The sequence below is a fragment of the Capra hircus genome, chromosome 4, assembly GCF_001704415.2.
Source record: "Capra hircus breed San Clemente chromosome 4, ASM170441v1, whole genome shotgun sequence".
Lineage (NCBI taxonomy): Eukaryota > Metazoa > Chordata > Mammalia > Artiodactyla > Bovidae > Capra > Capra hircus.
The window spans coordinates 88,860,265-89,004,443 of NC_030811.1; the positions used below are offsets into that span (position 1 = coordinate 88,860,265).

At 37.3% G+C, this 144,179-nt stretch overlaps 1 protein-coding gene and 1 pseudogene across 3 annotated transcripts; one reads left to right on the plus strand and one right to left on the minus strand.

The window, feature by feature from the left end:
- Window positions 22,257–22,920, minus strand: LOC102177587 (annotated as a pseudogene).
- FAM126A (family with sequence similarity 126 member A) lies at window positions 30,101–118,589 on the plus strand. 3 transcript variants are annotated; one of them, XM_018047328.1, is made up of 12 exons: window positions 30,108–30,342; window positions 68,485–68,563; window positions 74,804–74,905; window positions 79,113–79,292; window positions 80,142–80,222; window positions 80,756–80,871; window positions 81,251–81,346; window positions 93,189–93,305; window positions 96,323–96,410; window positions 96,896–97,055; window positions 112,824–113,119; window positions 113,909–114,477. In XM_018047328.1, exons 2-11 carry the CDS (start codon window positions 68,513–68,515, stop codon window positions 113,090–113,092), a joined length of 1,260 nt encoding a protein of 419 aa, XP_017902817.1. In that variant the 5' UTR covers window positions 30,108–30,342; window positions 68,485–68,512; the 3' UTR covers window positions 113,093–113,119; window positions 113,909–114,477. The 3 variants fall into 3 exon arrangements, with proteins under 3 accessions (XP_017902816.1, XP_017902815.1, XP_017902817.1); XM_018047327.1 differs by lacking the exon at window positions 112,824–113,119 and having other exon boundaries at window positions 30,101–30,342; window positions 79,113–79,280; window positions 113,909–118,589; XM_018047326.1 differs by lacking the exon at window positions 112,824–113,119 and having other exon boundaries at window positions 30,104–30,342; window positions 113,909–118,589.

Below are 144,179 nucleotides of genomic sequence, written 5' to 3' on the forward strand. Positions count from 1 at the left end.
GCCATAAATACAAAATTGTGGTTAGTTTGAAAGTTAAAGGAGATGTTAAAGCCTAACTAAAAAATATTTCTGCAAAAAGACTATACATAACTAGTACTATTGTAACTCATAGTGTAATGTAGCTGGTATTTTGAGACTATTATGATTTCAATATGATCTTGGGGCTTATTAAAGCTTCCATTAAAAGAAAGCAGCAATTATCATTATTTATATTTAATACAATTTGACATTCTCCTGTAAAACCCGAAGACAAATAGAATACTTCTAGCAAAGTAAAAGATTTTAATTTTAGTGTTTATGACATATGTGTTGTTTCAGGAGTATTATTCTGTTCTGAAATAAGGGTTATGTACAAGGAAAAGCTGTACAAAGTGTAGCTTTTTCTAGTGCTCATTCATTCATTAAATAAATTATGCTAATGTCCAAGATTTTCCAAGCCTAGCACTAGCCTTGCAAATACAAAGATAATGAAGTATATGCCATGTCCATAAAGAGTTATAGTCTAGAGAGAAATAATTGTTTCAAAAACAAAAATTAGAGTAGCAATCGCAGAGACGCAGACTCAATTAGATTTAATGTGTGTTTTTTGGCTAGTCTCAAGCCAGTAAGAGACAAATGAGGTATACTAATATACAATTGTGCTGAGACTTAGAATCTTTTCTTTTATACTAAGAGTCTGAGGTTCTAGATTCAGTTAATGAACCAATGAGTATGTCTACCTTACTGCTTGTCATCCCCATCCTAAAGAAGCTTTGTTGATGCATACTATTTTTCATATAAGGAGTCACTCTGGGGGACTTACCCAGCAGTCCAGTGGTTAAGACTCCACCTTCCACGGCAGGGGTTCGATCCCTGATTGGAGAACTAAGGTCCCACATGCTGCAGGGTATGGCCAAAATTTTTAAAACAGAGAAAAGGGAGTCACTTTGAAGAGGCTCTTTTGTTTTTCAATGTTTGTCAAGTAAGTGGGTGTGAATTGAAAAGCTGTCTAGTTTGTATTGGGATGGGTGATATGGGAAACTGTTTTTATGAGGCCCATGTTATCCTGATACTGAAATCCAACAAAATCATTTTAAGAAAATAAAGCTACTAACTAATATTCTGCATAAAATTCCCAACAAAGTATTGTCAAATCAAATCCAACAGTATGGATAATGCATATCCTAAAAGGATAATGCATCCTGTTTAAGGAAGTTTGTCCCAGGAAGGCAAGTTGGCTTAATATTGTAACAACATCAATATAATTTATACTATCAATAGACTAAAGAAGAAAAACTGTATGATCATTCCAATGGATGCAGAATAAGCATTAAACAAAATTCGACATTTGTTCATGATATAAACTCTAAGCAGACTAGAAATAGAAACTTACTCAACTTAATAAAAGATCTATGAAAAAGCTATAACTAACATTATACTCAACGGTGAAAGACTGGATACTTTCTTCTACTTTCAGGAACAAGGGAGGACTGTATTCTCCCACTATTGCTATTTATTACCTTATTGGAGGTTGTAGCCAGTGCAATAAGGAAAGGAAAAAAAAATGCAGAAATTGAAAAAGAAGAAATTAAGCTGTTTCTATTTGAAGGTGACATGACTGTCTACATAAAAAATCCCCAAGAATTTACAAAATAGCTTCTGTAACTAATAGGTGAATTTAACAAGGTTGTAGGATATGCTCAATATGCAAAAATCAACTGTGTACATATGTTAGCAAAAGTTGGAAAGTGAAATAAAAAGTACCATGTCACAATAGGACTAAAACCATTAAATACTTTGTCTAACTTTTGTTTGTTAGGTGTAAACCTAACAAAATATGTGTCAGTTTTATATGCTGAAAACTACGAAATATTGATAAGTAGTGTTAGTTGCTCAGTCATGTCCAACCTTTTGCAACCCTGTGGACAGTAGCCCACCAGGCTCCTCTGTCCATGGAATTCTCCAGGCAAGATTACTGGGGTGGGTAGTCATTCCCTTCTCCAGGGGATCTTCCCAACCCAGGGATCAAACCCAGGTCTCTTACATTACAGGCAGATTCTTTACTGTCTAAACCTTCAGGGAAGTCCAAAATATTGATAGTAGAATCAAAGTCTCTAAAGAAAGAAGTATCTGTGTTTATGGACTGGAAGACTCAATATTGTTAAGATTCCAATTACTCCCAATTGTAGATTCATTGTAATTCTAATAAAAATTCCAGCATTCTTTCTTTTCTTTTCTGGAAACTGGCAAGCGTATCTTAAACTTATATAGGGAAGCAAAAAGGATAGTCAAAAAAATTCTGCAGAAAAATGGCTAAAATAAATGAAAGGTAAAACAATTATGAAAAAAGATAAAAGTTGGAAGAATCACATGACTACCTGATTTCAAAACTTACAAGCCACAGTAATCAGTACAGTGTGGTACTGGCAAAAGTATAGATACAGAACAGTAAAACAGACTCCACCAAGAGTTGTCAAACTACAGCCTAAAAGCCTCAATCTGGCCTGCTCTCTGTTTCGAAAAGAAAGTTTTGATACAAAAAAATTGTCGGGCTTTTTTGTTTATATATTGTCCATGGCTGCTGCTATGCTGTAATGACAGGGTCGATTAGTTACAACGAAGATTGTAGCCTGCCATCCTAAAATCTTTCTTATCCATTCCTTCACAGGAAAAGTTGGCCAAACCCTAGAACAGAATCCAAACATAAAACAACTCATACGTGATTAATTGATTTTTGACGAACATGCTGAGAAAACTATGCAATCATGTGATGTAGAAATTCTAGGCTTTCAGTATGTTGCTGCTGCAACAACAGATGCTAGACATACATGTACAAACAATCCGAATGTTGACTTATACCTTACACTATAATAAAAATTTAACTCAAAATAGACCACAGACCTAAATGTAAAACCTAAAGTATAACATTTCTAGGAGGGAAGAGGTGAAAATCTTTATGAACGTGGGTTAGGCAAAAATTTTGTAAAGAGCATCCAAAAAAATTCAAATCAAAATAGAAAAAGTTGATAAATAAGACGATCAAAATTAAAAGCATCCACTCTTCAAAAAACAATATTAAGAAAATGAAAGAGAAGCCACAGACTGGAAATAAATACTTATAAAACACTATCTAGTAAAAGACTGATTTCATTAATGTGCTGCTGCTGCTGCTGCTGCTGCTGCTGCTGCTGCTGCTGCTGCTGCTGAGTCGCTTCAGTCATGTCTGACCCTGTGCGACCCCATAGATGGCAGTCCACCAGGCTCCCCCGTCCCTGGGATTCTCCAGGCAAGAACACCGGAGTGGGTTGTCATTTCCTTCTCCAATGCATGAAAATGAAAAGTGAAAGAAGTCGCTCATTCGTGTCCAACTCTTAGCAACCCCATGGACTGCAGCCCACCAGGCTCCTCTGTCCATGGGCTTTTCCAGGCGAGAGTACTGGAATGGGTTGCCATTGCCTTTTCCATCATTGCTGCTGCTAAGTCGCTTCAGTTGTGTCCGACCCTGTGCGACCCCAGAGATGGCAGCCCACCAGGCTCCGCCATCCCTGGGATTCTCCAGGTAAGAACACTGGAGTGGGTTGCCATTTCCTTCTCCAGTGCATGAAAATGAAAAGTGAAAGAAGTTGCTCAGTCGTGTCCAATCTTAGCGACCCCATGGACTGCAGCCTACCAGGCTTCTCTGTCCATGGGATTTTCCAGGCAAGAGTACTGGAGTGGGGTGCCATTGCCTAATGTGTAAAAAACCCTAACAACTCAATAATTACAAACAGACAAAGTTCTTTAAAAAACAGAGAAAATATGTGAACAGACATTTCATACATAAATTCATACATAATGAAATTCCATGCATTTCACAAATTAAAACCACAATGAGATATCATCACAGATCTCTTTGTGTCGGTGAGGGGATGCCGTGCCAGTGGAACTCTCATACACTGTGGGTAACATGAAACATGGTGCAGCCACTTTGAAAAAACAGCATGACAGTTTTTTATGAAGTTAAACATGATCTTTCTACATGACCTAACTCATCATCCAGGTTTTTACCCAAAAGAAATACAAATATATGTTTACAAAAGACTGTGTACATTAATGCTTATAGAAGCCTATTCATAACCACCAAAAAAAAATGCAAACAACACAGATGTTCATTACATGTGAAAGGATGAGTAAATAACAGTATGTCTGCAAAGTGTACACATGTACTGTGATGCATTCCGTACGATGGAATTCCATACCATGGACTATAATTCAGCAGCACAAGGGACAGATGTCAAATGTGTTACACTAACTGAAAGAAGTCACACTTATAAGGCCACATGCTCTCTGTCTCAACCTATGTGACACTGTGGAAAAGTTAAAGCCATAGGAATAGCTGTAGGCCAGGGAGTGACCACAAAGGGCCACATGGGAACTTTGGGGAGTGGTAGAAATGTACTCTCTCGTAAATTGTGATAGTGGTTATATGACTGGATATATTTGCCAGAATTCATAAAATCATACATCTAAAAGGTGAGTATGAGGAATTCCCTAGAGGTCCAGTGGTTAGGACTCCACACTTCCAATGCAGGGGACCCAGGTTTGATCCCTGGTAGGGGATCTAGATCCCACATGCTCCAACTAAGACCCAGTGCAGCCAAATAAATAAATAAATAAAAATAAATTTTAAAAAGTGGCCATCAAGTAAAAGAAGGATTTCCAGTGAAAGTAAAAAAGCTGACTATCTTGTGTTGAAAGGAAATTCAAAATTCAAACTAGAGAGTTAATATAGAAGAAATTCAGAAATCCGTATAAACTTTTGCATAGTCAAACTTTGGGATATGTGAGGTCTCAGGGCATATACCTTATGAATATCAAGGGGCTCTGGTATATACTATAAAGTATAAGAGTCTAATAAGAATCTATTTTTCACATGAGAGATTTACAAGCATTTAAGGAGGAGGTTGATAACTCTCCCTAGAGGCTCAGGACAAGCCTAGTAGAGATAATGATGTTACCTCTGTAGTAGCTTCTTAAAGGAAACTGAAAGTGTAGCCACTCAGTCGTGTCAGACTCTTGGAGACTCCATAGATTATATGTAGCCCACCAGGCTCTTCCATCCATGGAATTCTCCAGGTAAGAATACTGGAATGGGTTGCCATTCCTTTCTCCAGGGGATCTTCCTGACCCAGGGATTGAACCTGGGTCTTCTGCATTGCAGGCAGATTCTTTACCATCTGAATCACCAGGGAAGCCCTCTTAAAAGATGAGCCAAGGATAACATTTAAGAGAAAGAGATTCTAGACAGAAAGAATAACCTAATGAACTAAGGCTTGAGGGAGGAAGGTGTCATCTAGGAAAGATAGTTTGGTTTTTTTTTTAGCTTCATATTTCATAGAAAGATATGTGTGTTAGTCGCTCAGTCGTGTCCAACTGTTTGTGAGCCCATGGACTGTAGCCCGCCAGGCTCCTCTGTCCATGGAAGTCTCCAGGCAAGAATATTGGCGTGGATTGCCATTCCCTTCTCCAGAGCATCTTCCCAGCCCAGGGATCAAACCCTGGCCTCCTGCATCACAGGGAGATTCTTTGCCGTTTGAGCTACAGGGAAGTCTTCATAGAAAGATAGTTATTTTTGAAAGATTGAAGTACAGTTACTCATTATATTGCACTTTTAAACTTTTCTCTTGCTTAATTTGATCCCTTCGATTATTGTACATATTCCTGAGCACCTACTTCGTGCCATGTACTGGGTAATATTTAACCTTGAGTTTCTGTTCTCTAGAAGCTCATGGGCTCTCTCTCTCTCACACACAAGTTACTATTACAAGATTTTAGACAGGGGTATATGCATGCATGTGCAAGTTGCTCTGAGAATAGAGGGTCTAACTCAACATGGTGGCTGTGAGCAACTGGTAGTGAAAAGCTAAGCAACCAAAAGAATATTGAAGTATGAGCGAGGTTTGTCAAATAGACAGGGAATGAATGTCTTGCAAGGCAGAGGGAACAGCATGTGCAAAAACACAGAAGCAGAAGAAAACATGGCACTTGAAGAAGATGGCAAGTCATTTAGTAAAGCTTGAGAGCAAGGGGCAGGGAGAATTTGAATGCACAGGTGAAGAGCAGATGTGGTTACAAGTGTGGACACGGGTTGTTTCCAAGCTAAGGCATTTGAACTTGTTCTTCAGAAAATTGAGAGCTACAGAAATATTTTACCCAGAGTAATGAAATGATCAGATTTGAGTGTTAAAATGCCATTTTTGCCAGCATTTTGCAATATAATTAAATAAAGAAGAAACTGGATATAAAGAAACCAGTTTGATGATTGCTGCAAAAATTTAATTGTAGGATGCTGAAGACTTTGCCTAAGGCATCAGAGAAATAAAACTGATGACCTGGGAATCAGTTAGAAGTGTGTGGGAGAGAAGTGGTGAAGGGAAAAAAGGAAATTGTGTATGTCTACCAGAGTTCTGGTTTGAGTAGCTGAATGGTAAAGCCAGTAACTGGGTTAAGTTATTATAGAAAAAGGAGCAAGTTATAAACATGACAACAATAATCATTTTTGTTGATTATTATTAACAGTAATCATTTTTCACATAGAAGATCTATGTGACTTGAATACACACATAATTAAATAAACTAAATTTAAGTGCAACTGTAAACTAGAGAAATGTGTCAATAAAAAAATTTTGGATTCTATTCTCCTCTTCCCAGCCAAGGACATTTTTCTTTTCCCTTTTTCATTCACATGCTGAAGCAGAATGGAATCTGAGACCTTGCAAACCATGTCCAGTTTATCCTTGGATCATTTTATTAGTGATGCAATGGTTACCTTAGAAATGAGATAAATGGAAAGTTGTTTTCTTTTGTGTTTGGGATAATTGTCTTGTTGCCTAGGAAAGTTTTAACCTCCGGCTCTTGATGAAAGGGTACCACCTTTTGTTTTCTTAGTTTACTTCATTTTGCTTTGAGATTTCCATTGAAATCTCAAAACATGTTGTTTCAAGTTTCTTTGAAATGCCTGTGTCTTCAGTATCTTGTATAATTATAACAATAGTTACTGAGTGTGAGGTGCATTAGAGATAATACTTCTTTTAATTCTCAATATTCTTATGAGGTACAAGTTAATTATTTTAAAAATGAGAAAGAAGCTCCATGAGTTTAAGAACCTTTTTACTAACTGGTTAGTGAAAAGAACCAGTATTTGCACTCTGGTTCACCTGCCTCCGAAGCCTTTGAAATTTCCATATGTTACACTGATAAAATTTATATACAGAAAAACAAAACTTTTTAATCTAAAATTTTAGACATAAACAAAAGTATAAGGGATAATATAACAAACTTCTATTTACTCTTCACTCAGTTTCTCTAATGATTAATTTACAGCCAATCTGGTTTCATTTTTACACATCTACTTTTTCTCCACTCCCTCCCTCTAGCACTGAATTATTTTGTAGCAAATCCCAAGTATCGTATCATTTCATCTGTACATATTTTTGTATGTAGCTTTAAGAGAGAAATGTCATAAAACAATGGCAACAGAAACTAACCACCATACCATTATGACACCAAAAGAAGTAGGCGATAAATTCCTTAACATCGTCAAATGTACAGTGTTCATATTTCCCTGATTATCCGAAGTATCGCTGTTTAACAGTTGGTTGTTTGAATTAGAATGATTGGAGCTAAATTTTACTTGAAGTACATTGTTTAAACTAGTTAAAACTCCACCTCATTTTGGTCCATCTATCATCACACCCACAGACACAGCAGGAACTTCCTGGCAAATTTGTAAATGAACTATGGAATCATTTACAGTAAATTTACAATACTTTCAGACTTGCAGATCTCTCTTTCTCTTGTTTTTTATTGAAATATAATTGATATATAGCATTACATTAGTTTCATTATATTTTTACAATAGCATTATATTAGTTTCATTATATTTTTACAATATAATGGTTTTATATTTGTATGTACTACAAAATGGTCATCACAATAAATCTAGTTAACATTTATCACTACACATGGTTAAAGATTTTTTCTTATGGTGAGAACTTTTGATATCTAATTTCTTAGCAACTTTCAAATATATAAAACATTATTATCAACTGTAGTCACCATGCAGTATATTACATCCCCAGGACTTACACCTTGAAGTTTGTACCTTTTGATCCCCTTTACCTATTTCTGATATAGACCAAGACAGACATGATTGGAAATCAATCCCATTGGCTATCTGTGCAAAATGAATCATTACTTTGGCACCTGAGCCAGTGTAAAAAAAATTCGCAGTGTTTGACTGCCTAGGACCAGATCCAGTATCTTGGATCCCTTTTCTAACTGCCTCAGAAACAAGATGAAGAATTAAATGAGTGCAGAAGTGGAATGTATATCTTCCACCAGATTAAAATGTCACAGTAAAAAATGTAAGAGATTTAGTTCCTATTCAACATCTAATAATGCTCAAGTATCAGAATTAGCTTCATAGTGTTCAAGTTTTTGGATTAGGTGATGTTTGTCTCTAGTTTCCTCCCTCTTTGTCTTTCTTCCCCAGTTCCCTTGTGGATCTGTGTTCCCCATGTCTTCCTAGAGACTTCTAATAAAGCACTTATTTAGGCCTGGTGTGACTCCAATTTCACCTTGTCTCTAAAACTGTCCATCTTTCACCGTATCCTCCAATCAAAACCCCTTTCCTTAAGAACAAGCAAATGCAGTAGAAAGCCCATGGGCTTTGAAACTAGGCAGTCATGGAGCAGAATCCCATCTCCACCACTCTGTGAACTTGGCCAAATTGGCAAACTTCTTTAGCATTGGTTTTAAGATTAAAACCAATTAAAACCAAGTCCCATTGGAGAGACTTCCCTGGTGGTCCAGTGGTTAAGACTCCATTCTCCTAATAGAGGAGTCCTCAGTTTGATTCTTGGTCAGGGAACTAGATCCCACATGCCACAACTTAAAAAAGAAAAAGCCCATGAGCCACAACTAAGACCTGGTGCAGCCAAATAAAAAAAGAATTAAAACAAATATTAACCTTTGGGTTGTTGGCAGGCACGGAACATTAAGAAAGTAAAAGTGAAAGAGATAGTTGTGTCCGATTCTCTGCAACCGCATGGACTGTAGCCGGCCAGGCTCCTCTGTCCACGGGATTCTCCAGGCAAGAGTACTGGAGTGGGTTGCCATTTCCTTTCCTGGGGTCTCCCTCCCTTTACCGTCTGAGCCACCAGGGAAGCCCATAACTTTCAGACAGTGTCTTCAACCAAGTCCAGGTCCCAGGCCCTGGATGGGGGCTCAGTGAATACATATACTAGTGGTAGAGACACAGAAGTGGCCAGACGAACATGCCATCAGTCAGCCTTTCTGTGTCTTATTTTGTTTTTAACAAAGACCAAACTCATGCCATCTGCCCATAACCACATCGCCAAATCAAGAAAGCTGAGTGGGCAAAACTGCCCTTCCTAACTCCACAAACTCCCTTTATGGCCATGGACTGCCCTTTCATGACTGGTAGTCTTTTTTTGGGTCCCTCAGGATGTTCCCTGATTTGGAGGCAAAGGAACAGCAAGGAGTGGAGCACATGGTCCTGTGCCTGGGACTATCCATACCAGGATTTGGAGAGGAAAAACATTCTAAATATCCACAGTTATTGGTGTTTTGTAGCCAGGCTAAGGGCAAGCAGAGTTTGAGCCAGGACTGCCTGGGTGGAGCTTCTTATTGTACAATTCAGCACATTGTTCTGGGGCCCTTGCTGGCACTCCAGCGATGAGTCTTCTTCCAGTAACTACTAAGTGAGACAGCCAAGTTCTCTAGGGACTGAGAGGCAGATTTTAGAATGGCACTTTGGGGAGCCCTGGGGTCCTGATGATGACAGAGAAAGGGGTATTCCAGTTTTGTTCTATATGTTATGCTTTATTCAGTCTCATTTGTTGCATCTAAAGGAAATATCATTTGGAAAAAGAACAGAGAGCTTTGCTGCTACTGCTGCTACTATTGGAGAAGGCAATGGCAACCCACTCCAGTACTCTTGCCTGGAGAATCCCATGGGTGCAGAAGTCTGGTGGGCTACAGTCCATGGGGTCGCAAAGAGCTGGACACCACTGAGTAGCTAAATCCAAAATTTGTCATTCTTCAAGATAGCAAAACTAAACAGCCTACCATAAACAGCAACATTAGATTTTAAAGCAAACATCAAAACTTACTTTTCAAGTATTTGAAAGGGCTGTGTTTTTTAATTCTATGACTTTTGACCATTAAAAATGATGTGATGATAGAGCCACAAAAATTTTGTCAGTTAAGCAAGTCTTTAATTCCCATAGGAATGAATCATGAACTTTTAACTACACACCCTTCTGAGCTCGGAGGGTAAAATTCTTTTTTCCTTAACATAGCTGATTCAAAGGGAGCAGTTTTTCCTTGGGAACCATGGCTTTTCTTGTCATGAATCAAATAGCTTTCCCCAAACTCTGTCTGTGGGTATTGTTACCCCTCCACTTGAAGGGAGCACTGTGAAAGGAAAGAATGGACTCCTTACCTCACAGAGATAGTTCTATTTTGAGATTAACACAGGTTAAGAGGACTACTCCTCTAAATTTGGAAATAGTCTTCCAAATTCAAATGTAGACCCACACAGCCGACTTGAAAAAACTTTGGGAAGAGATTGTTAGCATAGTGTGGATATAGGGGAACTGATAGAATGTCTAGCATTGTTCTTGTCCTGGATGTGGTCTTCTCTCTGTGTTCTTACATCTTCTGGGTTTTTATATCTAGAAAAATTTCAGCCAAGAGGCACAGGCAGAATTTTTCCATTTCTGGTATAACTTAATAAGGACACTTATGAATGAAAATATTTGGGGAAATTAATAAACAAATGTTCTAAAATATTTCCTATTCATTCAGCAGATAACATTTCCCACAAGGCAATAAGCAGAGGAGGAAATGAACATTTATTGAGTATCTATTATAGTCCAGGCTCTGTGCCAAGAACTTTAAATGTATTATCTCCTTTAATCCTCACAAATGCTATGCAAAATGTTATTTTACAGATTGGAAATTAAAGTTTCAGAGAAGTTACATAACTTTCCCAAAGTCATATATCAGGAGAGTGGTGAAGCCAAGATTCCAATATAGCCTAAATGAAAAGCCCACATTCTTTTCGTTATGCTAAAATTTGTCTTTCCTAAAAAGCATAATGAACTCAACCTTAAGAAACCATATGAATTACAGAATCACAAAGAATTAGTTTGATGGAGATTAGGGAAAGTGGGCCAGTATATGTGGAATAGTGGCTTAGCGGGTGTTCTGTGAGGTCAGATAGACCCGAATCTCAGAGTTTTCATTCAGTAGCCTACTGAACTGGGGGCAAGTTACAGACTTTATAGCCTGGGGCTTCCCTGATAGCTCCGTTGGTGAAGAATCTGCTTGCAGAATTCAACCCGGATTTGATTTCTGGGTCAGGAAGGTCCCTCGGAGAAGCAAATGTCAACCTACTCCAGTATTCTTGCCTGAGAAATCCTATGGACAAAGAGGCCTGGCCAGCTACAGTCCATGGGATTGCAAGAGTCGGATATGACTATGACTAAACCACCAGCACCACAGACTTTATAGAGGTTTTTCTTTTCTTGAATTTGTTAATTAATTTATTTTCCACTCATGTAGATATCTATCTACCCACCTGCCCATCTATTCCCCCATCCACTCATTCCTGAGGCTATTTTAAGTAGTCAATGATAGCATGCTAAATAAAATCTTGGCAATGTGTGATACAGAGTAAGTGCTAAGTAATTGCTGGCTACAGTCGTTTTTGCTTTTAAAAATTTGAAGACTTTGTTTCAACATCCTTACAGAAGTAAAAGCTGGGTTTCAGAGAGTCCCAAGTTAATTTCTCAAGGACACTGGCTTAAACAGTGACACAATTAGAATTAGGCCTCAGCTTTTTTGAGTTCTGATATATTCTTACTGTCTTTCCAGGACACAGTACATTCACCAGAGGATTTCGAGAGAGTTTTGAAATAATCATCTTAAAAATGATCATGTTTTACAACCCCAATGGAAGAAAATAGTTGAAACCAGGGTTGTTTTTAAGAAATCCAGGATGTGGACACTGTTAGTAGTTCAATGGGCATAACTTCTTCCTCCTCTTTCTTAACATAGTCCCAGTTTGGTCCAGGTGTCCACTCCTTCCCCATCTCAAGGAGAGATTCTTCTTAGTCTAAAGCAGTGATCCTCAAACTTTAGAATACATGGCATGTTTGTTGGAACTCAGATTGCTGGACCCTCCCCTCAGCATTTCTGATTCAAGAGAGCTGGAGTGAGGCTAGAGAATTTGCATTTCTAGTAGGTTTTCAGGTTCCCAACAGCTGGGAACTGCTTAAACTGCTAATCTGGGGACTGTCCTTTGAGAATCATTGGTTTAGGACAATCAGAGTCATTCCCCTGTTCTGAGAATGGCCAAGATTCCCTGGTAGTTCAGCTGCAAAGCATTGGCCTGCCATGCAGCAGACCCCAGTTGGACCCCTAGTTGGGAAGATCCCCTGGAGAAGGGAATGGCTACCCACTCCAGTATTCTTGCCTGGGGAACTCCCGTGGACAGAGGAGCCTAGTGGGCTACAGTCCGTGGGGTGGCAAACAGCTGGACATGACTGAGTGACTAAGCACAGCACAGCAAATTGCCCCAGTCAGACTAAAGGCAAAGGAGCATATCCCTTGGTTGGAAGATTTACTCTTTCTTGTTGTAGTTGAATAATGAACAGTTATTGCTGGCACCCATCTTATCATGCTGCTGCTGCTGTTGCTACTAAGTCGCTTCAGTTGTGTTCTGTGCAACCCCATGGACAGCAGCCTACCAGGCTCCTCTGTCCACAGGATTCTCCAGGCAAGAATACTGGAGTGGGTTGCCATTTCCTTCTCCCAGCATCTTATCATGAGTCTCAGTAAACAGACAGTGGGGCAGATGGCAGAGCAGAGAGAGGGATAGGGCTCAAGACTGCTGAAATCATTGAGACAGTGAATTACCCAAGTCAGAGACTTGATCTTCCTCTGTACCTCCTGGCATGTGAGCTTACGCAAATCTCCTTATTTAAGCAACTTCAAATCACAGCGTCTGTTACTTTCTCCATGCTTAACCACTCGATGTCATATATATTCCTAAAACTCACTAAAATGATACTAAATACATTTGAAATCTTTAACATTTTAATTCATTCAATTTTTTCCTCTTCCAAATAACTGATAACTTTATCTTTCATTAATGAGATAATACATATGTAAAGACAAATCTATTTCTATGCTTTAAATGGCAGAAAGTGCTCAATAAAAGCACAACCCTATTCTTAATGCTTTCATGATATACTGTGGGCAGGAAAGACAATTCTCTTTCACAAGATTTGATGTGATTAGTTAATAGTTGTCAGTGAGAAACAAACTCTGGTACATCCCTAAATTAGGAAACACTTGAGATTCTCAGAGAAGATAAATTTCTTCTAGGAAGCTTAGAAGATTATTCACATAATCTTAACAATTGCAGTTTGTTAGAACCTCCATTCTGTTTATAAGCTGGAATAGGAGCAGAAGTGAAATGAATGACTTCAAATCTCCTTCATGTTTTATGTTATTACTGTAATTACAACTATTGTAAGAATATTAAAAATAAAAAAGCAAAATCTCAACAAACTAGCTCTTCCTTCTGACATTACAGACTGGAAAAAAATATATATATATTTATTTATTTATTTAGTTTATTTCTTCCTTGTAGAAACATGCCATTCATTGCTTGTGACTCTAAGCAAACAATATTTTTATCTGTGATTGTGATACATTTCCATATAAGATTTCTTTGTGTGAAGGGTCATTTTATTGTGGCTTAATCATTCAGTTCTCCTTCAGAAAATGTATGTTACCTAGTGACAGAGCCCATCTAAGTCTTTAAGTTATTTTGAAGTGGGCAATAGCAAGATTTTTTTTTTTTAATTTAATAGGAAGTTTTGAGTTTTTCTGTTTCCTTTAAACCAGAGATCATGATGAATAGTAATAATAACCTCTGTTGCTACTTATTCTGTCAGGCATCGCATCATTTATAGGGACTAGCTCATTTTATTTAATCATGAATTCATTCAACAAACATTTGTGGAACACTTAATATTTGCCAATCTGGTGCCATATACTACATAGAGACCATTTTCAGCTAGATTTTTCATCAGGTTGGGAAAAAAGCAGTGGTCTGACTTCAAATCCTAGGTAAGAGCCCTATTTCCCAGGAAGTAAGAAAGAGATGAAGATGAAGTAAATCATGTGTTTTCTTTCTTTCTTTCTTTTGGCTGTGTCCCATGGCTTGTGGGATTGAACTCACGCCGCCTTGCAGTGGAGCAGTGAAAGAGCAGAGTTCTAACCACTGGAATTCCCTCGTCCCTGAGTTTCTGTTCCCAGTATGATAGACTGTGTTTTCCGAAGTTTGTTCCTTGATATTTCCATAAGAAGATGATAATAGGAGTGATTTTTAAAAGTTCCATGACCAAGAATTTTGTGGGGAAATGCGGGGACTCAATCATTAAACAGAGTTCTTTACTAGAGGAATTCTTAGCACCTTAGTATGTTTTGGGGCTTTCCAAAGAGGTGCCACATTTTGCATCATTTCTCAAACTTATTTGATCATAATGTCCCCGAACCTGTACTCCCACAGAAGGCACAGTGTTCAGGCTCCTCGGCACACACTTTATGAAAGAATCTTGTAAGTCATTTCTGCTTTTAAAAGTTTTTTCATTCCTCTTTCTACTTCAAATAAGAGTTATTTCATTCCTCCTTCTACTTCAAATCTCTCTAGTGCTCTCAAAGTTCCAGGTTTTTTTCTCCACGAGTGCAAACTCCCCCACCTCCCTGACAATCTTACATGTCTCTAATACTTCTAGTTTTTCAGAACTCACAGACATTTCTAGTAAAATCTGAGATATCTATGAAAGACATTTAGCCTCTCAAATTTCTTCATTCCTGGATGATATCATGGCCTCAGTCCACAAGGAATGGGGAAAGAAGGAAGAAGAGGACATAGGGGGAAGGTTATAATCAGAAAGGCTAAAAAACGGTAAATTTCAGTAAATAGATGAAACCTGGCACAGCCCTTCTGAAAAACTGCCATCTCCTGACTGAAACTAAAATGTATACAGATTAGAGTTATGCGTTGCGTTTATCTTGGAAGCAAAGTGAAAGAGAAAACTTGGAAACTGCCTGCTTAATCTGGTCACGTTTCAAAGTCAAGTCCAATAATTCTTGTTGGAGAAGATGGGGAGAGGAAGGGGGTGGTCTTTGGAACCTGGACCATGTAATTTCTCATATATGGTAGCCAAATAACTTAACCATTTCCCTACCTGGATTTCTTCTGTATGAAGTGTGAGACTGCATGTTGCTCTGAGTTGCTGCGCTGGTAAAGTCCACTTGAAAAACAACAGTGTTTGTAAAAATCTATAATGGAAAAGAATCTGAAAAAGAATATATATATTTATGTATATATAGCATATATATATTTATGTATATATAGACATATAGATATACACAACATATATGAAACTAATGTAATATTATAAATCAACTACACTTCAATAAATAGGAAAAAAATTATGGAAGTAATAAAAAAAAAGGAAACCTCTTACCTCTGTATACCTTTCTCTCCTTCAGATAAATATATCCATCAGACTTCATCATTCTTCAGAAAGGAGAAAGAGCAATAGCTAGCATCAGGTGGGGATAGGGGAGACATAGGGAATTGTGTAATTCATAACTTTCTTTTTTGAAGAGAAACTTTTCATATGAGCCAGGATCCTGGTAGGAAAGTGAATTCTCCACTCAAAGTTGCTCAGTAGGAGAGGTTTTAGTAAAAGAAGTATTTACAGTGAGGAGGGCAAGGTTAAGGGAGGCAGCAAATATGATAAGGTACCCAGGGACTAGTGACAGGGGGAAGCTATCACCAGTAGTAGGTCTGAGGGGGCAAAGAGAGTAAAGGTGCCCCACAGAAGCTGAGCTTGTGGACCCAGCACATCAAAGCAGGAAGGAGTAGGGGAAAAACAAACTCTCTCTCTATCTCATTCAGCTCTCAGTTCTCCTGCAGCTTATCTCCAACTGGCCAAACCCAGACAGAACCAGAGAGCAAAATAGTGCAGGAGATGCAACGTGAGTAGTGAGAGCCTCTTTGAAAACATAGCACACAAGGCTTTGGGGAGAAAATGGGGAATAACCAGGCATCTCTTCCCACAGTCTGACTTCTGGGTAAAAACTTGGAGCAAGACCCCAGTATGTCAAATAAAGGAACATTTTACTTTTAGCTCTGAGTCCAATCCCTTCATTTTACAGATAAGAAAGCTGACACCCACAGAGCTTGTTCAAAGCCACCCAAGATCACTATGTGGTTTCAGCCCAGTCCTGCCTTCTAATTCCACAATGCAGCTTTTCCACCTGGCCACTGCATTCTTCAGACCCTCTGGGCCTACTCATTGTCTTATTTCTTCCTCAAAATTTAGTTTCTCAGTTCTCCTGTCTTCTGGAGAAGGAAAAGAGAGATGAAGATTTCATCTCTGGGCAGATATATGCCACCAACACTAGGTTATTCACCTGGATAAAGTGCAAATTGCATAGAATTGAAAATGTGATTATATTCAAGCTCAACTATAGGCCCTTGGGTAAGCTGAGTGGCTAAGAAAAACCTGGCTCACCTGGTCAACTTGTCCTTCCAAATGCACTGTCAGTATTCCAGAGAGATCTAAATGGGTGGTTAAGATGGCCAAAATGCCAGGTCTGTTTTTAGGTTCAGTGGCAGGGAATTCAGGCCACTTAAGTTTCAATACTTCAGGGTCAGCCTTAGGGAAAATTGGGAAATGGTTGACCTTTGCCTTAAGTTGCTTCATGCTCACTCCCCCTTCCCAGGTTGCTTCCTCCCCTTCACTCCTGATCAAAAACTGGTTACCAGCTAAGTCAGGAGCTGGTCTACCTGTCCCCTTAGATGTTCTCGAGTTTCAGACTATCTTGGCCTTTGGGGCCTGTTTTGTCCTTTAGGGTTTTCCTTTCACTGATTCTTCAGCAGATCTGCTAAACAAAGGTATGTCTAACTGTTCCAGGTTGTTATGTAGCCTGCTCACATGTTACTCTTCCCGAATACTTTCCCCATGTTCTCATTCCTCACCACATAGACAGCGTCCCAATTGTAAACAGAGCCTACAGTGGTAAGGGTTCCCCATGTGGCACAGTGGTAAAGTATCCGGCTGCTAATCCCTGGGTCAGGAAGTTCCCCTGGAGAAGGAAATGGCAACTCACTCCAATATTCTTGCCTGGGAAATCACAGGGACAGAGGAGCCTGGTGGGCTCCAGTCCATGGGGTCCCAAGAGTTAGACACAACTGAGCAACCGAAGATGGACATGCAGAGTGGCACATTCATACACTCAAGTCAACCTGTGACAGGTTGAGCCAGATAAACTTTTCCTTGGCCTTCAAAAAACCTCCTGTTCCCAGAGGTTCACTCACATTTTTAGAGAACCTGTCCTGTGAGTCAATCAAATAAAGATCTTTCTAGGAGATTTTTATTTCTCAATAGCATCAAACACCTGTTAAAGTTCACTTTTTCCCTTGCTCATGAGGACTGGTGTAATAGGTATCGATATTAATAATCATCTGATTTTATGGCTGATAGGTTAAATTATTTCATTGTGGGAACTGTCATCAACTATTTTCAAGCTGTAAAATTTGAAAAACCAGCTGTTTTCACTGTTTATACTCAACTCCTTTCCTCTTTCCCTGCCCCTGCTGGCATATTCTTCTTCCAGTAATGTTCTCCCTGGAATGTCAGCAAAAACACACTGGAGTTAAGCCAGCAGATTGGACCAGAAATAACCTAGTCCAGAAAAACCTCCCACCACCATCTTCTGACCACGCGATTGGAGGCAACTAACACATGTAGTCTCAGATTCAGAGTAGGGACTCAATGAATGATTGTCAATCTTGCAACTAGTCAACAAACAGGGCCTGGAGATCTGATGCATGGTGTGGGGAATATAGACAACAGTATTGTATTATAATCATCCAACTTGCTAAGTCTAGATCTAAATTATTTCAACAGCAAGAAAGAAATAATAATTATGTGACATGACAGGTGTGAACTATAGCTACAATGGTAATCATATTATAATATAAAAATATATCAAATCAATACATTATAGAACTTAAATTTACAATGTTATTTGTCAAATATGTGCTTCCCAGGTGGCACTAGTGGTAAAGAACCCACCTTCCAATGTAGGAGACATAAAATATGTGGGTTCAATCCCTGGGTCAGGAAGATCCCCTGGATGGCAACCCATTCCATAATCTTGTCTGGAAAATCCTGTAGCTAAAGGAGCCTGACAGGCCACAGTCTATGGGGTCACAAAGGGTTGGACATGACTGAAGCCACTTAGCATACACCCACATGTCAAACATATCTGAACTGAAAAAAGATTTTTGATTCTGAATCCAAGTTTGACTGAGCAGTGATTTGCAATGAAACAGACAGGCAGAGATTCTTTAAAATTGCTGAACATGAAAGGTCTGCATTAGTTATTCAGGAGATGCAAATTAAAACCACAATGAGATACCAATATCTATCTGCTAGAAGAGCTAGAATTTAAAAGGCTGGTAATACAAATATTGACAAGGATGTGGCACAATTGGAATTCTCATTTTCCACTGCTAGATATGCAAATGATACATTTACTTAGGAAAATGATTTGATAGTGTCACAGTAAAGGCGAGCATAAACTGACCCTATAACCAGAAGTTCCACTCCTGGGTATTTACCACAAAAGTACACATACTTGTGCTCTGAGAGTCACATAGTATAAGAATGCTCCCAGCAGCATTATTTGTTTTGTTTTGTTTTGTTTTTTTCCAGCAGCATTATTTGTAATAGCACCCCCACCCCGCTTTCTGTGCTGCTGTGCTTAGTCGCTTAGTTGTGTCTGACTCTTCGTGACCCCATGGACTGTACCCTGCCAGGCTCCTCTGCCCATGTGGATTCTCCAGGCAAGAATACTGGAGAGGGTTGCCATGTTCTCCTCCAGGGGATCTTCCCAACCCAGGGATTGAACACAGGTCTCCCACATTGCAGACAGATTCTTTACCATCTGAGCCACCAGGGAAGCCCAAGAATACTGGAGTGGGTAGCCTATCCCTTCTCCAGGGGAACTTTCTGACCTAGGAATCAAACTGGGCTCTCCTGCATTGCATGAGGATGTTTCTATCAGCTGAGCTACCAGGGACGCCCACCTTCTGACAACTACCCAAATGTCCATCAGCTGCAGAATTGTCAGATACATTTTGACATATTCATATAGTAGAATTCCATATAGCAATGAGAATGAATAAGCTATAATCACAACAAGAAACATGCATGGAACCCACAAACAAGATGGAGAGAAAAAAAAAGCCAGACTCCAGAGTATAGATTCTGTATGATTCCATTTATATCAAATTTAATAAGCATATGTAGCTACATTAAAGTATTAGGAGTCAAAACGGGAGTTATCCATCTCACTCCAGTCAGAATGGCTGCTATCAAAAAGTCTACAAACAATAAATGCTGGAGAGAGTATGGAGAAAAAGAAGCCCTCTTACATTGTTGGTGGGACTGCAAACTAGTACAGCCACTATGGAGAACAATGTGGAGAATCCTTAAAAAACCGGAAATAGAACTGCCATATAACCCAGCAATCCCACTTCTGGGCATACACACCAAGGAAAGCAGAATTGAAAGAGACACATGTACCCCACTGTTCATCACAGCACTGTTTATAATAGCCAGGACATGGAAGCAACCTAGATGTCCATCGGCAGAGGAGTGCATCAGGAATTTGTGGTACATATACACAATGGAATATTACTCAGCCATTAAAAAGAATGCATTTGAATCAGTTCTAATGAGGTGGATGAAACTGGAGCCTATTATACAGAGTGAAGTAAGTCAGAAAGAAAAACACCAATACAATATACTAACGTATATATATGGAATTTAGAAAGATGGTAACGATGATCCTATATGTGAGACAGCAAAAGAGACACAGACATAAAGAACAGTCTTTTGGACTCTGTGGGAGAAGGCAAGGGTGGGATGATTTGAGAGGGTAGCATTGAAATGTGTATATTATTACATATGAAGTGGATCCCCGGTCCAGGTTTGATGCATTAGACAGGGCGCTCAGGGCTGATGCACTGGGGTGGCCCTGGGGATGGGATGGGGAGGAAGGTGGGAGGCGAGGTTCAGAATGGGGAACACATGTGCACCCATAGCTGATTCACTATAGCAAAAACCACTACAATACTGTAAAGTAATTAGCCTCCAATTAAAATAAATAAATTAATTTTTTTAAAAAAGGAGGTTATCTTTGGGAAGGAAGGAGTGAGTGGTGATTGGGAGCAGGCCCATGGGAGCTTCTGAATTGTAGTCAGTTTTTTGACCTGGATCAGTGGTTGCATTGTTCACCCATGACAATCCACTGAGGCAATGTATTTTTGTTTTCTCTGTTTTTCTATATGTATGTTATACCTCAATTAAAGCAAAATTGCAATTGCAGAGCTGGCAGGACTGGTCCAAGTCAACATATCCTATCCCTCCTTGACCCCTTTAGCATGTTTTATTTTCATGAATGATCCTGATTCTTCTTATCTCCACATAACAGCTTACTGCCCATGGAGCTTCCTAGATACTGTCTCAGTCTCATATATCTACATTCCTGCCATCTGTCCTCCCCATTGTCTTTCCTAGTGCTTTGTATTGTCTTAGAGATAGGATAAAATAATCTCTATTTTTTTGGTTGTGCCCTGGGGCTTAAAAGAATCGTAGTTCCCCAACCAGGGATTTGCCCAGGCCATTCACAGTGAGCGTGCAGAGTCCTAGATGGTAAAGAATCTGCCTGCAATGTAGGAGACCTGGGTTCAGTCCCTCGGTTGGGAAGATCCTCTGGAGGAGGGCATGGCAACCCACTCCAATATTCTTGCAGAGTCCTAACCACTGGACTTGGTCAGGGAATTCTCAATATCTGCTAAGTTTTTTTTTTTTTTTTACCATTACATATTTTATTTCTGTTTAATTAAGACATTTGTACTTTAACAGAGACAATGACCAATGACAAACTAGAATGCATTCACAGGAAGACAGGTTAGCTGAAGCATTAAATTGAATATTTGTTGAACAAATGCAGATTAAATGAACTAGGAGGTGAGGTGGTTTTAACCTAAAGATACAATGAAGTGAAGTGTGACGTGCTAGTTGTTCAGTCGTGTCCGACTGTTTGCAACCCCATGGACTGCAGCCCACCAGGCTTCTCTGTCCATGGAATTTTCTAGGCAAGAATACTGAAGTGGATTACCATTCCCTTCTCCAGGGAATCTTCCTGACCCAGGGATCAAACCCGGGTTTCCTGAATTGCAGGGAGATTCTTTACTGCCTGATCCACCGGGGAAGCCTGAAGATACAATAATCAAATATTGTATTTCAAATATTGTACTTCAAATATTCAGAGGGCTGTCACACAAAAAAATGAAAAATTTATTCAGTATCTCTCCCGAGGGCAGAACTTGACCCAAGGGATAAATATAAACAATCAATAGGCTGCAGGACTGTACAAAGTGTATCACTTAACAGCTTCTTTCCCAAATAATGCATTCCACCCATACATTTTCCTTCTTCTGAAAGGAAATAATACAAATGAATATTTCCCATGAATGTTTTAAGCTCATTCTCATAGCAAGTCCTCCGCTGCCAGCAATGGATGTAGTCACACTCTCAGAAAAAGAAATCCAAAGTTAACAAATTGTTTTACTAAGGAAATGATCTTTTCTTCCTCAGCTCTCAGTATTTTATATTTGTGATTCTCAGGAGGTGAGAGGAAAAGAGCATATTCTCCAAAGAGGATAAATTAGGGTCCTCAGCAATTCAGATACTGCCCCTGGGGACAGTCTCCTCAAACTGTCAGTGCAGCTATCAACCTGTGGTACAGATGGGAGTGTGTTGTGCGCTGGGGCGGAAAAAAATAACTGACAACTGCTGTTCTACACAAAGCAGGAAGGCAGTATTTTATGAGTCAGTAGGAAATATAAACTGACTGCATAATACTGATGGGCTCCATCAAAACTGTCAACTGTTAAAAAATGAGAATTGTTTCAACAACTATTATAATTTAGTTTATATTATATATATTATATTATATAGGTATTTTATCAAATATTTAGGAATGTTAAGGTGCTTAATCCATCCGATAAAATTGAAAATAAACACTTTACATTTCTCTATTTGTCAGTATTCAGGATTTGGAAGGTGGATCTTGAACTCAGAATGATAAATGATAAGGAAAGCCACATAGTCAGGGAGTCGGGCTAACTGCTGCCCACTGGGAATGGGTGGAACAGGGACAGGCTGTGATAAGGGAATAAACCTGTTAAAGGAAATATCCAGGGCCCCTGCAAGTGGCTTTTTGGGCATGACCATCCTTGTGGTGGCATCAGCCTGCCATCCTGCTCTAGTATACCTTTCACACCTTCTTCCACTGGAAGTCCAACAAAGGTTGCAAGATAGCAGGTGATGACAATAGATGCATATGTTTAAGAGACCAGGGAGAAGGCTCCTCTCCAGGTTACATCTCTAAGCACTTCCGTGATTGGCTGGACCATCACAGACCACTGGTGAGCTAGGATAGTGGAATAGATTCTGGAGAAATCTCTCTGCCAAATTCTTTGTCCTACTGACCAAGTTCAGAATTTGCAGGTTTTATAGCATGTAGTATCCTTTTTCAAAAGTTTCCTGTATTATTCATGTCATTATGGAGCAGATATAAATTTAGAAGCTGACCATACACTGGGGGTGTAACAATTTCCCCTGAAGCCTCAAGCTCCTAGTTCTCCTACTGATCTAGCAACTTTCTGAAACTAAAGGAGCTTGCCACCATCATTGCCACTGGCATTTTCCTGGCTGGTCCTGCCGCTGTACCTCCCCACAGAGCCAGACCCCAAACTCCGCTAATTTATTTGTGACCAATGTGATTTCTTCTCTTCCTGGTGTAATTCAAATTTGAAAAAAATCCTTGAGAGTGACTTTAAGGATTAGTATCATGATACAAACCATAGAGGTAGAGGTTTGGGGGGACGATACCCTCTAAAAGACACAAGGGTGCTGGGCCTGGACATGTGTCCCACGCCTGTGCTGAGGACGTGCCTCGAGTAAACAGAGAACTCTAGAGAAGGTGTTCCTTGTTTTTGCTGACATAATGGGTATCAAGAGAGAACAGCTTGACAGAAGACTGAGTCACTTTAGTATGATGGTGGAGGAAAAGAGGGTGATGGGCTTGTCCTTACTGAAAACTGGTTATGATGTAAAATTTGCTCACTGGAACTTTTTTTTTTTTGGCAGAAATATCAGGGTGTGGTGATAGTGACTAAGTAAATGAGAGCAAAGTTGAAAAATAGAAGTATTATTCTTACATTAGACTCTCTTAACTCAAGAATTACAGACCAGAGTGAACGCGTTGGCAAAACTCTTTGGGGATGCGCCGCTTCCTGCTCTCTTTATTATCCTTCTTGCAGCTGGGCTTCAACTTCCCAGACTTATCTACTCTTCAGCTAGTACTTGTGCTTCTCAAATTGCTTTGACGGTACCACTGGGCAAGGGAACGAAGGAAGTGTGTGGCTCTGTTGATGCCTCTATTCTCTGGGTGAGAGATTAACACATGAGAAACAGTTTGGGAACAAAGTTGTTCAATCAATTGTTCAACAATTGATACACAATGAAGTGTTAGACTGAATACAACTGAAATACGCATCTGACGAATGCAGTAGGCTGAAAAGCAGAGAAATCAGGTTTCCAGTTGGTGTATGGACATGTGGATAGGTGTGAAAACCTGAAAAAGATTTATCAACCATATGGAGACAGAGGATGAAAACTCCTGTCTTTTCAGGTTCTTCTTTATTCTGTGTTCTGAAGTTCCTCTTTACTATTGCGGGTCACCAAAGATGGCACAACACCTTTCCGCTTCCTCTGGGAGCTGTGTTTGTCACAGTTGTCTATATATTTTCTGTGTTTTCTGGGACCTCATTTGGAAAAGAAAATCTGCATACAAGTTTATGCGTCTCTATTAAATAAGCACTGATGGGGTCTTTTGCTTGTGAGCAATAACAAGAGCTTCTCCGCGGCATTTATGAGTGCACTTTAAAGAATTTTGAATAATTCACTGGCTAAGAGTAAAAGAAAGAGTGTTTAACCAGGTTTGCTTGGGCAGAATTAACAATAAGTGATGTCCAGTCTGCTGCCTCTTCACCATAAAAATAATGTATTTTTTTTTTTTGGTTGCAAAACTAACACTTGTTTATTATAGAACATTTGGTAAATTAAAAACATATATGAAGAAGAAAATAAAATTCAGTCATAATTCCTCCATGCTTACATGTCCCTGACATATGTCCGAGACATGAACATTTGCACAATTGTGACTATGTCATATTGGAGTTTTGTACCCATCTTTTTCCCATGTCATAAAATATTTTTCAGAAACATGATTTATAAAACCTGCAAAACAAGACCCCCTAAACAATAATTCTTCTAGAAAACACTGGTTAATAAAATGTCTTAGAAGATACATGTGGATATTTGTTATTTCTAGTCACTTGAAGGTAGTAGTTAATAATTAGGCTTTCCACGCCTATTCATACGACTTTTTAGAAATATGAAAAAGATTGGCTCTACTGTTAAAAGATAAGAGAAAAAAAGATTTTTCCCCTTAAAATATCTGTTACAAAGGTATTGAAATTTTAGCTTATGATTTTTTTTTAAGCTGTAGAGAATATTGTTTTCTTTCTAGGATTTAGTCCTAGAAAAACCTGGAACCAACCTTGGAGGATAAAATTCTCTTTGCAAAATGCAGTTGATCCAGCTTCTTTCACTTGATCCATGATTCTGGAAGTCTGCTTATTGGTTCATACAAGCATTTATATGTGCAGATCCCGCAATTTACTTAGAATATCCTAGGTGATGCAGAGGGGAACCTTGTAGGACTCTGGAAACAGTTGGTTCTTACAGATGCTGAACACAAACACTGGAAACTGGAGTGATTCAGGGCAGCAGTGGAAAATGGGTTATTTCATTGTTCCCTCAATAGCAGAATTTCATTGGTCCCCATCTTTATTATGGTGACATGTTCTACTTGGTCTCTATTTCTACTGCTCCTTTGTTACCAATTACTTCATCCCCTACTTTTTACGTCTTTTCTCTTGCTGATGGCTTCAGTTTACTCAGAACTTACCCCTCTCAAGGCTTCTCAGGGCTTCTTTCTACACCTAGCTTCTGCACCCATCACATGATTGATTTTCTCTTCCCATTTCCAGTTCATATTCTTGAAAGAGAAAGGGCTTAGGTAGTCACCACCACCCCTGTTTGGGTGGAGTGTTCACATCATTAGGCCTGGCTTCCCTTGACCAGCATAGTTCTAAGAAGGGCGTTGTGTGGGGTAGATCATGCCTGTGGCCACTGCTGGAGGCACTCTCAGAAGGGGAATCTGGCATGGCATAGCAAGACAGAATGAGTTCTCAGCACACTCTTTTTGTTTTAAATTAAAAAAAAATATGTTTTAACATACTTGCCACTAATGTGACATGTTCTTCATATTTTTTTCAAGGTAAAATCTTTTGGCACTTTCACTTAAAATAGTCATGGTACATAGAAACAAAGAATAGATTGGTGGTTACCAAGGGCTAGAGACTGGGGGAAATGGGGAGATACTACTGATCAAAGGGTACAAATATCTAGTTATGAGATGAATAAGTTCTGGGATATAATGTACAGCATGCTGACTACAGTTAACAGTACTGTATTGTATACTTAGAAGTTGCTAAGGGGGTAGATCCTAGATGTTCTCATAACAGCAGCCAAAAAGAAAAAAAAGTTAACTATATGAAGTAATAGAAGTGTTAACTAATCTTATTGTGGTAATCATTTCACAGTCTGTGTATATAAAATTATCATGCCACATATCTTAAACTTACACAATGCTATATGTCAACTCTATCTCAAAAACCTGGAAGAAAGTTGTCATATTACCCAGATGTTTTACAGCTAACTTTAATAGAAATATATTTGAGCTAAATTTTTCTTCAAGTTTCTGAAATTTATTAGCATAAAATATATAATGTTCAACTGACTTTGTAATGTTCAATTGGCATTTAATAAAGTTATTTGCAAGAAGGTAAAAACATTTTAATAGTGTAGAATTATGCCTGTGGATACTAGAGACTCGCAAAGATGGGTAGTTAAGGTTTGGAATATGCTGACTTTCATAAAGAGGTTAAAAGCATTTCCCTTTTGAAACAGAATGTTCTTGGGCATTTTCCTAGTGCTTTGCTGCTAAAATATAAATGGTTATGTGTAACTATTAATTGCAGAGTGTTACTGTTGGAAATTGTTTTTGTTTGCACAAATTGTGACAGGAGAGGGGACCACAAACATAAACTTGAGTTTTGGTTTTACTCTGACTTAGAGGGATGGTGACTAAAATTGCCTTCTGTATCATCTCACCACTGTAAAACAGGAAGTGAAGTCAGCCAATAAATTGCTTCCTCTCTTTTTGCGGAAAGGAAACAAATATATAAATATATATGGGCAGTCTCAGTTTCTTGCCACTCAATCCATCCTATGTACGATCTTGAGTTAGCGTTAGTGAAATGTTATGATGTCATTCCCCTGTTTACAACCCTGGGAGTATGTTAGATTCACTTGGAAAGCTTTTAAAATAAACTCTATATCCAGGCCCTGTACCCCAGTTTTCTGATTTATTTGATGTGGGCATTTCTATTTTTGAAAGTCATCCCAAGCAACTCTAAGGAACAGACAGGAAGCTACAGGCAAACTGACAGAATCTGAACATTGGAGTTGGCTTTCAAGGCACTCTATTGTCTTCCTCCAACCTAGCTTGCCAGGCTCTGGCCAGTTCAAAGGCTTCCCATGTCTTCTGTAGGCTGCTTGTTTTTCCGTTCTTCTGTCTCTTTTCCAGGAATTCCAAGAGTTTCCTTCTCACACTTTCCAAATTCAAATTTCTGCCCATTTTTCAAGACGTGGCTCAGTTTTTACCTCCGCCTGTGATGCTTTGCCTTCTCCAGCCACTCTCAACTGGAAAGCTTGCTCCCTAATCTGAAGTCACACAGCAGTTATTGCCTAGCGCTGAACAATGAATCAGTCATGTACTGGTCTGTGCCATCTCTCCTATTGTTGTGATAAGTGATGAAACTTTGCTTTACTTTTCACCTCTTTGTTACCCAAAGACCTACACTATGAGCTTCTGACATTCCTTTGTATGCTTGACAAGTTGGTTCTGTGTATAGTGCAGGAAGTCAGTAAGTATTTGCCTCCATTTCCCATTTCCGAAGGTGTGGTTTGGCACTTTGTCTCTGCTGGAATCTTGCCCTGCTCCTACTGGGCCTTCTTGCCAACAGACTCTCTGGCTCTTTAAATCAGGCCAACATATCCAGTGTCCCATAGGGCTGATTGCCAGTAAAACTGATTCCGTGTATACTCCTCTGCTCACCCTTGCTCTCTCTCTATTTTTTGATCCAGCTGAGGCTTTGGCTTTCTTTCCCTCTCTGACCCTTCTCTCTCCTACTCTCTATGCTATCAGGACTTGATGGCAGAATTCAAGTTCCTGGGATCTGCCTGCTTGCCTTCTGTGAGAATGTTAGAGTACAACACACTCTCCGGATCTTATCCCTCTTCCTTCAGCCAACACTTCCCCTGACTCTGGCCCAGCCGGCCTAAATTATACTGCCAATCCTCCACTAGTACCCTGGTCTGCTGCTGCTGCTGCTAAGTCGCTTCAGTCATGTCTGACTCTGTGTGACCCCATAGATGGCAGCCCGCCAGGCTCCCCCGTCCCTGGGATTCTCCAGGCAAGAATACTGGAGTGGGTTGCCATTTCCTTCTCCAATGCAGGAAAGTGAAAAGGGAAAGTGAAGTCGCTCAGTCGTGTCCGACTCTTAGCAACCCCATGGACTGCAGCCCACCAGACGCCTCCATCCATGGGATTTTCCAGGCAAGAGTACTGGAGTGGGTGCCACTGCCTTCTCCAGTACCCTGGTCTAGTGGAGGTGAAAGTGACAAGAAATCTAGTGACAAGATTCCTGTCAAAGGAGAGACAGGCACTGTCTTTAAGATTCTCACCCTCTAAGAGAAAACTGATTGTATTGTTCACATGATTATAAGCTTCTGTTGGTTCATGATTGCCTGTAGAATAAAGTCTAAGCCTGAGCTGTTCAATATGGTAGTTATTAAAATTCAGATAAAAAATTGCGTTTTTCTTCTGGTGGTGCTAGTGGTAAAGAACCTGCCTGCCAATGCAGGAGATTAAGAGATGGGAGTTTGATCCCTGGATTGGGAAGATCTTCTGCAGAAAGGCATGGCAATCCGCTCCAGTACTCTTGCCTGGAGAATCCCTTGGATAGAGGATCCTGGTGGGCCATGGTCCATGGGGTCACGAAGAGTTGGACACAACTTAAGTGACTTAGCATGCATGCTGTGCCATATTTCAAGTGCTGGATAGCCACTTGTGATTAGCCTACTGGACAACACAAATATAGAACATTTTCACCATTACAGAAGTCTCTGCTGGACAATGCTCATCTACATAACTTAGTGTAGCTAGTATGGCCTTTATAATCTCTTTTTATAATGTTTTGTTCTAGCTTAATTTTTGGCTGCTACTTACCTTTCAAGCCTACTGACTTTCTCAGTGTTCCCCAGCCACTAAGAGCCCTTTCACAGCTCTGCGTCTTTGAACTTGCTGTTCCTGCTTCCTGAAATGCCTTTTGATTTTCTTCTTTGGCAAACTCCCATTTAACCCCCCCCCCTTTTTTTTTTTTTACTATTTATTTGGCTGCACCAGGTCTTTAGTTGCAGCATGTGGGATTTAATTCCCTTACCAAGGATTGAACCCAGGCACCCTGCGTTGGCAGCTTGGAGTCTCAGCCACTGGACCACCAGGGAAATTCCCTATTCACCTTTTTAAGATCCAACTCAAATATTACCTTGGTTGTGAAGTTCCCTGACTTTCCTAAACACAATAATTTTTCCTGCGTTCCCTTGGCTCATTGAACCTGGCTCTGTTGCCCTTATCACCATATTTTACTATTTGCTTATAAATCTGTCTATTCTCTTGGATGGCGGATCCTGATCTACAGATCTACCCTAATGAGCACCTGAAGTTGTTTGCTTGATGCTCTTTCAATATTAAGTAATATGTTTTCTTACTGTGGGCTTGTTATTTATGTTTGCCATGTTTGAAAAGATCTTGGTGCTTTAGAAGTTCTTCTTTCTTAAAAACTAGAGTGGCTTCCTGTCTTTCAGGATGAAAGTTCATTTTCTTTCTAATTAATTCTGATGGGACTTGAGAGGGATGTGGTAGGAGAAGCTGACAAGATAAAAAACAGAGTAACTATATGTAGGAAACAGTTCGGTTGTGCTTAGGTTCCAGTCGTTACATAAAATATTTAGTATTTAGGAGAAGGGAAGGGAGGGAAGATGAAGGGGAAAAAACAAAAAAACAGCTCATGGAGCGGATACTGTGGAATTGTGTTTGACTTTTTCCAGACTAAGGCCAAAAGCAGTGATATATGAGGAAAAGAGTTTTTATTACCTATTTGCAAAAACGTATTTTATTACCATTTCCCTCCTCCTACCCCCCCACTCCCACCCCTCACTTCAGGATTTAAGGTTTTGAGAAATTCTGGTGACTTAAATTACTGTGAAGTAAATCCTTCTGACCAAAGAAATAAAGCAATTAAAATATCAATTAGTTTCTCTTCTGCGATTATGGTGAACATCATTCCGAAAGGCTTGTTTTCTTCTGGAAGAGCTGTAAATACTAAAGGCTGAGTCCAACAGACCTTCTCTGATCACTATCACCTAGTTGCAGCTTCAATCTTAACAGTCAATCATCTCCCCTTGGGGACGCCGACCACGCCTTATCGCTCAGACCACGCCCACCAACTCTCCCTCCCTCCCACCTCGTGGCCCCGCCCCGGGCCTAGCAAAAGAAAATTTTCATTGGTGGAGAAGTTGCTCTGATGCCGCCCCAGCGAGCGGCGATAGGCCGAGCTGGCGTGGGGCGGTGGTGGTTGGCTGCCTGAGGACGGGTCTCTGGTCTTGCCCGTCAGAGTTGCTGGCGGCAGTGGCGGCGCTCGGGACTGGGTTGTCAGTCAGTGAGCGGAGGGGGAAGATGGTTTGCCAGGACCCGTTCTGCTAGGAAGAAGGCGGGGGCAGGTGGTGCTGCTTATTCGGAGCAGCAGCCGTCGCTGTCGTTGCGGGCCAGACAAGTCGCGGTTCTGGAGGTCGAGCTTGGAGAGCCGCTCTGGTAAGTCCTGCGGAGAGAACCGCGCCGGGCCCCCAGGGCGGCCGGCGACCGATAACTTTTTTTGTCAGGGAGGAGCCGGGGCGAGGCGACGGAGGGGAGGGGGCCGGGACTTTGTCCCCGGGGCGGCGGCTTCGTTGCGGGTAACGGCTCCAGCGCGAGGCGCCGCGGATGAGTGCTAGACTGTGCTGGACGCCCAGGCGTCCAAGGGTCTGCGGGAAGGAACTCGGTGGTAGGCTGCGGCCGGCGGCTTCTCGCCCCGAAGTTGGGCGCAGCCCGCCTGCTGCCTGGGCGGCGGCAGCTTTGTGCGCGAGGACTCGGGTCTTTCTCCTTCCCCGGCGAGGAGCCTTCCGACCTCCGGGCGTGACCTGGGTGCAGCCGCCCCTCGCGGACCAGCCGCCCTTCCGCCGGGTTGCCTGGGGTGGGACACCCCCACCGCCCTGCAGCGGCTGATGCTCCGGTCCGACCTCTCCTACCCCTCCCACCCCTCCGACTCCTCCTTCCCACTTCAGCGAGGCTGCAACTACCCGTCCAGTCTAATGGCCAAAATGGTCACTGTCGCCCCCCTCGTCTTGGAAAGCAACATTCTTCCCGGTTCCCCCACAAGTCGGAGAGATTCACAAAGCAGCCGCGATTCTTTCCTTGGTTATTTACACTGGTGAGCTCTTCATCAGCCCTTACCATCTTTTTACTATGAGTTAGTCCTCCCCAGCTGGTGGTGGTTTAGTCGCTAAGTCATGTCCGACTCTTCTAATATACTCGAGAATCGTCAGGGTTTTGTCCGAAAATTGTTGCGTTGAAAGACCCGCCGAAGTTTGCACGCTCTGGCAGAACTGGGTATCCCCGCTTCGGTGTGTACATGTGTGCGTTATTCCCTCAGGGTATAGACGTTTCTGAAATTTTAAAATTTTGCCCTGGTGGTTTCCTACTGCACAGGATCGGTTCTCCGATACACTATCACACGCCGGGCAGCCGCTCGGCTTTTCAGGTAGGGAGAGTTTGTTCAGCGGGCAGCTGCTGCTTATCTTCTGAGACCGTCCTACCGGCTGTAGGGCCAAGCTGTCCTTTGGCAAATTATTTGTCCTTTGGGTCACACAGTAGTTTTTGTAGCAGGTATGCCGCCTCTTTATTCGTGTATCACTTTACAGTTTGAAATTTTCAGCTTTTAAAACCTTATGTACATAAAGTCATAAATACTGATGTAACCCTGAGTCAATGTAGTAGTCCTGGGAGGCTTGTTTTCCATAAGAACATTCTCTTAACATCCATAGATCACTACTCTGCGTGCCCCCCCGCCCCGTCCCCCAATTTCTAAGCATTTTTCTTTAGGTTAACACATTTTAAGTCCCAGAGCACCATATTTTTGAAGCGCAGGCAAGAAAGAAAGAAAAAAAATCTTTAGGATATGCTTGGCTGGCCAATAGTAGCTTCAGAGTCGGCTGTTCTAATACTTCATTTCAACAAAGTGGCAAGGGAGAAAATCATTGCCTGTTTTAGAAAATAAATTCTGGATTTGGCGTATTTATCCTTTTTTGATTTACTATAGCTATAACAACAAAGGGTTTTAAGCCCTCTTAGTTACCGGAACTAATTAACAGTATCTGGGTATGGACATCAGATGAAGCATTGGTTAAGTCAGTGTGTTATCCCTGCTGTGCTTCGTTTTTTTGTTGTATTCCTGTTTTATGAAATCTGCTCTCCATTGCATTTTTAGAGCAATGGTGTTTTGACAGAGTTTAAATATATCTTGTAGTCAACTGTTTTATTCAGGATCCTGTTGCCTGATATTTATTTTATAATGAATATTAGGAGATCTTTAAAAAAATGTTAGTATCAAGACTATTTTGGCCCTATCAAGTTTGCATCTTGTAAATAATCGAAATTATGTCAGACATAAATTTGCATTACCCCAGGCCGAATAGGTGTACAAAATGAATGTATACAAAAATGAATGTCACAGCTCTTGTCATCTAGGAACTTACTATGCCATATACAAGTCAGGTAAATAAAGTAACAATTATAATACTCTGTGATGAGTGTGAATAGAGATTTGCCTAGCATTGTAGGTGAGCAGAGTAGGAGATGGCTAACTCAGCCTGGATGTATGTAAAGTTGGGGCACGTAGTCGAGCTTTAAAGTATGGTATAATTTTGCCAATTGCATGAGCTTAGTGAATACCTTTCCAGGAAAACAGAGTAAGTGAGAAAACAAGGAGGCAGGAGCAACCCTGGCAGTTTAGAGAAGTCTTTGTTGGTGACAAGTCCAAAGTTAGTAACATTGGTCTTGACTTGAATGCCTGGGTTAGATGGGAAAACGGTGGAAGATGAGATCAGTGAGGGTGGTAGAGGCCCAACCCAGGATGTTGTATCCTTGGCTAAGGGGGTTGCATTGAAAATGATGAATAAGAAACCACTTAATGGATTTGTGTTTTGGATCCTCATTCTGGTAGAGTGAGGTAGAACCTGATAGATACTGTCACCTCAGGAAAGAAGGGAGGAAGAATCTAGAATCCTGAGGGTTTGACTTGGTTCCATTGATTGGAAATGAGTTGCACATAAAAGGAAGATGATGCATTCTACATTGGATTTTTTGAATTTGAGGAAACTGTGGGACATGCTTCAGCAATACGTGAGCCGTGAACTTCCTGATGTTCAAGCTGGTTTTAGAAAAGGCAGAGGAACCAGAGATCAAATTGCCAACATCCGCTGGATTGTGGAAAAAGCAAGAGAGTTCCAGAAAAACATCTATTTCTGCTTTATTGACAATGCCAAAGCCTTTGACTGTGTGGATCACAATAAACTGTGGAAAATTCTGACAGAGATGGGAATACCAGACCACCTGACCTGCCTCTTGAGAAATCTGTATGCAGGTCAGGAAGCAACAGTTAGAACTGGACATGGAACAATAGACTGGTTCCAAATAGGAAAAGGAGTACGTCAAGGCTGTATATTGTCACTCTGCTTCTTTAACTTATATGCAGAGTACATCATGGGAAACGCTGGACTGGAAGAAACACAAGCTGGAATCAAGATTGCCGGCAGAAATATCAATAACTTCGGATATGCAGATGACACCACCCTTATGGCAGAAAGTGAAGAGGAACTCAAAAGCCTCTTGATGAAAGTGAAAGAGGAGAGTGAAAAAGTTGGCTTAAAGCTCAACATTCAGAAAACGAAGATCATGGCATCCGGTGCCATCACTTCATGGGAAATAGATGGGGAAACAGTGGAAACAGTGTCAGACTTTATTTTTTGGGGCTCCAAAATCACTGCAGATGGTGACTGCAGCCATGAAATTAAAAGACGCTTACTCCTTGGAAGGAAAGTTATGACCAACCTAGATAGTATATTCAAAAGCAGAGACATTACTTTGCCGACTAAGGTCCGTCTAGTCAAGGCTATGGTTTTTCCAGTGGTCATGTATGGATGTGAGAGTTGGACTGTGAAGAAGGCTGAGCGCTGAAGAATTGATGCTTTTGAATCGTGGTGTTGGAGAAGACTCTTGAGAGTCCCTTGGACTGCAAGGAGATCCAACCAGTCCATTCTGAAGGAGATCAGCCCTGGGATTTCTTTGGAGGGAATGATGCTAAAGCTGAAACTCCAGTACTTTGGCCACCTCATGCGAAGAGTTGACTCATTGGATAAGACTCTGATGCTGGGAGGGATTGGGGGCAGGAGGAGAAGGGGATGACAGAGGATGAGATGGCTGAATGGCATCACTGCCTCGATGGACGTGAGTCTGAGTGAACTCCGGGAGTTGGTGATGGACAGGGAGGCCAGGCGTGCTGCGATTCATGGGGTGGCAAAGAGTTCGACACAACTGAGTGACTGAACTGAACTGCACTGTGGGACATTTGGATGAAGATGTAGATAGGTGTTTGAATGTAGGATGTGGAACTTGTAAAGGAAATCAGGAATAGAGGGAAGATGGGTTGAATTGAAGGAGCTGTATTGACTTGGGAATGTTGAAATGACTCAGATTGGAAAAGACTTAGCATAATAAAAAGCAGCAATTGGAGAACAGACAAATAAAAGGCAGACAGGTGGAAGAATAGTGTGAAAGAGAATTAGTTAGTTAGTATTAGAAAGATAGGAGGAACTTCAAGAAGGATGCCAAGGGTGGAGAAGTTTTCAAATAGAGGAGGAATGGGTCAACAATTTTGAAGGCTTTAAAGAGGTGTCAAGTAAGATGACTCCAGGACCAGTGAATTTGTCAGGAGTTCATAGGTGACTTTAACAAGTACAGTTTTAGCTGAGTAGTGGTTCAGAAACTAGTCTCCAGAAGACTGAGAAAGAATGTTGTTTGGTCCGACTCTTTGTGACCCATGGACTGTAGCATGCCAGGCTTCCCTGTGCTACACTATCTCTTAGAGTTTGCTCAAACTCATGTCTGTCAGCCATCTCATCCTCTTTTGCCTCCTTCTCCAGCCCCCAGTCTTTCCCAGCATCAGGGTCTTTTCCAATGAGTCGACCCTTTGCATCAGGAATGGATGATGAAAAAGTAGACATGCTTGCCTGGGGCGTTTTAAGAAAACTAAGGAAGGAAGAGAGGATGATGGCCCTAGAGCAGTGGCTCTCAATCTTATCCACACATTTTCAAATCATCTAAGGGAGTTTTTGAGTCCTGATTTCAAGGGGGAACCCCTATCCCAATTTGAGGAGTGGAACAAGACCTAGACTTCAGTATTTATTTCAGTAGCTTTATGGAAGTACAATTGCCCTGTAATAAACTACACATATTTAAAGTGTGCAGTTGAATGTTTAACATGTTTATGTTCATTAAACCATCACCACAATTAAAATAATGAATATATCCATCACCTCCAAAAGTCTCCTAGTGCCCCTTTGTAATCTCTCTCTCAATCCCTGAAACTACTGTTCTACTTTTTATTACTGTAGATTAGTTGCATAGATATTTCACAGTTCCTTAGGAAATTCCATAGGCACAGTTGAAACTGCTGCAGAGGGATATGAGTTGAAGGGATATTATGCTTGGATTTTTTTTTATATGTGTAATGAAAGTGAGGAGTAAGAGATTAGGAAAAATGAGATATCTATTGGAACTAAGTTCCTGAGGAAATAGTAGATGGAATTCAGAGCTTTGACCAGTAAAGAAAGGAAGACAACATCTTTAACAAAGAATATGATATTAAAGATAGTGTATTTTTTGTTATCAGCATCAAGGTTGTCATCATGTAGTATGGTTCTCAGAAGTGCTCAGAAATAATTAGCATCTTAGTGTTATGAAAATGAATGCCCTGTAGAAAAGCCCCTCAAATCTAGCCCCTGGCACTACCATGTAATGCTTTGTCATTTTTTGGAGGGGACCAGATGAAATTAACAGTTTGACTATTGCTTACTGTTGAGGGCCAAGTACTGCTAGAATCTTTTTGACCCCCTTGGAGTTAAGCTGCATATCTGTACTGGAGAAAGAGAACATTTAACATTTACAAATCTGTTTAAAGCATCTTTGTTCAGAAGAAATCCTGCTTACTTGCCCTTTGGATATATGCCTTTAAAACACATTGGAGGAAAAAAATCATTCTTCTCTCTACCAAGGGAGACAGAGAAGAGTTGTGATTGGAAGTTATCAAAGGCCCACACTTTGTATCCCGAGAAAGGTAGTATCTATATTCCGCACTGTCCCTTTCACCTTTTTAAAAAATTTCAGGCTCAAGTTTTAGATGTAGGTGAAAGCTGAGCCCTGCTGGTTCTGAGGTCCAGAGTTTGTTCATCACTTGTTTCTTACTGCCTTTGGCAGGAGCTGAAAGCACGTAGTTAATATCTAAATATTATTTGACATTGCACTTGATCATAAATAAAGATGGGAGGGAAACCTTTTGTCTGGTTGTTTCCTAGAGTTCTGAAAATTTCTTTCATTGTATTGTTCAGTTACTAAGTTGTGTCTGACTCTTTGTGACTTCATGGACTGCAGCATGCCAGGCTTCCCTGTCCTTCACTATCTCCTGGAGTTTGCTCAGATTCATGTCCATTGAGTTGGTGATGCTATCTAACCGTTTTACCCTCTGCCGCCCCCTTCTGCTTTTGCCTACAAAATCTTTCATTATGATTAAAGTGTAAAAATATGATCAGATACAGAGAGGGTAGGCCTCCCTACCCTAAAAGAATAAACTATCAGTGTTAACATGATTTTGGATACTGTTGTTACTAAAGTCAAAGCAATATTGTAAACATTGTGTATTTTCTTAATTACTAATCCAATATGTAATAACTGTAGGAAGTTTGGAAAATTCAGGAAAGCCTAAATGATAAATAATATCTATAATGCCTTCATCCACTGATGGGCTTCCCAAATGGCGCAGTGGTGAAAAATCCACATGCAGTGCAAGAGATGCAAGAGACGGTGGTTCGATCCCTGGGTTGGGAAGATCCCCTGGAGTAGGAAATGGCAACCCACTCCTGTATTCTTGGTTGGAAAATTCTATGGACAGAGGAGCCTGGCAGGCTACAGTCTATGGAGCTGTAAAGAGTCGGACATGAATGAGTGACTGAATGTGTGTGCACCTGTTGATAATCATTTTTAACACTGGTGAATATCCCATAGGTCCTTTTTAATGGGATTTACTCTTTTTATTTCACCAACTGCCGCCCCCCCCCCGCCCCCACCCGCATATTGTACCTACTCTTGTTTGTTGTTGTTGACACTGTTTTGTTTCTAGGTTATTTTTACACAGTTAAATGAATGCTTACCCGAGTCAATAAAGCATTATTCTTTTACAGCATACCGTCATTTTAAATGTGTGGCTAACAGTCTAGCATTTGGATTTTCCATTGCTTATTTAACCAGCATTTCAATTGTTTAAAATTTAAGCTGTTTCCAATAATTTGATGGATTGACCATTGCTTATATCTTTTATTAAGAGAAATTCTAAAGTTAAAAGACACACATAATTATTTTTGATAGATATTAATAGATATATATTAATTAATAATTAATTGTGCTTGAGAATGCCAGCAATCTCTCCATATTAAAAAACTGCTATTTTGATATGAAAAGTCTATAAATTTCTTCATTTCATTTGTTATTAGTGACTTTAAATATTTGTATTTTTTGTGAATTATCTATTAATGTCCTTTGTTTATTATGCTATTGGATTTTAAAACCTCTTTGTGTATAAAACTATTATGTGTTGGTCAAATTGCAATGCAGATAATTTCTCCACTTTGTCATTTGCATCCTAATTTTGTTTTTGGCTTGAATTTTTAAATTTTTAAACAGATTTTTAATATTTAGTATAGCTAAATCTATCAAATTTTTCTTTTATCATATCTACCTGCTTAGACTTTCTTGTGTTTGCATATTCTATAAGTAATTACTTCTTTTTCCTTATATTACTTTCAGAATTTTAAAGAAACATTTATATCTTTAATCTATTTGAAATGTATTTTAAGGTAGAGTGGCAAGTCAATTATTTTATACTAATTACTGAATAATTATCTTTCCCCAGAGATTTTCTGTTCTGCTTCATTCGGCTATATTTTTTGCTCCAGTAATTCCAAACAGTTCTAACTACTGTAACTTTTTAATGTACCTTACTATATGGTTGTGTGAATTTGTCTTATCTTTTTCAAAACATTTTCATAATTTCTCATTTTTTTTCAGATTACCTTTAATCCAATTTGTTAAGAAAGAATTTAATTGAAAATATAAACTAATTTTTTACAGAGAGCTATGATCTCTTATGATCTATTTTAGAGATAGCTATGAAATACTTTATGGTATTTTCATCATTTCTTCAAGTCATCTTTTGTGACTCAGTGTTTTGTAGTTTTTCTTCATGTGGTTCTGCCTATTTTTAGAATTGACTTTTGGTATTTTAAAACCTCTTGTTGCTATTGTGAGTGAAATACTTTTTCATTGTATTTTAAAGAGGGTTACATCTTCCTGATGGAACATAGAAAAGTTGGTGATTTGTTGTACTATTTTCTAATTGGTCATCTTATGAAATTCTATTTTTTAAATTTGTTTTTTATGAAATTCTTAATTGTAATAGTTTCTATTGAATTTTATAATAAGGCAGTTATAGAATTTGTGAATGATGATAATTTTGTTTTCTTGCCAATATTTAACCTTTTCTTTTTTTAAAAACAGTTACACTGATTACAGTGTCTAGAAGATTGTTAAATTATAGTAATGAATAGTGAGCATCTTTGGCTCATTTCTTATTTGAATGGATGCCTTTAGGGTTTTCGTAGTTGTGTATTCTTTTTGACAGTTTTTTTTTTTTTGGTATGTTAAGGAAATAGTCTTCTATTCCCCTTTTTTAGAATTAAGTTTAAATTGGATCACATAAATTTCATAATATATTATATGATTATTTGGCTTTTCTTCTTTGCCTATTGTTTGATGACTCATATTAAAAGCTTTCCTAATAGATTTCACCAATTTTGTCTCTTTGGAATGAAGACAACTTGGTAATAGCATACTTCTTCAAAGCTGGATTTGATTGCTCTGTAAGATCTCTAGTGTCCCTTTTGTATTATCTTTCTCGGGTTTTGGTTTCTGAATATGCTAGCTTTGTGAAATAGAGAGAATGGGGAGAGAACTTATAAGTTCTGGCACTGTCTTCCTTGAAGGTCTGAAGTACTATAACTTCCTTGCTAACACTAGCGAGGGAGGCTTTCTCCGTCCCCCTTCTGATGTCTGTGTCATAAGCTTGCTCTGTCCCTTTTCTTACTTTAATAAAACTCTGCTACACACACAGGCACAGACACACACACACACACACACACACACACGCAGACGAATGAGGTAGTTTAGCTATATGAAAATGTCCAGCGTCCAGGCCTTTTTGGATTGAGATATTTTAATATCTGCTACTTTCTAAGTGAGTGAGTGAGGTCGCTCAGTCGTGTCTGACTCTTTGCGACCCCATGGACTTAGCCTACCAGGCTCCTCCGTTCATGGGATTTTACAGGCAAGAATACTAGAGTGGGTTGCCATTTCCTTCTCCAGGAGATCTTCCCGACCTAGGGATTGAACCCAAGTCTCCTGCATTGTAGGCAGATGCTTTACCGTCTGATCCACCAGGGAAGTCCATTTTCTAAGTACTTTGCATAATTAATTTCATTTTTCTGTGTACAACTTTGCAAGATAAGTATTAGTTATCCTTACTCTTCAGATAAAGAAACTTAGATGAAAGAGATTAAGTTACTTGTTCAAAAGCAACAAGTCCCTCTCTGATGCCATAACTCATGATTTTTAATCAATATCCCAATTGTCTTCCTAATTAAGACTCTTTATTCTTTGTTATTGAGAAGTAGGCTTAGTTATTTTATTTGAGTGTTTTACTGTTTTCCTCTTTGCTCAATTAGTTTCTGTTTTTGGTAACCCTATGATAATTATGACTGGTCTGTTCTATGTTGATATCGTATCTTCTGCTGTTTCAACAAACAGTCTAGTATGGTTATGATAGAAAATACTGGAATGGGAATGGGATGGTATTTATTTAATGTACTTTGTATAATTCACATTTTGATGTGTTGGATGTTCAAGATCAGTTTGCATTCCTAAATACTGTTTGTACCTAGTAAAGAATGTTAAGCACAACACATCAAGGAGCTTTAGTACTTTACCATTCTAGTTTAAATATTTGTCATTATTGAAGCTTTCATCATGGTAGCCTTTTAGTAGTAAATGTTAAATGATACTTGTTTGATTCTTGTGTTTTCTGGAACAGAGAGTCTTTTGAGTAGCAGATGAACGTTAGTTGACTTCTCATATAAATGTGTAAACATTCATTCAGTTATTTGCACTAGACCTAAGGAAAACAGTATATATGAGTTTTATTAAGCTGTACAATCAAAATTATTTGAGGTTTCAGCTATTGGAAGATATATATTACTCTTCTATAAAGGAACTTAGAGGCTTGAAAATTTAAGAGAATAATGTAAGCCTTAAAAATGCTTAATTTGGGCAAGCAGTTGTAAACTCTGTGTCTGTCTTTTTTTAGCGCCTCTGTTTTTTTTCCCCTTCAGATGTAATTAATGTTTAAATAATTCATTATTGGTTATAATCAACATACAGACTATAGTCACTACCTTTCACTAATGAGAGGCATGAAAATCTGCTAGTCTGACCTGGCATGTTTATACTCGTTTGATCTAAATGTCAAAGTTGCTGTTGCTTTGTTAATCCATAGATATTATTATGGTGGACGGAGTAACCACATAGTCCTCAAAACAGTACACACTTTAGTAGGTTAGAAGAGAGAGAGACTTTTGGGAAATTATGAAACTTTGAGTGAATTTGGATAAAGGAGTGGGGTGGAAGGTGGAAGCATTATAGAAACAGATGAGAGGAGACACATCCATTAAGTATGAAAGGTAGAAATATGCAAATCAAGTAGACTATTAGAGGAGTACAGAAAATCAGGAGAATGGGATACATGGATGATAGAAGTAGAATATTGAAGTCAGTGAAGTCTTCTTAGTAGGGTTTCAGAAAGGAAGATCCCTGTGGCAAGGGTAAAGAGAAAGAATGAGTACCAAGACAGAACTAATAGAATTGTCATTTTTGAGGTCATGGAGAGTATATGATGAGAACCAAATATATATTGTAAAGGGGGTTAAGGAATAAACTGGTGTTGCAATAATTGGAGGCAGTGGCAGTAGATGAAGCTGGTAAATCAGAAAGTTAATCAGTGAAGAACAAATAAAGATCCAAGTATTGTAACTGGAGGGTATTAGAAGCTAATGAAACTTCTCTCCCAGTTCCATCCTAATCCCTTACCCCGCTCTCCACAGGTCCTGAAATGCATTTTGTTCAGTTGAATGAAGTGCAGATTGTCCAACTGAAAATACTTTGTTAGTGCTAGTTGGAGCTATGGCTGTTGATCATCAGTGATGTGCCAGTGCTTTATTTCTATTTAATCCTTAGAATGTTCCTGTAACACCGATGTTATTACTCACTTTTCACAGGGGAGGAAAGTTTAAGTAACTTACTGGAAGGTGGGTATAGGTTTTTTGGGCTCTTTGTGTGTGTTTGTGTGTGTGTGTATGTGTGAAATTTGAATAAAATCTGTACTTAATAATACTGTATCACATGTTAATTTCCTGTTTTTTTATTTTTACAAAATAGTGTTTCTTCATATTCTCAGAATTGTATTAGAAGTTTCAAGCTTCATTCAATTGTTTTTTAAATCACTAAGGTAATAAATTTTCTAGACTTTTAGCAGTAATGCTAGTTGCCAAAATACATGGAACTATATCAGAGTTTTTAGTGAATATATTAGAAATTTAGCATTCTATTCATACTAAGTCAAACAAGTGAAATAAAAATGTCAAACTTTTTAGATAGGCAAAAATTCACAAATTTTCTAAAATATACATATTATATTGTACATACTATTTATATGTATATGTATGCAAAGATTTTCTGCGATGCTTGATAAAGGCTTGAGAAAGAACAGCAACAACAAAAAGATGAGGAAATTGGAAAACATAAACTAAATGAAATGGGAGTACTAAATATGGAATACAAAAAATAAACTAGATAAAAGTAAAAGGTCATCATATAATCCAGTTGTTTTTAAACTTGACTGTTCATTAGAAACACATTTAGAGCTTTGGAGAAAAAGCAATAGCTGGGCATTTGTGTTTTTCAAAAACTTACAAGATAATTTAGATATGCATCTGGATTTTAAAAAGTGATTACAGGTTTTCCTATTAAATGGTAGTTTTAGTGATACAAAATTCTATTATTTTCTGCTGACCAATCATGATACAATGGTATTAAGAGAATAATAGTTACATAATCACAGTAGTAAAAGATGTTTATCAGTTTTCACAGTCAAAGGCCAGACAAGAAATAAAAGATAATTACAATTGCAAACTGTAATGAAAACATGATTAACCTAACAATATAAAATAATTACATAAAATTTGTGGGGGTCAAGCAGAGTGATGTGGTAAGTGGAAGTGCATACGTGCATGTTTTCATCCACCCAGCCAGTCTGTGTCTTTTGGTTGGTGCATTTAATGCATTTACATTTAAGATAATTATTTATATGTATGGGCCTATTACCAGTTTCTTAATTGTTTTGAGTTTATTTTGTGTAGATCTCTTCCTTCTCTTGTGTTTCCTGCCTAGAGAAGTTCTTTTAGCATTTGTAAAGCTGGTTTGGTGGTGTTGAATTCTCTCAACTTTTGTTTGTCTGGAAAGCTTTTGATTTCTCCATCAAATCTGAACAAGAGTCTTGCTGGGCAGAGTGTTCCTGGTTATAGTTTTTTCCCTTTGCTCACTTTAAATATATCATGCCATTCCCTTTGACTTGTAGAGTTTCTGCTGAGAAATCAGCTAATAATCTTATGGGAGTTCCCCTGTACGTTGTCATTTTTCCTTTGTTACTTTTACTATTTTATCTTTGTCTTTAATTTTTATCATTTTGATTACTGCGTGTCTTAGTGTTTTCGTCCTTGGGTTTATCCTGTCTGGGACTCTGCACTTCCTGGAGTTGGTTGACTTTCCTTTCCCCTGTTAGAGAAACTTCCAGCTATTATCTCTTCAATATTTTCTTGTGTCCTTTCTCCCTTCTCCTTCTAGGACCCCTATAATGCGAATGTTGGTGTGTTTAATGTTGTCCCAGAAGTCTCTTAGGCCGTCTTCATTTTTATTTTTTTCCGTTTTCTATATTCTGTTCTGCAGCAGTGATTTCCAATATTCTGTTCTCCAGGGCATTTATGCATTCTTCTGCCTCAGTGACTCTGCTGTTGATTTCTTCGACGGTATTGTTCATCTCTGTTCTCTAGGTCTTCTAGGTAAACATTTCTTGCATCTTCTCCTTTCTGTTTCCAAGATCCTGGATTATCTTCACTATCATAATTGTGAAATCTTTTCCTGGAAGATTGCTTATCTCTACTTCATTTAGTTGTTTCTCTGGTGTTTTTCTTGTCCCTTCATCTGGGACATAACTTTCTGCTTTTTCATTCTGATAAATCTTCTGCAGTGTGGTTTTCGTTCTAGCTGCTGGCAGGACTGTGGTTCTTCTTGCTTCTGTCTGCCCTCTTGTGGATGACACTAAGAGGCCTAAGTAAGCTTCCTGATGGGAGGGACTGGCCATGGGAAAGACTGGATCTTGCCCTGGTGGGCAGGGCTGATAGGTTTGTCCCTGTTAGTTGTTTGACCTGAGGCCGCCCAGCTCTGGGGTCTGCCACCTCTATGGTAGGGTTAATGGTGACCTCCAAGAGAACTTAGGCCAAGAGGCATCAATCCAGGACTGCTTCTGCCAGTGCTCCTGTCTCCACGGTGACCCACATGACCCACATGACCCACACCTCCACAGGAGACCCTCTAACACTAGCAGGCAGGTCTGGTTTGGTTTCCTGTGGGCTCACTGCTCCTTTCCCCTGGGTCTTGGTACATGCAAGATTTTGTTTGTGGCCTCCAAGAGTGGTGTCTCTGTTTTCCCCAGTCCTGTGGAAGTCCTGAAATAAATCCCTCAGGCCTTGAAAGTCAGGTTCCCTAGGGATTCCCAGATTTTTGGAATCTTTTCATTATGCCGTGTTGCTTCTATTATTGAGCTGTGTTAAAACACTTGGAGAAGGGGGTGGTTGTCAAAGGAATATAAGGTATGATTCCTCTCCTCATAGAAAGAAGTGGAAGATAAATGTTAGTTATGTTTGCTGTGATTTGTGTTAACTATTAATATGTTTTCTATTTAAAATATTTTTAAAGGGATTCCTTTCAATAAACTCTTCTATCATGTATATGTTATTTAAATTTTAACAGTTTTATTTGGAGATGATATTTATCTGTAATAGTTTATCTTCGATAATAGTTTGTTGAGGTTAAAGGAAGGACAGTCCAAGAAAGATGATGTAAAGAAAAGTAAGGGGAAAACTTGTTCTTTCCACTGTGAGAGCTACACATACGTTATACAGTTTTCGGTAGCACTTCAGAAAGACCAGGTTCTTCATGGAATCATATTGAATTGGTCGTTGGATGGTAATCAGGGCAGATATTTTTCATGACACCAGGTTATAAAACTCCAGAATTTATTGTAATATAATGTGATTTATTAAATTTGGATTTATCAGTTAAGAATTGGTTATTGGTGACAAAATTCAAAGATATTTAATTTTCTGTTATAAGCCCTTTCTTCAGAAGCACTGCATAATTGAATAGAAATACTTAAACTGCTTTAGGGATTAAACATTCTTATAGGACTTTCAAATACTTTTGAGAGAACCAAGATAGAAATTTTTGCTGTACTAAATTTTAGTTTCACATTCAGCTGCAAAGCAACATCCGTTATACTACCATATAACATTATTAAAAACTTTATTGAAAAAATAAGTTTATAATTCAGCCTCTGCTAAAGCAAATTGACTGTTACCCCAGTGAATCAACATGATCTTACTGAACTGTTTATTTCATCTTTGGTTACTATAATTTTTTAAACCAAGGCAAAGCAGCTGTATTAATAAGATCCACTGAGTTTCTGATTGAGACAAATAGGGTTTTGTAATGTAGTCAAGATCTGTTGCTTTTATTGTTATGGCTCTGTTAGTACGCATTACCACCATCAACTGTGTTTATTTGCATTTTATCATTATAACCCCCCACCCCTGCCCCAGCCCGGCCCGGCCCGGCCCGGCCCCTGTTTGTCCTCATCAGTTTCTAATTGAGCATCTGAACTTCTGTTGGCAGACATCACTGATGGTTTAACATCTCATTCCAATTTTTGAAAGGGCAGTGACTCACCCTAAGACATCAACCCAACCCATGAGTCACTTGAAATTTGTTTGTCTTAACATTTCTCTCTTCTTTTTTCTCCAACACTAGAAAAAGGAAAACTGCTGGTTAAGAATGCAAAAAACTTTGAAGGAATTAAAGTAGAGCTGTGCTTAGGAAAGGGTCTATATGCCGTTATTTTGGGGAAAGGGAAAGAGGGGCAAGTGATAGCAAAATGATTGCAAGGTAATATTTCCACTGGACCCCCTTTAACATTCCTTCTCATTTTCCTCACGGTGTTTGCTTTTATTATTTTGTTTGCTTATACTCTAATTTGCCTAGATTTGTTTCAAAAGGGATGAAAGGACACTCATTTCTGCTGTTTAGGTTTACTTGTTTCCCCTAATAGACTATGAATCCCTCAAGTCAGGGATTATGTCATATTCATTTTTGTAAATCTAGCATCTAGGACTTAGAAGACTTTTAATAGTTTATGAATAAATAGATGATATTTCAGCAACTCTAGTGCAAGAGGTGAATTGCTGCAGCCCTAGTTTATTGCATGCAGCTTTGATGGTGTTAACAGGCTGGATTATGTGGCCCTCCACCCCCACTCCAGTCCCTCTTTCATATGTCGAAGTCCTAATCCCCCCGATTTGTTGGTAGGGTCTTTATATAGGTAATTAAGTGAAAATGAGCTCCTAATCCAATGTGACTGGTGTCCTTACAAGATGAAGAAGTTTAGGTCTGTCTTTACAGATAGAAGATAATGTGAAAGCACAGGGAGAACGTGACTTCAAGGAAAAAGGCCTGGAATAGATCCTTTCCTTAACGACTCTCAGAAGGAATCAGCCCTGTTGACACCTTGATTATTAGACTTTTAACCTCCAGAACTGTGAGAAAATAATTTCTATTGTTTAAGTCACTCATTCTATGGTACTTTGTTACAGCAATCGTAACGAACTAATACAGCTAGTTTGAATGCTTGGTTGTAGCAGATACTCTTAACTTGCCCATCTCCAAGGAACAGTTTGCTAAACTCAGTGCCAAAACCTTAGAACTTTTTAATCTTCCCCTAGGCAAGGCAAGGGAGAGAGAAATTTGTATAGCTTAATGGAGAAGGTAATAATTGTTTGTCTCAAATAAGTAAATAGATAACTATTTGTCTCCTTCCGTCTCCCTACAAATGTCTATGGCAAGCAGCTAGCTAATTCTCTAGTTCAACTCTATTTTGTTTGATTTGGCATGGAGGAAGTATTTATGAGTTATTTATGTTTTAAGTGTTCAGAAGCTTCTGCCAATAAACCTGGTTGCTTTTTCAAAGTATGGAGATGGAAGAGAAAGACCGAATAAAATAGTTTTTATTATGACATTAATTTGAACTAATTGCTTGTACATAATCTCAGCCAACTTACTTTGCCTGTTTTAATAATACCAGGGCAGAGCACTGTGTCTTTTATAGTGTTTTGAGACACTTAGTTGAAAGAGAAAATTTTGGACCTGTACAAAAAAAGAACACTAGCTTTTTCATCATTTGGAAGTAGTTTACCAGAGTACTGAGAATAGGGTAAACTAAATTATCAAACTGAGTAAAAGTCTCAGTCTTGGATTAAAAAAAAAATTGTTTGGAAAACAAACAACAAAACCCTCCAGTTTATGGGCAAATACAAATTGTAACTTAATTCTGGCATTTAAGCTTCAGTTAGCATCACAGACTCCGTGGACATGAATTTGAGCAAATTTCAAGAGATAGTGAGGACACAGGAGCCTGGTGTGCTGTAGTCTGTGGGGTCACAACTTAGCGACTGAACAACAACATATCCACACAGTCTGGAGCACCCGTATTAACAGTCTGTTTTTACTGTGGTAATTATCAGTAATATACTTTTTCATCCCCTTTCTTTTCCTTCATTCCAGTTGTTGAGAAAAGCCCTGAAACCAAGAATGTTCTCAAAGTCAGATGCTACCAAGCGGCAGAAGTGGGTTTCCCTGTAAAATGAAGAAGACTTTTGCTTGGTTACCCTACCATGTTTTTCTGTGACCCTATAGTTCTCAACTTGGCTGCAAAAACAGAATCACACATGTAATTTATTTTCCCCTACCAATTTATTTTGAAATGAAAATATTCTAGTTTTCAGTTTAATATAAAAATATGAAGAAGTAAAGGATAAAAGAGTAAATTATTCAAGAGACAGTGTATTATAAACTTTGAACTGTTGTGTGCTGTGGGTTGGGATTGTTGATAGCATGAAGAGTGATTGAGAAAGGGGACTCGAGTTGGGCTGCTTGGGTTCTGATCTTAACTCAGCCACTTATTAGTGTGTGACCTTGGACGTTATTTCTTTAAGCTTCATCTTCCTTTTTTTGTGAAATGGAGATTATTTTAATTTACCATTTAGGAAGGCTATGAGTATTAACTGGAAATTCCCATAAGCATTTAGCAAAGTGCCAGATACATAAGGGCTTGAGAAATGTTAATCATTATCCCAACATCATCCTTGGACATCTGTTGACACATTTGACTTGCACTGTTTTCTAGAGTGTATTCCTGATGATACCAGTTATATCTGGACCATAAATGATCTAATGGTCAAATACACCTGGGAAAATATTTCATTCTAAACACCGTTCTTGGAAGTTCATAACACAGATTTAGCATAGTAAAAGGCGCTGAAAAATCCTGTGATTAAAAAGAAAGAAAACTCTTTAACTTTCTTGAATAAAATTTTCACAGGAAAAGCCTTTTCTTCTTTGGTACTACTGTTAATATCCTTTGGAACATTTTAAAGAACAGTTTAGGAAGCACTGCTTAAATTATAGTGCATTTACCTGGTTCAGTGCATTAATAAAGACAGTGGTCTTTTTATTTTCCCTGATTATTTGTACTCTACAACAAGAATATGATGTGTACTTGAAAGGAGCCATTCTACTAGTATTTCTGTAACTGTGTAGAAGAGTGATCTTATATTTAACCTGTATATGTGCCTTGATTTCCTAGTGGGGGATGGGTAGATTATATCTTCAAAGTTGTTTCTTCTACCTCAGAAATTCTGAATTATTGGGCTTTGCAGAGACTTCGAAGAATGTATCTTTATCCCCTTTAAACGTAACAAAATAAATGAGAAAAATGATTGTAAGCAGCTAGTTACGTTAAAGATTTGTCATTGAAATGACTTGCCTATTAGATTTAACTTTTTTCCAGCCTTAATACCAACTTAGTCATACAGCCAGCATTGCAAATAAGTTATATGAATAAGTGCTATGTTCCTGACAAGTTCAAATTCTGTATTTGGTTAAAAAGTTGAGATTTTTGTTTTTAAACAAACTTGATTTAGATTACTTTGTCATATTCTGGTGTTTGTAGCCTAACTTATTTAAAAAATCATAAAATCTGTCCTCAAATAGAGATAATTTTTAACATACAGAAATTTGTTGCTTTTTTTATACTAACAACAAAATACCATAAAAGGGAAGTTAAAAAAGATCCTTTAAAAATTACGCCTGTAAATAAATAAATAAAATGCTTAGGAATAAACCTGACCAAGGAGTGAAAGGGCTGAGAATTATAAAATATTGATAAAGGAAATTGAAGATGATTCAAAGAAATGAAAAGACTGTGATTAGAAGAGTTAATATTGTTAAAATGACCGTATTATCTAAAGAAATCTACAGATTCAACGCAATCCCTATCAAATTACTCATGACATTTTTCACAGAACTAGAACAGATAACCCTAAAATTTGTATGGAACATTAAAGACCCAAAGTTGCGAAAGCAATCCTGAAGAAAAAGAACAAAGCTAGAGGCCTGATAGTTTCAGACTGTAAACAGTACCACAGTTTGATTGTCTGTGGTAATCCAAATAACATGGTATTGGCATAAAAACAGATGTATGGATAAATGATACAAAATAGAGAGGCTAGAACTAAACCCACACATCTATGGTCAGTCTTTGATAAAGGAGTCCAAAATATGCAATGGTGAAAAGATAGTCTCTTCAGCAAGTGGTGTTGGGAAAGCTGGATAGCTACATGTAAATCAATGGAGTTAGAGCACACTCTCACTTTCTAAGCAGAAATGAACTCAGAATGACTTAAAGGCTGAACTATAAGATATGACACCATAAAACTCCTAGAAGAGAACATAGGCAAAATATTCTCTAACATAAATCATAACAATGTTTTCTTAGGTCAGTCTCCCAAGGCAGTAGAAATAAAAGCAGAAATAAACAGGACTTTCCTGGTGGCACATTAGGTAGGAATCTACCTGCCAATGCAGGGGACGTGGGTTCAATCCCTGGTACAGAAAGATTCATGGGGCAGAACAGTGGAGCCCATGCACTACAACTTTAGAGCCTGTACTCTAGTGCCCACGCACCACAGCTGCTGATTCCCTGTTTCAACTACCGAAGCCTGCGCACCCTAGAGCCAGCAAGCTGCAACTACTGAGCCCATGTATCGCAACTACTGAAGCTCCTGTGCCTAGAGCCTGCGTTCCAAAAGAGAGGCCACCGAAATGAAAAACTCACGCACCACAGTGAAGAGTGGCCCTCTACTTTCTGCAGCTAGAGACAGCCCACGGGCAGCAACGAAGACCCAGTGCAGCCAAAAATAAATACTTTTTTTAAAAAAAGCAAAAATAAACAAATGGGACCTAATCAAACATAACTTTTTGCACAGCAAAGGAAACTAAACAAAATGAAAAGTCAGTCTGTGGACTGGGAGAAAATATTTGCAAGCAGTGCAACTGACAAGGGCTTGCATTCCAAAATATACAAACAACTTATGCAACTCAACAACAAAAAGAACAAACAAAATGAGCAGAAGATCTACAATGAGCAGAGTTCTGAATAGACATTTCTTCAGAGAAGACATACATATGGCAAAGGAGCATGTGAAAAGATGCCTAACTTTGTTAATTTTTAGAGAAATGCAAATCAAAACTACAGTGAAGTATTATTTCATACCTGTAGAATGGCCATTATTAAAATATTTTGCTGGAGAGTGTGTGGAGAAAAGGGAACCTTCCTACAATGTTTGTGGGAATGTAAATTGGTGCAGCCACTATGGGAAACAGTATGGAGGTTTCTCAAAGACTAAGAATTGTCATATTATCCTGCAGTCCCACTCTTGGGCATGTATTCAGAGAAAATTCTAGTTAAAAAAGATGAGTGCACCCCAGTGTTCATAGCAGCACTGTTTATAATAGCCAAGAACATGGAAGCAACCTAAATGTCCATTTATGATGAATGGATAAAGAAAATGTGTTACATATATCTGATGAAATACTGTGCTGTGCTGAGTCGCTCAGTCGTGTCTGCCTCTTTGCAACCCCATGGGCTGTAGTCCGCCAGGCTTCTCTGTCCATGGGGATTCTCCAGGCAAGAATACTGGAGCACGGGTTGCCATGCCCTCCTCCAGGGGATCTTCCCGACCCAGGGATTGAACCCAGGTCTCCCACATTGCAGGCGGATTCTTTACCATCTGAGCCACCAGGGAAGCCTGATGAAATACTATTTAGTCATAAATAGGATGAAGTAATGCCATTTGCTGAAACATGGATGGACCTAGAGATTTTCATACTAAATGAAGTAAGACAGAAAGAGAAAGACAAATACCATTTTGTCATTTATATGTGGAACGGAATTATATAGGTCCACTTATTTATGAAACAGAAGCAGTCTAACAGACATAGAAAGCAAATTTATAGTTACCAGAGGGAAACAATGGGGGGACAAATGATTTTATTGTTTGTAGAGGGGTATAGCTATTATTTTTTTTAAATTGAAGTATAGTTAATTTACAAGGTTGTGAGGGCTTCTACAGACTGCTATGTATAAAATAGATACACAACAAGGGCAAGTTCCCACTGTATAGCACAGGTAACTATATTCAACGTCCTGCAATAAAACATAATGAAAAGAATATATATATATATAATATGTAACTGAAAATAAAGTTGAGTAGATACATACATGTAAACCATTCGTGGACGACCTGCTTCTGGGTTGGGATTTCGTATGTAGCAGAGCAGCTCCCTTGCTGTGATTGAAAGCCCGTGACACAAGAGTTTGAAGAAATTTTTTTACTCGAAAGGCTTCCCTGGTGGCTCAGCTGGTAAAGAATACGCTTGCAATGCAGAAGACCTGGGCTTGATCCCTGGGTTGGGAAGATCCCCTGGAGAAGGGAAAGGCTACCCACTCCAGTATTCTGGCCTGGAGAACTCCATGGACTGTATAGCCCATGCAGTCAGCAAAGAGTTGGACACTACTGAGTGACTTTCACTTTCATACATGTATATGTATATATCTATAACTGAATCACTTTGCTGTATACCAGAAGCCCTCACAACCTTGTAAATTAACTATACTTCAATTAAAAAAAATAATAGCTATACCCCTCTACAAACAATAAAATCATTTGTCAAGTAGCATTTCCCTGGAGAAGGCAATGGCACCCCACTCCAGTACTCTTGCCTGGAAAATCCCATGGACAGAGGAGCCTGGTGGGCTGCAGTCCATGGGGTCGCTAAGAGTCGGACACGACTGAGCGACTTCACTTTCACGAATTGGAGAAGGAAATGGCAACCCACTCCAGTGTCCTTGCCTGGAGAATGCCAGGGACGGGGGAGCCTGGTGGGCTGCCGTCTATGGGGTCGCACAGAGTCGGACACGACTGAAGCGACTTAGCAGCAGCAGCAGCAGCAAACTGGTAGTGATACTTATATTCATTTATCATACTGTAATTTAGAGTGTTTTCACATGCTTTATTTTCTTTATTTTTCTGTTATGTGTGGTAGGGTAGCTATTATTTTTTGCACAGAAAATTTAGATCACTTAAACCTTCTGAGACTTAGTTTCCATGTTTGCCTGGTCATGTTGGAGTAACAGGTAGACTCAGAATTCTGGCCCCAGCTGCTGTTCTTTGGCATCCTTAGAATATTGTATACTAAATGTCACCCATTCAGATTTCATGTATTAAAAATTTCCTATTAATGTATCCTGGTGTTTTAAAAATCCTCTTACTGTGGTTTTTTTTCCTTACTGTTTTTTAAGTACCTAAATTTCTGTATGTAGTCATGTCTCCCATCCTTGTTTGTCAAGTTCATTTTTTTAGAGTTAGGTATATGATCTTCATTTAATTTTCATTCAGCTTTACCTTTTGAGATTAAGTGCATGATACCAAGCTGTCACAAGAATGTCCTTTGTATAAGTATTAACATGTCTAAAAATGTTTGTGTCTGGGTGTGTGAGGGGTGAGAAGGAATTGTCATAGGTTGTCTGTGGTAGTGATAGTTCTCCTTTAATTGTGATCTAAATAAGCAAGCTGTTTTATTAGCTATGTAGGTTTATATTTTTTATTGGATTATTTATTTTTGAAAAATTCAGAGGTCTTTTCATAAAGTACCCTGGAACTTTTGTCCTTTGAGCTGCATTGTCAGTATCTCTTCATATCATTTCCATAGCAGCAAACTGTAATACTTAAACATTTAAAATATGACATGCCAACTTAATGACAGAATTCATGTAGGTGAAATTAAACTGGAAATTAACGCTGAGGTAGAATAAAAAATTTAACTGTTGTGTGGGATGAACTTTGGATAACTTTCAGTAGGATTATTAGAAGTGAAATAAACAGAATGCAGAGAAAGACAATGGCTTTCCTAAATACTTGAAATAAGCAGTTATAATTAAAAAGAAAAAATGGAAGGTGTAGAAAAGCTCATTTATAATAACAGTGTAAACTAAACCCTATTAAATAACAAAATGCACAAGTAACCTTAGACCCAGCAGTGTTCTTGAGTCTATCCTATAGAAGTACTTGCAGAAATATAAGAAAGTTTGTCACAGCATTTTCAAATAAAAAAAAATTGGAAACAATCATTTTAAGGGGCTGAAAAAATTTCAAAACTGGGCAATACCTGTAACTTAATAGACTTAGCTAAAATTGTAATATTCAGAATTTTTTTTTCGCCACAAAAACCTAATTTCTCTAAATGTGTCTTAATGGTGTTTTAATTACCTGTTACTGTGTAACAAATTACCCCAAAACTAAGTGGCTTGAAAATAACAAAGCTGTATTCTCATGATTTTATGGGCTGACTGGGTTGAGCCGGCAGTGTTGCCTTTGCATGGCTGAAAGCAGGCTCGCTGAAATCACTGTGCAATTCACCTGAGAGCTTGGCTGTGGCTGAAATCCCAAGATGGCCTCTCATCCTGCAAGGCCTTTCTTCATGTGATTCTCATTCAGATGAGCTTTTATAGCAAGGTGGCTGCCTTCTACGATGGTGTTTCAAGAGGACATGCCCTAGGTGCAAACTTTTATTTAGCTTCTTCTCATGTTTGATAAAGGCTTCTGGTCAAAACAGGTCACATTGCCAAGCCCAGCATCCGTGTGGGAGAGAACTACACAAAGGTGTATATGATAAGAAGGGCTGCTTGTTGAAGGCCCTAAACATAATAGTAATAGTCTACCACACATAAAGAAAAGTGTCCAGGATGTGTTAGATGGAAAGGTTAAGGCTCTGTGGATTCTAAGATTCTATTTGAGAGAGGAGAGGGGAGTCAAAACACACACTGATCATCATATCCATATCAGTTTGAATGCAGAAACAGTTACAGAGATCCACCTCTGTTCTGTTAAGCCAAGACATTAAAGAAATTTGAAAAAATGTGAAACAAGACCAGTCAACTCTTCTCAATAATTTTTTTGTTTAGGGATTATTAAAAATAAAGATGTTGATATATAATAGGCTTATCATTGTAATATTTAAAGTTTATCATTAAAAATTTCAAATAGTATAAATGTCAGTAAATATATCTACTATAAAAAAAAACCTCTTTGGTGTTCTCAATACTTCTTAATAGTAAAGAGGTTTGAGAACTACTGATTATATAGTGTATGCTTAGAAGAAAGTTTGAAATAATATAGAGTAATAAAACAGTGTTTTCCTTTGAAGAGTGGGATAGAATCAGTGAGAAGGATGAACATTTCTTTTAATTATGTGAAGAAGATTCAAGTGTAACAATGAAAAGATACTCCAATAAAAATATTAGTGGAAATAAAAGATTAATGTTTTATCAAAGTATTTATAATTTTTTTAGTTTATTCTTTTTCTTTCTTGATGAAAATTTTATAGTTTCTTGGTATTTTTATAATAAGCAGAGCCCTTGTTTTCTGCTCTACATTGTGGCTGTGCATTTCTCATAATTTTATCATGATTCTAGCACTTGTAATTATTCCTCTAGAAAATACAGGGTGCTGTCTTGGTTCATTTTCCTTCTCAGTATCCTCCCCACTTCCTTCGCCATCTGGATTACAGGCTCCTATGGACACATATCACATTTTACTGTTCTTTTACTAACAATACAAAATCATAGAAATACTTTGTATTATACTCAGTAGGCACTCAAGGCTTGTTGAATTATTAATATTGGAATTTTAATGTATAGTAATATTTTTTGCATGTATAAAATTACTGAGTAAATTATACACATGACTGATTCTCATCCTATGTCTGTTTTTGTCTAGTCTTGTTCTCCTTTTTTCTTCCCACTTGGGCCCTGCCTGGCTGCTGTCTGGATAAATTGTATGAGCTAGACAGGGGATGGGTATATAATTTGTCAACTTGAGGTCCTGGTCTAATGAATATGTAAAAAGCGTTACTGGTCACTAAACTACTTACTTACACAATAATTACATCAGTGAACTGTTTTGAGGTAACTTTTGTAGTTTGAAACTTTTATAATCTGTCAACATGAACTTTACGGTTTGTGTCTTAGGTGTCAGGGTATCATGGACTTTGATTTCCTGAAGTAATACTTGAATCATTTAGAATATACTATAATTATGTTTTGTAAAAAATGCTACAAACATTTTGGAAAAATCATAATTCAACTAATAGTCGCCCTTGTAGATTTCTTCCCAGTATTAAATTTAAAGTAATTCAGTTTCCGGTTCTTTTATTTTGTTATTATTTTTACTTTATTTTTTAATTACTTTTTATTGGAATATAGTTGACTTACAATATTGTGTTAGTTTTTGATGTACAGCATCATTCCATGTTATTACATTCCATGTTATTATTCCATGTAATCATTCCATGTTACTACGGAGTATTGAGTAGAGTTCCCTGTGTATACTGTAGGTTCTTATTAGTTGTCTATTTTATAGTAGTATATATATATATGTCAACCCAGGCTCCCAATTTATCTCTCCCTTCCTTTCCCCATTGATAACCATAAGTTTGTTTTCTATGTCTGTGACTCTGTTTCTCTTTTGTAGATAAGTTTGTCTGGTACTTTTATTTTTAATGAAATGCATAACTTCTATTAGTGGAATCTAGAATTCTTATAAAAATATTCTTGAAAAAATTCTAGTAAGATTTTTTCCAAATCAAGATCAGTCAATCAATCAGTCTTTAAACAAGTCAATCAAATGATGCTTTTGTGGCTCACAGATGTGATGCCATTGTTCTCTCCTGACCGTTTGTCTTGCCAGCCCTTCATCAGTGCAGGCCCTGAGTGTTTCCTTGGAAGGCTGTAAAAAACTGGCGTAAAAGGAAGATATAGTAGAGAGGAAAGGCATAGGCAGGCATGGAGGTTGAAACGACAAGATGCATTTGGAGGAGAGCAGTAAGTAAAATTTAGATAGGTAAGTTGTGGCTGTATTACAAGGGGAGCTCGAGGTGGAAGATCTGACAGATATGATATGGAAAGTGTCATAGTATGTTTCAGGAGAAAAGCAGCGTTTCAGGAAGATTAGTTTGGCGGTAATGTGTATAGTGCCCTGGAGAAGAAACAGGAGCAGGAAGGCTGTGACTGGTGCCTACAGAGGCAATAAAAACCGAGACTGAGGGTGTTGCTGTAGAGATGGAGAGCAGATGGCGTGTTTGACAGGCATTATGAAGGATGAAATTTATTTCTTTATTCAACAAATCTTTATTGAATACTTGACGGTATATATTCTGCTGCTAGTATCTGAACTGAACTTTGCTTGTAATTACCATACAATCTTAAACTTTAAAGTTATGTACACTAGTGGTGAAGTTCTCCATAATATTCTCTTTTCTGGTGATTTGTAATTAAAAACAATAATCTTACAGATCTTTTGGCCACCAGATGCGAAGAGCCAGTTCAGTTCAGTCACTCAGTCGTGTCTGACTCTTTGCAACCCCATGAATTGCAGCATGCCAGGCCTCCCTGTCCATCACCATCTCCCAGAGTTCACTCAGACTCGCATCCATCGAGTCAGTGATGCCATCCAGCCATCTCATCCTCGGTCATCCCCTTCTTCTCCTGCCCCCAATCCCTCCCAGCATCAGAGTCTTTTCCTATGAGTCAACTCTTCGCATGAGGTGGCCAAAGTACTGGAGTTTCAGCTTTAGCATCAGTCCTTCCAAAGAAATCCTAGGGTTGATCTTCTTCAGAATGGACTGGTTGGATCTCCTTGCAGTCCAAGGGACTCTCAAGAGTCTTCTCCAACACCACACTTCAAACGCATCAATTCTTCGGCGCTCAGCCTTCTTCACAGTCCAACTCTCACATCCATACATGACTAGTGGAAAAACCATAGCCTTGACTAGACGGACCTTAGTCAGCAAAGTAATGTCTCTGCTTTTGAATATGCTGTCTAGGTTGGTCATAACTTTTCTTCCAAAGAGTAACCGTCTTTTAATTTCATGGCTGCAATCACCATCTGCAGTGATTTTGGAGCCCCCCAAAATAAACTCTGACACTGTTTCCACTGTTTCCCCATCTATTTCCCATGGAGTGATGGGACCGGATGCCATGATCTTCGTTTTCTGAATGTTGAGCTTTAAGCCAACTTTTTCACTCTCCTCTTTCACTTTCATCAAGAGGCTTTTGAGTTCCTCTTCACTTTCTGCCATAAGGGTGGTATCATCTGCATATCTGAGGTTATTGATATTTCTGCCGGCAATCTTGATTCCAGCTTGTGTTTCATCCAGTCCAGCGTTTCTCATGATGTACTCTGCCTAGAAGTTAAATAAGCAGGGTGACAGTATACAGCCTTGACATACTCCTTTTCCTATTTGGAATCAGTCTGTTGTTCCATGTCTAGTTCTAACTGTTGCTTCCTGGCCTGCATACAGATTTTTCAAGAGGCAGGTTGGGTGGTCTGGTATTCCCATCTCTGTCAGAATTTTCCACAGTTTATTGTGATCCCCACAGTCAAAGGCTTTGGCATTGTCAATAAAGCAGAAGTAGATGTTTTTCTGGAACTCTCTTGCTTTTTCCATGATCCAGCGGATGTTGGCAATCTGATCTCTGGTTCCTCTGCCTTTTCTAAAACCAGCTCGAACATCAGGAAGTTCACGGTTCATGTATTGCTGAAGCCTGGCTTGGAGAATTTTGATCATTACTTTACTAGCGTGTGAGATGAGTGCAATTGTGCAGTAGTTTGAGCATTCTTTGGCATTGCCTTTCTTTGGGATTGGAATGAAAACTGACCTTTTCCAATCCTGTGGCAACTGCTGAGTTTTCCAAATTTGCTGGCATATTGAGTGCAGCACTTTCACAGCATCATCTTTCAGGATTTGAAATAGCTCTACTGGAATTCCATCACCTCCACTAGCTTTGCTCGTAGTGATGCTTTCTAAGGCCCACTTAACTTCACATTCCAAGATGTCTGGTTCTACGTGAGTGATCACGCCATCGTGATTATCCGGGTCATGAAGATCCTTTTTGTACAGTTCTTTTGTGTATTCTTGCCATCTCTTCTTAATATCTTCTGCTTCTGTTAGGTCCATACCATTTCTGTCCTTTATCGAGCCCATCCTTGCATGAAATGTTCCCTTGATATCTCTAATTTTCTTGAAGAGATCTCTAGTCTTTCCCATTCTGTTGTTTTCCTCTATTTCTTTGCATTGATCACTGAGAAGGCTTTCTTATCTCTTCTTGCTATTCTTTGGAACTCTGCATTCAGATGCTTATATCTTTCCTTTTCTCCTTTGTTTTTCACTTCTCTTCTTTTCACAGCTATTTGTAAGATTTCCCCAGACAGCCATTTTGCTTTTTTGCATTTCTTTTTCATGAGGATGATCTTGATCCCTGTCTCCTGTACAATATCACGAACCTCATTCCATAGTTCATCAGGCACTCTTATCTATCAGATCTAGGCCCTTAAATCTATTTCTCACTTCCACTGTATAATCATAAGGGGTTTGATTTAGGTCATACCTGAATGGTCTAGTGGTTTTCCCTACTTTCTTCAATTTAAGTCTGAATTTGGCAATAAGGAGTTCATGATCTGAGCCACAGTCAGCTAGGGTCTTGTTTTTGTTGACTGTATAAAGCTTCTCCATCTTTGGCTGCAGAGAATATAATCAGTCTGATTTTGGTGTTGACCATCTGGTGATGTCCGTGTGTAGAGTTTTCTCTTGTGTTGTTGGAAGAGGGTGTTTGCTATGACCAGTGCATTTTCTTGGCAAAACTCTATTAGCCTTTGCCCTGCTTCATTCCGCATTCCAAGGCCAAATTTGCCTGTTACTCCAGGTGTTTCTTGACTTCCTACTTTTGCATTCCAGTCCCCTATAATGAAAGGACATCTCTTTTGGGTGTTAGTTCTACAAGGTCTTGTAGGTCTTCATAGAACCGTTCAACTTCAGCTTTTCTTACAGAATGTGGTCCACTGGAGAAGGGAATGGCAAACCACTTCAGTATTCTTGCCTTGAGAACCCCATGAACAGTATGAAAAGGCAAAATAATAGAATACTGAATGAGGAACTCCCCAGGTCAGTAGGTGTCCAATATACTACTGGAGATCAGTGGAGAAATAACTCCAGAAAGGAAGGGATGGAGCCAAAGCAAAAACAATATCCAGCTGTGGATGTGACTGGTGATAGAAACGAAGTCCGATGCTGTAAAGAGCAATACTGCATAGGAACCTGGAATGTCAGGTCCATGAATCAAGGCAAATTGGAAGTGGTCAAACAAGAGATGGCCAGAGTGAACATCGACATTCTAGGAATCAGCAAACTAAAATGAACTGAAATAGGTGAATTTAACTCAGATGACCATTATATCTACTACTGTGGGCAGTAGTCCCTCAGAAGAAATGGAGTAGCCATCATGGTCAGCAAAAGAGTCCAAAAGGCAGTAGTTGGATGCAGTCTGAAAAATGACAGAATGATCTCTGTTCGTTTCCAAGGCAAACCATTCAATATCACCGTAATCCAAGTCTGTGCCCCAACCAGTAATGCTGAAGAAGCTGAATCCCTTATTGTATCATTAAAAATTTTTTACTATTTCAAAATTTGCAAAGATCTATACTATAAAGAGGGTTTCCCTGGTGGCTCATGGGTAGAAAATCCACCTGCCAATGCAGAAGATGCAGGTTTGATCCCTAGGTTAGGAAGATCCCCTGGAGAAGGAAATGGCAACCTACTCCAGTATTCTTGCCTGGGAAATCACATGGACAGAGGAGCCTGGCAGGCTACAGCCCATGGGGTCGCAAAAAGAGTCAGACACAACTTAGCAATTAAACAACAAACAGTACTATAAAGAAGAAAACCAAGATGCAACATCATTTTTTTAACTGAAAATTTAAGTGAAATCATTTGATGTCTTAGGAAAATTCAGAGGTGCCGGTATCAGGATATGTACAAAATGAGATAGTTTATACCTGATGAATAAAAGCAACTTTTATATAGCATAGTGATAACTGTGATGGTTACTCTGTTAAGCTGGCTCCATTGATCAAGCATAGCATTTAAGATAAGATAGTTATTAATTGAGTTTTATTTTTGCTCTGTGGCTATGCACTTTTCCAAACTTTGAATTCTGACCAACCATATCACAATTTCTCATCATTAACAGTAGGATAGGCAAAAAGTATACATAAGCAGAATATAAACACATTCATTGAACATTCGTAGATTATGTCCTATTTATAATAAGTTTTACTACAAGTTTTGAGAGAAAAATCAAATTCCTTGATGGCAGGGATCGTGTTTTGAAAAATCCGATATTCTCTAATCAAAGGACACTGCCTTGTACGAAAAAGGTATATCCTAGATATTTGATTAAGGTGGTGTTCTGGTTATCTGTTGCTGCCTAACAAACCATCCCCAAACTTAGTGGCTTCAAACAGCAAGTATTTTCAATCTCTCACAAATCCGAGCTTGACTAGATCAGTTATAGCATGGGAGGTCTTCTGCTTCATGTTGTCAGCTGAAGCTGTTGTCATCTGGAGGCTTGGCTCGGTTGGAATATACAAATGGCTCAGCCTTGTGGCTGGTACTTGGTACTGACTCTCAGCCAGGGTCTTGGTTCTTACCCTTGCAACTTTTCGTGATGGTTTGGGCTTCTTATAGTATGGTGGCTGGATTCCAAACACACGAAAGTGGAAGCTGCATAATGGTGACATAGACAGAGAACAGACTTGTGGACTTGGGGAAGGAAAGGGTAGGACAAATTGAGAGAATAGCATGGAAACATATACTTTGAAAAGTGAAAAAAGTGAAAGTGAAATTCGCTCAGATGTGTCTGATTCTTTGCAACTCCATGGACTGTAGCCCACCAGGTTCCTCTGTCCATGAGATTCTCCAGGCAAGAATACTGGAGTGGGTTGCCATTCCTTTCTCCAGGAAATCTTCCTGACCCAGGGATCGAACTTGGGTCTCTTGCACTGCGGGCAGATTCTTTACCGTCTGAGCCACCAGGGAAGCATATACATTTTCCTTGTGTAAAATAGATAGCAGGTGGGAATTTGCTGTGTAACACAGTAAACTGGGCTCAACTCAGTGCTCTGTGACAACTGAGAGGGGTGGGATGAGAAGGGAGATGTGAGGGGTGTTCAAGAGCGGGGGACGTATGGACATATGAATACCTGTGGCTGATTCATGTTGATGTATGGCAGAAACCAACACAGTACTGTAAAGCAATTATTCCCCATTTGAGGAAAAAAAAGTGAAAGCTGCAGATCAAGTCACAGCTTGTGTTCACTGCATTCTTTTGGGGACAATCCAGATACCAAAGTTGTTTTCTCACTTATATTATTTGAATTCAAATCAGATATCCTTTCCCTGGACAACAGATTCTTTTGAAGTCTTGAAAATTTTGGGAATAGGAAGCTGGAAATGGGGAATGAGAAGAGGGATTGCTACCTTTCTTCCAGTTGTCCTACCTTTTACAAAAGAAATCCCAACACAGTTGTGTTGGTCCTTGGGGAAGGCAAAAGATGCTGAATTCGAAAGACATTTGCCATAGTAAAAATCTCTGCTCTATTTTTAATAACCAGATATTTTTGACTTATGGGGAAAATAGGCCTAAGTTATAGGTCTTTGGAAAGATTTCCCTTGCTTCTGCTACTGGCTGTAAATTCTATTCCTTCTCCCTGTGCCCTGAGAGGAAGCTGTTCACTTGAGAACACACGTGGGCAGTGAGGCAGTCAGCACAACTTCTTTCCAAGCATCAGCCCAGGTACCCTCCTGTTTTCATAGAACTCTCCAGTTGATTGGTCGTTTTCTAAGCAGCAAAATCACTGAGATTAAATTAAGTTTATTCTATAACATAATCTGAACATTTCCTTCCGCTCTGTTTTCCTAAAATTCAACCAAGAATCTTGATAATCTTCTGATAGCACTTAATTTACTTATGATGGCCCTATTTCATAGGATAGAAAAGTTAAAACTTTGTGATATGTTATTATCTACTTACAGAAATTTGTCTATTCTTTAGATTTATATAAACTTGATTTTCATGACATATAAAGCAAATGGTTTTAGAAGAGTCAGTATTAATTTCTAGTTATTGCCAACATTCACTGGATCGTGGAAAAAGGAAGAGAGTTCCAGAAAAATATCTATTTCTGCTTTATTGACTGTGCCAAAGCCTTTGACTATGTGGATCACAATAAACTGTGGAAAATTCTGACAGAGATGGGAATACCAGACCACCTGGCCTGCCTCTTGAGAAACCTATATGCAGGTCAGGAAGCAACAGAACTGGACATGGGACAACAGACTGGTTCCAAACAGGAAAAGGAGTGCGTCAAGGCTGTATATTGTCACCCTGCTTATTTAACTTCTATGCAGAGTACATCATGAGAAACGCTGGGCTGGATGAAGCACAAGCTGGAATCAAGATTGCCAGGAGAAATATCAGTAACCTCAGATATGCATATGATACCACCCTTATGGCAGAAAGTGAAGAGGAACTCAAAAGCCCCTTGATGAAAGTGAAAGAGGAGAGTGAAAAAGTTGGCTTAAAGCTCAACATTCAGAAAACAAAGATCATGGCATCCGGTGCCATCGCTTCATGGGAAATAGATGGGGAAACAGTGGAAACAGTGTCAGACTTTATTTTTGGGGGCTCCAAAATCACTGCAGATGGTGACCGCAGCCATGAAATTAAAAGACGCTTACTCCTTGGAAGGAAAGTTATGACCAACCTAGATAGTATATTCAAAAGCAGAGACATTACTTTGCCAACAAAGGTCTGTCTAGTCAAGACTATGGTTTTTCCAGTAGTCATGTATGGATGTGAGAGTTGGACTGTGAAGAAGGCTGAGCACCGAAGAATTGATGTGTTTGAAGTGTGGTGTTGGAGAAGACTCTTGAGAGTCCCTTGGACTGCAAGGAGATCCAGTCAGTCCATTCTAAGGATCAGTCCTGGGATTTCTTTGGAATGACTGATGCTAAAGCTGAAACTCCAGTACTTTGGCCACCTCATGCGAAGAGTTGACTCATTGGAAAAGACTCTGATGCTGGGAGGGATTGGGGGCAGGAGGAGAAGGGGATGACAGAGGATGAGATGGCTGGATGGCATCACCGACTCGATGGACATGAGTTTGGGTAAACTCCGGGAGATGGTGATGGACAAGAGAGGCCTGGTGTGCTGCGATTCATGGGTTCACAAAGAGTCGGACACGACTGAGCGACTGAACTGAACTAAATACTTCATGATGCATGAGAAAAAATAGTAAAAATATTTTTTAGAGTTTTGCAGTGAAAATTATAAGTACTCTATTTTTCTTTTTGTGTTCTTCCTTAATTGGATGAGAGTAAAATATAAGGTATAGACCTTTTGTGACAACACTTTTATGATATGCCTTCTGGAAAGTTTCTTGAGGAATTCAGGAATCATTATCAGGGTTAAAATTAAAATATAATGCAGCAACTGAAGAATAGAGATTTAGAAATGTTTTATTACATACTGAAAATATAAAAAATTAGTTTCACACAGACCAACTCTGCTTGTGAAATACTGCATTGAATCTTAGCAAGCTTTCTAATACAGTTTTAAATATTCTTTTCCAAGATATGTTTGAAAAAAATAGGAAGTTAGTTACACAGTATGAAACACCTAATTTTGTTCCTTTTGCCTTTGAGAAGAATAAAGTTTTTTTTAAAATGTGAGAATATATTTTAAAATATTACTTGAGATATCTAATTAGTTTTATAAAAAAAACTTCAAAGTTACATAATCAAGACTGCCATAAATGTTAAAAGATTACATCTTAGATATGAAATGTGGGGGTGAGATAGTCACTGTAGAGAGCTTCTTGCTGAGTGCTGGTAGAGAGAAATGGTTTTTAAAACGCTGTTTCAATTCTGTGGTCCATTTGCTTCTTGTCCTACCTAGTTTTTAGTGGTACCTTTAGTCATAACCGTTATTCATCATGGAAGCCAGGACTAATGGAGAGATTTTTTTAGAGTGTTGCAGTGTGTGGTAGGGACAAAGAAAAACTTCTCTCAGCTGGCACACACTATTGCTTTTTCATCTTCTGTTTCTCTAGATACTTATTCTACATTTAAAAAAATTCCATTAACCTCTGCTTCATATAATGCATTATTGTTTCCCGTCTCATTTTTAATATTTGTACATTTTCTATTTTTCTTAAGATACTTTTCCTTTTATGAATTTTTAAAAACTTGTCATCTAAAAGAATTTTTAAGTTTTATTCTATTTAGATTTGTTTCAAACTGGCTTGACTTGGTAATTTAAAACTGCATGAATGCCAGTTGAAATTTTTACTTTTCATAATTTTATGGTATAGTGTAATATTTTTATGAATTATAAATTTAATTGAAAATATTTCTATATTGTGCTGAGGATTTTTGACCCCATGGAAAGACAACGAAAATGCTTGAGTTTATTACTGTCCTTAAAACACAACTAATGATTTGTAAACATGATTTGAATTTTCATTCATGTTTATAATTCAGTACTATAATTATTTCCCTTTTTTAAATTTTCAGCAACTAGATAAGAAATCTCTTCATAAATTAGTTTTTTTGTCATCTCAGTTTAGTGCAGAGAGTGAAATGTAATGGAAGAGAATTTGCTCCTTAGGTTTGAGAAGCCCTTGTATAATGAAGTATTATGAAAGTATTGAAATTGAAGCTTTAATAACGAATGATGTAGAATGTTATCAGAAGATATGAATATGTGCTTGTGTGTTGATGTACTTTAACGTTTTGTTTTGTTTTTGAATATAGTATCATTTGGATTGGATCCTAGAAGAGAAATACATGAGAACTTCAATAATTTTTTAAAAATTTAAAATTTCTAGAAAAGTTGCAAAGATAGTACAGAGAATTCCTGTATACTCCACACCCAGTTTCAGTTTCTCCTAATGTCATATTATGATTGTATATTTGTCATTACTATTACATTGCTGTTAACTAAATTTAAGTCTTTATTAGAAATTCACCAGGGTTTGTTTGTTTGTTTTTTTTCTTGGAAACTATCCCTTTTCTGGTCTGTTCAATATGATCCAATCCAAGTGACCGTATTGCATTTATGGTCGTGTATTTGAACTGTGGTGTTGGAGAAGACTCTTGAGAGTCCCTTGGACTGCAAGGAGATCCAACCAGTCCATTCTGAAGGAGATCAGCCCTGGGATTTCTTTGGAAGGAATGATGCTGAGGCTGAAACTCCAGTACTTTGGCCACCTCATGCGAAGAGCTGACTCATTGGGAAAGACTTTGATGCTGGGAGGGATTGGGGGCAGGAGGAGAAGGGGACGACAGAGGATGAGATGGCTGGATGGCAGCACTGACTCGATGGAGGTGATTCTGAGTGAACTCCGGGAGTTGGTGATGGACAGGGAGGCCTGGCGTGCTGCGATTCATGGGGTCGCAAAGAGTTGGACACGACTGAGCGACTGAACTGAACTGAACTGAACAAAGTGTTTTCCGGGATACTATATCAATTTACATTCATGCCAACTGTGTATGAATATTCTGGTTGCTTCATATCTTTTTCAACGTTTAGTATTGTCTCTTTCATTCTAGCTGTGTGTGTGTGTGTGTGTGTGTGTGATATTTCCCTGATTAATAATCTTGAGTACCTTTCATATATTATGTTTCCATTTGGATCAGTGATGTGTTTGCTTTTCCTATTGAATTTTCTGCCTTTTTCTTAATAATTGATGAATTCCTTTTATTTCTGAATACGAGACTTTTGACAGAATTGTTAGTATCTTCTCCCACTCTGGTTTTGTCTTTTCATCCACTTAATGGTATCTTCTGGTGAATAGAAGTTCTTCCCTTCCCCCACCCCAGTTTTACTGGGATATGATTGCCAAATAATTATGTATTTAAGGTATACGTGATGCTTTGGTATACCACAATCAAGTTAATTAACAATCTGTCATCACACATAATTACCAATTTTTATGTGTGTAGTGAGAACAGTTAAAATCTACTCTTTTAGCAAATTTCAAGTATCCATTATTATTAGCTATGGTTACCATGCTGCTCATTAGGTTACCAGAACTTACTCATCTTATAACTGAAAATTCGTACCCTTTGGCCAGCATCTGCACATTCCTCCACTGCTGCCCCCCACCCCCAGCCCCTGGAAACCATGACTTTACTCTCTGTTAACATGAGTTTGACTTATTCTGCACACAAGTGAGACCTTGCAGTATTTGTCTTTATGTGTCTGAGTTATTTGACTTAGCATAAGATTCCTAGATTCATCCATGTTGTTGCAGATGGCAGAATTTCCTTCTTTTGAAGGCTGAATAATATTCCATTGTATGTTTGTGTGTGTATCATATTTTCTTTATCCATTCATTTGTTGGCAGACAGAAATTCTTTTAATGGAGTCCAATTTATAACAGTCCCTTTATGATAAGTGCTTCTGTGTCTCGTTTAAATTTCTTTTTTTGCCTACCCCAAGGTTTTGAAGGTATTCTCTTATGTTCTAAAAGCTTTATTTTACTTTTTAAAATTAGATCTGTGATCCAACTGTAACTGACTTTTGCATATGGTGTTAACTAGTAGGTTATGGTTCTCTTCCTACCCTCTATCCCATCCTTGTAGCTGTCCAGTTGACCTAACCCCATTTTTTATAAAGGTTACCCTTTCCTTACTGAATTACGTTGTCACTTTGCTCATAGATTAGATCATCATGTATGTATAGGTCTGTTTGTGGCCATTCTGCTCTGTTTCATTGGATTTTATTGACAGTGATAATATAATACCACACTGGCTTAATTACTATGCTTTTGGTAAGTTTTGTAGTAAGCTTTAATATTTAGAAGTCCAAGTCCTCCAGCACTGCTATTCTTTAAGATTGCTTTGACTATTCTTCATCCTTTTGCATATCCCTCTTGATTTTAACCTTTTAAAAATTAATTTTAATTAGAGAATTATTTTGAACTTTTGTAAAAATTTTGCCTTCACAATTCTTTGTAACTTCTGGTTCTATTTGTGATTGCTTTCTGTCTTAATTTACTAGATGAGCAATGGATAAATAAAAAAGAAAACTCATGTGTATTTATGTTTACCTTGCTTCATTTTGCTTCACAAATGTGTATAACAGGATAAAAAAAAGTAGATCTAGGTAGAAAGAAAATAAGGGAATGTGTGTAATATAATATTATAAATAAAATTAATCCTAGCCAGCTTTTTTGTGGATAGAGTTAAGGCAGAAGCTTTGACTCCCATTTTATTAAAATCAAAGCAAAGAGAATCTGCTGGGAGATTCACAGTATCCATAATATAAAAGCAAACAAGTTACTCTAAAGGAGAATTTTTCATGGTATTGAAAACTGAAGATGTGAATTTTTTGCTCCTTTGGATTTCAAAGGGGATAACATATGATCAGGCAGCGTTTTCATAACATTTTGGGCATAAACTCAAAGCCTGGTTTATGTGAATGAACAGTACTATAAAATGAATAATACGGTACAGATAATGTGGTTTTTTAATAGTTTGGCTTGATCCAAGGATAAAATTTAGAATAATAAAAGGGCTATTTTTTAATCCTAAAGTAAAATGCATATCTCTCAAGTAATTCTTCATGTATGAATAAATGAATCAATGAATATATGTATTTTCTTAACCATTTTTAATAGAAATTAGACAGTAGAAACATTAGAATGTATTCTTTGCAAGAACCAGTATTGTTTATTTAAGATGTATCTGTATACTTTGATAGACAACTTAGCAAAAGTTGCATGCGTTGATAGCCTTCAATAATAGTATTGCATAGTAAGACAGCACTTCTATTGCCAGGTGCTTCTATTTACATTTTTTCATTTAATTTTCACAGTGATCAATTGAAAGTATGTATTGTGGTTTTTCCTAGTTCATGAATGAAAAAAGGAAGGCAAATAACTTGCCCAAGTTTATACTACAAGTAAGAATAGAATCAAGAGTCAGTTTCTGTCAGTTTTGCCTCGGTTTCTTCTACATGATAATTCTGATGAAAATCAAGAAGGCTAACGCAGGGTTTGTGTCTGACTTAAGAGTTTAGCAAATTCAGATAGAACTAATAAAGTTTTCCCTCAAGAAACAGTCCTCTCTCTTATAGATGGAGGTATTAAGAAAACTATATTGTACTTTGACAGAAGTTTTTCTTGAGATAAATTTGTTTTGCATTTCCTTTAACTTTCTTTTTTTCTTATTTATACTTAAGTAAATTCCAGTCTTCTGAATAGCTATTGTTGCATATTGTCATTACCTTGGATATTGGCACTTTTACTTCTGTTTCATGAATATTAAGCTTCCAGGAAACCAAGTTGCTTGCCTAGATAGTTATTGTACTAAAGAACTGAAATATAAGCAAATTAAATTACTGTAATGGTTTCTATAAAGTCAAGTTTGGATGCATGTCTTTTTATATTTTCACAATTTTAAAATGTGTTCTTAAGTTGCATTATCTCTTTGGAATTATTTAATTTAAACTAGGGAAAAATGTCCAGTATGTTTTACAGCTGACATTACTAAAAGCTGAGTGAAAATTGTAGCACTAATTCATCATGTTATAATCGTTTATACTTTTGTCATGATTCTTGCATTTCAATGCTGTTTGTGTACATTGATTTTTGATATTAACTCAGTAATTTTATGTTTGAAACTGTTTTAATTTCTCAATAAAAAAGATAAATTTTATAGGATTACTTCTATCTTTGGTAATCTGACTATAAAGAAAATGTATTCAAAATTTTAGCATTTTTCTATGTTAATTTTCAGGTTGAAGATTTAGAACAGATGTGGAAAAATGTTCACTTCAGAGAAAGGGGTTGTGGAGGAATGGTTGTCGGAGTTTAAGGTAATATTTACTGTTTTACTATAATAACTATATTCCAAAGAAGTTTTATCTGAGTTTTAAATTCCATTGGCTTCCTTTTTTAATGACTAAAAAGCTAAATATCTGTGGAAGCAAAAGAATATTCCAAAAAACTTATTGGGGAATTATTTACACATAATAATCTTTGTGAGGAAATTGGCTCCTTTTTTGCCAAGTGGTTTAAAGGTTTGTCTTCTCCCTTTTATGGCAACATCACAAAGAATGGTTAAAGTCTCTGAAAGTTGATGTCACTCTCCCTAACCACCATGAACAATTCGCAGTTAAAATGTTTCTCCCAGTTTGGGGCGGCAGGGGAAATGGACATGATGAGAAGATGGGAAGATATTTGCACAACTTTCTATCAATGCATCTTTCTTTAGTTGGCTTACCCAGTGCCTGTAAAGGGGTATATAACTTTTGGTTAGTGGATGAAAAACAAAAACAAGACCTCTGTTTCATTGTCTTATGAACTCTTCTCTATGATAGCTAAAATTATATTTCTTTAACCAGTTAGCTGGAGCTTCCCTGGTGGCTCAGTGGTAAAGAATCCACTTGCCAATGTAGGAGACACAGGTTCGAACCCTGGGTCGGGAAGGTCCCCCCCGAAGAAAGAAAGGGCAGCCCACTCCAGTCTTCTTGCCTGGGAAATCCCATAGATAGAGGAGCCTGGTGTGCGGTAGATCAAGGAGTTGCACGACTTAGCGACTGGACAATAACCTTCTTTTTGTCCTCTTTTTCTCACTGTTACACATAATTATGTGAGCTTCCTGATCAGGAACCACAGGAATGGAAAGTTTGGGCTGACACTTTTTTTTTTTTTTTTGGTCCAGCTCAATTAGCCCAAGACCTCAGACAAACGTCAGAGTTACTAGCTTGTTTCAATGAGGGACACCATACAAGAGGTACTGTGTAGGCATTTCACCAAACAAAAAAATAAAATAATTATAGGATTTGGAGGAAAGGTGTTCAGATGAAATTTAAATGAAATAGTATTTTGATAGGCTCAAGACAAAGCAGAGTGACGTGTAATGGGGTTAAAATCAGACCTGGACTATGAAGTGGACCCACGGTCATGTTGTCTTTAGAACCTACAAAGTTAACATCTGTGTGCAATGTTGGGTTCAGAAACCCCTAATCTGAAGCCTGGTTCTCTGTGTCTAGGTGACTCACATCCTCCAGGCAGGAGTGGGATATTTCATTCTTATCGATACACGTTTAAAGAGCAAAAGTTTTGATATTTGTGATTTTAGATAGCAGAGCTTCTCACTGAGTAAGAATACAGAAGTCACTAAAAAATGGAGATTCAAGAAGGAGAGGACATATGTATACCTATGGCTGATTCTTGTTGATGTTTTACAGAAAACAACAAAATTCTGTAAAGCAATTATCCTTCAATTAAAAACTAAATTAATTTTTTTTTAATGGAGGTTTTTATGACACTTTTCAGCTGTAGTATGTCCTTGAGAGAAGCAGTGTTTCCTGTTAATTTTGTAGCTGGCCGTAGCCGTTGTTGTCATCTCATCCTGATGAATGACAAAGATTTTCATTTTGTCAGCATTTGTAGTCATAAATTATCTTTCTATGGATCCCCTAATTCATAGAGTGATGTAGTTATGCATGTTCTTATAGAAGTGCACTGTTATGTGCCATCTACATATTTTAAGTTTGAATAAATCTGGTGTGTGCCTTTTTTTCTTACATAAGTTGTCTTTGTGTTTTTAAGTTTTTTTTTTCTGTCTCATGAGAGTTTAATATGGTTCATTATCATGATTTTTTTGGCAAGTTGTTGAAAATTGTCAAGTTTAACAGCTGACTACCACTTCTGGGATATTCTTATGTTTAATGGTGAAGCAAAATTTGCAAAAGGAAACATAGCCATTAAACCATTTTTTAATATGGGAGTTGTGGCAAGAGGGCATGATGAAGGATGGGGAACATTGGGGAGGAGTCAACTATTAAGGCAAATAATTGAAAGTTATGGCTAATTCTCTTTGCTTATCATCTGTTTGTTTATTCTCTTCCATTTCTGGGAAGGAAGCTTTTTCATTGAGAGAAGTAAAATCCTGGACCGTATGAACTGAAAAGTTATTTAACTTTCCCCTAACCATCCAAAAGTAAATATAGTCAATTTGATATAACAAATGATATACACATTTTTGTCAGGTATAAGGGAAGATATTTCCTATTCTTTGGTTAATATGGTAGGCATTTCTGAAAATTATTTTGCATTGTGTTAATGTGCATTGAATTCAGCTCTGTTTATGTTTGGTAAAGAGGTTAAGGTTACCAGACAAAGTTAGCAACATACTAAAAATAATAGAAGATAGTAAAGTACGTAAGAACAAATCTCTTACTTTTAAAATTAAAGTATTTTGTCCTTTGAAATGATTTGTGATGTTAGTTACATATTTTGGTTAAAATATTTAAGAAATAAAATTTAGAGATTATTTATCTGTCATTCTGAGTTTCTGCTTGGTTGTTTAATTTATTAACCATGGTGCTAATAAGCCAAGGTCATCATGGTTGATAAAGTGAGTGATACAGGGTGCTTGAGACTGAGAAGTCAAATTTTTCCTCTAGGTGGTTTTACCATGTTGGACAAATCGCATAACTTCTTTGCATCTCAACATCCTCACTAGGAAACCCTGAAATAGGTGGCATGTGAAGATGATTTTAGCTCTACACTTTTCCATGGGTGCAGCCTGAACTCCCAGACTCATAACTCACTCAGCATTCTCTCAAATGCACAAGATAACGTAGTTTGCTTTGTGCTTTTTTTTTTTCTTTTTTGCCTTTGGACGAACTAGCATCTACTCCAGCTTTGGGCCCTCATTAATATTCTCTTAGTACACCAACAACTCCAATACTCTTGCCTGGAAAATCCCATGGACGGAGGAGCCTGGTAGGCTGCAGTCCATGGGGTTCCTAAGAGCTGGACATGATTTCACTTTCATGCATTGGAGAAGGAAGTGGCAACCCACTCCAGTGTTCTTGCCTGGAGAATCCCAGGGACGGAGGAGCCTGATGGGCTGCTGTCTATGGGGTTGCACAGAGTTGGACACGACTGAAGTGACTTAGCAGCAGCAGCAGCAGCAGCAGCAGTATACCAACAAAGTCATTAGACTCAGACTTAATTATTTTAAGATTTCATGAGTTAGTTCAATTTCTATATTTCAAATACTTATTTGTAAAATGTTATCTTACAGATTGTATTGTGTTTTTCTTAATGTTATGTGTAAATTTATATAGCAGATTTTTAAATTTTCTGGTAGTCACTGAATCAGAATATGTGACTCAAAATCTAGTCTTATGTGTAATGTTGTTGGTCAGAGTTGTTTTATTTATTGGTTCTCTATCCATCTGTCCATCTTCATTAATTCTCTTCCATCTAACCTGTATCACTTCCTTACATTTTATAAAAGCCATCTGCCAAATGATACTTTAATTTGAAGCATCTGTCTTCTTCAAATTTTGCCAAGACTAATTTCTTACCCTGTTATCCCATTATTACTTCTTTTGTCTCTAGTTCTGCATTCTTCAAAGTGAGAAAACGTAACTAGTATTTAAGAAGGCCAGTACCTTTGAACTAGTACAATATAAATTTAAAGGTTTGTTGTAATGGTATTTAAATCCATAGACTCTTTTACATCTTAAGGTTTTCAAAGCACTGTTCATAAACACAGCAATTGTATTTTCTCTCCTATTGCCAAAGTTAACTTTTCTCACATTCACAAAATGAAATAAAAATGTAATAGCTCACTAATTTTTAGGAGACCTTTCCTCCCATTTAGCAGTGGTAGCCTAGGCTCAGAATATTTTTTAGAACTTGTCTTTTTGGAAAAGAACCGTCGTTTTACTTTTGGCTATTTCACAAAAAAACATTTTACCTCATGAGGGTTAATTGGTACATAACTAAAAATTGTAATTCACACTTTTAATGACTGTTTCAGTTTTAGGCTAGATAGTGCATGTAAAAATCTTTTTATTCACTAATCATTTTTTAAGATTTATTTTTCAGTTCACTTAGTTTGAAATTTTATGTTTAGACACACATGTGCACACATGCACAAACATACATTAATGTGTTTTACATATATAGCTTAGGTTCATTATCTTCCAGGCAATTAGACATCTGTTGTTTATTTGACAGTTACTCCCTTTTATATAAATTCCACCAGTATTAGGTTACTGTTGATCAAGTAACAGAAATGGAATGTTGCCTGGAGATCTTTTGTTACATGCTTTTGAACTATTGAAGAAAGCCCTAATCCCCTCTTTATGTAAGCAGTTGCAGTGAAACTCTCTCCTCCCCACCCAAAGAATGGTGGAAGGTTCCCAGATAGTTCACGTTTACTTAACCATTCCGGGAAACAAAACTGTCCTATTAAATTAAAAAAACAGTCTATTCACTTATATATCCTAAGGTGAAATGTGACCTGTTTTTCAAGAATCTACTGAAGAGTAACAGTGACAGTATTTATTTCTTATTTTGTTCATCTATTATATAATGTCTGCAGCAAAGATTTGAGTACAAGGCCTTATGCTGAATGCTGTAGATGGAGAGATAAGATAGATCTTGCCTTTGAGGAATTCACAGTAAAGTTAAAATGAATCAATATCCTTATTATAAATATGCTGTTTAATTTTATATGTCTATTTATGCACACATACACCTATATACACTAAACTATAACCCATTTTAAATCATAAAATACTAGGATATGGGACATGGAAAAAATAATGTATCTCTTACAGTTACCAGTATCTCGAGACATTAGAAGCAAGGTATCACACGGACCACAGCCTTGTCTAACTCAGTGAAACTAAGCCATGCCATGTGGGGCCACCCAAAATGGACGGGTCATGGTGGAGAGGTCTGACAGAATGTGGTCCACTGGAGAAGGGAATGGCAAACCACTTCAGTATTCTTGCCTTGAGACAAGGAGATCCAACCAGTCCATCCTAAAGGAGATCAGTCCTGGGTGTTCTTTGGAAGGACTGATGCTGAAGCTGAAACTCCAATACTTTGGCCACCTCATGTGAAGAGTTGACTCATTGGAAAAGACCCTGATGCTGGGAGGGACTGGGGGCAGGAAGAGAAGGGGATGACAGAGGATGAGATGGCTGGCTGGCATCATCGACTTGATGGGCATGAGTTTGGGTAAACTCCGGGAGTTGGTAATGGACAGGGAGGCCTGGTGTGCTGTGATTCATGGGGTCGCAAAGAGTCAGACACGACTGAGCGACTGAACTGAACTGAGACATTATATCTGCTGCAGGATAAACATTGTTGATTAGTTGGTTGATTGATAGAAATACTTTTCCTAGGTAAAAAATAAAGAGTTGGAAGACAGAAGTTGTTAAAGAAGGCCATACTCTAGAAGGATAGGTTTTTATCATTTGTTATAATGAAGTTGTTGTTTTTTTGTTTTTTGTTTTCATATTTCCCTACTACCTTTACCCAAAACTGTCTGACTTACTACTGGAGTTTTATCTCTACCCATTCCTTTCTGGTCATGGTGTCCTTTCTGAAGGGGGTGACCCTACCAAACTGTGGTTAGTTGTTGATATTTTAAATGGCATTAGGAAAATTTGTTGGTAGTGTGGCTATCTTTTTCTCTGTTCCAAGAAGTAAAAACTTCCCCCTAGTTCTGTAAAGGAGAACAGTCTTACTTAACAGACATTATATGATCTTTGGCTTTAAGGTTTGGAACATTAGATCCTTATATAACATGTTAATTAAGAAACAGGATAAAATACTGTTAATGAGATCGGTAACATGTATGTTGCTACAAAAAAATGTACCTCTGGCTTTACAAATGATTCGTATTCTTATTTCCAACTCCAAACTATGGTCACAGATGCAGTGTTGATATTAATTTGTATTCCTGTTGATGTTGAGTATTAAATATATCTTTTGTTTTAGTTTTACCATTATTTTGTTGAGATATTATTCACATAATGAAAAATTCACTGTTTTCAGGTGATAGTACAGAGGCTTTTTACTGGTTTTAAAGTGTTGTGCCTTTAACACCATCATCTAAGCCCCAAAGAAAGCCCCACCATCAACCCCCAAAGAATATCTGTATCTAATTAGTCACTCTCAGTTCTTCCTCTTCCCAATTCCCCCTCCCCCAGTTTCTGACAATCTGCTTTCTGTATTTGGATTTACTTATTTGGGACATTTCATAAAAGTAAAGTGTATTTTTTAAATTTGTTTAGACACTACCAGAAACGTCTTTACCAAATTATGCTACAAATTTGAAGGAAAAGAGTTCTTTAGTTTCATCTCTCTATAAAGTTATCCAGGAGCCACAAAGTGAGGTAAGTACTCTCAGAGTTCATCGTGCTGGTAGTTTTCATTTGATTGATTTTTAATTTCTTATTGTGAAATATATATATTTTAAAAAGTAGTAAAAGTAGAGTTTTAAAAACTGTAATGTATATTTTGCAGTGTTTAACTGATTCCTTTTAAGAAATGAATAGAGAGGTAAGAATACTTTATATTCAGAAAAATGACAGAATAAAAAAATTATGATAAAATGAGCTCCAATGTATCATCTCCTAGGCCAAGAAATAGGATCACCATATTCCAAAGCCATCTCTGAACATGCTGCTGCTCATCTTTCTATGTATTATGTATGTATGTGTATGTCTGTCTCTCCGTCTGTGGGGATAACCTTGGAGAGCCTGGGTCACTGCATTCATTTATTTATTCAGCAAATATTTGTGTGTCCATTATGTGTCAGCTGCAGTGCTAGGCAACAGAAAATCAAAGATGAGTAGCACATGGCCTGTGTCCCAAAAGAGGAAAGGGAGAAAATAAGTAAATACATACTTTCAGAGCAATGCTTAACTGAGTCTAGATGGATTTTCACACATTTTCCAGGTGTAGAAAGTAAAAGGACATTGCAAGCTGAAGAGAATAGTATATGGAGGCCTGAGAAAAGGCAAGAAATTTGAGTAGCTAGTAGTTTGGTTCTGGTGGTAAGTTTTTCCCAGCCCTTGCTTCTTTTCTCTGCCTTCCCCTCTCCTGCATTTCCTTTGCATTTTTAGATAGCAAATTTAGTTTGAAAGTGATAAGGTGAACTGTACTCCCAGATTCTGGTGCTTATAAATCCTGCCATTCATAGTAGAAATAGATAAGGTTTGGAAATGGTGAGGAAAATCAAAATGCATGGCATGCAGATAAAAGCAAATAATCTAGTTTTTAGCCTGATAAATGTGGTAAAGACAGTGTGTATCCTGTATTCTTAAAAAGAAAACTCAGTCTTAAAAAATGTACTCAGAAGTACTTCTCAGATATAACTGTGTGATCTACTTTTGGGCTTCCCTGGCGGCTCAGCTAGTAAAGAATCCACCTGCGATGTCGGAGACCTGGGTTTGATCCCTGGGTTGGGAATATCCTCTAGAGAAGGGAACGGCTACCCACTCCAGTATTCTGGCCTGGAGAATTCCATGGACTGTGTAGTCCATGGGGGTCACAAAGAGTCTCCTTTTGCTCTTTAGAATATTTCATATCTTAATGTGGAGATATAGTATTCCTAAAAACTTGATGTCATTGTCTGTTGGCATTTTTGAAATTTGAAATGTTGATTCTACCTTACTTGAAATCTGGGAAATTTGGTACCTTTTCATTATGTGGTTAAATTCATTTGGTAAATATTCATTGAACACATAATGTGTCAGAAATCACTTAAAAATGTACAAAGTAGAATAACTTCTTTATCTTATAGATTAGAACTTATATTCTTGTAGGTGGGATAAACATTAAACAAATACCTAAATGTATAATGTTAGTGGTAAAACTATGAGGATAATAAAGCAGAGTAGGGGAAGTATGTGTTGGGACTGAGGAGGTGATGGTTGAATTAAGGTCTGAATGAATTAGAGCAAGAAAATAAAACTGGGGGCAAGAGCTTTCCAGAGAGGAAATAGTCATTGCAAAGGCCCTGAGGTAGGTATGTGAGTCAGGCTCAAGAAACTGTAAAGAGGCAGTTTATCGATAAAGTGAAGTTTCCTTGACCAGTGCTTTTAATTGACTGTAGCTTTAAGATAGGCACAGGATTAGAGGCTAAAAATGCTTAGGTTTGTTAGGAAGCCAACTGTTTTGTTTTGTTTTGTTTTTTAAAGAGCTGTATGAAATCTTTTTGGTGTTCTAAACATAGGGAGGCCCATAGTGAGAAGTCGGTTCCCTGGCTACTGGCACCTAAATATTAGTCCCCTCCAACTTCTCTGTATCTTTGTCCTACCCATATATTCTCAGTTATTGTTCAATGAAAAAAAAAGTTTGGAAAATTCTCTTGTAAATTTACCCAAACTTAGCTTTTCCCATCTTCTTTAGTCAATTAAAGGCATTTTATGATACATTTCTTATTACCATTAAAATTCTCTTAATATACAGCTTCTTACTTACGAATGGATGATTGTAAAAATTCATTTGTAACTCAGTTGTTATAGAATTCATAATGTATTTTAGAAGGGAAAGAAGGTACATGATGATTAGACTATAGAAGGCCATTTAACATATCAAAATATATTAATACTTGAAGTACAATTCTCTTTTAATAGTACTGTGAAACCTACCCAATCAAGTTTAGTAATGTTTCCTTGAGAAAATACGTTAAAAAATTTGACCAAAACACTAGGAATGCAGCATATTCTAATGCCCCATTATTTGTCTCAATTATAATCAGGTTAAGTAAGTCCAACACTGCCTGTGTTTCCCACATTGTATGTTGTCTTATTCTTTTCTGACATTTTTCAGGTATGTTTATAAAGTAGTTAAAAAGTCTTGGCTTCAGTCTGACCTTCCTGAACTGTGTGATTATTTTTGGTTTTGGTAGCTTCTTTGTCTCAATTTGCTTATGTAGAAAGAATACATTGTCAGGGTAAAGACACTGCACCCTAGTATTGTGGGAATTGAATGGGTTTACATATATGAAAGTACTTTGCAAGTATAAAACCCTGCATAAATATTGGTATTTATCTCTAGTGGTTTGATATACTTAATTTCATCTAATCTTATTGCAATGTTTAGCTGCTGTATCCCTTTTGAATCTATCTTCATTTGGTTCTGCTTTCATAAATCAAAACTGTTTTAGATGTTAAACGAATTTAAAAGACTGGAGTGTTTTGATTAAAATTGATTATGTGCTCATGCAGACTGTCGAGTAAATTTTCAGCATAAAGTTTTATAAGTTTGCAGATATTTGTTAGACTATATTAATTGATTTAATCAAATATTTCCTAGGTGAAATAGAGATGAGTGATGTCACACCGTAACTTACAAGATTATTGGCACTGGTCCACAAAGAAATTTTAAAAACTCCAGTCTGAAAGCTAAACATTCCCGTAACAGTCTTTCTTCCACTACCCTCCTCTTCATTCTTCCAAATTAATTCCTACCCTAGAAACTTCTCTTGCAGTCTTTGAGAGGCATTGCTTTGCCTCTGACCCTTCTGTTTCCGTTACCTTTGCCACGCCACATGGACACCTGTTGCCCTCTAACAACCATTTTGAGAGTGTATTTAGCTGTAAGAAGATAGTATTTCAGTAGGAAAGACCAATTTTGTCGATGTTTATTGAAGTATAACTTTTTCTTTACCTTGCATAGATAATTCTGACTTTAATTGTATCAAGTTTACTTTACATATTGAACTTTTTTGAAATCAAGGCATCCACTTTAAATCAGTTTATGTTCATTCCACTTACTTGTAGTAGAAAATCTGTTTCTTAAGTTGATGTAAATCTGTTGCCTAAGTCGGGGAAGTGAACCAACTCCCATTCACTGAAACTATATTTCAGTGAAACATAGTTTGAAAAATAGCCCTGTGAATCTCTTGACATATTTGTAAGTGACCTGTATGTGATTATTGTATATGCTTTAAAGATACTCTCATCTCTATTAACTGAATACCTGTGGGGGTGTTGGGAGAAAAATGGTTATCAGTAAGTCCAAATCATGTCTAAAACAAAATGACAGAGGTGTTTAGATTATCTAGGGGCAATTAATCATGGTTATAGTAAGAAACTAGATCTAGGGGCTTTATATTATTCAGCTACTCTACATACCAGTCATTGCAGTCAGATGCTACCTAATTATAAGCTCAGGAAGGCCATGTGACAGTAACTACCTAGCATTCCCATTTCAGTTTCTCCAACTCAGTAGCCAGTCATTTGTATATTGGCATGTTTTATCTGGAAGAAAGGATATTAAGGAACACAATTCTTCACAACCTATTTATTTCAGGAAGTTAAAAAGATATAGTTTTAATAACAATACTACTTTGGAGTTACAGAATATTTTAAAACTTTACAGAGTGCTTGCGTATACACTTAACCTTGAAGTTTGGCCTTCCACTAGAATTCATAGGTTTACTAACTAGCTTAGCGGTGAATAGTCTTGCTAAAAATGGAAATGCTTGCATATTTCAGTAATTACCAATGAGGAAAATGCTTTTATGTTTTACATGTCAGTGTCATTCAAATACAGTCCAGTCCTTTAGTTGATGTTTTGTCTTTCTTCCAGTTGTTGGAACCTGTCTGTCACCAGCTCTTTGAATTCTATCGCAGTGGAGAGGAGCAGTTGCTTCGATTTACGCTGCAGTTTCTTCCAGAACTGATTTGGTGCTACCTTGCCGTCTCCGCCAGCAGAAATGTGCACAGCAGTGGATGCATTGAAGCTCTTCTTCTAGGGGTTTACAATTTGGTTTGTATTTAATGGAGTTAACAAAATGTTTTAAAAGCCAAATATCAGCAAAAATGAATACATAATAACAACTATTTTTCATTTTAGTAGAGCTAATGTTTGTTTTTTTATTACAGCAGATGACTCAGAGCTCGTTCTCCTCAAAATAACCTTATGGAGGCTAAAGGCTGTATGGCCATACATACAATTATGTAAATACACATTTTTTACTGATTGGAGACTAAAAATCAGATCATTTAGATTCTTTTATGGAAATATTTGAATATATCTGTTAAATTTTTAATTGTTTAAACTTAAAAGCCACTGCCTATAAATTGTTGTGACCTTCACAAAAAGTTTGGAGAAAAGATTAAAACTAAGATCTACCACTAATAATTGTATAAAATCTGGACTGTCTCCAGAGTTTACACCATTGATTTAATATATAGTTTGCATTACTGATAATGTTTGTATATTAAATAGTACAATATTCTAGATAGATGCTTAAGGTTTGTACTTTTTTAAATGGAAAAATAATTTAAGGGTCATTTTGTAATATGTTTTAGGACTGTGTTAATTGATTTAGAAAATGGAACTTTTTACATGAGAGAAATCAGTGAAAATTAAGACAAGACATCTGCATTTCAGCGTTAGAACTATGTTACTTAGATTTTAAGGAGAAGGTTAACTCCTAATGTTTATGAGCAATGGATTATCATAGTTTAAGATTTCAGTTGACTTTAAAATTCCTTTCTTTTCAGGTCTTTTTTATTTTTCACTAACAATTTATGTGTAAAAAATAAATATTTAAATTTATGTGTAAAAAATAAATATTGTGAGATATTTTCTTTCACTTTCTTTTGTTTGTAGGAAATAGTGGACAAACAGGGACGTAGTAAAGTATTGAGTTTTACGATTCCATCTTTATCCAAACCATCTGTATATCATGAAGTAAGTTACATTTTTATCAAAGTAAGTTTATTGGTCTTAAGATTTGCAGTTGCTGTAAATTAGGGTTTGGTTGGTTATTGAGGTGAAAATTTTGGTCGGTTCACTAGTACCTTAAAAAGTGTAAAATTTTACACAAAGTATTTTGCTATTCCCAAAGTAAATGGGAAATCAAAATCATTAAAGTTTAAACTAAAACCTGATTGTAAAAGATCTATGAAAAGTATTAATTTTGAATATTTTTCCCTTTATCTGACGAATAAGATTAGATTTTGTGTGTGTGTGTGTGTGTGTGTGAATTATGTATTTCTGGGGTAGAATTTTTGAAGTTAAACTATTTTGTATTTCTATTTGTGGTTTGTTTTTAGTTATTTGTTAAATCTTTGAGCAGAATACTTAGTAGGCAATCTGAGTATTTCTAAGATATATGGGGTTTATAGCAGTCATTCTAAATATATATATATTGGTATATATATTCTAAATACCACCCCTTAAACAGAATAGGTTTTTCTTTATTCACATGTCTTTGTCTTTAGCCTTCCAGCATTGGGTCCATGGCTCTGACGGAGAGCGCCCTATCCCAGCATGGTTTGTCAAAAGTTGTGTACAGTGGACCTCACCCCCAAAGAGAGATGCTGACAGCCCAGAATAGGTATACTGTGGAGACATAACCTACTATTCTACCGTGCTGACTTCTAAAGAAATTATTTCAGTAGATTTATAAATAATGTTTAATGAGTTGTGTATAACAAGTTTTAAAATGTTGAGTCATTTCATACAAGAGAAACACCCCGTCTTCCCTATTTGTCACTTAGACACTTTGCTTCAGATGTCATCTGGAGCATTGACTTTTTAAGGTAATTTTCGTATGATTGTTACTTCTTTTTCTTTTTGATTTTGTATTGTTGTTGGTGTGATTATATTGGACAGGTCTGTTCTGTAACACAATATCCCTCCCCAGTGCTTGCTTAATTATAATTGACTTCTTGGAATTCTCAAGATTTGTAAATACTCTTTGGGTTTGTTTTTAGGTTTGAAGTGTTGACATTCCTTTTGTTGTGTTACAATGCTGCCTTAACCTATATGCCCCGTGTTTCTCTTCAATCACTGTGTCAAATTTGTTCAAGGTAAATTCAAATGTTTTTAGTGCTGAAATATATGAATCTAGTATTGCTTGATTGTTACATATCTACGTTATTTTTTGTTTAATCATTTGTTTGAAACACTAAATAAGTTAATATGGAGCTCCACCTAGGCAATATACAGAAAGCTCCCTAAAGACACAATGAAGTCGCAAAAAACACAACAAAGAGGGTAAAACTGAATAACAATTCAATGGAAAATTTTGATGAGAAAAGGCTTATACTATATAATTAAAAGTATGAAACTGTTATGACCTTTCAGTTTTTGACATAGTTTCTGTTTTGTTTGCTTTTTATCTATCTTATCTAGTTAGTTATTTTTATTGTGTTCTAATTTGGTACCAAGAAATAAGTAGGAGATATGGTTTTTAAACTTTTCTTGTTAAAAAAAAATTTAGCCAAGAACTTGGTAAAGTAAATTATGATAATTGTTAGGTATTAATATATGCAAATATTTAAGAATTCTGATTTAAAAGAGTATTTAATGATAGTATATATGGTGTGATTTCAACATTGACTGAATATGACCAGAGTATTAACAGTAGTTATGTCTACTTGGTGGAATTATAATTTATTGTAATTTTTTTCCTGTGTGATTTTCTGTCATTCTCTAAATTTTATGTGTTGAACATGTTACCTTTTTTTCGGCTGTGCTGTGAGGCTTGTGAGATCTTAGTTCCCCATTCAGGACTGAACCCACACCCTCAGCAGTGAAAGTACTGAGTCCTAACCACTGAACCACCAGGAAGACCTGCCTTTTTTTTTTTTTTTTTTTAAGAAAAACAAAAGAAAAACAAGACAGAGAAAATGCCCTTTGTAATTCAAGTAAATAAGGGAAAATATAGAATTCAGGAACTTGTAAAATAATTTTAGATTTGGCAAACTTACTTAGAAAATGTAGCTTTGGGCAGTTAATTAGAGGGAGGGTGCATAGAGCAATACTTAAAAATCAAGTCAAAACAAAACAAACAAAAACCATAAATTGATTCTGTTGATTAGGATAGAAAACCATGCAGGTCAAGAGGGAGAGGAAGGTAACGAGGCAGGGGGTTTATTAGATAAGATAGAAAAGCAGAGAGCAGTTCAACTGTTTCCTAAAGTGAAGCATAATTTCATTGCCTGCCCCTTGGAGGATGGTACCAATGTGCCATTGCTCTCAATTACTTATTCTTCCTAATATGTTTCTTGTTTTAAATATTTTAAAGGCAGAAGTGCCCAGGGTTTTTGAATTTCACAGATCTATAAAATTTCAGAAAAGCTGAAGTGGGTATTTACATGATGTTGCTAACTTTTCCTTTTGTCAAGTCATTGTGGTATAAATATCTTCCATCAACATTATTTAACGAAGGGAGAATATTTTTACACCCAAAAGGGGTAGAGGGGAAGGCAAGGACAACAGTTTATAAGTTAAAAGTGGGATGTTCAGCACTTTTCATTTCTCATTTCAGTATGGTCCAGTGAAAATGTTACACACTAAAATGAGTGTAAGAACCAACACTTCAGAAACATTGGCTTAAGGAGTAACTTGGTGCTGAAACTTTCACTTGTGGAACTTAAAGCACACTATTCTAAAGCAGTGTCTTAGGTGGTAGGCCCCAGGGAGATGCGTGTGTGTACACGTGTGTGTATGTACATACAGATGTTCTGCTACAGCCTCCTAAATAAGATCCACTGTTGATGTTTTACTGAAATTACTGATGACAAAGTTAGGAAAAAAATGTGTTGCTGGTCCTGTGTAACTCCAATGGACTATTTTCTAATATAATTACTTGTATCTTCTGGGTAGAAAATAGCTAGTATATCAAGTTTACCTAACCAGGAAATTAGATAACCTTTTTTAAGAATACAAGTAGGGGCTGATTTTGAAAACAAAGAGAAACACAGATTACTTTAAAACTGTCTACAGGATATTGGCCAAAGAATATTTTAGTAGAAACGTATTAGATTAAGTCTGTGCCACAAGAAAACTCATATGTATATTCACCAGCTATAAGAAAATGAAGGAGGAAAGAGATTTATGTAATTCAAAAGACTTAAAACTGTTTAACAATGCTAACTCTTATGGCACAGAACATTCATAATAGGCTCTCTAACACTTATTTCTATCTTCTATAGTTTGCTTTTGTTTTTGTTTTAGATTCTCTATTATTGTATGATTTCAAATCTATTTCTGTTAATTCCTCATTTCCTTAATCATTTAGCAAACATTCATGTGTACATAATTAAGGTGTACATTTTTTTAAGATGTGTACATAAAAGTTAGAAAGCACTAGTATGGGCTTCCCTGGTGGCTAAGACAGTAAAGAGTCTACCTGCAATGCGGGAGACCTGAGTTCAATCCCTGGGTTGGGAAGATCCCTTGGAGGAGGGCAAGGAAACCCATTCCAGTATTCTTACCTGGAGAATCGCCGTGGATAGAGGAGCCTGGCAGGCTACAGTCCATGGCGTTGTTGAGTCAGACACAACTGAGCGGCTAAGCACACAATATCTAATCAAGCAAAGGCTAGTCCATAGCTAGGGAAAGGAAATTGGTTATAGAACTGAGGTGATAAATAAGTTTTAAGTGATTATGATAGTTATATAAGAGCTTCCTGTTGATCTTAGTCCTAACGCAGGTTTTCCTGAAGAATAAAGTGATCGCACTGTGCTCTGGCTAATCAAGTGGTCTTGGCCCTGTAGCAGCTGTGTCAGATTGCTGCTTAGTTTGGTTGTTGTTGATGATTATGCAGAATGATTGACTAGGCTATCTAGGAGGATAAATTCATAATACAGCCATAAAAATTTCTTGGAATATATGAGCTAGGTTCGGTGACAGATGTGTTCTGTTCTATTTTCAACCTTCTGATTATAATGAGTTGTGGAGTTAAAACAATCCTGGACACTTCCCACCCTCCACTTATCTATTCTACTGGGCAAAAATCTGTTCAGATAGCGATAAGCTTTACTTCTTGATTCAGATTGATGGCCAGTTTGATGGTTGTGTTTTCCTCACATGTAGTGTGTAGAGACCACTGGAAGGGGAGATCTGAAAGGCTAGATTGAGCTAGATTGAATGAGTTTTAGTCAACAAGTTTTTATCTTCTACTAGTACTAAATATTACATTGTTGTTTAGTTGCTAAGTCATGTCTGGCTCTTTTGCAACCCTGTGGGCTATAGCCCGCCAGGTTCCTCTGTCCATCAATTTCCCAGGCAAGAATACTAGGGTGAGTTGCCATGTCCTTCTCCAGGGGATCTTCCTGACCCAGGGATCCAACCTACATCTCCTGCATTGCAGGAGAGTTCTTTACCACTGAGCCACCAGAGAAGCCCAGATAGTACATATGACCCTCCTAAAAATAACATAGCCACCAATTTGACAGAGAAGTTTTATTAGTATATGCCTAAGTCCTGTATGGAGAAGGCAATGGCACCCTACTCCGATACTCTTGCCTGGAAAATCCCATGGACGGAGGAGCCTGGTAGGCTGCAGTCCATGGGGTCGCTAGGAGTCGGACACGACCGAACAACTTCACTTTCACGCATTGGAGAAGGAAATGGCAACCCACTCCAGTGTTCTTGCCTGGAGAATCCCAGGGACGGGCGAGCCTGGTGGGCTGCCGTCTATGGGGTTGCAGAGTTGGACACGACTGAAGTGACTTAGCAGTAGCAGCAGTAAGTCTTGTAAATTTGTGAAAATATTTTTCTTTTCTTTGAGCGTCTCTTAATACAAATGTGTTTAATAAATGGCTTATCTTGCCTTTTGATGTTGAATATAAGTATTAAATATGAAACTATACTAAGCTAAAAGTTAAATACTCCCCCGTTGTCTAAGCAACTGTCCTGATTTTGTTGGTTTGGTGAGTCACCTCACTGAGTAACTTGAATATGTACGTCTAGGGATTCTTGATCTGTGTGTTTTTTCCTGTATGAACATTCCTCATTTCTAAGTCAGCCTTCTGATCACCTAATAGATTTCTTCTTGTTTTCTATCTGTTAAGGACACCTTTATGCAAAGAAACCATCCTGTGGATTAATTTTTGTGACTGATTAAAAGAGAGAGGGGGAGGACAGGCTCCTAGCACAGTATATGCCACTTTGTTGTCATTCAGTAAAGGACAGCTATTATGTGTTGTGCCCCAGTGATGAACACACATTTTCACTATAGATTCACAGACGCGCTTTCTTTTTTCCCACCTGTTGCGCTTTCTTTTTTCCCACCTGTTTGAAGTTAAAATTCGTTCTAGAGCATACCTTATACTAGGTCATCCTTGTTGAAGGAACCTACAGTTGACTTTTCACTGCTTATTATTTAATTTGTAAACCTTTCTACCTTTATAAATCCTCTTTATCCTTCCTTTACAACCCATTTGAAATAATTTTTCCTCCAACAACTTTAGCGCTAGTTTTGTATATGGTATTCTCTTTAGGAAAATGAGAGAAGACGCAGCCTTTACTAGGCTGCTAATTTCAAAGAGCAGAAGCATGAGAAAAGAAAAGTGCTCATTACTGTATAGGTAATTCTTCCGTTTTCTCTTTTCTCCCTTATTCTTCCACTTTTCTGCTCTCCTGGCCTTCTCCTCACCTCCACTCTCCTCACTATTTAAAAAGCAGAGCAGAAAAGGAAGAGGTTTTGAAATTGGTTAGTTTTATGTCATAGTCTGTGTTTTATCCAAATAGATATGGAATAGAACTGGACAGAATTTTAAATATTTCTCAAGTTAAAAAATAGAAAAATTATTGTTTCCCTTTTTTTCTAACTAGTTTCTACTCACTGGTCTGATGATCTAATGATGATAGTTAATCTATTTTTTTTTCCTACTTTAGGTTCTAAATAAATAGTCTATCCAGTCAGTCCCACTGGAATTCGACTTTCTAATCATTTTGTGGTTTGTAATTCAGTATGTTGACAACAATCTCAGAAGTATTTTTTCAGTCTGTGAATGAGATAGTAGTGTCTCTCAACAGAGAATGAGAATCATGGCAGTAATTTCCCTCACTTACAAATTGATACTTAGATATTCTCCCTGAAATATATTGACAAAATATACCTTCCAAAAGGAGTTTAATTTTATCATGGTTTATGAATTTGGGAGGTATCTATATGTGACCATGTTGTTGTTGTTTAGTCGTTAGGTTGTGTCCAACTCTTTTGCAACTAGGTGGACTGTAGCCCACCAGGCTCCTCTGTCCATGGGATTTTCCAGGCAAGAAAACAGGAGGGGGCTGCCATTTCCTTCTCCAGGGAATCTTCCTGATCTAGGGATCAAACTTGCCTCTCCTGCATTGGCAGGTGGATAGTTTACCATTGAACCACCAGGGAAGCCCATATGTGACCGTAGAGTAAGTTTAATGCTGCAGTAGGGGTCAGGTCACTCAGCTGTTCTATTGTGAGGTTGAGTTCTTATGTTTGGGATTTGTAAAGGGAAATCAGATAACTTTAGGATAATCCTCTAATGAATAGAGGAGTCAAGCATTCATGTGACATGTAGCTTTATTGTTGGTTTTTGCCTTGTTATATATCTTATGTAAATTCAGTGAAAATAAAATAAAATCTATGCAGAAAGAATATCTTTGAAGAGCAATCAGAGTACTGAAGAGTAAATCAGAATTCTTAAGTATTAAAAAAAAAGAATAGAGAAGAGAAGGTAGAGATGCCATTATCAGTTAGTGCTGCAGCTGTTAGGACTAGATTATTTTGGATGTCGCTCAGTGTCACCTCCTTGGAGATGTCTTCCATTATCATCTTTTCTATAGTAACACTTTCCCACCCACCCCAGTTTATTTCCTTTTAGTGCGTATAACACTGTTGTTACCTTGTTTGTTCATTTGGCATAGCCTGTCAACTGCTGGGATATCAGTACGTCAGGAACTTTGATTTTTTTCACTGCTGTCTGCTCAGAGTTCAAGAGAAGGGCCTGGCATACATGAAAACTTAGTAACTATTTGTTCAGTAAATGAATGAAAGATGATCTCTTCCACTTGAGATTTGTGATCCGATAAGTACAGTTACAATTAAAGGAAATAATTCAGTTTTAATTTTTTTTTAATCTTTCATTGATAAGTGAAAAGTTCTTGAAGTCACTTGTGACAGTTGGGGTAAAGTTTTAGTAGCTATTAAAAACTATCAGCTGAAAAACAAACAAAAACCCCTAATGGCTATGGTCTGAATGTTTGTGTTCCCACCCACCCCCAGATTCTTATGTTGAAATCTTAATGTCCAATGTGATGATACTAGGAGGTTGGCCTTTGAGAGGTACCTTGGTCATTCATGAGGATCCCTCATGAATGAGGTTAATATTCTTAGCCAAGAGATACTACAGATCTCCCCCTCCCCTTCTGTCATGTGAGAATATGGCAAGAAGTCTGCAGCCTTGAAGAGGACCCTCACTCAACCATGCTGGCACCCTGATTGTGACTTTAGCCTCCAGAACTATGAAAAATAAATTTCTGTTGTTCATAAGCCACTCAGTCTGTTGTATTTTGTTATAGCAGCCCAAACGGACTAAGACACTGCTGCTGCTAAGTCGCTTCAGTCGTGTCCGACTCTGTGCGACCCCATAGACGGCAGCCCACCAGGCTCCCCCGTCCTTGGGATTCTCCAGACAAGAACACTGGAGTGGGTTGCCATTTCCTTCTCCAATGCATGAAAGTGAAAAGTGAAAGTGAAGTCACTCAGTCGTGTCCACTCTTTGCGACCCCATGGACTGCAGCCTACCAGGCTCCTCTGTCCATGGGATTTTCCAGACAACAGTACTAGAGTGGGTTGCCAGACTAAGACACTAACTGTCTGCATTTCTGAATAAAGAAGTAAATAAACCCTCTAATACATGACTGCTTATCTCCTTAGGTAGCTAGTAGAGAAAATAAGAGGCCTAGATTCCTATATCTTGGATGAATTGAGAGATCTGGCTTTCTAGTTCTTACCTGAAGTAAATTTAACAGTTGGTTGACCATCCTAGAGCCAAGGCAAGGTGGTTTAAGAAAAAACAACCCACTGTGTAATAATAACAGTAGATGATTTTGACCATATTTTCTTTTCTAAACCATATACTTTCCCCCCTGTTTTCTAAACCTATGTATTTGATTCAGTAAACATCTTCATTAAAATGTTCCATAAATACCTTATGAGAGTTAGAATTCTTTCTCTGGTAACTGACTGACATCTGCATAAAACTGCATTATATCATCGAGAAAGTTTTTGACTCCTACTACTTAGAGAAGACTTCTGAAAATCCCTTGGACAGCAAGGAGATCAAACCAGTCAATCTTAAGGGAAGTCAACCCTGAATATTTGTTGGAAGGACTGATGCTGAAGCTAAACCTTCAGTATTTTGGTCATCTGATGAGAACAGCGGACATATTGGAAAAGACCCTGATGCTGGGAAAGATTGAGGGCAGAAGGAGAAGAGGGCATGAAAGGATGGGATGGCTGGATGGTATCACCAATGCAATGGACATTAACTTGGGCAAACTTCGGGAGATGGTGAGGGACAGGGAGGCCTGGTGTGCTGCCGTCCATGAGATTGCAATGAGTCAGACACGACTGGGGGACTGAACAACAACAGCTTGGGAAAAGCAGAGATAGAACTGACTTCCGGGTCAACTAGATTCAGAGGCTAAAATGGTGTTAGGTTATCATCTGTTGGCATTGTGCATTTTTTTTTTCTGATGATAGGCTTCTTTTGTGTGATAAGAGCAGTGACCACAGGCAGCTAAAAACTGACATTGTCTACTTTTAGTGAACTCAGAACGTCTCTTCCAGGTTCACTGTGTAAAACAGTCTAGCCCAAGCTTCTGATCATGCTGTCTGAGGCTTGAATAAACCCTTCTAGGACCAAGTTGTGTAGCAGTATTATTGGAAGAATACTGTATGTATCAGTTTAAATGTTGGTTCGAATGTTTTAACAGAAATAACGGTAACTTAAAGTAGCTATTCATTTTCTTTCACATAAAATCTCAAGCTAATAGATGGTCTGAGGGAAGGTTGGCCCTGTTTGTAAAATGTTCATGCTCCTTCTTTCTTGGGATTCTACATTCTCTCCAGTGTCCCTCTTGTCTGTATGATGATGGATCACTGCTATTACATCTGCCTTCTATCCTGAAAGTAGGGAGAGAGTGGAAGGCAAGCAGCTGCTTTTTAAGGGTACAACCCAGAAGTTGTACCACTTCAGTTAACAAACCACTGTCTAGAACTAGTCACATGATCAGACTTATGCTAGGAAGGCTATCATGCTAGGAAGGCTAGAGAATATGGACTCCATCAGGTAGCCATTGTTCTAGCTAAAACTGGTTTGGGAGTGCAGAGGGGCGTGTGCCTTTATATACATTATTAGAAGGAAGAAGGGAATGATAGATCTTAGAGTAGCGATCTCTTGTCACAGGCAGTTTTATTGGCAGCCTCACCATAATCACATAATCCCCTATACTTGATTTTATAGGGGAAGACTAGTTCCTAAAGGTAAGAGGGATAGAGGGATTATTAATGGAAGATATTGGAGGTGGAAGAGAGAACATGACAACAAATATTCAGGGTTGACTTCCCTTAAGATTGACTGGTTTGATCTCCTTGCTGTCCAAGGGATTTTCAGAAGTCTTCTGTATCATATACCTAAAAATAAACATATCTGAAGCTTAGCCTCTTCCCAAACAGTATGTGATATTTGTCCAAATTGATTTAATGGCTGCCAGCCAGTCAGCTATCCAAACTAAATGTAGGGCTAATTAATTACATACTTCTCTTATTCTTTGCTTCTCAGTCCCTGTTGATACTTAATTGATGTGACTCCAGTCCCACCGATTCTCCTTCTCCCCACAATTACTTGTTTAGTTCAGGTTCCCTTCCTCTCACTCATGGGATATTTGGATAGTCTCCCAAGATAGCCTGGGTGATATCAAAAGACCAGTCTGATCATGTCAGATTCTTGCTTAAAACAACAAAACAAAAATCTTAGTTTCTTCCCATTGCCTTCATGATAAAGCGCAGCAAGTTATAAAATGCTCTGACTCCTCTAACTAGCTAGCGTCTCTTTTTAGTGTCCTAGCATTCTATTCCTACTAAAATTCTACCAGTCTCCTCAGTATCACACTGTCTCATCTTTCTCTGGTTTTGCCCTTTACTATATTTTCACCTAGGCCTTCCCTGGTGGCTCAGTGGTAAAGAATCTGCCTCCACTCCCAGAGACCTGGGTTCAGTCCCTGGATTGGGAAGATCCCCTGGAGAAGGAAATGGCAACCCACTTCTGTATTTCCTGGGAAATCCAAATACCGCTTTCTCTTCAAGGGGCTTCCCTAGTGGCTCAGACGATAAAGAGTCCGCCTGCAATGGAAGACTTCGGTTCAGTCCCTGAGTTGGGAAGATCCCCTGGAGGAGGGCATGGTAACCAGTCCAGTTATTCTTCCCTGGAGAATCCCCATGGACAAAGGAGCTTGGCGGGCTGCAGTCCCTGGGGTCGCAAAGAGTTGGATGTGACTGAGCTAAGCACACACGTAGTTCAAAGAAGTCTCTTTCTGGAAAGCTTTCTCTGACCCTCTGCTTCCACTAGCATTTACTTCTCCTTTTTCTAACTCTGTCACTTAGTCATTGCAAATATTTGTTTACTACAGTCTTTTTGATTCGATTATGAATCCCTGTGGGAACTATATCTTTTGTCTATATCCCTAGTGACTGACCCAATATAAATCCTTAATAAGTATTTATTGAATGAATAAATGAATTGAGAAATCTTATCTTTCATATGATGGTTCTCAGTTATTTACTACCATCCCTATTGTAAAGGTGTAAAGTGTAAGAAGAAATTGTTCTAAGTTTGCTTCTTTAGGTAATAAGAGTAGGAGGAGTCTCTTTTCTAATTTGCATATGTTTTTATAATATAAAACAAAATTTGAGTTGTTTTATTTCATGTAGATTTGATTTTTCTGAGCTTCTCCCAGACTGCTGTAACAAAATACTGTAGATTGAGTGGCTTAAGCAATAGTTCTGGAGGCTGGGAAATACAAGGTGAAGATGCCAGATATAGTTCCAGGCAAAGGCCCTGTTCCTACCTTACAGGTGACCAACCACCTTCACATGGCTGAGCATTCTCTGGTCTCTCTTACTCTTTTTATAAGGTCACTGATCCAGTAATGGTCCCCACCCTCATGACCTAGTTACTCTCAGGGTGTCCCACGTTCAAAACCATCATATTGGGGAGTTAGGGCTTCAACATACAAATTTTGAGGGAAAGGAAACATTCCATTTTTAAGTATCCCTGCTCCCTCTTACTCTTGGTTCTAAAGAATTTTAAGATCCTGTCAATATCAGATGAATTTATATTCTTTAAAGTTGCTTTGAATAAATGATATCCTCAAGGGGGTCTTTTTGAAATTGTCTGTAGTGTACTTGGACATGTTTAAGTGAAGGCTTAGACTTATTGAGTAGATGGAATATTAAGTTCCAAGTAATTATTGAGTGGAGGGGTAAATTACAGGCTGTTTTCTAGTACTGTATTAAGTGAAGGTTGTGCTGGTGGTTGGCAGAGGTGATGGGGTGGTGGTGAGAGGTGGGCAAAATGAGTAAAGAGAGTGAAAATGTACAAACTTCCAGTTTTGAAATAAGTCCAGGGATGTAATATACATCATAGTGACTGCAGTTAATACTGTACTGCATATTTAAAAGTTGCAAAGAGAATAAATCTTAAAAGTTCCTACCACAAGGAAAAAATTTGTAACTGTGTGTGTTGGATGTTAACTAGATTTATTATGTGATCAATATGCCATATATACAAATAGCCAAACATTTTATGGTATATCTTTAAAATAATATGGCTATACCTCAAGAAAGAATAATAAAGTAAATATTAAATCAGATAGTAAAGCAAAAAAAAAAAGTGAGGGCTGTGTTGTATCAGTCACACCATATTATGAGAAAACAACTGGTTTCCAATTTTATTAGAGATAGAAGCTTAGTGTTTATTTAAAAGCAGTGCATGTGGATCATAGAATTAGAAAATACGTATAAATATAGAGAAGAAAATAGAAAACTCTGTGTCCTTGTATATGATTATTTTACGGTGATACATGCCTGGCAGCTGCTTGTTTGTTATAAAATGGGATAGGATACATGTGTGTTTATAATTTTTTCCCTGTCATTTAAATTGACTTTCAAAACATGTTTATTTCATATTAGTCTCTGAATGATGTATATAATTGGTCCCCAGGGTTAGACTTTGAGGTGGCTTCGTATTTACTAAACTAAATACTCTTTTAAGTATTCTTCACTAAGACTAATACTTATTGTAGATTCTTTTAAAAATGTTAGTAAAATCTATTGTTCTGCAAGATTCTTCCTTTGGTGTCATGTTTAGACATGTGAAGACTAGTATTTTATGTTTTATTTATGGTATTTTAACAAATTTTTCAGTCTATCTGAAATTTATTAAGATGTACTGTATGAAGTTTGAGTATAATTTTAGAATAATTTTTTGGAGCCTGCAGTTTGTGTCAAGAACTTTGTCAGGAATAGAGGATTATATCACATTCAGGCTAAATAGCACTGAGTTTCATGTTTTTTATGATAACCAAAAGTCATTAATAATATGATCAATAATAATTATTGAACAGAATTAGTGAACTACGAGAATCTAGTTCACTTATATTTTAACATACTCCTAGCTTTCTACATTTTTTTCCGGTCTAACTTACTCAGGAAAATGTTATAGGCAAATGTTCTGTTCTGAAAGATTCTGTGTTTCATTACTATTTGGTTTGTAATGAGAGCATACGTTGTACGTTGTTATCTTACAGATGTTAAAAAATATATTATCTATATTTTTACTAATTTTGCAAATATATTTATTTTGGTCTTTCTAGAATCTGTGTTTGTGGATATCCTCGACAACATGTAAGAAAATACAAAGGTATAAGTAGCAGGGTACCAGTTTCTTCAGGATTCATGGTGCAAATGTTAACAGGAATTTATTTTGCCTTGTAAGTTTATTTCATATACAGAGTTAATCTTTGATCTCTTTGGCAAATTATAGTCTTATTTTATTGTTACTGTATTATAATCTCAATAAATAATCAGCATATTTTTGTGAAAATATGAATCAATATCCTAATAAGTTTTATTATTTAAAATAAATCTTTTAATATTCTAAAGAATTTGTAACCAACTAAAACACTTTGTTGTCTTTAATTAAAGGACAGAATGAAAGTTATTGTTACCTAAATACACTCACAGTTTCTTTCATCATTACTTTTTTTTTGCTGTAATTTCCAAATAGCATTTTTCCCTAATGAATATCTTTTTTCCATTTCCAGAAATTTTAATTATTTTCCCTAATGAATATCTTTTTTCCATTTCCAGAAAATTTTAATTATTTAAAATTTTAATTATTGACATCTTAAAGTCTTTTATCACAAAGGTTATTATGAATATGCTAACTCATTTTTAAAATCAATGATATCATGTTTGTTGCTTTAGGTGTTGATACTTTTCCTTGAACCTGATCTTTTACTTTATAATTCTCTTACTATATATATCATATTCACTTGATACCCTAATTTTCCCTAGTAGATTATAAACTTCTTCCTTTTTTTTTTTCCTTTTGGCCACACCACACAGCTTGTGGAACCTTAGTTCCCTGACCAGGAATCCAACCCACATGCCCTGTGTTGGGGAAGCGTGGAGTCTTAACCACTGGACTGCCAGGGAAATCCTGATTATGAGCTTCTTAACTGAAGGACGAATTTGTGACCTTTGGACCAAATCTGATCTGCTCCCTTAAAAAAAAAAAGTTTTATTGAAATGCAGTGACATTCGTTTATGTATTGTCTGTGACTGCTTTTGTGTTACAGTGACAGAGCTGACCTCACGAACCTAAAACATTTATTATCTGGCCCTTTAGGAAAAATTTTGTTGACTTGTGTTAGACCAGTAATATTGTAATCCAAAGCTCTTGGATGTTCTGATCTATTTTACTTTTTCTCTTTTTTGCTGTGTTTCTGATTGAGTAATTTCTGTTGATCTGTCTTCATGTTCCTCGATTATTTCCTTGACTGTGTTAAATCTACTAATAAGCCCACTAAGCGCATTCTTTATTTCTAGCCTTTCCATTTGGCTTTTTCTTGTCGTTCCTATCTCTGCTAACTCTCCACCTATTCATGCATGTTTCCCCTCTTTTCCACTAGAGACTTTAATATATTAATCTTAGTTATTTTATTTTCCCCAGTAACTGTAGCATTTGAATTTGATTCTGTTGTTCTTTGTCTCTTGACAGTGGGTTGTTTTGCTTTTTGCTTTTTGTGTGCTTTGTAATATTTGACCATCATTTTATTCACAAGTAGGACAGTAGAGACTGAGGTAAATATTATTTATGCCTAGAAATGGATATTCTTCTTTTCTAGTATAATAGTAGAGTTTTTATAGACAGGAGTGAGCTGGGACTGGATTTCATTGTTGCTTGATCACCTACGTCGCACCACCTACCTCAGATTCCTTTTATGTTACCTGGTACTTAGAGCTGGAGAATCTCTCCTCAATATTCTTGCTCTATTCTCTCAGCTTTCCTGGTGTGTCTGTACCTCAGAGAGGGTCTCTCTCCATGTGCTTGCCTCTCCTTTAGCAGTAGAGTGCTGTCGCATGTTTCTAGACATGCACTAGCTTCGTCCGGGGTGGTGGGGACGAAGGAGGTGGTGGAGGAGGAAGTGGTATTTTCTGGTGTTCTGGTCTAGTCTCATTTCTAAGCAGGCCCTGTGTCCTTGCTTATCAGAGTAGGAGTTCCTCAGTGGTCCTGACTCTCCCCTGCAGGTAGAGGTTTTTTCTTTTTCTCCCCTTCACAGCCAGAGTTGGTCTTTGCCTCTGCCCTTGGGGTGAAATGGTTTGCTGGTCTTCCCCGAAGGCTTTAAACTTTTGTTCTGCTGAAAGGGTCTGGCTGGACCCTGGTGCCTTTTCGGCTATGGTGGCCACTCTTTTCCTTCAGGCCTACTCTGTGAAGAGCAGCATTCTCTGGTCCCCTGCTTTGAGCTTAGCTTTTCTTATGAGTGCCTGAATGTGGTTTTTGGAGAACAGCTAATGAGTGGGTATGAATCCCCTTGTATCTACTTCCAGAGTTTCTACACTCTTGTCTGGCCCACACCTGGCTTTTAGGAATTTGTTGAAAAGTTTAGCTGGATTTCTCTTATCTACCTGCACTGTGGCCTGACTCTCCTCAGGGGCACTTGACTGCTGTTGAGTGTTGGGCTACTTGGTTGCCCTGTGACCATAGCTCCTTGTTGCATTCATGAGAAGTTATGATTTTTTAGATTACCTGACTTTATCTTGTGTTTAGGGTGAGAGCAACGCTTCTTCCATTTTTTAGGCCTCACTTGTACTCTTGATGTAATTCGCACTCTTTTATTTTGTTATCATATGAGAAAGCCATTATTTCCCTGTCCATTCCATCATTGAGCCAATTTTTAGGAATGGTTTCACCATATCTTTGAAAATTAATCCACACACACTTTCCCCCCTAATATCTCTGTGATATGTGTAGAATATATCATATACACTTCTAACTGACTATGTGAATGCAAAAAAATAACTACTTAGGATGCTGCAAGCCACAGTAGCTATAGATTTTCATTAAAAACTGTGGGAGTTACAGAGTAATTTGACCATAAAATGTTCTGAACATTATTCCAAGGTATATAATTTATTATGCTATGACTTGCTTTGAAAGCATATAATGCTTTGAAATTGCCTAGCGTTTTGGGTACATGTTCTATAAATAGACATGTTCTTTAGAGAAGAAATGTACATCTATAAAATTTTCTGTTAATAGACTTTCAGATATAATTGAAAGGAATTCAAAGATTTAAAAATACATTTTTAATGAGGGTAGACTGGTAAGAAGTGTGCTAATATGACCAATTATTTTCCTCATTAAAGATAAAGTTTCTCATTATATCTTATTTAATTTATATAGAATTAATTTAAAATAATTATACTTTACTTAATTTTATAGTTACAATGGAGAATGGGATCTAGCTCAAAAAGCATTGGATGATATTATATACAGAGCCCAGCTAGAATTATATCCAGAACCATTGCTGGTAGGTGCCTCACTTACTTATGTAAATTTCATAATTTAAAATTTCTCAGCTTAAAAGTATAAGAAGCCATTTGTAGTACATTAATACATTATTAATACCCAATGATTCATGCTCCTGTTGTAATAGAAAACTTTTATATTTGAAAGAGGTATATATAATTTGAAATTTTTGTTAAGCTAACTTCTTAGCCTGGTAGTCCTTTTCATATATGTAAGAATGTTCTCATTAACATGCTAGAGCTGCATTTATTAATTAGCATTAGGAAATATAATTTAATATTTTGAAATTTTAAATTTCATCACATGTATTTTTAACTGTGAATTTTGTTCTTACTCCTTAATTTAGAGGATTTATGTATCATCTTATGATATATCTTGGAGGAGTTATTCTTTTTAAAAACCTGTTAAAATTTAGCATCTTGTTTTATCTGAGTATAATAATATATCTATTCAATGACAATCTTAAACTATATTTTTCCTTCTCAGGTTGCCAATGCAATACAAGCTTCGTTGCCTCACGGTGCCATGAGATCTAGTAAGGAGGGTACAAGGTGTATTCAAGTTGAGATCACACCAACTTCCTCTAGAATATCAAGAAATGCAGTAACCAGCATGTCAATAAGAGGTCACAGATGGAAAAGACATGGTAAGAAATAAAACACTCTTCAGATTAGAGGATTGTTAGTGCTGTCCCCTTCTTCTCCATACTTAAGGTGCTGTAACTTCTAAATTTAATAAATAATATTATAGTGGCATGGAAGAAAGAGCTATTGACCTTTAGCTTTTCATTTACCATCCATGAATGGCAGTCAGTAAGGAAACAGAGCCCCTTATGTTACATGTATGGATGAAAATTTATTTAAATGTTGAATTGGCTTTAAATTTTATTTTAACACAATAGGACAGTAGGAAATACATGTTTCAATTACTAATACATTTTGGGTTTCTATTTACAACTGCTTGCAAATATTCCTTAATGTTCTTGATTTTTGAACTCTTTAGCAGGTATACTTGTATACAGGAATATATATATATTATAATATAGGACTTAAACATTTTCTTCTGAAAGTCTTAGTAGAGAATCCTATGGTATTGATCCAACTCTAGATATTTCTATCTTCTGGAAGTTAATTTTCTTGCAAAATTATTTGTTTTAGTATTCATTCTTGACTACTTCATCTTATTCTTTAAAAATTCTACTGAAGGTTAATTTTATTTACCGTGACCTTCTCAGTGTTTTCCATCACTCCACTTTCTTTCATAACTTATTTTTTATTTGATTTCTTGTTCTTTTTATAACCCTCCACCTACCTAGAAGTTAACCACAGAATGGGAAATGAAAAGCTGCTTCTTCACCCCAAGCAATCATATGTATTGGTGTAAAACAAAATCCACTCTCTGTTTTCTTCCTACAGACTGCAATGAAAATGTTAGTTCCTTTAGTATATTTGATGGTTCCAGTTGTCTCTATGATATCTATAGAGAAAATGCAAAAGTGCCATGATTCACTGTGAAATAGAAAGTTGATAGCAGTTGCCATTGTTCCTTTGCAGGGAATCTAGAAGGCTGTATGTCCAAAAAAAAAAAAAGATGATGGAATTCTCCAACTTAACCAATGATCATTTTCAGTCTTTTCTTTTTTTAAAGTAGTGTGATAAATTCCTGAAAGTCCTTTAGGAAGGCACAAAAAAGTGGAAATATGTTTGCCATTATCAAGGCAAATTATGCTGTTGTTTAAAATATAGGGTCTAAACATACATTAGTTTCTTCAGTGAAATTTATGCTACAGTTTGACTAGGTTACAAATAGAAAATCATTTAATTAGATATCACCATGTTACCCTAGAGGTCAGTTTTTTGTTTGGGCACTAATAGGTGGAAAATAGGCACAGAGGCAATGAACCAGATCATATGGGTCGATTGTGGCCGTAATTGCTTAAAAACTACCACTACAGGAAATGCAAGGATGAATTTTAATTCCTTTTCCACTGTTGCTTCTTTCTATTTAGGGAACTAGGGGAAAAAAATATAGGTCTTGTAGTTAAAAATGTGAAATATTGAAGTTTTAATGTGAAAGAGAAGATTTGCATATGTGTCCATAAATGCATTTAACGAAATAAGATGTGTACCTAGCAATAAAATGGAAATCATTTTTTCAGAAATATTGTATAGCAGTAAATTACCAAAACAAGAAAAGACTACTTGAATATATTGTATGCACTAGATTCTTACATATCTGCCAGATTTTATTTTGGCTACCACTTGAAGGGTTGGCACAGTGTCCTAAGGCTCCAGCCTCATAAGCTACAGCCTTTCTCACTACATTTATTCAACCTTCACAACTCTAGCACTTGGGCAACTCCTATTTATGATAACAAAAAAGTCAAGGATGAGGATTTAGAAGAGAATGCACTATGAAAAGCAAGTCAGATGCATGTAGCAGAAACAGAATGTAGCTTAGTCTTGTTGACCATTCATCTTCAGTGTGAATTCTCTTTATCCAGTGGACTCTAAAATATTCCTAGGCCAAGGTCCTTGTTTATCTCCACAGGTAGATTACATTTTCCCTTTTTAGAGCAATCTTGGCTTTCCTTCCTAGAGCAGTATTTTTCATTGTTTTGCTGAATTGAAAGCTTTTCTGTTTTCTATCACCATGGTCCTGATTCCTATCTGAACACCTTTATCATTGTTCTGGCTTTAGCTGACACTGGCTTCTTGTGGGGAAGATAGGTATCTTTACTATAGTTCTAAAATACATAGATAATTCTCAATTTGTAAATGGATTTTTAAATTAAATCTGTTTATATAGATTATGTTTATTATATTCACATATGACATACATAAATTATAATGAATTTAATTTATACATTAATTTTTGCAGAAACAGTGTTAAAGGGCTTGTGGATTCCAGGGTGACCCACAAAAGACTTACTGTCTCATAATGTTTCTAAAGCATAGCACTGTAGAATGTAAGGTTAGTTTATGACTATGTGAAAACACATTTAGAGTTTCTTTGTTTGCTGGAACGCTAAATGTGTTTTGTGTTCCACCTATATCTCTATCATTCCCTTCCAACACCAACCCTCCCAGAAGGAAGGATTTCTTCTCAGACCCTGAACTGTATCGCATGGTAGGAATATGGAATATGCAACTTTAATTCAGTGATGATGAGGGTTGGGGTAGGAGAAGGGACATGAAACATGAATGTTAAGGCATATTTTTTTTTCTCCTTGCTTCTTCCCTTGTTATTGCCAGTGCTGGGAAAGAAGAAAGCAGTTGTTCTTTTTCTTTTTTCTTTTCTTGAATCTCTTCCCTTTTCCTTCTTATTTTAAAAATGAGATATAATTGACATGTAACATAGTTTCAGGTGTACAGACAGGTATCAATATATGAATACACTGTGAACTGATCAGTGAAGTAAATCTAGTTAATATGCATTTCCACATATAATTACCTTTTGCCCCCTCATAATGAGAACTTGTAAGATCTATTCTCTAAGCAACTTTTAAAATATACCATACAGTATTATTATTAACGAATAATCACCATGCTGTACATTACATCCCATGATTTATGTTTTTATAACTTGAAGTTTGTATCTGTTGATCGTTTTCACCCATTTCACCCACTACCATTTCCCACCTCTGTTCTCTGTATCTAGTTCAGAGTTTTTGTTTGTTTTTTATATTTCACATATTTGGAAGCTCACATGGTATTTGTCTTTCTCTCTCTGACTTATTTCTTAGCATAATTCCCTTAAGGTCTATCCATATTGTTGCAAATGACAGGAGTTCCTTCTTTTTTAATGAATAAATAACCTATCACATTTTCATTATTTATTCATTTGTTGATGGATGTTTAGGTTGCTTCCATATTTATGTCTGTCTTTATTGCCTCTCTTCTTTTTTCTCTATTTTTCATACTAGCTGGGGAGAAAAGGGGGAGGAGTAAATAAGGTTACCGAAGTGGTCAGTCAGAATTTTCTTTTTTTTTTTTTTTTTTTTGACTTTTTTTTTTTACATCTCCCTATTTCATTTAAAAATATAGATAATTAAACCATATAAACGTATTTGTTTGTTTGCATAGCTGAGTCACCAAAAATTGCTCATGCAAACAAATACATTAAATTGAAGCACTTAATCACATGTTTTCTTTTTCTTATTTGTAACCAAAAAAAAACTATCTTTACAGCTAAAACCAATTCGTATTTTAGTATGAAATTAATTTTGAACACTTTTAATCATTTGCATTCAAAAATTTTTTTCTGAACTCTGTTTGAATGTATTTCAGTATTCTCTGAAGCTTCCCAAAGTTAAGAATTTATCTATAATTTATATATTAATGGAGAGCATTCTTTTGGAAAACAAAAAATTGCTTTAGCTTTAGCATTTCCACGTATTTCAGAACATATATCCCTTGCCATGACCTTATTATTGTTAAATAACAACCCAGATTTCTAGAGTTATATTATGGCAATTTCAATTTTTAATTATTATTATTAATAGATTTTATTTTTTCAAGAGCAGTTTTAGTTTCACAACAAAATTGAGTGGAAAGTACAGGTTCTTGTATACCCTCTGACCACTACCCTTTATCAACATTCTTTATCCTCCCAACAATCAACACTCCACGCAAGAGAGATGTTGCAAGGCCCTGTCATTCTAATTTTTGTGAGACAGTGATTAAAGAGAATGATTTTTAAAGAAAAGTTAGTTTCTGCTGATGTATTATTTTGGAAAGACATGTTTGACCATTGGCATCTTTGCCTGATTTTGCCCACTTTTCATTTAGTTTCTTTGATATTGTACTGATGAGGCATAACTTAATGTTGTGTTTTCAGACTTTTGAAATTATGTGTATAAATTTTTGACAAAGTTTTAATGAATTTATAATTCCATGTCAATACATATGTTTGGAAACTAAAATTATAATGTAGAATTGCTGCTTTTGACTTTCAAGGGTCATAGTTTCATAATTAATAGCTTTATTTATATATATTATTAATTCTTTCAAATATACTGTGTTTCACTTAGTGTGTATTTTTTAAACCTATATTTTCAAGCCACTTACAGATTGAGGGCTATTTAGAAGTCATAATTTGAAAGTAAAATGCAATTAGAGAATGATAATAACAGAAAAAAGATTTTTAACAGCATTAAGGTAAGAGAAGAATGTGAGTAGATTATGACCATAACAAGAATCAAAATGAAAATTCCAGTAATAAAGGTAAAACTGTGAAATAATTAATTTTTTAAATTAATAATAAAATGCAATTTTATTTTCTTAAATATTTATTACTTTTAAAAAACAGAGCTAAAAGAAAAGTAGAAGGTATTTCTTTATAATAATGCTTCTTGTCTATAGTTATTCTTTTTTTTTTTTTTTTTGAATTTCAGATAAGCAATGGATAATATTTTTTATTTTTTTATTTTATTTTTTTTTTAAATTTTAAAATCTTAAATTCTTACATGCGTTCCCAAACATGAACCCCCCTCCCACCTCCCTCCCCACAACATCTCTCTGGGTCATCCCCATGCACCTGCCCCAAGCAAGCTGCACCCTACGTCAGACATGGACTGGCGATTCAATTCTTACATGACAGTATACATGTTAGAATTCCCATTCTCCCAAATCGTCCCACCCTCTCCCTCTCCCTCTGAGTCCAAAAGTCCGTTATACACATCTGTGTCTTTTTTCCTGTCTTGCATACAGGGTCGTCATTGCCATCTTCCTAAATTCCATATATATGTGTTAGTATACTGTATTGGTGTTTTTCTTTCTGGCTTACTTCACTCTGTATAATTGGCTCCAGTTTCATCCATCTCATCAGAACTGATTCAAATGAATTCTTTTTAACGGCTGAGTAATACTCCATTGTGTATATGTACCACAGCTTTCTTATCCATTCATCTGCTGATGGACATCTAGGTTGTTTCCATGTCCTGGCTATTATAAACAGTGCTGCGATGAACATTGGGGTACATGTGTCTCTTTCAATTCTGGTTTCCTCCGTGTGTATGCCCAGAAGTGGGATTGCTGGGTCATAAGGTAGTTCTATTTGCAATTTTTTAAGGAATCTCCACACTGTTCTCCATAGTGGCTGTACTAGTTTGCATTCCCACCAACAGTGTAGGAGGGTTCCCTTTTCTCCACACCCTCTCCAGCATTTATTGCTTGCAGATTTTTGGATCGCAGCCATTCTGACTGGTGTGAAGTGGTACCTCATTGTGGTTTTGATTTGCATTTCTCTAATAATGAGTGATGTTGAGCATCTTTTCATGTGTTTGTTAGCCATCCGTATGTCTTCTTTGGAGAAATGTCTATTTAGTTCTTTGGCCCATTTTTTGATTGGGTCGTTTATTTTTCTGGAATTGAGCTGCAGAAGTTGCTTGTATATTTTTGAGATTAGTTGTTTGTCAGTTGTTTCATTTGCTATAGTTATTCTTAAATGTTGCTTCTAAAGCTGTTTTTATTATCTACCATTTCAGCTATGAGTCCTATTTCTTAAATCGCTGATTAATTCTGTAAAATCTATACTTATCTATTTCCTTGTACTTTTCCATTCCTTCTCCTCTTCCAGAGCAAATTTAATTTCTTTTTTTTTTTTTGGTCTGTTTCCCCACCACCACCACCACCATTATGACTCACTTTTCCACTTTTTAAAATTATCTATACTTGGAACAACGCAATCAACTTTCCTCCTTTCTCTTAAAATGGTATTGAAATACCCATTCCATAGAAGTCCCCTAACTAAGTTATAGTTGCAAATAATGAGTACTTATAATTTTTGCCAGCTTATCTGCTAAAGTCTTATCTAGTGAAATCCTAATTTTTTATTACTTCCTACCATTTTCCACTAGTACATTTGTGATATAAATGAGACAAGTCAGTGAAAAGCATTTTGGTATGTTTTAAAACACTATGTAAAGCCTGACTGTTTATTAATTAAAAACTATCTTCTTTATTTTATTAACTGCACAGTAGTATTCTTGATAAGCTTTTATTAGCAAGCTTGCTATTCAAATGATCCTGTGATTGATTAACTCTTTCATTGACTTTCCTCAATTTGAGACAAACATGTTGAGTTTGAGTCTATCAGACAAAAAATATGTGATACATATATGATACAATGTGTGATACATATGTGATATAATAGTAACAATCAATTTAATGATATTTTAAAATTTCTATAACCCTGAAGTTTAGTACTCTAACTCATATTATCTGACACTTATATCCCCACTACAGAAATATATCACCCTACAGTAAGGATTTTTTTAGAATGTTGTTTTAATACCTGCTGTCTGCATTCCAAATTCACATGTAAATAGAATATATTGAACTTATATTCTCATTTATGTACGATTACAGCTGTTTGCAACAAGTAAGTATAACAATAAAAGTGATATTTATAGTCTAGATTCTTTCAATTTTGCCCTACTTTTGGTCCTGGCACATGTTAAGTGATTTATTTTTATAATATCAAATTTCCTTATTTTGACTTAGGAGATCCAAGAGTACAAAGCTTTAGGTAGTAAAAAAGAATTGAGGGACTGACTTCCCTGGTGGTCCAGTAGGTGAGACTTCACCTTCCAGTGCAGGGGGCGCAGGTTCAAGCCCTGTTTAGGGAGCTAAGATCGCAAATGCCTTGTGGCCAAAAGAAATCCTTCAAAACATAAAACAGAAGCAATATCGAAACCAAATTCAATAAAGACTTTAAAAATGGTCCATATCAAAAATACCTGAAAGAACTATATATATTTTTAAGTCTTAGTAATACCAAATCAGTACCCTGAGAATTTTAGAGTATTTAGTTAATTATATGGAATGTTTATTATATGGCTTCCCTGGTGGCTCAGAGGATAAAGTGTCTGCCTGCAATGAGGGAGACCCGGGTTCGATCCCTGGGTTGGGAAGATCCCTTGGAAAAGGAAATGGCAACCCACTCCAGTATTCTTGCCTGGAGAATCCCATGGACAGAGGAGTCTGGCGGGCTGCAGTCCATGGGGTCGCGAAGAGTTAGACACGACTGAGCAACTTCACACGCACACATGGAATGGTTATGTGAAAAATGAAGCACAATACAGTTCACATAGATTGGATCTAAAGAAAGTGAAGTTTCTTGTTGTTACAGCTGCTTTATTGCATTTCTAGCATTAAGTTTTTATTTAAAGGATGTTAAGGTATTTAAATGAGTTTCAATTATTATGACAGAATTCAAAGGTAACCTATGATTATGTTTTTTTAAATGACCAAAAAAATGTGATTCGTTTCAATTTGCTCAGCGGTTTAGTACTAACTTATTAGATGAGAAAAGAAATGAAACGATAGAAAAGCTGCAGTTCATGTTGGGAAATAGTTTATTAAAAACCAGTTATTTTTAAGACCTGGTTATTGATTTTCAAAATGTTAATAAATTTCTATTATATAATAAAAAATAGGGTAGTAATAACTTTCTAATGAACAAATCTGAATAATTATAAAAAGATATACTTTAGTTAAATATCTTTAAAAATTATTTAAAACATTCAAGCTCGTCTTTCTAGATAGTGCAGAAGGTAAATGTCATAAATCTTGGAATGAAACATTTATTTGTGAATCAGATTTTATGATTTTATGTGTAAATCATTTGGGGAAAAACAAAGTTGCTAATAATTATAAAAGCGTTTTGAAAAATGCAGAAATGGTAATTTTAAATTCAAAAGTAGCATACTTTAATGAATTGGCTATTAGAATTCTGCATTTGTAGTTAGATATTTATAATACTTATATTTTTATTTTAAAAGTTGTTTATACTTATTAAAGAAATTTAGAAAAATCATTTTGAGAAACTCCATTATTTTTAGATTCTAAAATGCTTTTTGAGGAGCAAATTTTGCTTTCCTGATATAGATGATAAGACATTTGGACCAAAAATAAGCATTTCCTTCTGACCAGACTTAGCATTGCATGAATTTTAGCCAACATTTTTGATATTGACCTTTTATTCATGGAAGACAAAATAACATATTAGGAAATATTAGGTGACACAAGGAAAAAGGACATATTAACCAGAGAACTGAAACAATTGACATATGTGAAATTAGACTTAAAGATAGTAGTCTTAGAATCCTGGCCAATTTTAGATGAAAACAAAAAAATCTCAATTTATTTCTAGATAAAATAAAGTAAAATAATTTTCTATACAGAGAAGCAGGGTATTTAAAATTATTGGTCTTATGAGACAGAAGCGGTTGTTTGTAAATGATTATGTTCTACATTTTTTACTAAGGAGGCCTTATATAATTCTTGTTGTAGTTAAGGAACTTATTTTTTATTTTGTTATGTATTATTGAGCTCTACCTCTTCCCCCCACTTTTTAAGTGGCATTTGATGCACAGTGTACATGGAGGAAGAAATAAGGTTTTATAGGTAGTTTCGTAGTAGATATTCCTTATCTGGTTTTGGCCTGTCTGGTTATGAGGTACTTTAATCATGAAGGATTCACCTGATCCAGCAGCAGTAATGCATTTCTCACAGAGATTTTTTTTTTTTAATACTTGAGACTTAATAAAGATGACAGAAAAAGTTACTGAGAGTGATTGAATCCACCTCGATAAGGAGAATTATAAAAACAAGTTAAAGACTTGACTATTCTTTACTTAAGAAATTGGGCAATATTTCCTAACCAGTGTGTCCATAAATAAATAGTTGTGGTCCAGACGGTGTTTTCCTGTGTAACCCAGGCTGCTCTGTTCTTATCTGGAAATTCTTCTGGCTTTAGGACTAAGATTACGAAATCTCAGTCTTCATTCATGTCCGTGCTCAGAGTGCAGCACCTTCTTAACTGCCAGCACTGTATCCTGTGGTTCTGTGTCAGTGCTCCTTTCCTCTAACCTGCCTTGCAAATTACTGGCCCAGGCTGTGGATTTTTACATTGCTGTTTTTTTCTAAACCAGGACACACTTTGTGCTCAATATTTTGTGTAAAATGTGACTTCTTTGATAAAGAGTGCTAATAGAGTACCCAAGTAACTTATCTCTATACTTGTCAATGGCTATCTTTCGCAGTCAGAACAAAGTCTAAGCTCTAACATTATGCCATAGGTGGCCCTAGTGGCGCCTTACCTACCACTGTGACCGCACCTGAAGACCACTCTCACCTTCCCTTCTAACCTTTCAACCCACTAAGACGTTTCTACGTTGGGGGCTTTGTAGTAGCAATTGGGGACATTTGAGCTGAGCTTTGATGATTTTGGAAAGAGTCAGCTTAAACTCTCTTCCTCCAGATTGTTGTGTGCGTGCTAAGCCTCTTCAGTTGTGTCTGACTCTTTGCCACTCTATGGACTATAGCCCGCCAAGCTCCTCTGTCCATGGGATTCTCCAGGCAAATTGAAAACTGGAGTGGGTTGCCATGCCCTCCTTCAGGGGATCTTCCTGATCCAGGGATTGAACCTGCATCTCTGCATGTCTCCTGTGTTGGGAGACAGGTTTTTTACTGCTAGCACCAAGATTATTGTGTAGTCAGTGCTTTTTCATCCTTCAGATCTCAGCTCAAATATCCCTTCCTCAAAAAGGTCTTCCCAGACTATCCATCTAAATTAGACTTTCTTCTTTACTACCCTGCTTACTCTTTTCCATTATTCTTGTCTTCATTGTATTTTCCACTATCTAAAATTCTCTTGTTTGCTTAATTCCCATTTGTGAGAGCAGTGTCTTTGTCTGGTTGGCCATTGTATGCCCAGAGTCTAAAACAGTGTCTGGTACATAATAGGGGCTCAGTAAATAGTTGAATGCATGAATGAGTGAATGAATGATAAATTTATACTGTAGACTGAGCAATTTCTTTTTTCCTTATTTTATTGAAAAACAGTGCAATAACATGATAGTAAACTGGGTAGAGGAATATTCACTTACAATCCTGGTACTTAAAAAATTGACATTTTACAGTTTTTTTCCATATGCATATGTATTTTTCATAGTTATACTCTTTATTTTTTATGTTTTGCTTTTGTTCAGTTAGGCTTGTCCAATATTTTCCCAAGTTCTCCTAGTGAGTCCCGTTATTTAAATGGCTACATAATATTACATTGAGCTGATATTCCATCATTTACTTAACCATTTCCTTAATATGCTAAATAATTTGTTTCTAACGTTTTGCTATTATAGATAACACTGCAATGAATAGCTTACTGAATATAGAAAACATTTGTCTTCCATTGAATAGACTACATTTTAAACTTTTTAAACTGACAGAATAGTATGAAATTGTTCAGGTATTTTATGACTTTTAAAATATATCTTATAAATTATAAAAGAATGTGTATAACTTTCTTCTGGGGTCTACTGTAAAATACTTGTCTTTATTGATGTCAATAATTGTATGATACAGATATTTGAGGTACAGATTTTGATTGATTTTGCAAGTAAATTTGCAAGTGCCTATGGCAATTCATGGGGTCTCAAAGAGTCAGACACGACTGAGCAACTGAACTGAACGGCATAACCAGATTCTTTTTTTTTTTTTTCAGATTCCTTTAGATTTGTGAATCAATCTAGGTATAGATTTCTGTAAATTCTATGAATAATAAATTGTTCGTTTATTTAAATTATCACTTTCAGTAAAAAGGGAAACTATGAAAAAATAAAAGCTAAAGCTTGAATGAAGAATTTCATGAGGAACATAATGGAATAGATATTTGAGGTTCTAAAACTGTGAGAGAAATCACAACTTTTCATAATCAGCTTTAATGATATTTGCAATTTTTTTTACCTTTTTTTCCTCTCAAAGCCAGAAGACATTTTGTAGGGAGAAATGATGCCCTTAACTCTCCTCATTTCTGTATATGGAGAGAAGGTGACCTATTTATAGAGATTATACAAATAAAATATTCTCTGAGAAGTTTTTCTTTGGATGTTTTTTGAACTTTTCGAATTATTTGAAGTCAAATGTAAGTATTGTTTTTTATAGGTATAGAATAGTCATGACACATTTTGCATAAAATTTTAAGTTCTGGGCTTTTAAGCAGATTCTATTTTCTTACGCATTTGTATTCCCTTAAAACATCTCCTTTATAGTCTTTTTCAAAAAAGAATAATTCTTAGCTATCTGTGTTATCCTCTGGATAGACTTAAAACTATAGACGTAAAAATAACTCTTTCTGATGTAAACAATCATTTTACTAAACCTAAACTTAGAGGCAGATACGACACTTTCCTAAAACAAAGAGCCTGTGTTTTCCTTTGCCATCTAAAAACTCTTTTAAGCTGTATATTACTCTTTGGTTTTACCAGGTCAAGTAGTGCATTCTCACCTTTCCCATGTCTTTTCTGTGTACTTTCGACTTTGTTTAGGGCTTCCCTAGTGGCTCAGCAGTAGAGAATCTGCCTGCAGTGCAGGAGGTGTGGATGTGGATTCAGTCCCTGGGTTAGGAAGATCCCCCTGGGAAGGAAATGACAACCCACTCCAGCTGGTTTCTTGCCTGGCAATCCCATGGACAGAGGAGCTTAGCGGGCTACAGTCCATGAGGTCGCAAGAGTCAGACATGACTTAGTGACTAAACCACCACCACCACACCTTGATTTATTCTAATAATAATTTCATCTCATAACTGGAGACTCATTCAACTTACCAAACAAATCTTATTGGGCACTTACTTAATGCAAGGTACTTTCCTAGGAACAAGGTATGTAACAGTGACCAAGCAAGAATCCCTGACCTCTTGGAGCTTCCATCTGGTAGATAGGATAAATAAATAATTGTAGGTTAGAAAGTGATGAAGTGTTAAGAGGAAAAAGGAACAAAGTAGGGAAGAGAGTATATGAAACATGGGTAATATTGAAGCTTGATGGGATGATCAGGAGAGATTTCATTGAGAAGGAAAGTTTTGAAAAAAGACCTGAAGGAAGTAAGAAGGTGAACCATGTAGCTATGTGGGGAAGAACATTCCAGGCCTAGGGAATAACAAGACCAATAAGTACTTGTGTGTAGGAGGAGTGGGTCACAGAATTATATGGGGAAGAAGTTGGAGAAGTAAGAGAGAGATCATGTAACAGATGTTTGTGTTTTTTGTAATTATCTTTCTTTATCCTATAATTTTCCTGAGAAATATACTTCATTTCTGGGTTTTCTTTCTGTGAATTGACTTTAATAAACAGTTTAGAAATTTTGTGGTTTTTACCATTTTTGAGTGATAATATACATAAATTGGGGCTTCCCAGATGACACTAGTGGTAAAGAATCCGCCAACCAGTACAGGAGATGCAAGAGATGCGGGTTTCAATCCCTGGGTCAGAGAGATCTCCTGGAGTAGGAAGTTTTCCAGTATTCCTGCCTGGAAAATTCCATGGACAGAAAAGCCTGGCAGGCTACGGTCCATGTGGCCACAGCGAGTCGGACATGACTGTGTGACTAAGCACGCATAAATTTATTAAAGATTTTTGCCTGTGGAAGAACATATCTTGTTTACCACTTGCCATTTAATTAGATGATTTTTAAAAATTAGTATTACTGTTTCTTGGGCTGCGGATCTTTACCATTTCCCCAGTAAACGTGATTAGTAACCCAACTGCCTTGTGCTATTTTATATAATCTTCTTGTCATTTCTAGTTTTTCTTGCAAAATTCTAAATTTTCACCATTGCAGCAGCATTTTCACTGATATCTTTTAAAAAATAAAACCAATTAAAAACATAAATTAACTTTGAAGATTCTGACTTATTTAGGGTTTTCTTAGAGATTTATTTGATCCTGCTCTCTGTTCAAAGTAAATTGTTTGCTTTCTATGAAAGGACCAGGAATCTAGGCAAATAAGAATTTTTTTTTAATTAAAAAATGTTTGTCAGAGAATATTTAACTCAAATTGACTTGAATGAATTGAAGAGTTAGTATTTATGGTATGCTAGAATGGACATTTGATGTCAACAAAAGATTCTGCTGTTTAGGTCCCCCAAACAGTAGTTGTAACTGTTTCTGCTCTTCGGTTTCCTTGTCTGTAAATGGGAATCATTACTCTGTGTGACCCCAGGGATTTTCCAAATCCCATGGATGGAGGAGCCTGGTAGGCTGCAGTCCATGGGGTCGCTAAGAGTTGGACATGACTGAGTGACTTCACTTTCACTTTTCACTTTTATGCATTGGAGAAGGAAATAGGTTTCCCTGGTGGCTCAGACAGTAAAGCATCCGCCTGCAGTGCAGGAGACCTGGGTTCGATCCCTGGGTTGGGAAGATCCCCTGGAGAAGGAAATGGCAACCCACTCCAGTACTCTTGCCTGGAAATCCCATGGACGGAGGAGCCTGGTGGGCTGCAGTCCATGGGGTCACTAAGAGTCGGGCACGACTGAGCGACTTCACTTCCCAGTGTTCTTGTCTGGAGAATCCCAGGGACGGGGGAGCCTGGTGGGCTGCCGTCTCTGGGGTCGCACAGTCGGACACGACTGAAGTGACTTAGCAGCAGCAGCAGCAATGATACCGTTAATAGATCTTTTGTGAAACTGCTTCTGCAACGTAAATGGACAAGTCTTGGTTGTCACCCAAGTGACCAAGTGCCATGCTGATTTTACTCTCAGTGGCAGTGGCCTCTGGCATTTACCTCAGTTGGATTTTACTTGCCCTCACTTTGAAGACAGCTTTTAGCAATGGGGAATGGGCTTACTTAGGAATTCTGTTAGGGAACCTGAAGCAGCAGGGTGTTAAACATTAATACCTCACTGATATCCTTTGGCCAGTCTAGGAAAGGATTTCATTTAGCGTATATGCAGTCAAAAGTTTATGAAGCACTGCTGGTGCTGCTGCTGCTGCTAAGTCGCTTCAGTCGTGCCTGACTCTGTGGGACCCCATAGACGGCAGCCCACCAGGCTCCCCCGTCCCTGGGATTCTCTAGGCAAGAACACTGGAGTGGGCTGCCATTTCCTTCTCCAATGCATGAAAGTGAAAAGTGAAAGTGAAGTCGTTCAGTTGTGTTCGACTCTTAGCGACCCCATGGACTGTAGCCCACCAGGCTCCTCCGTCCATGGGGTTTTCCAGGCAAGAGTACTGGAGTGGGGTTCCATTGCCTTCTCCGTATGAAGCACTATGTAATTGGAAAATTAATATGCCAACATATTGACCTACATGAAGGGCAACATGAAGCTTTGAAGACCTTTGGAGGTGCATATTGCTGCTCGGTAATGGAGTACCCAAGGCATCCATCTTTCAGAATTTGCCACACATTGGTCATGTGGGAAATTTATAAAATCCTAATGCCCAATCATAGCTCATACTATTTAAGTCAGAATGTTAAGGGTGAAAGCCAGGCATCAGTAGTTCTTCACGATGCTCAGCAAAGTGGGGACCCACAGGAATACGTGGCTCTGGCCTCCATTCTTCTACCTGTTGTTATTTCACATGCTATAGCACCATTCACAGAGCTTGATGTTCTATCATGAAAAATATTTGAAAGTATTGGGTAACATCACTCACCCAGATTTGTGTTCTACATTTTTAAAGAGTGCATACTGTTTTACATAGTCTTATGTTGTTTTGAACTTTAACTTTCATTACCGGTCCATGGTAGATATATTCATGTTATTTTTTTCCATCTGTTACAGATATTTCCTTGACAACTTTAAATGAACCATGGCTTTGTGATTTGAGACACAAAACAATGTCTACAAGTTTTAACTATTTAGGAGTTTCATTGTTTCAATTACAAATTACCATTTTCCGAATAAGGGACCAACAGCCACTTTGATTTTACAAATCCATTTTTATTTATTTCCAGTTTAGTAATGAATTGTTACAAGTTAGCCTAAATTTATGGAATTAATATGTCTGAAGGAATAGACTGTTTAATTATATCACAGCTGCATTAACATTTACTAATATACAAGATGATTGGTGTGTGAAACAAAAACTATACCTATAGTACTAACCGTGATATAGGTGAATAAGCATTTTTCCAACGTCATGGTTTATTAAGGCAGACTTAGTGTAATCTAATTAAAAACAATTATACAAGGAGAATTCCTAAATGGCTTGGTTCCTCATGTTGACAGGAAGGAACTAGAGTTTTGGCTGTAAATCCTTGAAAACTTGCCTAAGGCTTGACATAAGTTCAAGTGGTCACAATATTATCTTAAAAATAGTAAAAATTCTATTTTAAGTTATAAAAAAAATTCTGTTTCACAGTCCATGTCGAATGTGTGTGTGAAAAAATACAGAACATAAAATGATGCTCTGAGTTTTTTCATTGTCATTTGAAATTAAAGAACATGACCCCATTTCTCCAGTACTGTGAGAGTATTGTAAATTATGGGAGTTCCATCAGGGCATATATTTGGCTTAATACCTAACATTCAGTCGTCCAATTTTTGTTTTGGATCGTTTGCTTTTCTTGTTTTGCATTTTTGTTTTGTTTTGTTTTCAGCCATCATTTTGTCTTATCATCTTCAATTCTAGAGCAACCTGACAACAATAATGATACTACTGAATTGGGCATCCTTGTCATTCCTGAGATTAGTGTCACAAATGTGGCCGGAGAGAGAACCGGGAATGGGGAAAAAGGCAGAACACTAGGAGAGATTGATGCCCAGCATATACAGGGTGTACAGGAAACAGCCACAGATCCTAGAACTGAGAGCAAAGGCTTGCCAGAGATCAGGAGGCAAAAATCTGTAAGAAAAATGATGGAGGATGGAATAAACTCACCTGGCAGAGTGCAGTTTTAGCAGAGCACTTTATAGCTGCACTCCAAGGTATCTCATGGCAAAGGGTCACTGCTGCATGTCTTAAGCAACAGTTGCACAGGCACAAAAATCTTGCATGTTATCTAATCAAAATGCATGAATTATGTACTACAGTTTCTCAGTGACTTAATGCTCTTTGGAATGGTCATATCTATGTCTCTGAGTAAATTGTTATGAAAATGAGGCAGAAAATGGCTTCCAGAATAATTTACTGCTTGTTTTGAGATCTAAAGTTACTTTTTTATCCTTGTACTTTTGCCATCTTTGATATAGAAGATAATGTATAAAGAATTTTAACAAGTTTGTGATTATATTTATGGTCTATATATTTTTCTTTTAGTAAGAAAATCTAGAATGTGGAGTGCAACCTTAAAAAAAGTCTTTAAACTATTTTAATAATTTTTTTTTTTAAGTTTCTTGGTATGATCTTTAACTTTACACTGCTTTGCTATTAGGGGAGAGTTTACCCCCTAGTTTTACTGTGTGGTGTCTTTCTAATTGTCTCTGATCTTTGCATGAATAGTAAGAAAACTTTTCTAAAAACACAGTGGGGTGTGGCTTATGGCGTGCTTTTTTATTTAATATACTCTAAATTATTCTAATTTTAGTGATTAACTGTTGACATTTTATAGAATGTTTTGATTTATCCTTTGATTTTGGTCAGTAATCTGTTGCTTTACATATTATGCTAAAATTGTTCTAAAATTTATTTAAAGTATATTTGATTTGGTATTAATCATGAAAAAGAATTACTTAAAATGTTTAATATTAATTAATCCTTGTTATTTCTTTGTTTAGGAAATACAGAATTAACAGGTCAAGAAGAACTGATGGAGATATCCGAAGTTGACGAGGGATTTTATTCCAGGGCTGCCTCTAGTACCAGCCAGTCGGGTTTATCAAACATTAGTCAAAATAGTAACAAGACAAGTATAGGAAAGACTCAGAGAAGGTCAGGAGGAAACAAAGCTGGAGGAAAAGAGAAAGAAACTACAGGGGAGTCTTGCAAAGATCACTTTGTTCGAAAACAAACGCAGAGAGCCCAAAGTGAGAATCTTGAGCTTCTCTCCTTAAAGAGACTTACGCTGACAACCAGCCAATCTCTGCCTAAACCTTGCAGTCATGGTTTGGCTAAGACTGCCGCCAGTGTTTTCAGTAAATCCTTTGAACAAGTCAGTGGAGTCTCAGTCCCACATAACCCGTCATCTGCTGTCGGCTGTGGGTCTGGGACAGATGCCAATAGGTTTTCTGCTTGTAGTCTCCAAGAAGAAAAGCTGATATACACTTCTGAAAGGACTGAACTTCCAATGAAGCATCAAGCAGGTCAGCAGAGACCTCCTAGTATTAGCATTACTTTGTCCACAGATTAATTTGTAAGGGTTTCCTCATGTACGCAGTGAATCTGGAAATACAACTGGGCTTCTTCACGCAAGTTCCCAGGGTCATCTTTCATCCCTGCTCCTGATGGGAGCCCTGCTGTTTTAAATTCTGATGGCTACCTTGACTTTATGAAGGGAATAATCTCTAGGTTGTAGTGAGTTGAAACATGGTTTTGCTATTTCTTGGGTTGTATTTTTTCCCCTTGGCTTGAGTCTTTTTTTTTTAATCCTGTTTCTGTTGCCCTAAGATTGACATTGTGATAGTACATTTTGACAGGTGGTGTGATCAGGTTGGTTACATCTCCTGTGAGGTTGTGAATCGTTTTCTTTAATAACTCCTATTTTGGTAGGCATATCTTTGGCCTTCAATATAAAGGGAATCCATGTATGGAAATTGTTTTTTTAAGGATGAGGCTAGGTACAACTCCAAGAATTCTTCAGCTGGCTGTTTAGGAAGCCACTCCGAAAAACAGGCATGTGAAGAAACAAAAATGATATTTATGAAAAGTGCCTGATAAAGATGTTTATAGCCAGATCATCTTGAAGATTAGTAGAACAGTAATATAAAGCACTGGAAAATGCTTCATAACTCAGTACCCTAAAATATTATGTGATTCCAGGGAATGGGAAGAGGGATTGCTGTCATTTATTTGCAACATTTTATATCAAAAATCAGGTTGCAAGTAGATGTGTTATTGAAGTGTTTGATCTGGATTTAGCAGGTGAAAATCCTTTTCAGTTCCTAAGGTGTAATAGGCCATAAAGCTGGCTTACCCTGCTGCTGGATTTCGGAAATACTGCTTAGTTTGGATTCCCATAATTCAGAGCACACATCATTGAAGACTTCACTGTAAATTTTGTACCTCAGCTCTAAAGATAGCAGTGTTCACCATGTTGAATGGTTTGTCTATAATTGAAGGAAATTAGGTAAAATTTTCATCTATTAAATATCATTGAAAGAAAATAAAAATAGTGAAATGTGGACTAAAGACATTTATGTACTAACTAATTTAGGTTATTTATGTTCGTGTTCTTAAATTGAAATTTTTAAATATGAAAAATATTGAATGTGTTTCTTGTTTTGTGAACAGGCCTATTTTAAATGTTCTTGTTAAGATACGAAGAATAATCAGTATAGTTGCCCCCAGCCAAAAAAAAATTTTAAAAAGCTAATTTAACAGAAGCTGAACAAACCCGTATGTAGCTATAGAGGATCATGTGACCTCCAGATGGACGTAAGAATTTTGACATTTGCTAGTGGTGGTAATTTCAGCTATGGTGAGGTTCCTTTTAAATCAAGTAGGCTTAGTAATAATCTAGGGTAAGAGAGAAAAAAGCAGGGTTGAGAATGAGAGAGTAACTTTACTGGGGAGGAAGACCTAGGGAGCTGTCCCCTTTTCAGTGGTTAGTACGCAGTTTTCCTTATTCATAGTCCTTAGCTATAGCCACACAGAGAAAATGCTAGTTTTCATCTTGCACCTATTTATGCAGAGCTCAAATATGTGGAAAAGTTGCATGTCTTGAAGACTGCTGAAGTATTTACAGTATGAATGCAATTTTGACTGTAACTACTTTGGCTGCTGTTTTATCTAATTTTTCAAAAATCATTAACTAGTTTTCATTGAGTAATCCTAAATAAAATATGGTTTTTAACATAAGTGAACTTGATATTTTTAGTTCCAGTGGTAGAAATGAAGTAAGATCTATTGGCATACATTATAGTTAAAAAAAGTCAAGTCAACCGGACAGTGAAAGTTGACAAAGTATTAATGTACTAAGAATCCTGTGTTCAATTTAAATCCTGTGTACAATCACTGTGAATTTCCTATTGTCTTTTTGTAATTCTTTAACAGTCTTTAATAGTCTTAAGAACTAATTTAAAAGACTGGCATTGGAAGCGAGTTAAGGTGCTTAGGAAATATTGTAGAAGGATTTTGGGAAACATTAGTCTGAGGACACATGAGCCGGCCCAAATAAGAGATCAGGTTTTAATGTTCAGCTGTTGTAATGGAACCTCATTTTGGTATTATTCTAGATCATTGTGGTCTGAGGAGCAGTAAGGAGCATCGGCATCACCTGGTAGAATTTCAGAGCCACCTTAGACCTACTGAATCTTAACCTGCCTTTTAATAAGATCTCAAGTGATTATTATGCACATTAAAGTTTGAGAAGACAGTATCAAAGTGCAAACAAATCACTTACCTAATATTTAGAATTCTCACAACCCTAGATCAAATATGTTGGATACTATAATCTTCACTGTTTTTAACAGCTAATTAATTTTTTATAGTGTCAACTCACTTAAGTCCCCTAATTAAATCTTTAATGAATCTCATTTGTTTTTACAATAAAAATGGTTAATATTTTGTATTTTTTTGATAACTAAAAATGGAATCAGAGCTCTACAGTTTCAAGTATGAAAGGGGTACCACTCTTTTATACAGCAAATCTGCATGTGTTTATTCTTTTAAAAACCCTGAAGGATTACTCAAAGGAATGGTTCTGAATTTTTGCTCCAAGTAATTTGCACCAATTGATTTTCTGGAATGTGGAATTATGTGGAGTTGTGTTAACGAGAAAATTCTGTTGTAGTATCTTTGATGCTATTTCAAGTAAGGATTATACAATTGAAAAATTTTATAGCAATTATAAATACTGGGTAATGATAACTTATTGTAACAATTGTAATTGTCTCTACTATTATTGTCCCACTTACTTTTCCAAATTTGAAAGTTGGGGTGGCTTTTGTAGGTCATTTTCTTCTGAAGATGCTGACATGACCATTTGGTCACAGACCTCCGTATATTCAGAGTAATATCTTTTATCACAAGAAGAAGTCTGGACAAAACTGGGGCCTTGTACCCCATGGCTCTGAGGATCTCAGTAGACCCTGTAGTCCCATTCTACATTTTAAACCTCTAAAAGATTCTTCGAATTACCCAACCTCTCACTCTTCAAATACCCAACTACCTAGAATATTCTAGTGAAGCTGGATGCCAGATTTTGCCTTTTGGAATCCAAGTGGAGAGAGAAACAAAGACTTAAGGGGAATGTCTAGGGCAGGTGAGCACCCTGGAATCCCTTGTTATACCACCATGGAGCTTTTAAAGGCAACTCTGTAGATTTGAAGAGTAGAAATTCTCAGTCTTTAAATGATTTCAGTGGTTTTTGAAAAAGCAATATTTCATTGTTCTCTTCAATTATGAAGTAACTGCTTAGCAAAGATTATTCATTTAAAGACAAAAGAGTTGAAATAAAGGGAAATAAAAATTTTAAACCAAAATAGATAAAAATGATCCCATTTTAGGGGATTTTGCCTGTTTGAAAGAATAAAATTAAAGTGTTGAAGCCTTTACATTTAAATTATAAAGAAAAATACACTCAGACTTAATTTTCAGCAAATATTTAAAATAAGGCTATTTAACATTTCAGTCTGTAGGCACTGTAAGTCTACACTTTATTAAAGGGAAGCAAATCAAGAAAATATGTAGTTAAATAATGTAACTGAAAAAAATTTTTTCGAAAAGCCATTTAAAAAGAATAATTTGATGGGTACTTAAAGTAAGCATTGTAGATAAAAATTAGTATATTAATAGTGTCTTCCCAATCTTTGAATAAAAAAATTAACTCTCTAGTCCTTTGATTAGCATGAATTTATACTTTGAGATTAATTGCTTAGTAAAATTATATATAATGCTTTGAGTTATTCACATTTATATTTAATATTGATAAATTCTTCATCAGAGAATATAAGTATGTTGTCTTCTGTATTTTGTAACTTGTGCATATCTAAAGAGACTAACAGTGAACATTTTAGAAGATACTTTTGTGTTTTTTAATAATAGAGTTCTAGAGTATTAATGTCTTGATATAAAGTTTCTACTAGTAAACTCAAGATCTGTTTCACATACTGTTATTGTGTACCTCTAATCTTTACTTCTAATTACGTAGTGATACTAATCTTTTCATAGTAAATATACTTGTTTCTAATTGTATTCCTAGAGTTTACATTCCTAAAGAATAAATTATGACTTTGGATATTTTTATGTGCTCCCTACCTTTTTAAGGTTATGGAAATAAACTGGAGTTTAGTTTTTTGACGTTTTGTATATTTGTGTAATTGTTCTCCATATATAATACTTTTTACAACAGTGCTGCCTCTTGTTTTATTGAAATAAAAACAGAAAAAAAAAATTTTTTTCCAGATCACTTTACTCATTAAAAAACCATCATAAAATTTTGCAAAAGTCATGTGGAGGAAGAAATAAAAGAAGACTTCGGTGAGTTGAGTCATTGAGAGCTTTTGGGAGTAAGCCATAGGACAATGACATTTCATTCTTGGCTTTATGTTTTACATGGCCTGTGGATGAGATGTGTGACAAATTCATTAATATTCATCAAAAAAAAGATGAGCTCCATGAGTCACGCACCACTGACATTTGTCATACCAAGAGTACAGGCAACTTTAGATAACAATGCTTTGCCCTTTTATCTGTTGCGTGAGTCTTTATCTCTTGAATGCAGAGATTATATGCCTCTAGGATAGGACTTTGTGCATTGTAGATACTGAGACACTTAATGAATGTGTGAGTTAGGTTGACATTAGTGTTGGGAAACAATCAAGGATAAGTTCTCCAATGTATTATATTACAGTAAAATTTTAAAATTCCATTTACTGACTCTAGGAAATCTCCATGACATTACCTTGAATAGTATTACTGTGTGTGCTTAGAAACAAAACCCTCTTAGAAACTTGAAAAAAAAATCCTGTTCTATAGTTGATTATATATTTGGATAATTCCAATTCATCTAAGGAACTGAGTAATTTTGGAAATATTTTCTAAACTACTATTAGAGGAGCATTCACAGAGAACAAGAGAAGTGATTTTTGTAAATCACATGTTAGCCCTATGGACGAGAAACTCTTCTAGTGACTTTTAACAATCACCATAAATAGTTGACTCACTTCCTAGAATCTGTAATACCAGCATAATTATTTTAAAATTATTAAGAAAGGCTTTGACAGATAATTCTAGTCACTTGGTAATTTCCCTTGTATTGTTACTGTGGTAGTAGTAATAGCTAATATTTGTAATTAAAAATTGTGATCTCATTTAATCTTCAGAACATTCCTATAAAATGATTAGAATCCCCATTTTAAAAAGAGGAAACTGAAGCTCTCAAAAGGGCAGATGACCTGCCCAAAGTCACAAAGCTGCTGGGTGGAAAGCTAGGTCTTGTGACTCATTTTTCTATCACCTGGTAAAAGAAGATAGTGATATTTTATAACAGACATATTACATATTTGATATTCATTCATTCCATAAGTGACAGTTTTAAGGTGAAAATAAAAGTTTTCTAAAAATATGATACTTTTTGGTGAACTTTAGGTAATTGTGTTTCCTTCAGTGGTAAACTGAATACTAGTCAGTCAGATATTAAAAACATAGTAAAATATAAATTAAGATTTTATTTTTTTACCTGTCAGATAAAGATTTAAAAGATTGAGACTAGTATTGGCATAGGAGTTGGGAAATTTAATTCCATTGCAGGACTTAAATTGGTACAACTGAAATAATGAGCAACTCAGCAGGATCTATCAAACTTTAAAGTGCGTGTCTTCTGAGCTAGCAACCCTGCTCTTCTGTGTTTATTACACTCTCTATATTTTTTGGAAATTTTAGTATAAATGTGTAAAGATATTCATTGAAGCATTGCTTGTAATAGTGAAAAAATAAAAAGCAGTCTAAATAACCATTAATAGAGGACTGGATGAAGTATGGTGCATACATACATATGGTGGAAAATGATGTAGCTGTGAAAAACAATGCAGATTTGTATGTGATGATTCAGAAAGATTATTTAATTATAATGTTACCTGGAAAAAAAAGTCATAGAACAATGAAATTGTTCCATTTAATATGGATATATATGTGTTTATATACATACATGTACATATGTACAGCACATGTGTGTTTGCTGATATGTGGGGAGAAAAGCATTATTTCTAAGTGTGATCTAATGGTAGTCTGCATCAGGGAAAAAGTGGTGTTTTTAAAAATAGAGATTCTGAGACCTTGTGTTGAACCCTCTAAATCAGAATCATGGAGTGAAGCATGGAAACCTTTATTTGTAACAAGTTCCTCAGTTGATTCTTACCCAACCTTAATGTTTGGTCTAGTAGCTAACAGCAGTGAATTGATTATCTTTCTGGTGGTAGTCTGTAGTTAGGAAAAACAAATATTTTAAAATGTTAATTGTTAAATTGAAGTGTAGTTTACACATAATGTTAAATTAGTTTCAGGTATGTGGGGAAGATCCCCTGGAGAAGGAAATGGCAATCCACTCCAGCACTCTTGCCTGGAAAAGAACAGATCTTGTGTTCTAGATGAGGCTTCCCCTAAGATGAAGCCGGTTAACATCGATTAACATTATTAACATAGACCTGTTAGTGAAAAGTAAATTGGCCTGATATAGAAAAATGATTCTTCTGTATCAGTTCAGTTCAGTTCAGTCGCTCAGTCGTGTCTGACTCTTTGTGACCCCATGAGTTGCAGCACACCAGGCCTCCCTGTCCATCACCAACTCCTGGAGTACACCCAAACTCATGTGCATCGAGTCAGTGATGCCATCCAGCCATCTCATCCTCTGTCGTCCCCTTATCCTGCCCCCAATCCCTCCCAGTATCAGAGTCATTTCCAATGAGTCAACTCTTCACATGAGGTGGCCAATGTACTGGAGTTTCAGCTTTAGCATCATTCCTTCCAAAGAACACCCAGGACTGATCTTTAGAATGGACTGGTTGGATCTCTCTTCTCCAACACCACAGTTCGAAAGCATCAATGTCCGGCGCTCAGCTTTCTTCACAGTCCAACTCTCATATCCATACATGACCACTGGAAAAACCATAGCCTTGACTAGATGGACCTTTATTGGCAAAGTAATGTCTCTGCTTTTGAATATACTATCTAGGTTGGTCATAACTTTTCCTTCCAAGGAGTAAGCGTCTTTTAATTTCATGGCTGCAGTCACCATCTGCAGTGATTTTGGATCCCCCAAAAATAAAGTCTGACACTGTTTCCACTGTTTCCCCATCTATTTCCCAAGAAGTGATGGGACCAGATGCCATGATCTTTGTTTTCTGAATGTTGAGCTTTAAGCCAACTTTTTCACTCTCCTCTTTCACTGTCATCAAGAGGCTTTTTAGTTCCTCTTCACTTTCTGCCATAAGGGTGGTATCATCTGCATATCTGAGGTTATTGATATTTCTCCCGGCCATCTTGATTCCAGCTTGTGTTTCTTCCAGCCCAGCGTTTTTCATGATGTACTCTGCATATAAGTTAAATAAGCAGGGTGACAATATACAGCCTTGACTTACTCCTTTTCCTATTTAGTATCCTTGCCTTGAGAACCCCATGAACAGCATGAAAAGGCAAAATGATAGGATACTGAAAGAGGAACTCCCCAGGCCAGTAGGCTACTGGAGATCAGTGGAGAAATAACTCCAGAAAGAATGAAGGGATGGAGCCAAAGCAAAAATAATACCCAGTTGTGGATGTGACTGGTGATAGAAGCAAGGTCTGATGCTGTAAAGAGTAATATTGCATAGGAACCTGGAATGTCAGGTCTATGAATCAAGGCAAATTGGAAGTGGTCAAACAGGAGATGGCAAGAGTGAACGTTGACATTCTAGGTATCAGCGAACTAAAATGGACTGGAATGGGTGAATTTAACTCGGATGACCATTATATCTACTACTGCAGGCAGGAATCCCTCAGAAGAAATGGAGTAGCCATCATGGTCAACTAAAGGGTCTGAAATGCAGTACTTGGATGCAATCTCAAAATGACAGAATGATCTCTGTTCGTTTCCAAGGCAAACCATCCAATATCACAGTAATCCAAGTCCATGCCCCAACCAGTAACGCTGAAGAAGCTGAAGTTGAACGGTTCTATGAAGACCTACAAGACCTTTTAGAACTAACACCTAAAAAAGATGTCCTTTTCGTTATAGGGGACTGGAATGCAAAAGTAGGAAGTCAAGAAACACCTGGAGTAACAGGCAAATTTGGCCTTGGAATGCGGAATGAAGCAGGGCAAAGGCTAATAGAGTTTTGCCAAGAAAATGCACTGGTCATAGCAAACACCCTCTTCCAACAACACAAGAGAAGACTCTACACATGGACATCACCAGATGGTCAACACCGAAATCAGGTTGATTATATTCTTTGCAGCCAAAGATGGAGAAGCAAACAAGACCAGGAGCTGACTGTGGCTCAGATCAAAAATTCCTTATTGCCAAATTCAGACTGAAATTGAAGAAAGTAGGGAAAACCATTAGACCATTCAGGTATGACCTAAATCAAATCCCTTATGATTATACAGTGAAAGTGAGAAACAGATTTAAGGGCCTAGATCTGATAGAGTGCCTGATGAACTATGGATGGAGGTTCGTGACATTGTACAGGAGACAGGGATTGAGACCATCCCCATGGAAAAGAAATGCAAAAAAGAATGATATTAAAACTCCTTTAAGTCCACATTTTATCCTAAGGGTAGCCCCCCAAACTGCCTGCATGAGAACTTATCAGGACTGATTTCTCAGCCACAGCAAAGCAATTTTGGTTCAGTTGATGAGGCATGTGGAGCACAGAAATCTGCATTTTTAATAAGCAAGCACATCCTTCTGTATCTACTTTGCCTTCTCCAGAATGTTTTGCATACACAATGATTTCCTCACAATGATTTGTTTAGATTAACTCCAGGAAAACTTTTGTTTCAATGATGTGTCTTGATACCTAGAAAGCCCTCAATAAATATTTTTCAAGTAGTCTTTGATTCTCCTGTTCTAACATATCAGCTAGATTCAAGAGTTTAGTTGGAGAGATTGAGGGTTCTCTGTGCTGAGGATACGTGGAGGGAACTAGGGCAATGTGGCAGCCTCAGCCAGTCGCCAGCTAGGGTGTCACTAGGGAATGATTTTTTTGTTGTTATTTTTGATCTTTGTTTCATAATAAAGGTTTTTTTTTTAATCCAGGCATATCTTACCTGAACTAATTAACAATAAGTAAGGAGAAAAGGAAAATTTCCCCACCTGTCTTTAACAGCTTATTCTTTGATGGGAGATTGGACCAATCTTGGTCAGGTGTATTACTTGCACACTTAGTGTGAGAACCATGGGCTTTAGCCAAACCATCACTCATAGTTAGAGCAACAAAATCAAGACCAGTTAAATGATTTCTCCAAGGTAGTATCAATACTTTGAACATGCTGCTGCTGCTGCTAAGTCGCTTCAGTCGTGTCCGACTCTGTGCGACTCCATAGACGGTGAGTTTAAATTATTTCTTGTATAGTCCCCTAAGTGAAATTACCAATTTAAAGACATTAATTCTTTAATGACCCAATGCTAGGTAGGTTTTCTGAACAATCAAATAAAAATTGCACTGCTGCAAATTACGTATTACTCTCCCTGCCCTCCAACCCCAACTGCCACCAACCAGTGCTTCTAATTTTGAACCTTAATTTATTTAAAAGTTTTAATTGTTGCATAATTGTGCCCCAGAATATCCATTTTCATATCAAAGAAGCCTAGCAAGGCTGTGCATTTTTCATTTTGGTAATTTGATATCTGCAAGTCTGCATATGTAAATAGTTTGTCGATGCTAACTATAAATCAAGTATAATAAGGCATTAATCTTATACCTTTAAGATTATTGTTTGATAATTTGGATAGTAAACTCCATTTTTTCTAGCTCTTAAAATAATGTTCAGTGTTCATTTGGAATTACATTTGACCCTTGAACAACACATGTCCATTTATAGGTGAATTTTTTTCAATATATATGTACTACAAAGTAGACTATAAAATTATATGTGGATTTTCAACTTAGCAGGAGTCAGCACTGCAACCTCCAAGTTGTTCAAGGATCAACTGTACTTTCAGAGTTAATGTATCAGATTCTGATGTATTAGAAATCTCCCACCCATCCTCCTGGTTTATTCCTGTCCCCCTCTGCTTCTTGTTTACACTGGTATGTGAACTTTCTCTTTGTGACTAAGAACTCAGCGGAAATGGAAATGATTAATTGAGCTGAGTCAGTGAGTCATTCTTGAAAAAAACAGCGGCAGCGTTAAGATTATGATTTTGATACTGCTTCTATTATTCTTCGTCATCATCACCAAGTAATAATAGAGACACTGTATGGTGGTCTTCTTCACTAATTTTTCCAAATAATGCTATTTATCAAGAGATTGGGCTGGAGACTGAAGCTAGTATTTAATCTAATTTAGTGAACAATGTTAATGTTTTACTTGAGTCTTTTCAGACAGAAACAAAGTATATGTCTTCATAAATTTTTATTTCCCCCCATTAGTTTAATTTCCCCATAAATTTCTTCTGTTATGTGGTAAAAATGTTAAAAAATCATGTTAAAAAATCTTACATAACTAATTTTATTTTTATTATGTAAACATAGAATTGAAACATTTGATGAAACATATTTGATATCCTATGTGTAAAACCAGAGCATATAATATAGCTGCATCTGGAAAAAGATTAGAAAGAGTTATATAAAATAAAGACATAAGATTATATTTCTTTTTTCCTTTTTGGCAAATTTTCTTTAAAGATAATACTTATGTGAAGAAATTAAAGATGGTGACTTACATAAAATAATTTCTTTTAAGATGTGGGTAAATCCCTTTTCCTCTTGAAAGCATACTGGGTATGCTCAATTTTACTTTACCATCCAGTAGTAAGCCCTTAGGATCCCAAAGACAAATTTGTTTAAAGTTTGAATTACTAATTTTCTTTAGAATTTTATAATTTTTACATTTTATTTCTTACTGATCTTACTATATTGTGTATTTTTTTGCCTTTGTTTTATCAGTTTTCATATTTTTAATATTTTTATAGCTGTCTCCTAGGTAGTAATAAAATTTGTTGAAATAGAAAATTATATTTCCCTAATTTTTCTTCAATAGTTTAAAGTAAAAATTTTAAATATTTTAGAAATATTGACTTGGAAAATCAACAATTTTTAATATTTTGCCATGTTTATTTATGTATATTACACATCTAAATTATACTTCTATTTTTGAACTCATATTTTTCTCTATTTTCAATAACATGTTCTTCAACAAATATCTACTATGCATCAGTAAATTCTACTAACTAGTATTTTCTTTTACCCTTTTCACTATTTGTGCTAATAGCTTATTTGTTAAAGAACTTTTTTTGCAGAATCAACTATTGGTATTAATTAATTTTATTTTTTCTTCTCCTTAGTATATATTTACTCTTAGTTTTATTATTTCTCTTTTCTTACTTTCTCTTGGCTTGCTAGTTATTTATTTATTTTTTTATCTAAAGTAGGAACACAATTGATGTTTCTTTTTACTTCTTAGTACTGGAAACCTCTGAAACTATAATTTTTTGTTTCAAAAAAAAAAAACTCTTCTGTGTATTTTGGTGCTTAAGATGCTCTTTGAAAGCATCAGATTTGTTGGATTTGTTTTTCAATCCAGATATTTGTCATTTTTTAAAAGGAGGCTTAGCCAAATCACATTTATTATTTTAATCAATTCCTCTGCATTCATATTATTACATTCCTGAAAGTGAAAGTGAAAGTGAAGTCGCTCAGTCGTGTCCGACTCTGTGACCCGTGGACTATAGCCCACCAAGCTCCTCCATCCATGGGATTCTCCAGGCAAGAATACTGGAGTGGGTTGCCATTTTATTCCTGCTGCTGCTACTAAGTCACTTCAGTTGTGTCCGACTCTGTGCAACCCCATAGACGGCAGCCCACCAGGCTCCCCCGTCCCTGGGATTCTCCAGGGAGTGGGTTGCCATTTCCTTCTCCAATGCATGAAAGTGAAAAGTGAAAGGGAAGTCGCTCAGTCATGTCCGACCCTTAGCATGAACTGCAGCCCACCAGGCTCCTCCATCCATGGGATTTTCCAGGCAAGAGTACTGGAGTGGGGTGCCACTGCCTTCTCCATTTTATTCCTATATAAGCTTAAATATTGTTGCTATGTTATTATACTTTTTCTTTTCCTTAAAGGAAAACTAAACCAGTTTTCTTGTGCCTTTCTAAAATCTGTGCCTCCCTTCAATTTGATTCTTAGGCAATCACTGTCTGTTTTCTTTGCTAAAGATTGGTTTTTCCATTTTCTAGTATCATATAAATGGTATCATAAAGTAATACTTTTTTTTCGCCCTGGCATCTTTCATTCAGCATAATTATCTTGCGATTTATCCATGTTATGGTGTGAATCAGTTCAGTTCAGTTCAGTTGTTAAGTTGTGTCCAACTCTTTGCAACCCCGTGGACTGCAGTACACCAGGCTTCCCTGTCCATCACCAACTCCTGGAGCTTGTGCAAACTCATGTCCATCCAGTCAGTGATGCCATCCAACCATCTCATCTGTTGGCCCCTCTCCTCCCGCCTTTAATCTTTCCCAGCATCAGGGTCTTTTCCAATGAGTCAGCTCTTCACATCAGGTAGCCAAAGTATTGGAGTTTCAGCTTTAGCATCAGTCCTTCCAATGAACACCCAGGACTGATCTTTAGGATGGACTGGTTGGATCTCCTTGCAGTCCAAGGGACTCTCAAGAGCCTTCTCCAACACCACAGTTCAAAAGCATCAATTCTTCAGTGCTCAGCTTTCTTTATGGTCCAACTTTCACATCCATACATGACTATTGGAAAAACCCATAGCTTTGACTAGATGGACCTTTGTTGGCAAAGTAATGTCACTGCTTTTTAATATGCTGTCTAGGTTTGTCATAGCTTTTAAATCAATAGTCTGTTCTTTTTGTAGTCAAGATAGCTAAATAGTATTCTAGTATATGGATATACCACAGTGTGTTTATCCATTCACTTGTTGATAGACATTTAGGTTGTTTTCAGTTTTGTGATACTATAAATAAAGCTCAGAATAAGCATTTGTGTACAACTTTTTATGTGCAAGTATGTTTTCATTTCTCTTTGATACATGCCTAGGAGTGTGTTTAAGCATCGGCTGCTATAATAAAATACCACAGATTGGGTAATTTATAAATAACAAAAATTCATTTCTTGCAGTCCTAGAAGCTGGAATTCTGAGATCAGGACACTGGCATAGTCAGGTGAGGGCTCTCTTCATGGTGTCAGACTTGTCTTTGTGTCCTCACCTGGTGGAAGGGGCTGGGGAGCTCTGGGGGGTCTCTTTTATAAGAACACTAATCCCATTCATGAGCATTCTACCCTCTTGATTCAAGATCTCCCATAGTATTTCTGTTCTAATATCACATTGGGCATTAAGATTTCAACATATGAATTGGGGTGGGAGGGGACACAAACGTTCAGGCCATAGCAAAGTAGTATTGCTGAGTTGTTTGGTAACTCTGTGTTTAATATTTTGAGAAACTATTTTCTGCAATGCCTGCACTATTTTATACATCCTCCAGTATAGTTCATGAGGGTTGCAATTTCTTTACTTCTTTACCAATACTTGTTATTTTCTGTTTTTTTTTTTTCATCCAGCTGTTCATTCTATTATGTGTGAAATGGTATCTTATTATGGTTTTTATTTGCCTTTCCTTATTGACTAATGATACTGAGCATCTTTTTATGTGCTTATTGACCACTTATATGTCTTTAGTTGTTGAAGTACAATTTGTCATTTTTCCTTTTGTGATTCACATTTTAGTGTTCATATCTAAGAAACTTTGTTTTACCCCAAGATTACAAAGATCTTCTTTGTTCTCGTCTAGAAGCTTTATAGTTTTAGATTGTACATTTATGTCTGTGATGCAGTTTGACTTAATTTTTGTGTATAATTTGAAGAAACAGCTGATGCTTATTTTTTCCCATACATATATGTAATTATTCCAGCACCATTTGTTGAAAAAAAATTTTCTTTTCCCATTGAATTCCCTTGGGACTTAAAAAAAATTAGTTAACCATATATGTATGCTCTGTTTCTAGACTGTATTCTCTTCCATTGGTCTACGTGTCTACTTTTTACCAGTACCATTTTGTCTTGATTCCTGTAGCTGAGGGCTTCTCAACCTCAGCACTATTGAAATTTTGGCTCCAATAATTGTTTGTTGGATAGGTAAGAGTTATCCTGTACATTGTAAGATGTTTAGCAGCGTTCCTGGCCTTTATCCAGTGGTCCACATCCACTGTATACAGTGTTATCTATTAGTTCCTTCTGGTTTGTTTTATTTTCTTTTCTGGCTTTGTCTGGGTTGCTTAAACATTGTTTCAGAATTCATGGCATTTTTTTTTATTCCACTTTCTTTCAAATCCATATATGTCTTTTTGTTTAAATTGTGCCTTTTGGGGAAATCCCTGGTGGTCCAGTGGTTATGACTTGACGCTTTCACTGCTGAAGACCCGGATCCAATCCCTGGTTGGGGAAACCAGATCCCATATGCCATGCAGTGTGGCCAAAAAATAAATAAAATAAACCATGACTTTTGTAGGGAATATATATTTGGATCTTGCTTTCTTTTCCACTCTAATAATCTTTGCCTTTTAAATAAAATGTTGAGATCATTAACCTGATGTGATATTGCTATGATTACATTTAGGTCTATAATATCATTCTTATAATTTGTACCCTCCATTTTTTGTTCTTCTGTTCCCACTTTTTTTGCCTAAAAATTGTTTGTTACTGTTGCATTTTATTTTTTTTTATTTTATTTTTTTATTATTGCATTTTAATTGTTGGTATTTTAGTCACCTCTTTATATTATTATTATTTTTAGTGGCTGCTCTAGGAATTAAAGAGTTCATTCCTGATCAGAACATGTCTTTTTAATTCAGTACATCAAAAGCTATTCTGGAGCACATCTAGCAGATGTTTATTACCATCTTGTTGGCCAAAACTGTGTCTCATCATACCTTTATTGCAGTGTTGTCCACAGGCACTGACTAAGTTAGACAAATTAAGATCCGTATTCTGGAATTGGTGGAGAAATCCATCTGCAGTAAAATAGAGGGGCTCTGCTTGCTACCCGAAGAAGTCAATAATTTGTTAACAGCAAAGAAGGGGTTTGAATATTAGGGTAAACAAGAATCAGTGTCTGTGGCAGTAATTAATTTTATCTGTTATACTTTACCAAGACTTTAACATCAGTATCAGTTCAGTTCAGTTCAGTCACTCAGTCGTGTCAGACTCTGTGACACCATGGAATGCAGCAACCTAGGCTTCCCTGTCCATCACCATCTCCTGGAGCCTACTCAAACTCATATCCATCGCGTCGGTGATGCCATCCAACCGTCTCATCCTCTGTTGTCTCCTTCTCCTCCCACCTTCAATCTTTCCCAGCATCAGGCTCTTTTCCAATGAGTCAGTTCTTCACATCAGGTGGCCAAAAGTATTGGAGTTTCAGCTTCAGCATCAGTCCTTCCAATGAATATTCAAGACTGATTTCCTTTAGGATTGACAGGTTGGATCTCCTTGCAGTCCAAGGGACTCTCAAGAGTCTTCTCCAACACCACAGTTCAAAAGCATCAATTCTTCGGCACACAGCTTTCTTTATAGTCCAACTCTCACATCCATACATGACTACTGGAAAAACCATAGCCTTGACTAGATGGACCTTTGTTGGCAAAGTAATGTCTCTACTTTTTAATAGGCTGTCTAGGTTGATCATAGCTTTTCTTCCCAGGGAGCAAGCATCTTTTAATTGCATGGCTGCCGTCACCATCTGCAGTGATTTTGGAGCCCAGGAAAATAAAGTCTGTCACTGTTTCCATTGTTTTCCCATCTATTTGCCATGAAGTGATGGGACCGGATGCCAAGATCTTAGTTTTCTGAATGTTGAGCTTTAAGCCAACTTTTTCACTTTCTCCTTTCACTTTCATCAAGAGGCTCTCTAGTTCTTCGCTTTCTGCCATAAGAGTGGTGTCATCTGCATATCCTGAGGTTATTGATATTTCTCTCAGCAATCTTGATTCCAGCTTGTGCTTCCTCCAGCCCAGCATTTCACATGATGTACTCTGTATATAAGTTAAATAATCAGGGTGACAGTATACATCCTTGACGTACTCCTTTCCCAATTTGGAACCAGTCCATTGTTCCATGTCCAGTTCTAACTGTTGCTTCTTGACCTGCATATAGATTTATCAGGAGCCAGGTCAGGTGGTCTGGTATTCCAATCTCTTGAAGAATTTTCCACAGTTTGTTATGATCCGCGCAGTCAAAGGCTTTGGCATAGTCAATAAAGCAGAAATAGATGTTTTTATGGAACTCTCTTGCTTTTTCGATGATCCAACAGATGCTGGCAATTTGATCTCTGGTTCTTTTGCCTTTTCTGAATCCAGCTTGAACATCTGGAAGTTCACTGTTCATATACTGTTGAAGCCTGGCTTGGAGGATTTTGAGAATTACTTTGCTGGCCTGTGAGATGAGTGCAATTGTGCAGTAGTTTGAGCATTCTTTGGCATTGCCTTTCTTTGGGACTGTAATGAAAACTGACCTTTTCCAGTCCTGTGGCCACTGCTGAGTTTTCCAAATTTGCTGGCATATTGACTGCAGCACTTTCACAGCATCATCTTTCAGGATTTGAAATAGCTCAACTGGAATTCCATCACCTCCACTAGCTTTGTTCGTAGTGATGCTTCCTAAGGCCCACTTGACTTCTCATTCCAGGATGTCTGGCTCTAGGTGAGTGATCACATCATCATGTTTATCTGGGTCATGAAAATCTTTTTTGTACCGTTCTGTGTATTCTTGCCACCTCTTCTTAATATCCTCTGTTTCTGTTAGGTTCATACCATTTCTGTCCTTTATTGTGTTCATCTTTGCATGAAATGTTCCTTGGTATCTCTAATTTTCTTGAGGAGATCTCTAGTCTTTCTCATTCTATTGTTTTCCTCTATTTCTTTGCATTGATCACTTAGGAAAGCTTTCTTATCTCTCCTTGCTATTTGGAACTCTGCATTCAAATGGTTACATCTTTCCTTTTCTTTGCATTTAGCTTCTCTTCTTTTCTCAGCTATTTGTAAGGCCTCCTCAGACAACCATTTTGGCTTTTTGCATTTCTTTTTCTTTGGGATGGTCTTGATTACTGCCTCCAATGTCACAAACCTCTGTCCATAGTTCTTAAGGCACTCTGTCTATCAGATATAATCCCTTGAATCTATTTGTCACTTCTACTGTAGAATCAAAAGGGATTTGATTTAGGTCATACCTGAATGGTCTAGTAGTTTTCCCTACTTTCTTCAATTTAAGTCTGAATTTGGCAATAAGGAGTCCATGATCTGAGCCACAGTCAGCTCCTGGTCTTGTTTTTGCTAACTGTATAGAGCTTCTCCATCTTTGGCTGCCAAGAATATAATCAGTCTGGTTTCGGTACTGACCATCTGGTGATGTTCATGTGTAGTCGTCTCTTGTGCTGTTGGAAGAGTGTGTTTGCTATGACCAGTGCGTTCTCTTGGCAAAATTCTGTTAGCCTTTGACCTGCTTCGTTTTGTACTCCACGGCTAAATCTGCCTGTTACTCCAGGTATCTCTTGACTTCCTACTTTTGCATTCCAGTCCCCTATAATGAAAAGGATATCTTTTTTGGTTGTTAGTTCTAGAAGGTTTTAGGTCTTCATAGACCCGTTCAACTTCTGCTTCTTCAGCGTTACTGGTTGGGGCATAGACTTGGATTACTGTGATATTGAATGGTTTGCCTTGGAAATGAACAGAGATCATTCTATTGTTTTTGAGACTGCATCCACGTACTGCATTTTGGACTCTCTTGTTGACTATGATGGCTACTCCATTTCTTCTAAGGGATTCTTGCCCACAGTAGTAGATATAATGATCATCTGAGTTAAATTCACCCATTCCAGTCCATCTTAGGTCGCTGATTCCTAAAATGTCAATGTTCACTCTTGCCATCTCCTGTTTGACCACTTTCAATTTGCCTTGAATCTTGGACCTAACATTCCAGGTTCCTATGCAATATTGCTCTTTACAGCATCAGACTTTACTTCCATCACCCATTACATCCTCAGTATATTTTAGCATAATTCTTTTTGTTTTTTCATTTTTTTGTTATTAATAATTTATTTTACCAATGAAAGTTATCCCCTTCAAAAAACTACATGAAGTCTAGCTTTTAGTGTTTTTTCCCCTATGCCTCTTATTTCCATTTTATTATTTACTTGGGCTAGGAATGCCCTTTATAATAAACTGTGAATATCTGTACAAAATGGGTCTACAGTAGTAATAATTATAATCTATTAGTGAGTAATTGAATAATTAGTGAATGCATAGAAATTGCTATTTTCTGACTGCAAAATCAAATTTGATAAAAGAATTCAGTTTTATTCTAGCAGAATTATTTTGTCATAAAAGAGAATGAGATTATTTTGTCATAAAAGAGAGAATCTTAATTAAAATCAAAACAGAAAAGTAAAAATTTTAATTTATGCAATTGGGTTGTTTTCTTTTCCATTTTAAAAAGTGGTAAGTGTGATAAACAATTGTTACTTGTAATTTTGTTTAAAAGTCTGAGTAGCATTTGAGTATGTTTCACTTAATATGTTTTAGCACACCATAGATATTCTTGGAAAATATGCCTCATTAGGGGAAAAATAATTGGCATTTGCAAAGCTTAATTACATTTAAAATGTTTGCCTTATGAAAACCCAGCCTGTGATTTTGAAAGCACTTTTCCTGCTTTATTCTCTAATGGGAGCTTGTAGCTCTCCTTTAATAATGATTGAGTTATAAATTCTCGAGGGCAGAAAATGTATTAGCATCTTGTGTGTGCAGAGAGACTGGTTGTTTAGCCTCATGATGATTTGCAGTTTAATAAATGCATACACAGGCATTATCTTATTGAATTCTCTTAACTTTTCCAAGGAGGCAGTAAAAGTTCTCCCAGTTTATGGATAAGGATGCTGAGGCTGGACAACAATGAATGAATGATCAAAATTCATATGACGTATTTTTAGAGTTGAAATAGCTACCCCTCAACCTGAGGCTCTTTCTTCTGCCCCAGCATCCCCAGGTCTCCCATCCGCTGGTATACCACCTCCCTGGAGTTAGCCATATACAATTTGCATGAAGATTTTCCTGCCACCTAGATATTTTCCAGAGGGCGAGCATGGGCAGTTGGGATAGGAAATCATTTACTGTGCAGGATTTGACTCACTTAGCATTCCCAGACCTCACCCACTATGTACTGGCACTGGCCCCCAGTCATTGCAACATCCAGAAATGCACCCCCATTATCAGCTGCCCCAATAGTTTTGACAAAGCATTCTGAACGTCTTTGACCAAACCCATAAGCCTTTTCATATGCAAGTCTGCTCTAGAATGCAGAAAGAAATGTTTAGTGGGGGATAAAGGAATATATGGTACCCCTGAGCAAGGGGAGTGCCAGAGCCTGGAAAAGTAGCTACCAGCTGGGGGAGAAGAATCATCTCAAAATCATGATGATAACAATAGTGATGATGGTAACACTGAGTTATCACTACACGCTAGGTGCTAGGTTACACCACCAACATGTATTATCCCATTTTATTCTCACTGTAGCACCATTACCTCGTGGTGTAGAGTGGTGAGCGACCGTCATCCCTTGTCACAGCCATAAGTTCCTTTCTGGTCTTGCTGCTTCCATGGTTACCCCCATATAGTCCATTCTCCTTGAAATCAACCTGAGCCATTTTTATAACGTGAAATCCGATCATGTCACTCTTCTGATAACTTTCCAACTACTTGGTGACACTGAGTAAATTCTGAAGTCCCACAGTGGCCACAAAGCAGACATGCCTGGCCACATGTCCCTGCCTGACCTCATCTCCTACTCTGCCCAATATGGCATCACTGTAGTCACACTGGCTTTCCGCTGGCTGCCATCTGCATCACTGTTCTCTCCTCTAAGTCAGACTTACTCCCTTACTTCATTTAGTTTCTGACCCCGCCTCACACCCCGGACAGCCCTTCCCAATGGCTCTGTCTAAAATAGCTTCCCCTTCTCCCTCTTCCCTTCACCATGCTTTACGTTTCTGCACAGTACTTAGGGCCACCTGTCGTTGTTAAATGCCTGTTTATCCATCTGTTCATTATTTCTCCTTTCATAATAATGAGAGCTTAGTAAGGGCTTTGTCTTCCTCACCCCTTAGGAAATGGCTTGGCACACATTGATTCAATATTTGTTGAATACATGTGGCATAGAGAAGTTAAGTCATTTGCCTAATGTTCAGAGCTAACAAATGGTAGATTTGTACTTTGAACTCCCAGACTGTCAGAGAAGACAGATGGCAGAGAAGCTTACTTAGGACAGGAAATGGGAATGAGACAGGTCTTTCTCTTTTCTGCCAGGAAATGCTCAGTGTAACTTTTTTTTTTTTAAATACATGCAGTAACTAGAGAATTGTACAAAGGGAAGAGTTAAGGTACAGACGTGTTCAGAGACTTCAAGTCAGGAGTATGCAGGTAAACTGCAACCAAAGACCACTTCTCTTCCTAGAGTACGAGTTTTGCCACATGGTTACATGCCTTAGCCTGGACACTTAATTTTCATGTGAAAGAAATTCATGCAACCTTGAATATGTGACCTTAAAGTAGCTCTGTAGAGGTCATTATGAGCAAATTAATTCAGAGTTAATTCATTTCTAATAGTAGGGAACAAACAATAATTTGGTATGTTTTGCACTTACTACCATTTCTTAAAATATTGAGAAAATCACTGTGTCATCTATGGGTACTTTTTATTAGGAAAGAAGTTAGCCATTCACACTAGAGACTGCAGAAGGAATGGAACTTCATCTTGCAATTCCAGAACAAACTTCACAGTAAGAATTAAGTTTTCACAGGGTGGAGAAAAGCAAAAGAGAGGGAGAAAATCCCTCAGGACAAGGTTTCTCAAATTTGGCTGCTTTCAAGGACATATTCTTGCGGGAGGAGACTGCAAGTTTTCTTTGATCACATTTTAAATTTTATGTTTTACTTTTGTTCATAGTCTAAAAAAATACACACTTGTTTGGGACTATCTGGACCACCATCCTCTGTAACAGAGTGCTGCCACGGGAACCATACCACTAAACCAGAACTGCAGTCCGTCTGCTAATTCTTGCTTTGCTTCTTTGCTTTACAGGCATGTATTCAATATAGAAATTTTCCTCTTCCAGCTCTTAGTATTGTTTCCTTTCATCCGTTTCTCCTTCTGTACCAGAACTCCCAGGGAGCCTAGCTTGCTGTATGTTGAACCCCTTATAATATTTTTTAATTATATCAAATTTTTAAATGGTTTGTGTTTTTGACTAGGGGGAAGCAAGGGAAGTTGACAGAATAGATCCTCAAGTGATATGGACTCAATTTCTTGCTGGAATTTGCAAAGCCAATTTAAGTACGATTTTAGTTGTCAGAAGATTGTTTTTTAAATGTAGAAATTCAAGAATGCAAATTTTGAAGAACTTGGAATCTTTTTTTTTCATTTCAATTATAGTAGTAACCACAGAGCTCAGCTAGCAGGATATCACAGCGTGTTCACCATAAGGAAATCACAGTAATAAAAACAGCCTCTCTTCCTTGGGTGTTGGGTGCTCTCTTTGCCCTGCACCATTTCCTGTGTGTTATTGATTAGAGGAATAGCAATAAAGAGTTCTGTAGGGGTGGAAAATTAAATCATGGTGACTAGCTAAGTAGTGATGAATGAATTTGAGGAGAAGAAATATAATGATTCCTTACAATGTAGAAATGATGCTTCCAGAGCTTTTCAGGATTATTTGCCTCTCTGTTGGGGCCGAAATAAGGCTTATGTGAGGACGACAAAAAAATAAGAATGCCTGAAATTCAGAGTGATTAAAACAAAAATGAAGGCAAAACAGTTCACAGGGGAGAGGTACAGATGGAAGAGAGGTCTTTAACTTGAGATATCCCTCATGCCTGCGGGCTTCTGGGGCTTGGGCTCCCAGAGGGATGAGCTGGTTTCAGTACTTGTTGGGACTGACTTGCTGGTCCTGAAACCTCTGGGCATGTCTCTGCACATTAGCATTTACAAATAAACAACTCTATTAGAACTACATTTTAATAGAGCCCATTACTGCAAAGGGTTACACATGAATGAAGATGAGAAAGAAAGAATGTTAGACCTTCTAATTCAATTTCACTTATCTTTCACCACACCTAGAAGGCTGTTGGTCACAATGGAAACAAATTATAATTTGAAAAAAATTACTTTATTAAATTCATACCTGTATACAATACACATTGTCATTCTAATCTCTATCTAAAATGAAATTTAGAATGGAGTTTTTGATAAATATTTTCACTTAAAAGGGTAATTTCAAGATTCTAGTCAATGCTTTTTCTGAAATCAATTAATATGTGTGGGATGATTCGTGAGAAAAGAAGTATATATATACACGAACAGCATACATGGAATATTTTTGAGAATTTCAGCCAAACACAGATATAGTAGTTTTAATGACTGCTTTTTAAAGTCCAAAGTGTTTTTGCCAAAGTGCCCATATAATCCAATTTTAATGTACTGATAATTTAAACTTGTTTTACATAAAAATTGATTTATAGCTTGTAATCTGTTCTATCTCTCTGAATTGGAAGCATACAGCAATTTCATCCCCCTGATTTCAGCCCTCAAATGTTCAGAATGAAAGAGATATTAAGAAAATTCATAGAATAATGAGTTTCTATTATTAGCAGGGTAATGTGGGGAGATTTGGGGTGCTTCAGGAAAAACTTAACCACCTGAAAATCACCAACCTCCTTTCATCTAATAGAACTTGAAAATATATCATTAAAATCAAATTTTAAAAAACACTGTTACCCTCAGGAGCTGTCTTACACAAAGTCACTTCTTTGGGAGGTATAGGGCAAGCATCTGGTCCTGAGGCTCAGAGATGAGGATGTGTATACTTACACCATCTTTTTCTTTGTGGTCTAGACCATTAACAGCAACCCTGGGAAGGGGCGCTGCGAAGAGTAGTGAACTGAGAAGGTTCTCCTGCTGTGGGGAGCCCCAGAATCAGGACCCTTAGCCTCAGATGCAGCGGGAAGGCACAGAGGGAAGTCACTGCCAAGGAAAAGGGACCTGCAAGGAAACCAAGGGAACTGCATTACAGTTGTCCTTAGGACCACTCATCCTGATTTCTGTAGGCTCTGAACTGTTGTGATTAGTGTAGAAAGACTAGGGGAAGGTGGTGGGAGATTGTGGGTGGGGAGATTTGCTTAAGCCCTTCATGGATTTCTGTTTAACGTTCTATGAAAGAACACTAGGGTCTTCCAATACCTACTTTACTGTAATCGTGTTTGACGCAGGCAGGCAGGGCGTCTAAGCACTGGACACTAAAAATTGACTTCTCTAGTCAACTTGGAAAGCCAGGTGGGGTTGGGAGGTTCTGTGCTTGTATCTCTAACTCCATAGACAAGACTGATCCTGGGAATGAAATAAATTATTTCTGGAGCCCCTCAACCTTGGAGCTCTAGGACTACTACTAGGGAGCGGGTATGTGGGTGGGGATGTGAACCGGTTTAACAGAATGAGGGGGTGTGGACAGAGGGGCAGAACTTCCCTGAGGGCTTAGCAACAGGGACTGTGGGCAGTCACAGTACAGACTCCCCAGGTCTTTACCACCTACTGCAGTTCTGAGGGTAAAGGAAAGGAGGTAGGTGACAGTTTGCTGGGGTCTTCCCCCTCTTTCTCATCGCACACTGCAGTCTTCACTTTCAACCTCCCACACACTCCAAATTTTATCACTCTCATCCACACCATAATAGGTCCCTGTTTTCTGTTTTCTGGTGGAAGAATATTTCTTTCTGGTGTCAGTAATGATAATTTTAAGATACATCCCAGATAAGATAATAAAATAAGAAGAGCCATGAAATGGTTACTGTCAACCACCCCTCTCTCCTTTACTGATAAAACATTCCTGGTGGCGATGTTGACATGCTGACAAATAGTTCTTCAAGGCTTCCTCTGAAATCTCCAGCAGCAAAGTACCTGGGGAATGGACTGGAACAAGAGAACAACTCCAGCATGCAGACACCTTTTGAGTGGAGAACGGACAATGGCTAAGATTTTGGAAGTACAAAAGCTAGTTGTCTTTGTTCTTTAGAATCCTCACCGCTGGACATAGTGCGTGTTCACTCAATTGAATGAGCCTTCTTAGGGCACTGAAATCTCTCCCTTTGAGCTTTGCCCAAATCTTCCATCTAACATCCTAACTCCTTACCCAGTGGACAGCCCAGATGCAATTATTTTCAACTAAATTCTACTAGAAACATTTCCATATCTGTGACTATTCAAAAGCATCTTGACTCTTGTGATTTCAGATAAAGCCCACATACTATTGAATACTTTGAGAACATTGGAAAGAAAGAGATACGCCAGACTTTAGTTTATGAATGGGCTGAACTTTGTGGAAAGCATATACCTCTTTGCAGGAAGAACCTCTTCAGGGATCATCAGCTTTTGCCCACTCGCAATTTTTCTCATTCTGATAGCTGGGGGAGAAGTGGTTTTGCTGTCACAATATCCAAAACACTGATTATTGTAGCTCTCCCCTTTAGCTTTAGATGCTATGTGATCCAGTTCTCCTATTTAATAGATAAGGAGACTGACTTCTCCTGGTCTACTTCTAGTCAGAAGTGGTAGAACCAAAGAACCCATCTCCAAACTCTCAAACTAGTGACATTTCCTCCCACAGGATAACTGTTTCTGCAAAAGACAGAAGGGGTAAGGGGTTCTCCTCAGACGTATGCAAGCTGTCCGCTCAGTTATAGGGAATAGACATCACTGAAGAGAATTAATAAGGTAGAACTATTTATTTATATAGATACACACACAAACACGGCAACATTCCAGGCACATGAATTCAAACAGCGCTTGCCAAACAGTACAGAGAGAACGGAGCCATTTATGTAAACCAAAATGAATAATGTACATTTTCCATGGGCCAAGTCTGAAGTTGCATGGCACCCTGATAACAGTGTTTACCTCTGGGGAGGACTCTAGATCGGGGGGTAGTAGTCAAAGGAGAGTTCATCCTTATGGATATTGTTTGTATTTTTATGAGGAGAATCTACTTATGGGTTAATTATTTAAGAATTAGTTTAAAAGAGTAAAGCTACAATTTTTATTTGAATTGTCCTCTATGAGTTCACCACTGAACGTTTAAGGCTTCAGTTGCCAATGGGTCACTAAATCAGGTGCATCATTCTATCAGCAATGAGCAGTGAGGGGAAAATATTCTCCTTTGGAGAGGAAAGACCCATCTCACAATGATTTCCCAATTACCCTTTCCCCTTACTTAACAACAACAACAAGAAACATCTTTTAAAAGAGAAAAGCTGCTTCCCTGGGGAAGAGTGAATAATCCTTTTCTCTTCCAATATTGACTTTGGAGATGTCAGTTTTGTTAAAGGTGTGGAAAGCATGAAGTGGTAAATTTTGAAATGATTCTTATAGTTTATGTAGAAAAAGGTAATTTTTAGGAAACTGGTCTTCTTATGCTAAATAAGGAACAGTTTTCTCTCCAACCTCCATTTCTCCCCAGACTTTAGGGATGGTTTTGTTACTTCTCTGTTGATGACCAAAGCATCTCAACTCTTCATGAAAAGTCTGAGGCAGATCACAGGGACCTTTGCTGGAAATATACAAACATATACTTATGTGTTTGTATACATCAATAATACAGTATGTGTGGGTATGCTATTTGATGAAGTGCTGTAAAATTCTTCTCCCATTCCCAAGTGCCATCAAGCTTCTGCCAAGACAGCTAAATTGGCTTTTCTGATTCCTGCCAAATCCTGTTTAGGCAAACCACCTGTGGTCTCAAAGTTGTGTTACTATTTCCATATACTTGTGAATATTTTCCGCTCAAAATAGAACTACTCCCCCTGCCCCTTTCTCATCCATGTGGTGTCACACACGTGTGCATCAAAGGTAAAGTGGTGACATGTCCTTTTTATTCTTTGCCCTACAAGCTCAGGACCTGGTCCGATTGCCATTCTTACACTTGTAAATACAGCAAATAGGCTCATTTCTTGAGTGCCTGCTCTGTGCCTGACCCTGTGCCTGGGACCTGAGAGAGGGTGGTGAATACAGTGGATGTGAGCCCTGCCCCCATGGAGCTTATGTTACCTCTGCTATGATATGTTTTAAAGCGGGATCACTCAGCTCTGTGGAGCTCCCCAGTTACCAGGGCAACAGCACTTTCAGATGCGTTAAGAAGTTCTAACGAATGTGCAGTATCATGCTCCGTTCTGCAAACAAAGCCATTTATTTTAGGCTGAAGCATTTGCAGCAAAATTTAAATAATTTATCTGGATTGTGTCATTGAACACTTTATGATATCTTTTTGGTCTTCTTCAGTAGCACATTTATTCAATAAAAGCTTTGTCATCTTAGATTTTTTTCAACTAACTCTTCAAGCTAGATGTATGAACTAAACAGGAAGATGGTCCCAAGATTCTATGCCTATCTGAGAGAAGTGTTATATAGGTCATTACCAAAGTGAATCAGGACTTCAAGTATTGTTTTACTCAATGCTCAAAGGTCTTGGGACAGAAATAACAAAAAAAAGAGGCTTTGCTGGGCCACAGCTGCTACTAAACTTTACCTATTCTGAACCAAAGAGCTGGAAACACCCCTGATCCACCCATCTCCACCCAAGAAAAAGTACTGAGTCCTGAAATTCCCATTAAAAAAATGGAATCTTTTTGGTTAGCTTGGCATTGCTCTTGGAAAGAGGGCCTGTCAATCTAGGGGGGCCAGCCCTAAACTTGGGCTTGGCATCAACCTTTTGTAAGATTCATATGTGCAGGTCCCAGCCAGGGAATGAGGCACCACAGGTGAGCATCACTGTTTGAAAGCTTGGAGGGAGAGAGAGAAAGATGCTGGGCAGCCTCACCTGGAGAGACTCGGAGGGCCACAGCCCTGAGAGAGCACTCTGAACACGGAGGCACAGCATCTGGAGACAGGTTGCTGCTCAGCTCTATAGAAAGCCAGCTCTTGTTTGCCTCTGATTTTTTTCTTAATTTATTTATTTTTAATTGAAGGATAATTGCTTACAATATTGTGTTGGTTTCTGCCACACATCAATATGAATTAGCCGTAGGTATACCTATGTCCCCTCCCTCTTGAACTTTCCTCCCACCTCCCACCCCCCACCCTATTCAGTGATTTCTGATATGTTTTAAAGCACAAAATCAAACTTTCTTCTTTCAGAATCTTAATGAGGGATTTCTTTGGTGGTCCAGTGGCTAGGATCCCTCGATTCCACTGCAGGGAGCAGGGGTTTCATCCCTATTGAGGGAACTAAGATCCCACATGCCATTCAGCAAGACCAAAAACAAACAAAAAGAATCTGAACAAATGTTCCTGCGTGTGTCCTAAGTTTTTCTAAGACAAGGTGTTGGACATCTCGTGTCCTTGCCCCTGAGGCAGGAGAGGTGAGGTGTAGCACCCTATAGGTTCAGAAGGGCCTTGTCAGAGCATATAGTGCTGGGAGGTCTAGGGTAGTAGAACCTGCTGGCCTCTCTTTCTGTAGCCCACAAGACACATTTGTACATCCAGCACTTTCCACACAAAGCGGCCCATGGTAACACTGCTTGGATGTGGTCCCCGTGCTGTTCCCAGCACTGCCCTATGGTTCATCCTTCTGCACAGCCTCTGGGAGTCCAGCGGCGGAACCGCAGCTTCCTGCTGTCCATGTTCGGTAAGCAGAATGTCAAGGTTTTAGAAATGCCTTGCTTTCACTCCACCTAGAGGTAAAACAGTCGTTAGCAGAAGCACATATTTGCTTCTTGGGGATATGTTTGTGAAAACATAACAAAGCCTTTATTTATGAGTTGTATTCATTATTTCAAGCTTAAGAAACGTAGCCTTCTGAAAAAGTTGAAAAAAATAACATGTTAAAAATGGAGAAATTATACTATTGTTCCTGGGTTGAATGGTGACACAGATGATTTAGTCAAAACATATCTCTATTTTTTGTGTGTAATAAGTTTTGGAGTCTCTGATTATAGCTGGCTGAAGGTTTACCCCCAAATAATGGAGTTTGGGGCATTAACAATAAACTGATACCTTTCAATAGCAGTTGCTATGAAAGCAGTTTCTTCATGTGCAATAAAGCACTTCTAATAGATTACATGATTAACTTTCTGCAGCTGAAATGAATGAAATATTAATGGTTTTTGAGGAATCTGATTGGAATTAAGTTAAAACACATTGACTTCTTCCACTTTATTTCCTACTATAGTAGTTTAAATACATTTTTCATTATTTGAAATCTTTTTCTCTCAGCATATACTAACAGTGAGAGAATTAAATGACACTGAAAATTCTGGAAATCAAGAAAACCGATTAGAACTGCAAGCACCAGGCACATGAAGAGAGAGAAGAGTCGTTTATGTAGGTCTCCAATTAGACATTATTCTAGAAGCTCTACTTGAGACAGGGACACATTGCCCCTGTGGAGGCAATAACTACCACATTGACATCAGCAATGTGAAATTGTCTAGTTCCGCTCAGCATAATGCTTTTAATTAAGTAAAATAGGAGGCTAAAAAAATAAGCAAAGATAATTAAGCAGCATTCGTCCCTTATGCAAGAATGTGCTACAAAAATCTCATTTGATTTCATTAATTTACATGTCACAAAGCAATTAGCTTTGTTTACCCATCTCTCAGAGTGTAGGTGCATCTAAATTTTATCCTAATTATGTTTATAAAGAGTGCAGCTACAAAGGGTGTTGACTATTTAAAATGCACAATTAGCATTGTAATTACTACAACTGTGGGTAAAACTTGTCATCTCCTCATTCATTTTGTCCCACTACTACATGTAAATTGTGGAGTGGGATGTGGAGTGTCATTTGGGGAAAGGGGAGTAAAGTTAGGTAGATCCCCAAACCCAAGCCTCATCGACATCTTTACAACACACTCAGTGTCCAGAGTCCTTTGCCTCCATATCTGATTGAGAAGAGTGTTAGGACATCAGAAGCCCAAGCCCAAATAAGTTTCCAAATGAAAGATGTGTGCCCAAGGTTATTTGGTACAGTCTTAACTCCAAAGCCTTATTCAAGTCTTGCCAGGATCTCTCGGGTTCAGAAACCATCATGAGCTGGACAATGAAGCTCTGTTGTTGTAGGAGGAGGGGCTGGTGAATCTTCCTTATCGATTCAAAGAAGAAGAAAAACTAAAACAAAACCCCAAGTCCCATTTGTACCATTCAAATGGGATTTTTCACCAACCATGGAAAGATATTTGGGGTATAATAGAGGAAACTGAATATGGACTGATTCTCGGATACTATCAGAGAATTAGTAATATTTTTAGGAGAGTGAATGGCATTGTAGTCATGAAGGAAAATTTGGTAACTTTTAGAAGTAAATGCTGAAGGGATAAGTTATGATATTGACAACTTAATCTCAATATCTACTGAAAAGACATATGCAGAGAGATAAAGCAAATATGGTAAATATAAGCAGTAGTTAAATTTAATAATTTTACTTATTTATTTTTGGCTGTGCTGGGTCTTTGTTGCTGAGCAGGCTTTTCTCCAGTTGTTGAAGCGAGCAGGGGTGCTGTTCTCTATAGAGGAGCACAGGCTTCTCATTGCGGTGGCTTCTCCTGTTGTGGGACGTGGGCTCTCAGTGAGCGGGCTTCAGTAGCTGCAACTTTCAGGCTCAGAAGTTGCGGCTCATGGACTTAGTTGGTCTGCAGCATGTGGGA

Bases quoted from the DNA above. Each gene is read 5' to 3' on its own strand.
- FAM126A (XM_018047326.1), top strand. From the start codon at position 68,513: ATGTTCACTTCAGAGAAAGGGGTTGTGGAGGAATGGTTGTCGGAGTTT. The intron at 79,293-80,141 runs GTTTGTATTTAA...TTTTGTTTGTAG, and splicing joins TTCTAGGGGTTTACAATTTG to GAAATAGTGGACAAACAGGG. The intron at 93,306-96,322 runs GTAAGTTTATTT...TTAATTTTATAG, and splicing joins ACAGGAATTTATTTTGCCTT to TTACAATGGAGAATGGGATC.